The 130,474-nt window shown below is 41.5% G+C and overlaps 14 protein-coding genes and 1 long non-coding RNA gene across 18 annotated transcripts in view; 6 read left to right on the top strand and 9 right to left on the bottom strand.

Moving 5' to 3' along the window:
- Positions 1 to 2,985: 2,985 nt before the first annotated feature.
- On the bottom strand, positions 2,986 to 4,157 carry LOC120427169 (CLIP domain-containing serine protease B9-like). Its single transcript, XM_039592027.2, has 2 exons — positions 3,866 to 4,157; positions 2,986 to 3,806 (listed from the first exon to the last, which is right to left on the bottom strand). Exons 1-2 carry the CDS (start codon positions 4,132 to 4,134, stop codon positions 3,158 to 3,160), a joined length of 918 nt encoding a protein of 305 aa, XP_039447961.1. The 5' UTR covers positions 4,135 to 4,157; the 3' UTR covers positions 2,986 to 3,157.
- A 4,812-nt stretch (positions 4,158 to 8,969) lies between these two features.
- LOC120427148 (RING finger and transmembrane domain-containing protein 2) lies at positions 8,970 to 27,568 on the top strand. The gene is made up of 4 exons (XM_039592006.2): positions 8,970 to 9,125; positions 12,716 to 14,498; positions 14,559 to 14,774; positions 26,599 to 27,568. The coding sequence occupies exons 2-4, from the start codon at positions 12,903 to 12,905 to the stop codon at positions 26,830 to 26,832; spliced, it is 2,046 nt and encodes a 681-aa protein (XP_039447940.1). The 5' UTR covers positions 8,970 to 9,125; positions 12,716 to 12,902; the 3' UTR covers positions 26,833 to 27,568.
- A 3,912-nt stretch (positions 27,569 to 31,480) lies between these two features.
- LOC120427170 (uncharacterized) lies at positions 31,481 to 32,837 on the bottom strand. Of its 2 annotated transcripts, XM_039592029.2 has the most exons (3): positions 32,689 to 32,828; positions 32,525 to 32,630; positions 31,481 to 32,454 (listed from the first exon to the last, which is right to left on the bottom strand). In XM_039592029.2, exons 2-3 carry the CDS (start codon positions 32,626 to 32,628, stop codon positions 31,554 to 31,556), a joined length of 1,005 nt encoding a protein of 334 aa, XP_039447963.1. In that variant the 5' UTR covers positions 32,629 to 32,630; positions 32,689 to 32,828; the 3' UTR covers positions 31,481 to 31,553. The 2 variants fall into 2 exon arrangements, with proteins under 2 accessions (XP_039447963.1, XP_039447962.1); XM_039592028.2 differs by having other exon boundaries at positions 32,525 to 32,837.
- Positions 32,838 to 32,990: 153 nt separating this feature from the next.
- Positions 32,991 to 35,055, top strand: LOC120427167 (uncharacterized). The gene is made up of 3 exons (XM_039592026.2): positions 32,991 to 33,145; positions 33,210 to 33,788; positions 33,846 to 35,055. The coding sequence occupies exons 1-3, from the start codon at positions 33,090 to 33,092 to the stop codon at positions 34,819 to 34,821; spliced, it is 1,611 nt and encodes a 536-aa protein (XP_039447960.1). The 5' UTR covers positions 32,991 to 33,089; the 3' UTR covers positions 34,822 to 35,055.
- Positions 35,056 to 38,221: 3,166 nt separating this feature from the next.
- On the top strand, positions 38,222 to 40,249 carry LOC120427166 (uncharacterized). Its single transcript, XM_039592025.2, has 3 exons — positions 38,222 to 38,613; positions 38,667 to 39,269; positions 39,325 to 40,249. Exons 1-3 carry the CDS (start codon positions 38,369 to 38,371, stop codon positions 40,133 to 40,135), a joined length of 1,659 nt encoding a protein of 552 aa, XP_039447959.1. The 5' UTR covers positions 38,222 to 38,368; the 3' UTR covers positions 40,136 to 40,249.
- Positions 40,250 to 51,299: 11,050 nt separating this feature from the next.
- On the bottom strand, positions 51,300 to 57,876 carry LOC120427157 (uncharacterized). The gene is made up of 11 exons (XM_039592016.2): positions 57,681 to 57,876; positions 57,580 to 57,618; positions 57,192 to 57,521; positions 56,851 to 57,132; positions 56,514 to 56,795; positions 56,342 to 56,452; positions 54,277 to 54,672; positions 54,032 to 54,211; positions 52,558 to 53,811; positions 52,292 to 52,501; positions 51,300 to 52,234 (listed from the first exon to the last, which is right to left on the bottom strand). Exons 1-11 carry the CDS (start codon positions 57,710 to 57,712, stop codon positions 51,397 to 51,399), a joined length of 3,954 nt encoding a protein of 1,317 aa, XP_039447950.1. The 5' UTR covers positions 57,713 to 57,876; the 3' UTR covers positions 51,300 to 51,396.
- Positions 57,877 to 58,632: 756 nt separating this feature from the next.
- LOC120427145 (uncharacterized) lies at positions 58,633 to 79,418 on the bottom strand. Of its 2 annotated transcripts, none has more exons than XM_039592000.2 (21): positions 79,104 to 79,418; positions 78,681 to 78,890; positions 78,212 to 78,616; positions 77,921 to 78,148; positions 77,100 to 77,855; positions 76,808 to 77,041; positions 75,957 to 76,736; positions 68,787 to 68,993; positions 68,313 to 68,720; positions 68,022 to 68,249; positions 66,967 to 67,956; positions 66,872 to 66,907; positions 66,605 to 66,814; positions 66,220 to 66,540; positions 64,820 to 65,161; positions 61,031 to 61,333; positions 60,688 to 60,981; positions 60,297 to 60,626; positions 59,920 to 60,240; positions 59,547 to 59,855; positions 58,633 to 59,482 (listed from the first exon to the last, which is right to left on the bottom strand). In XM_039592000.2, the coding sequence occupies exons 1-21, from the start codon at positions 79,319 to 79,321 to the stop codon at positions 58,684 to 58,686; spliced, it is 7,929 nt and encodes a 2,642-aa protein (XP_039447934.1). In that variant the 5' UTR covers positions 79,322 to 79,418; the 3' UTR covers positions 58,633 to 58,683. The 2 variants fall into 2 exon arrangements, with proteins under 2 accessions (XP_039447934.1, XP_039447936.1); XM_039592002.2 differs by having other exon boundaries at positions 60,688 to 60,972; positions 79,104 to 79,417.
- Positions 73,999 to 74,887, bottom strand: LOC128092659 (uncharacterized). The gene is made up of 2 exons (XR_008211942.1): positions 74,407 to 74,887; positions 73,999 to 74,075 (listed from the first exon to the last, which is right to left on the bottom strand). It is a non-coding gene; the product is annotated as an uncharacterized LOC128092659 (long non-coding RNA).
- A 3,020-nt stretch (positions 79,419 to 82,438) lies between the features above and the next one.
- LOC120427154 (uncharacterized) lies at positions 82,439 to 94,905 on the bottom strand. Of its 2 annotated transcripts, XM_052710350.1 has the most exons (13): positions 94,558 to 94,905; positions 94,018 to 94,293; positions 93,672 to 93,956; positions 90,559 to 90,876; positions 90,357 to 90,502; positions 89,411 to 90,281; positions 85,130 to 85,357; positions 84,825 to 85,037; positions 84,534 to 84,761; positions 84,032 to 84,292; positions 83,765 to 83,971; positions 83,399 to 83,707; positions 82,439 to 83,340 (listed from the first exon to the last, which is right to left on the bottom strand). In XM_052710350.1, exons 1-13 carry the CDS (start codon positions 94,797 to 94,799, stop codon positions 82,581 to 82,583), a joined length of 4,344 nt encoding a protein of 1,447 aa, XP_052566310.1. In that variant the 5' UTR covers positions 94,800 to 94,905; the 3' UTR covers positions 82,439 to 82,580. The 2 variants fall into 2 exon arrangements, with proteins under 2 accessions (XP_052566310.1, XP_039447945.1); XM_039592011.2 differs by having other exon boundaries at positions 89,411 to 90,502.
- On the bottom strand, positions 91,244 to 93,665 carry LOC120427155 (jerky protein homolog-like). The gene is made up of 2 exons (XM_039592012.2): positions 92,162 to 93,665; positions 91,244 to 92,101 (listed from the first exon to the last, which is right to left on the bottom strand). The coding sequence occupies exons 1-2, from the start codon at positions 93,107 to 93,109 to the stop codon at positions 91,358 to 91,360; spliced, it is 1,692 nt and encodes a 563-aa protein (XP_039447946.1). The 5' UTR covers positions 93,110 to 93,665; the 3' UTR covers positions 91,244 to 91,357.
- Positions 94,906 to 95,517: 612 nt separating the features above from the next.
- Positions 95,518 to 98,017, bottom strand: LOC120427165 (uncharacterized). Its single transcript, XM_039592024.2, has 4 exons — positions 97,852 to 98,017; positions 97,150 to 97,791; positions 96,589 to 97,095; positions 95,518 to 96,528 (listed from the first exon to the last, which is right to left on the bottom strand). Exons 1-4 carry the CDS (start codon positions 97,926 to 97,928, stop codon positions 95,583 to 95,585), a joined length of 2,172 nt encoding a protein of 723 aa, XP_039447958.1. The 5' UTR covers positions 97,929 to 98,017; the 3' UTR covers positions 95,518 to 95,582.
- A 1,416-nt stretch (positions 98,018 to 99,433) lies between these two features.
- On the bottom strand, positions 99,434 to 101,338 carry LOC120427159 (transcriptional repressor CTCF-like). The gene is made up of 3 exons (XM_039592018.2): positions 101,203 to 101,338; positions 100,669 to 101,142; positions 99,434 to 100,613 (listed from the first exon to the last, which is right to left on the bottom strand). Exons 1-3 carry the CDS (start codon positions 101,244 to 101,246, stop codon positions 99,572 to 99,574), a joined length of 1,560 nt encoding a protein of 519 aa, XP_039447952.1. The 5' UTR covers positions 101,247 to 101,338; the 3' UTR covers positions 99,434 to 99,571.
- A 124-nt stretch (positions 101,339 to 101,462) lies between these two features.
- On the top strand, positions 101,463 to 103,003 carry LOC120427161 (probable peroxisomal membrane protein PEX13). Its single transcript, XM_039592019.2, has 3 exons — positions 101,463 to 101,986; positions 102,046 to 102,276; positions 102,334 to 103,003. Exons 1-3 carry the CDS (start codon positions 101,661 to 101,663, stop codon positions 102,845 to 102,847), a joined length of 1,071 nt encoding a protein of 356 aa, XP_039447953.1. The 5' UTR covers positions 101,463 to 101,660; the 3' UTR covers positions 102,848 to 103,003.
- Positions 103,004 to 112,024: 9,021 nt separating this feature from the next.
- LOC120427147 (uncharacterized) lies at positions 112,025 to 128,900 on the top strand. Its single transcript, XM_039592005.2, has 5 exons — positions 112,025 to 112,206; positions 112,312 to 113,826; positions 113,886 to 116,873; positions 128,058 to 128,612; positions 128,671 to 128,900. The coding sequence occupies exons 1-5, from the start codon at positions 112,130 to 112,132 to the stop codon at positions 128,840 to 128,842; spliced, it is 5,307 nt and encodes a 1,768-aa protein (XP_039447939.1). The 5' UTR covers positions 112,025 to 112,129; the 3' UTR covers positions 128,843 to 128,900.
- A 1,003-nt stretch (positions 128,901 to 129,903) lies between these two features.
- LOC120427172 (uncharacterized) overlaps positions 129,904 to 130,474 on the top strand; it is a 2,298-nt gene continuing 1,727 nt past the window's right edge. The window contains exon 1 of the mRNA XM_039592032.1: positions 129,904 to 130,474. This exon is cut by the window's right edge and continues 1,727 nt beyond it. Coding sequence (XP_039447966.1) covers positions 129,904 to 130,474 — 571 coding nt within the window.

Here is a 130,474-nt window from a genome sequence, read left to right as displayed (position 1 = left end):
TAAATTTATTGAAAAATATATTTTTGTGTTTTTTTTTTTTATTTGGATGAAACTAGGTATATTTGTATTTTTTCTATTATCAAAGATATACATTTAATAGAACTTAAATTGTTGGGTACAAATCTGGAGTATTTTTTTGAAAAGGTCCAATAAACCAAATTTTCAGTTTTTGCTTTTTGGGTGTTTTTTAATACCCCTTGCTCAAGGCGGTTTCAAAAACACCCAAAAGGCAAAAACTGGAAATTTGGTTACTTGGACCTTTTAAAAAAAACTCCAGAAATAAACAAAATGAAAGTGATTTTTTTTTTAATTTGAATAACAGTGATATTAACTAAAAAAATCAAACAAGAATCAAGGTCGCATTTTGAGAATAATTATTTTTAATTTTCAGAGTAAAAATATTGGTAGAAAAAATATTAAAAAGCAAATTATCAGATATAATTGGAAATCTAAACAAATATTTTTAAAAAGATAAAAAAATGTCTTTAAAATTATTCTAGATAGCAACAATTTTTTTCGACAAACATAATTTAAGGGCAATTTGAGAATTGAAAACGCTTTTTTAGTTAATTTGAAATCATTTTTAAATATTTCTGAAAAAAGGAAAAACAACGCCCCCTGGAATTAAACTGTAATTTGAGTTGCGGCCAGGGTTACCAGGTAAAAATTTGAAAAATCGATTTGAAGTATCGATTAAAAATCTGGAAAAATCTTGCAGACGAAAATCTAACAATTCTGAATGGTGGAGAGTAGAGAGGATATGAATAGATTTAAGAGTTTGTAAAATTTAGATGGTTTAACTGATCTCATGACCTCGAAATCGTTGAATTTCCTTTTTTTTAAATAAAACACATTTTTTTATTTTAAATTAAATTCGTTCATTTTAATAAAAAAAAAGTTGTCGCACAGAGAAGATTGAATCTTTATTCTGTCTGACACTTGATAAATCTGGCATTCCCAGATTAATCTGGCAAACTGGCATCCCTGATTGCAGCCATCTAAGAACTTTTATTATATTGTTTTGATAAGTGATAATTTGGTATTTTATTGCTAAAATAAAAAATGCTAAAATTTGAAATGCTTCATGCTTCAGATCTGGCCAACAGGGCCAATAGGTTGGGCACTCCCGTTTCACATCATTAGTTGAAGTCTATTGAAATATTCGAAAGTCTGTATCTTGAGAACGGATTTTCTGATCGATTTGGTGTCTTCGGCGAAATTGAAGGTATTGCTTAAAACTGGCCTGCTCAATGTCCGGCCCGTGAAGCCATTTCATCCGGCCCGCGACGGCTTTTCAAAATAGTTTTATGACCGGCCCTTAAGGCTCCTCATGAAATACTCAATAAATAAATTGAGTGTCCAAATTTCGGAAAATTTCACGAATGTTTGATATGTTAACATTGAAAATCGGACCATTAGTTGCTGAGATATCGACGTTAGAAAATGGTGGGTTATTTGGGTGAGACTTAGAAAACATCAATTTTCCTGCTTTTTAAACCTTTGCATAGCAATATCTCAGGAACTAAAGGTCGTATCAACAAAGTTCAAAAAAGCAAAATATAGAGAACTTTCTCAGCTTTTCAAAAATATATTTTTCAAAAGTGGGCAAACATGTGCATTAATTTTAAAAAATGGAAAACTGCGACTATTTTCTAAAAAGTTACCTAAAAATGGCTATAACTTGAAAACGGGGCACTTAATGAAAATTTCACTTCAGTACTTTTTGATTGCAAATTTGATTTTACATCGAAAAATGAAGTTGAAAAATTTTTACGACCAATATATTGATTCAAAAATTCATAACTCGGTCAAAGATTTTTTGCACAACCTGGAAATTTCTGAAAAGTTGGCACTTTATGTCCCCTAAAACATATCAAAAAATGAAAAAAAAAATAGAGTTTTTTGCAAATCAAGTTTTAGTGACAAAAAGTTAAATAAAAAATCACCAAATTGTTTTTTACTGTGTATTATTTTTTTTCAGTGTAGTCCATATCCATACCTACAACTTTCCCGAAGGCACCAAATCGATGAGAAAATTCCTTCAAAAGATACAGATTTTTGAATTTTCATACATCATTTTTGTATGGACAGCTGCCAAATTTGTATGGAAAATTATATGGACAAACTAATGATGCAAATGGCTTCTTTGGGCATACTGAAGGCACCAAAAAAGTTTCAGCTGGATTAAAAAAAACCAAAAATTAAAATTAAGAAAAAAGTTCGATTTCTTAAAGAGCTGCTCAAGAGCATAAAAAATATTTTTATAAACTTCAATAATTCTAAGAAATACGAAGAATTATTGGCGTGTCTTTAAAATTATCAATCGTAAAACATTTCAATTTTGTTAAGATATTCGAATAAAGGTGCCGGTAAAATAGTTTTTATCTGTAAAGTAGATTTGAATCTAAATTTCGTTTCAATAAATTTTATTTTGGCTCGTTGATTTTTCAAACTAAAAAAAAAACTTGCAATTTAAATGTTTTTTAGTTAATGATATCAAGGTATTTAACTTCAATCAACAAAAACAATTACAGTACAATTTAAAAATTAATGTTAACTTTTTAAACTTTTATTAAACATTTGTTCCGGCTCGCCACTACTTCAGAAATATCAGATCTGGCCCGCAGTGCTAAAAGGTTGGGCACCCCAGGCTTAAAACTTCTGTGAAAAATAGTAATCCAGATTGTTACTATTACCCTATTTTGTATTCGACTTTCTTTGGAAATTGTTGTTTTTTAACATGTTTTAGATGATCAAAAATTCCCCTTTTTGAGCTATGGCACAAGTTGTTCAACTTTCATTTGGGAGTGTTACCAATTTAAAAATCAAACTTATTAGTCATTATAACTAATAAACTATAAATAAAATTTGCGCTGCCCTAAGAGTTTTTGAAAAAAAAAAAACATACATTCGATGTCTCCCCGATGTTTTGTTGTTGTGTTGAGGTTCAAGGTTCAAAAAGGGACTTAAAACTGTTTAAAACCAACTTTTAGCTGCATTTTTATTTGTGTTGTTTCACACTCAACCAGGCGAATCGAAACCGATCATTTCCTCTCAGGTTCACAATTCCACTCCCCACTAATTGACGCAATCGTCGCAAATTCTTCTCTCCCGGCTCGTCGGATGATGCCAAAACCAGTTCGCGCCACCTTCTGGTTCACAGCTTCCCCGCCCGTTTCTGCTCCTCCCGGTTCACCGTCGACCGCAGCCAGTCGCTCAGCTGCAGAACATTCGTAAACACGTACGGAACGTCCCGGGCGGCATTCTTCACGCCGACCGAGGTCATTCCCACCAGCTGGAACCGTTTTCCGGTACGGTCGAGCATCTGCAGTGGCGCTCCGGTACTTCCCCGGAGACTGACCTCCTTGGGGAGGGTGGAATCCTTGGGCAAATCTAGCGCAGCGCAGAACTCCGACTCGTGCAGGGTTATTGAGATATGCGGGGACAGCTTCTCGGTGCAGACGGCTGTGGGAGCGAGCTGCATCCGGTACTGTCGGGGAACTACCGAGATGCCGGTTTTGACGCTGCCACACCAGGCGGAAAGGAACAGTGGGGCGTCCTCGGAGAGAGGTAGGTTCGGTGAGGGAAGGCAAATCGGTTGGACGTACTCGGTAGTTAGGTCAGCCGGTTGTTGGAATTTTACCAGAACCAAATCGTGCGACATACGGGGACGGTTGTGCTCCGGATGTTTCACGACGTAAAGGACAGGAATATCCTGCGGGGGTGGAGCACATATTTCTTCACCGTCAAATTCCTGACAATCCTTTTCGTCGGACGTGTGATAATCGCCAAGACGCACGAACATTCTAAAAAAATTTGGTTGTACTTTAAGGGACTTCCCCGAACTAATCTACAACCTACTTACAAAGACTTTCCAAGATAGTCGGCCGCGAAAACAGTGGTCACCGCGTAATACCGATGAATGAGAGTCCCATGAAAGTGAAACTCTGGCGCTACATCCGGTGATTTTTGGTACCCAAGCCGGGCCAGCCACGGAAATTCGCGAAGTCGAGCCAACGTCGGGCGACGAATCGTTTCATTGTAGAAGCTAGAACCGCAACTTTCCGCGTCAAAAATATCGTCTCCGAGGACTCCGACAAACCCCGCAAAGAGAACCACCCAAAGAACGTGCATGCTGCTTCATGTATAGCCAATTACTAAATGTCTGCCCATAAAAAGTGGACTCAACAGAGATTTGATAAGACTTAAAAAATCAACTCAACCGGCTTCGGCTTGTACGCAATACGTGTGTCTTGCACGTTGCAGCCTAGCCGGCGCTCGGATCGCAGCAAACCACGTGCTGATGGGAAGTTTGAGAAGAGCACGCGCGCGCGAAAACTCCTTCAATGCAAGAGTAGTACATAAGCTGAACTGAGAAAGAACGAGAGAGTTTGGTCTAGTTGGCGTGGCGACGCCGTTGATGGTGGGAGACCTGGGGGTGGCTACGAAGTTGCAGTGAGCGAGCAAAGTGGGGAGCTACAGAAAAGTGGGTGTATCCGAATGGATTGTACGAAACAAAAAATGGCGACGATCATTCCTAACGGGAGGGAGTGTTTGGATGGGGGCGAGTACGGGCGATTCGAAAAAAATGTTACAATCAAATGGCAATGAATATATATGATTAGTGAAGTATAGTTTTTTTTTTTTTGAATATGCAAAAAAGATTGATTTTTTGCATAACCTCAAAAGGGTCTGCTCAATAGAGCTTTATGACGTTTCGCGTACGCCATTTGATTTTGCTGGTCGGTCAAAATTTAACTTCACTTTTTTCGTGTATGTACACGCAATACAGTCCAGACTCGATTATAGGAAGGCCTCGGAATAATTTCACTTCGGATAATCGAATCACAAAAAAAAATATCGTTGTCTAATTTTTGATTGTTGAGCATAGGTATGACCTCTAAACTACGCTAAAATTATTTTGATTTTTTAAATCCAAGATAGCGGCTAAAATGGCGGTGATGCAATATTGAAAAAATGCATTTTATTTTTTAAAAGGTGATCAACAACTCAAATTTGACTGAAATGGAGTCCCATATAAACCTTCGGATAATCGAACTTCGGATAATCGAAATTTCGAATAATAGAAACTTCGATTAATCGAGGCTTCGGATATTCGAGTCTGGACTGTACGTGCGCACGTAAATAACCCTATAGAGCTTTATGACGTTTCGCGTACGCACACTAGCGCATCATTTGGTTTTGCTGGCTGACAAAATTTAACCTCACTTTATTTTCGTGTACGTACACGCAATACATACGCACGTAGATTACTCTATAAGCTGTAAGACCGTAAACAATGCAAATCTGGATTAGGACAACTTAGGAGTGGAATTACTTTTTAAATGTGAGGAAGGCACCAACCACCTAATGGTGGATTAAGAAATGTTTTTTTTAAGCGTGGTACAGTCCAGACTCAATTATCCGAAGGACTCGGAATAATTTCACTTCGGATAATCGAATCACCAAAACAAATGTTGCACTCAAAATAATCCACACGTTGATGCTACCTGAAAAATCACGTAACCCCGATTTTCTCCTCGCTAAGCCCGGTTTACGTGACACACGTAAAAATAATGTGAAAGTGTAACGACAAAAAAAAATCACGTTGAAGTTACGTGAAAACCCTTATAGTATTTTTCCACTAGGTTTTTCCATGTAGCTTTTATGTGATTTGAAATGTAACTTTAACGAGACTGTTTTTCTTTGAAGGCGCCATTCGTACCAGTTTCTACGTTGATGTTGTTTGTTTCTATGTTTGATGTTTCTATGTTGATGTTGTCTTATTGTTGATGGTCGAGCTTAAGAGGCAGTATTTGTAAATTCTGCTCGGCTTATTCTACAGGTCGTATCGAGGTGCTCCGATTTGGATGAAACTTTCAGCGTTTGTTTGTCTATACATGAGATGAACTCATGCCAAATATGAGCCCTCTACGACAAAGGGAAGTGGGGTAAAACGGGCTTCGAAGTTTGAGGTCCAAAAAACCTAAAAAATCTTAAAATTGCTCGCATTTCCGTAAAACTTCATCAATTCCAACTCTCGTAGATGCATTTGAAAGGTCTTTTGAAGCACTTCAAAATGGGCCATAGACATCCAGGATCGGCTTGACTTTTTCTCATAGCTTTTGCAAATTACTGTTAAAAATTGATTTTTTTAAAACCTTAATATCTTTTTGCAACAGCCTCCAACACCCATACTCCCATAGGTCAAAAGATAGGTAATTTCATGGACTATAAGCCTACGGTATTAACTTTTTGGCCAATCGCAGTTTTTCTCATAGTTTTTCGATTTTTCTACAACAAACATTTTACAACGTTAGTTTTTGCCCTGTAGGCCTCCATAGCGGCACTTTTTGGTCTCAATTTTGTCATATTCGGAATCCTCGGAAAATTTCACGTTAGTTAGAAGTATAGACAAACAAACGCTGAAAGTTTCATCCAAATCGGAGCACCTCGATACGACCTGTTACACATTGGTGAAAAACTCGCTCTAAGGTGGTAGATTGTGTCTTTCACTTTTGGGGCAATGACTGTCAATGATGGTTCTGGATTCAGGGTTCAAAAATAGTAAATTGAATTGAAAAAATAATCACTATATGCAAAATGCTTCTACAAATAACACAAAAAAATCCCTTTTTTATTGAAACATTCTGAAGGGACCATCCATAAACCACGTGGACACTTTTTTGGGAATCTGCAACCCCCCCCCCCCCCCGCCCCTTTCGTGGACAATTGTCCATATATAAAAAAATCTTTGTATGGATCGTGGACAATCGCCATACCCCCCCCCCCCCCCCTCCCCCTAAAGTGTCCACGTGGTTTATGGATGGTCCCGAATCACAAATAGCCGATCGGGACTGATGCTTTACAGAGCCTTAAGTATGATCCATAAACTTCTCTAGAATGATTTAGAATTTTTAAATCCAAGATGGTGGCCAAAATGGCGATGATAACATATTTCAAAATTCTGAAAACGATTTATATCCAAGGGGCAGGAAACTCTAAGTATTTAACTAAGTATAATAATAAGTATACTTAAATTATATAAGTTTACTTATTTTTCCTACCCTTCTTTAACCACCTTGTGTTCTTTTGAGCTATCAAATAAAATCTGCCATTTCTTCTAACCTGCCAGCGAGTGTGAAAAGTGTTCCGAGCTGAATGGTCGTTCCGGAATCGGAATGTCACCGGAAGATTCCGTAAGGCTGCAAGCGAAAAATGAACGACGCCAATGAATCGGTAAGTAAGGAATACAAAAGAAATAACTAAGAACCAAATGCATTACGTTTATCGTTTAAAACGTTTATTTATTGTTTATTATTTATATACGTTTATTTATTGTTCAGGATCGTGCTGTTGTCCGCGTCGGTTGACATCCGCTGCAGGCAGTGGGAGAACTTTTCCCGTGCCGTTTCGCAGCATCCCGCTCGGAGGCAGGTTTTTCCCAGCCGGCCATAGCTCCGCTGATGGCGAAACCGTACTTTGTCGAGGGACCACTTTTCCAAGCGGACCAGGGCGTCACGTAGCTTGCGCAAGTTGGCACTGCTCGTAGATTCTTGCAGGAGCTTTGCAGTCGTTCTTCACCATAGAAAGGATGATCTCCGCGTGCTCCTTGATCTTGTCCGCTTCGGCAAAGTCGAGACCGCAGACTATGGCCGCCAATGTGAGGATGAGCAACATCCTTGCAACAAGTGTGTAGTCGATGTTGGGAGTTGGATAGCCCGGGTGTATTGGTCGCAGTAGAGTCTCCAGATTGACGCAGTGATAAGCAATATTGATAATTTTCATTTATGTCTGAAGCTAGACAATTTAAACAATATCAACAACAAGATCAACAAGGCTCACGAGCTGTCAAACCAAACCAAGTATACTAAAATACCACCAGTACACTGAAAATTAATAAGTATAATTAGAGTTTCCAGCCCCTTGTTTATGTCGCAAGATATACACTCAAACCCCGATGGTTTGATACCAACTGTTGTCAAACGAACACTTTTTAGTTTGACACCGCTTTTACACGGAGTTCACACACACTATCAAACGTTTGTTTTGATAGTGTGCGTGAGCGCCGTGTAAAAATTGACAGTTCGTCACTTTTTAGTTTGTCTTTGGGTACAAACTAAAAAAGTGTCGAACGAAAAAGTGACCAACCACCGGGGGTTGAGTATATATGGTTTATTAAGATTCTTTGAAACCCGGTCTAACCTAGAGGTTAGGTCTTTAGCTCAATCCAGGTTTTGGAGCGTTCTTTTATTAAGTTTTACGCCGACTCGGTTTTTAGGTTAGAAATTTGACAGCTCGGCTGCACTGTTTACATATTTTGCACGTGTGTCTCAGTAAAAATGTGTGTGCGTGTGCGCTCGTGACGTCACGCTGTAAAACCTAATTACGTAACGCAAAATTTGGGAATTTCAAAAACTGTCAAAAAAAACCTTAAAACCTCATGCTCGGAAATCGATGAACTAAGGAATCTTTCGACCTTTTGTCATGCATTCAATTTAAAAATGTTTGACGTAGGACTTCATTTTACTTAAAATTTTTGCGGAGGCATTCCGAAAAAACAAATTTCAGAAGTTTTTATTTTCCTTCTAACTTCAAGCAAACTGGCCTGGTCTTTGCTTCATTCAGTTCGGAATTTACTTTTTTAACTATTCAAAGAAATTAATGTTTCAAAATGTGTTTGAAATGCTCAAAAGTTGCCAGCAAAATGAGCCCAACGTATTAGAAACTCAAACCTCTCGCACTGAACGATAACGTTTAAATCAAATTTCTATACGAAAAACAAACCACAACACGCAAAGTTGTTTACCTCTGCAACACGAACTGTTTACATATACGATAGAGCGGAGTTGAAAACAGTGCCCTGAGACCACTCTGGTATGGTGTGTGTGATACCAGTCTTACCAGTGTAAACTGCGAGAGACAAATACCTACTTGAGAGCATGTTATTCAACGGAGAGTCAGAAACCGTGCACTGACCGAGTCATCATATAACTCGAATACACCAGTCAGCAGTGTAAAGCAAGAAAGAGAGCCGAGAAGACAAAGTTCGATCATGGTGACCAAGTCTACGCGAACAATTTGAAACCACTTTTTTGCGTGTAAATTTGGCAGTTTAAAGCTTGGTTAGTGTAATTTTACGTTTGTAATTTTACTCGTATAAGTCTTACGGTGACGTTTCACATCGGTTGAGGACTTGAACGGACTTGTAGAATCACTTTCTGGAAGCAACTGGAACTGCTCCAAGTAGTAAGGGGAAAAATTTGGGTGCGTTTCTGCCTTGAGAGCTTGTCTACATGTGGATGTGTGTGTTGTGGATTTTATTGATGACGAGGCCTCGACGAGCATATTTTGCTTCCTCGGCAGAAATCCGACACGGAATAGATTTATCGCAGCAGGCGAACGTGAGAAAAAGCAAATAATCAACATTCCAAATGGCCAACGAGTGTGTCCGTCGAATGGCATCCGAGTTGGCTGGCCAAGTGCAGGGAGATGAAAAACTTTCCTGTAAAATTTTCATCATAATGGCCGAAACGTCAGACTGACAGATGGCTGAGCCTCCTCGAATCACCTTCACTTCACACATTCACGAAAACAACACGCAAATGGACCGATTTGCGGTGATGTCATGCGATTTTTTTTCACACTCGCGCAAAACATTTACACCAGCAGATTATCTTATCAACACACAGTAGGCTTCGTCATCGGACGCGCAGTTGTTGTGTGCTGATTTTAGTTGATTCAAGTGGTCCACAATCGGCCAACAGTTCACCGAACAGAGCTTCGAGATCTCAACCTCAACGCGGCAATTATTGCTGCGAAAACTTTCACCAAAAGTTTTAGTCGGTGTTATTTTTATAATTTGGCTCTTTGTAAAGATTCCTAAGAAAAGGTTTTACAAATAAATATCTTATCGTCAAACTGATAAGATTAGATGGAAATTTCATAAATCTGTTGTACTTTGGTTGACTGTGCATCGCTGACAATCGATGCGATACTCAGTCGTTCGACAGTGCACTGAGACACAGATCAGTTACGTTTTACAATTGGGTACTAAAGCCCTAAGTCAATTTTTATGTACAACGGTAAAAAACACGATTAAAAACCATTGCTGATCACTTTTTTTCATTTTAAAGCAATTTTTTTTTTGACAAGACAACATTTTTTCGATGGATCAACTATGGTCCCCTTGGAACGAACTGTCAAGTAGGAGCTTTCCTGTCAAGAAGGATCGCGAGGTTAATTTTTCAATATTGATTTAAAAATCCATTTTAAACTCTTTGTGGTCGTACAAAGGGTCGTTGTACTCAGAAAAATAAGCTATATCGCTGGAAACAATAATATCAGCAATCTAAGCTTCATTTTAGGACCCAATTGTCTAATCGAATAACAGTCTTTGATGTTTTTGCTTGAGATTTGAAACAAAGGTCATCTCTCCTGAGCTATCAAAACTTCTGTCGCGCCAATTTTAAATGGACTTTTTCTCGTTATCCAACCGGCAGTCGCGTACTGGTCCTTTGTACAAGGACACTTGTAAAAAAAAACACGCGACATCCGAAGGGTTATCGTGAACATCATTTTATACCCCATTCGTGCGGGCTCCTTATAGCCGGTTATAACCTCAACTGTCAAACTTGTATACATTTTAAAACCCTGTTTACATTTTAAAACCGGCTATAATGAGCTCGTGCGAATAAGGTATTAGTCGCAAGATGCTTTGACAGATTGCTCTCTTATACACTCAAACCCCGATGGTTTGACACCAACTGTTGTCAAACGAACGGGATCACTTTTTAGTTTGACACTCCTTTTACACGGAGTTCAAACAAACTACCAAACGTTTGTTTTGATAGTGTGCGTGAGCGCCGTGTGAAAAGTGACAGTTCGTCACTTTTTAGTTTAACTTTGACCAACCAACGGGGTACAAACTAAAAAAAGTGTCAAACGAAAAAAGTGACCAACCACCGGGGGTTGAGTGTACATTTTTAAAAGAAATGTCAATTTAGAAGCACACAAACAGCTTAGAATTTATTTTTCTCGACACTGCTTGCTAGATGATCAACATATGAATGAACAACAAGCGCTACTGACAGCTACAGTGAGTCAAATATTTGTCCGTACCCCCCCGTACGGAAAATGTTTGTGATATAAAAGTACATAAAATTCGACTAAAGTGCCATGTTTTATACATCAATCGACGCGGCAGAATGTCCTCTTTAAGACACTGTCATTGGATTTGCAAAAAACTTTTTCTTAAAAAATACAAAAATAGTTTACTGAAAAAAGTCAAAAAAGAGGTCAAATAATTGTCCGTACCCCTAATAAAAGTACAAAATCTAATCGATTTAAGTGAATTCATTTATGAAATGTTGTTTCTGTGTCAAATTCTAGTACCTCTAGCCAGTTTGTGACAACTTTGAACTTGTGATAACTTTGTTTAGTTCGTTTATATTAAAAATTGGATTAAATTTAGTTTTTTATGTAAAACTTATCAAAATATTAGTTTATAAACAACTATTTTTATAAAATTGCTATTTTATGTTGTAAGAGTCTCTATTCAACAAGTTTTAACAATATTTGTTCGAAATATACATTGTTTTCATCTTTTTTATTGACATTTTTCGACCAAAAATACTGTTTCGGAACAATACCGTTAAACAATCCGGATTGTCCCGGAACCGGTTTAACCCCTCGGAGGGAAATTTTGTGGTGGTCAGATAGAGGACAAAAAAACCCACCTCTTGCAATTTAAAGCATCCAATTTCGTCCACTACAGCCCGATTACGAGTCCCTAGTCTGAAATTTGAAATTTTCACTTTCCGTACTGAGAATTTCTGTACCGTCCTGGGACAATGTTTTGCTCGGGGAATTTGAAAATTTCAAATTTCAGACTAGGGACTCGTAATCGGGCTGTAGTGGACGAAATTGGATGCTTTAAATTGCAAGAGGTGGGTTTTTTTGTCCTCTATCTGACCACCACAAAATTTCCCTCCGAGGGGTTAAACCGGTTCCGGGACAATCCGGATTGTTTAACGGTATTGTTCCGAAACAGTATTTTTGGTCAAAAAATGTCAATAAAAAAGATGAAAACAATGTATATTTCGAACAAATATTGTTAAAACTTGTTGAATAGAGACTCTTACAACATAAAATAGCAATTTTATAAAAATAGTTGTTTATAAACTAATATTTTGATAAGTTTTACATAAAAAACTAAATTTATTCAAATTTTTAATATAAACTAACTAAACAAAGTTATCACAAGTTCAAAGTTGTCACAAACTGGCTAGAGGTACTAGTATTTGACACAGAAACAACATTTCATAAATAAATTCACTTAAATCGATCAGATTTTGTACTTTTACAAGGGGTACGGACAATTATTTGACCTCTTTTTTTGACTTTTTTCAGTAAACTATTTTTGTATTTTTTAAGAATTTTTTTTTTGCAAATCCAATGACAGTGTCTTAAAGAGGACATTCTGCCGCGTCGATTGATGTACAAAACATGGCACTTTAGTCGAATTTTATGTACTTTTATATCACAAACATTTTCCGTACAGGGGGGTACGGACAAATATTTGACTCACTGTACTTTTATAAGCACGAACAGACGACGCAAGCTACGCCTCTTCTTTCTATATAAACAAGCTGGTATTTGGAAAATGCAAATTTTTAAGTTACTAAATCCAGTTGTCTTGTTCTCCCTTTTCCAGTACCTCTCCCGGAATAATGGTCCAAATTTAGGCCCGGCAACAATGCAGCAGCTTGCAAACCGCTATTGCAGCAGCAACACCAACTGTTAGAAACAAGCGAAAATCGCACCAGCATTAGGGTCACATCCGGCGCATCCGTGTCCGGAGCAAACGCACCGTTTCCTGTTCCGTGCAATCGAGGCATAAGATGTCCAATTCCGTCTGCGACGAGCAGAAGCAGCAGCCGCATTCAAGCTCGATCCCCGCAGCTTCAGCTACTGAGCTTTCGTCATCGGCGTCGGCAGCACAGCCACCAGAGGCAGTAGACTCACCGGCAATCATTGAAACAACCTCGTTGGAAGGGCACGCCAAGCCTCCACTGGCAACCGGCGAGGACGATTCCACTATAAGTAGTAGCACAAATTCAGCCAACATTCCAGCGGTCACCGTGACTGCAATCGATAATCGTCCGGTGGTCGCATCTACGGCAACTGCGGTTCAGCAACCGGCACTTCCGGTCGTGGTCGAAAGGCAAACCTCGATCAGTTCCGCCGAAGGAAGCATGTCGACCGGAGCTGGAGGTGGCCCTAGTGGTAGCGGCTTTCGGGCTTCTTTCAACGGGCGAGTTCCGTTTGCGAGAATCCTATCTACCGGAAGTGGTGGTGCAGGTGGTAGTGGTGAACGACGTGGTGCCAGTGGTGTGGACCCGACGGGACGTGTCTCAGGAAATCTAAGCAATAATCTGTTGAATGACATATTTGCCTTTGTGCAGCAAGCACGCAACCCCAACAGTCTGTTCTCGTCCGAGCGACGAAGTCTGTTCCTGCAGGGAGGTCGCTCTGTTTCTCACAATGTACCGGGTTCTAGCTCACCGCCGATAATCGGCCATCATGGTGTCACCGGAAATCCTACGGATGTCGTAATCGACCTGGACAATGCGACTGGGACGTCGCTGCGATCGTCCAACAATGAGATATATCCAATTTCAACCTCTTCATCGATAGCAAGCGGAATCCGACCAACCTCGTGGGTTCAGAATAATGCCGCTGAAGAGGAAATCGTTGCCGGTCGATCGTCCATGATGCCCAATTTTAACTATCACCACCATCATCATCATTTCCACAATCATCAGCCACTCTCCACGGTCCATCAACACCACACCCAACAATCCACAACCGGACTGCAAAGCCAACCTTCTTCTCTTGGAACAATCGGAGGAACGTCCTCAGCCGCTCAGGCCATGGCCGGTGCCAGTGTTGGAGATCAGCAACAACCCACGACGCCAACCAATCCAAATCCCAACAACGGCACGCGCAGCAACAGTGTCAGCTCCAACCAGCCAAACGACGAAGCCACGGTTCATGAAGCCTTCAATCAAATCCCTGAAGCGCGCGCCATGATGGACACCTTCGCCCGCTACATCCCACTGCTGTTTATCCTTGTAACAAAACTATGCTACGACCATCTAGATGGAATCATCCACTTCTTGGCACTGCTCATGACCTTCTCCCACGCCAACTGGGTCGTCCGGCAGGAAATCTCCAAACAAGGCCAGAAAAAAATCTGGGTGCTACTGCGAGAAATGATCTTCATCTCGGTCGCCTTGGCCGTCGTCGGATTTGTCCTGGAGCGTAAAAACATCTTCCTCAGCATCATGTTCATGCCGGACCTATCGGAACCTCAAAGCCTCAAATCGCTCCTGTTCTCCGTCTGCATGTCTGACCTGGTCCTAAAACTGCTTACAATCGTCGTAAAAATTGTCATCACCCTAATGCCACCTAGCGTTATCGAGTACAAAAGTCGGGTAAGATCCCTAAATCACATCACACTAAATCCACAAATTAATGTCGATCCTTCTCCGCAGGGCAAAATCTACCTGATGGCCGAGTCGCTCTCGCAGCTGTACCGATCGGCCGCCCCCATCCAGCCGTGGCTAATCTTCCTGTTCGAGTCGTACTCCGGCTCGGAGAAGATCGTCGGCGTGATCCTGTCGGCGGTCTACATGGTGGCCAAGTCGTCGGACCTGCTCGATCGGATCAAGTTCTGCAAACGGTCCGTCATCAAGCTGCTACAAAAGACGGTAAGTAAACTTTGTGGACCGTGTGGTAATAACCAACGAAAGCAGTTATTTTAAAAGAAAATCCGCACTCCAAGCGTCGTGGGGGAGGGCCACATGGTTTCCCAAGACATAAAAATTCCCAAAAATATTCCTGTAAAGGTAGATTTTCAAAATCACCCTAATTGTGAACCACTCTAATTTTGAACCAAACCAAAAGTTGCCCCTTTCCATTTGCAACAACTCCTCTGAAGTCACCAAAGCTCCAAAGCTTAACCATTTTTCGGAATATCGATTCTCCACTTAATTGTGCAATCTGGACCACTGTGCACTGGCTCAACCAATTTTGACCATTTTGGTCTCATTCGATCCGTCTTGGGTTCTTTAAGTCTCATATTGGATTTTAAAATTCTAAATCACTAAAGGAGCTATTAGACTATGGCAAACAAACAAACTGTTTGATAGTTTGGCAGTTTACTTGCATTTGTTTGCAGAAAATTCAGCCTGCATACAAGTTTGTGAGTTAGTTTGCTTGTTTGCCATCAAGGTATATAGATTAGATAAGGTAAGGCGGGTTCCCAAGCTGTCAAAATAGTTAGTTAGCACGAAACCCGGATTTTATATGGAGAATTTCAGAAAAGTGAAAATTTGACCATTTTCCGGACAAATTTCAACGGATTTTTTTTTTCTGTGGGGTTGTTAATCATGCCAAACCAACCCTCTGGCACCACTGTAAATGGCTAGAACGTTTGACAGTCACCAAAACCTCGAAGAGCCCACGTAGTAGTATTAGTGAAGAGCCCACGTTGTTTATCGTGGGCTCTTCACTAATACTGCTGCGTGGGCTCTGTGAGTATAGCAGTATTGGTGTTGTATGTTTGTTTACACCAAATCTTCAAGAAACATCACTTTTTGTGTGTGCAAATCTGTTGCGAAAAAAGGTGAGAACTGTTGCTTCCGATTGACCGGGAAGATTTGCAGGATAGTACTGGACCGGGGACTGGCCAAGTCCCACTGTAGACCCTTCTGAACAACTCGCTGCAATCTCCGGCAGGGATCAACCGACCAAGTGCAGAAACATCCGTGATTCCGGTGATTGTGGCAGAGCTGGTCTTTCCGAGCATCCTTCGATAACCTTCTCCGAGGACTGGCCCACTCCCGCTGTCGCCACTTCGCGGGGCATTTATTCATAGTCTCTGGCGGATAGGGTCCTTCGGGAACATGTGTTTGGAAATCCTTCTCGTGTCGTTATTTTTTCATGGAAATCATTTCAACATTTTGAAATTATGCCTTTTTTACCACGCGGTTTGTTTATTTTCAAATTTTGACAGCAAATGCGTTCTTCATCTTCTTTGTTGCCTTCATGTTCGCGTCGAACATTTAAGTTTCATAAACATGGCCGTCGTGACAGAGGGCTGTGCCAAACTGAACCGAAATACGCTAATATTTTTTTAAACAAATATCAAAAAAATAAATTCAACTAAACGCGTTTTTTGGTTCAGTTTGGGATGCTTAACAACCCCACGGAAAAAAATCCGGTAAAATTTGCCCGGAAAATGGTCAAATTTTGACTTTTCTGAAAATCTCCATATAAAAAACGGGTTTCGTGCGAACTATTTTGACAGCTGGGAATTCGCGCCTTACCTTATCTAATCTACATACCTTGGTTTGCCATAGCCTAGCAGCTCCTTCAAGCCCAACAGTTAAAAAAAGACAATTTTTTTTTGTGATTCGACTGTCCGAAGATTCGATTACCCGAAGTGAAATTTTTCCAAGGCTTTCGGATAATCGAGTCTGGACTGTTATAAAAATTTTAACACATAGAGCAATTCTCTTCGAAATTGACCAAAGTAGGCATTTTTCATCTTTCCATACAAAAATGGCTTGTATTAATATTTGTAGTTGTAATTTTGATTTTATTTGTCTACGACTAAGTCAGACTTTTTATCTGATCATTTCTCCGGAACGGATGAACCAATTTTAGCTCGTCACGATGGAAATGAAAAATAATTAGTTGGGCTTTTAACTAAAAATATTAAATAAAACATTTAAATGAAAAAAAGCTGAATTCTAGAATGTAACAAGAATTACTTTTGTTTTTGGCGGGCATTCTGGGGCTTGTTCCGGTGGGCGTACTGAGCCCATATCTCAAATATGTGGGTGTTTGCATTTGAATTTTAAATGATATTTAACCATTAAAAAGATTTTTTTAATGGCGCTTTACTGCCCATGTTCGCATAAATGTCCCATATGCAAAAACAGCAAGCTGAGAAAAACGCATTTGAAGTTTGTCCCATTAGGGTGTAATATGGTTGTATGGAAAAAAATAAAGTTGCCCAAATTTAACTAGCACAGCAACTTTTTGGTTCCTTATAGAGTCCTTATGAACTCCCCAAAGTTTGGTAACGATTGGTTTAGTCCCCACTTTGCGCAAAGCGATTCAATTTTCCATACAAATTTGTATGGGAAATATATTTTTTTTGAATTATGATATTTAAAAAATCCACGTTTTACGCTATATCAAAACCGGATTCATATTCGGATGCTCTGGAATGTGCTCTACAACTTTCCCGAAGAGAGTATGGTGCTAACTTGCTCCTATAAAAAGATACAGCGTGTTCAAAACTCGTCTAAAACGTGTTTTTTGATCGAAAAACACGTTTTAGACGAGTTTTGAGGACGCTGTATCTTCTTTCAGGAGCAAGTTAGCACCATACTCTCTTCGGGAAAGTTGTAGAGCACATTCTAGAGCATCCGAATATGAATCCGGTTTTAGTATAGCGTGAAACTTGGATTTTTTAAATACCAAAATTCAAAAAAATGATTTTTCCCATACAAATTTGTATGGAAAATTGATTCGCTTTGCGCAAAGTGAGGACTAAACCAATCGTTCCCAAACTTTGGGGAGTTGTTTAGGACCCCAAAAGGAACTAAAATAATGCTGTGCTGGAAAATCGATTTTGATATTACACCCTATTGTCCCATACATAAGGCTACGTGTAAAGTTTTCACGAAAAAACAGGATTTCCTCCTGATTTCTAGAACAAAGTACTGAATGTTATAGGCTCTTTTGAAAGAGCACACGATTTTGAACCAAACTGCATCAAAAACTCGAAATTGATGAAAATGCATATGGGACATTTATGCGATCAGGGGCAGTTTAGCCACTAACAAGATAACAAGAAAACTTTGATTTTTTCAAAAATATTTACGCAGGGCCGAATGGTTTTTCTCCAAAGTTTGTATGGAGAATTAGGGCGGTTCGTCGCTATTGCATACAAGCAAAAAATTGCATGGAGTAGCGAACAGCGCTAGTTCTCCATACAAACTTTGGAGAACCAATCACCAAAACCACTGTCTAAATAGTTTTGAAAAATTCAAAGTGCACGCATTTCTGAGGACCCCAAACTTTATGCTTCCCCTCAAGTTGAGCCTGCGCCAAAATTATGTTGGTCGGTGTTATTAGACCTTCGCTACGGACCAAAGAGCTAACAGATGAATATATTGTCTATGATTTGTCAGGGTGTTTTATGTAACATATCCAAAAGTTGAGATTACCAATCGAACTAAAAGCAACATGCTTCTTCATCGAAATAAGTTCCCAGTACATTTTACTGGAAATGCATGATGCATTAGGGTGTAATATCAAAATCGATTTTCCAGCACAGCACTTTTTCAGTTCCTTTTGGGGTCCCAAACAACTTCCCAAAGTTTGGGACCGATTGGTTTAGTCCTCACTTTGCGCAAAGCGAATCAATTTTCCATAAAAATTTGTATAGGAAAACCCATTTTTTTAGATTATGATATTTATGAAATCCACGTGTCATGCTATAATCAAAACCGGACTCATATTCAGATGCTCTGGAATGTGCTCTACAACTTTGTCCAAGAGAGTATGATGCTTACTTGTTCCTGAAAGAAGATATAGCGTCCTCAAAACTCGTCTAAAACGTGATTTTCGAGCAAAAAACGCGTTTTAGACGAGTTTTGAACACGCTGAATCTTTTTTTAGGGGCAAGCTAGCACCATACTCTCTTCGGGAAAGTTGTAGAGGATTCCAGAGCATCCGAATATGAGTCCGGTTTCGATATATCATGAAACGTGGATTTGATAAATATCAACATCCAAAAAAATGGTTTTCTCCATACAAATTTATATGGAAAATTGAATCGCTTTGCGCAAAGTGAGGACTAAACCAATCGGTCCCAAACTTTGGGGAGTTTGGAAATTTGGACAACTTTATTTTTTCCATACGACCATATTACACCCTAATGGTGCATGGTGAAGGTTTACTACAGTATGTAAAAAAGATTGTACACCTCTTTTGCACTATACACATTTTGTGCTGTGATGAGTTCTACTAAATCTAATCTAATCCAACCGAACACAAGCGCAGCCAGTCCGAAGAAAGCATCCGGGAAGAACTTATGGTTAGATTACGCCTCAAGTTCTTTCTTGTCTTTATAAGGCTTTCTAGTCAGAAATTTACCAACACATTCAAAGTATGTTTACATGACAGCTGGACGTTTGTTTGCATCAGGTTTCCTATCTCTTTCTAGCAAAATTTTTTTGTCAGGCGACTTCTAGCTGGTTTTTTTGACTGACTGCCCGATATGTCAGCCAACATACTTCGCAGGGCTGTGACAGCTACAGCTCGATCATTGTTTGCATCAGGACACTGTGACGAGGAGTTCGTCATTTTTGAGTTAAATTATATTTTTTTCACTGGGCCTAGAAAGCCTTATTAATGATTGTAGTACTTTCGAGAACCCCCGAAATGTATTACACTCCCTAAAGCGGCCCGGCCTACTGCGTTGCATTAACCGCAAGAGACAGATTCTATGAACGGAACTCACATTTCATGGAATCATCAGGGGAAGAAGAAGAAGTGGGGACATACCGTACCAACCACTTCGAGTTATTTATAGAATATGGTGTGTAGTGTGTGTAGGGGAATCGTTGGAAAAGGGATTGTTGTATTATATAGTAAATGACCTTGTGACATTATTTCACCACTACGGATTCATTCACTCAAGGGGTGTCAACCCCTCGGTGGCCGAGTAGCTAGAGTTTTTGACTACCAACCCAAAGGTGTGAGTTCGAATCCCTCCTGATTCCATGCGTTTTTTGTTCATATTCAAAGTTCAATTATAGTCGAATAATATCAAGGAGACCGGTCGGGAATCGAACCCGGAACCTTCCGTTATGAGGCGGGAGTCGTAGCCATTAAGCCACGGGCCGGTCACTTGTGATGAGTTCTACTAAATGTCAATATATTATCAAAGAATTGCTAAATAAACATTTTGGAGTGGTACTAGGTTTTTGTTAAACTTATTTTTTCGCATGTCTCATCACAAAATGTGAATAGTGCCTAAGGGGTATACCAACTTTTTTACATACTGTAGAAAAATATCAATATTGAATTAGACAAACTTTGTTTAAAGTTTTTATCTCTCCTTTATTCGCGATGTATAGCTCCACTGTCACTGCATTGCTTTTGTCAAATGATTATTATTATCATTATTTCCAAAAATCGCATTCCAATATCAACCACCAATTTACGTCTAATTTGCATGTGTCTCTTATCAATAAACTTCAATACGAATGGCAACGAAAAAAAAAAGAACGATGATCTTATTTTGTTAAATCGGCTTTATTTATTTCCAATGTTGCTAGTGGTGGTGATCAATGCCCTCAAAAAAAACAGCGAAGACCCCACAGCCGAAACCGATCGCGCTGCATCTGGTGCTAAAACCCAAAAACTCAAATCGCATTCGCGCGGCTCTTGCATTGCAACACGCCGATGTAAGCGCATCGTTCACGCACCAACACTTCGATCGCGGTCTTTTTCAATTTCAAAATAAAACTTGCAAAATCTATCCATCTCAACCGCTCAGCCCAAACAGTTGGACTTTTTTTTTATTTCGTGAGTGTGAGTGTGTTATTTTTACTCTTTTTTGTAGTTCTCCTGTTGCACATTATGCCATAAGCGGCACAAATTTTCAGCGAGCTTTTGGCGATCGTTGATCATTCATCACTCAAAACGACACACACACACAAATGGGGTACTCGATTGCCAAAAAAAATCAATCAACCCCAAACGTGATGTCGAAAGCAGCAGCAGCAGCATTCCAAAGTTGCAGATCGTGTACGATCGTGATGAGAGTGACTAACACACAGTTGGCTGTGTGCGTCGTGGTGGTTGTGGTGAAGTACACACGTGTTTTTCGTGTTCGTCGTCACGCGCATCTCGCGCCTGGTGTGCTTTGATCGCGCATAACTGGTGATGTGCAAAATATTTAAGGTCTTTTTTTCTAATATATACATCAGTAAAGAGATCTTTGAACTTTTTTTTTGTTTAATGCTTCGAACATTGGGAGATTCAATGCGAATAAAAAAATATTTAAAAATGCTTTATTTTACTACAATTCAATCAACAGTTTGACTGTATGACTCCCCACAAGTGTTTTAAATGTAATCTATTTTGATATTTGAAAAATTTTCAAAAATAAGAATACTGTAATTCAGACTGAATTACCCGAAGCCTCGATTATCCGAAGTTTCGAATATCCGATGGTTTGTATGGGACTTCGAATAATCGAACCATCAATAAAAAAACATCCCGCCTTTAGACGGAGTATTTTCATTAAAAGTGAATAAAACAATACAGATTAACGATAAACTTAAATAAAGCCATGATTTATTTTTGTATAGAAATAAATCCGGAAGTTCCCCCGTAATGTTGAGGTCTTTTTTTATATCACGTGACGGAGGTTCGGTACGATCCCTTCCATTTTTGAACGTATGAAAAAAGACGTAATTTTTATAATTTGGCGATGGCTTGCAAATTGAGTGTCAAAGTGATTGTTATGCAAAATTGGACGCCCGATTTGATAGCGAACTCAGCATTCCGAAAAAACGTATTTTTCATCGAAAAAACACAAAAGTAGTTTTAAAAGCTCTGCCATGTTTAGTTACATACAGTCTAATGAATATTTTAAATGAAAATTTTTGTTCTGAATGAAAAAAATACCTTTCTGAGTTATTGCAGATTCGAAAAAAACTTAAAACAAATTTTGTTTTTTTTTAAATGAAAAATACGTTGTTTTTTTTAATCTGAGTACCTCTCAAATCGTCGTCTCAAATGTGGGTCCACGTGGCGCGGTGGTTAGTGGCTTCGGCTGCCGATCCCTAAGTTGCTATGCGGCGCGGGTTCGATTCCCACCTTATCCTCATGGCCTTCTATCGGATGGGGAAGTAAAACGTCGGTACATTTGCGTAAAAGAGGTTTTGGGTGACTCACCACACATAACTTTTGGACGCCTAGAAATGAGCAGGTACTTGCAACAGAGACCACAAAAGACCCGGGGGTCGTTAAAGTGGATTACTTTGCTTTGCTATTTACGTCTCAAATCGGTCGTCTAATTTCACATAAAATTCAATTTAACACCAAATTTTCAAATCATCACCATTTCAGGCTGCAAATTATTGAGAAACACGTATTTTTTCCGTGGCAGTGCGTGGCCGAATGGTTACGCTGTCCGCTTTGTAAGCGGATGATTCTGGGTTGATGATTTCCGGATGATTCCTACTCCGGTGGAATCGCTGGCGGCGGTTGGACTCGCAATCCAAAGGTCGTCAGTTCAAACACTGGGGTGGAAGGTTCCTTGGAGTAGAAAGAGGTTTGGGTGCTCTCCCCATTCAAGCCTTCGGACTCCTAGGTTCGAGCAGAAACTTGCAATAGAGACCACAAAAGACCCGGGGGTCGTTAATGTGGATGGTTTGATTTTGAAAATGGACCAAAAAATGGGGTCGGGGCAACTGTTGTGTGAATTGGCGGAGAATGACCCGATTGTAAAATGTATGGGTTAAGGGTGAATCCGTCAATAACATTGGAAGAAATCTGATCAGCACTCTTAAATTCTCTGCATTTAATTCAGATTAACGAATATTTTCCTCCAAATTGTAACAACATTCATTTATTTATAGTTTGGGGCACTTGGAAGACGTGTAGATGTACAATCTAAAGCATTTTTGAAATTTGTTTTTCGTAAATAGGTCGAATACCTCTTACGGCTTTTTGAAAACTATTCCGAGAAAGGACCCTTTCAAAAAAAACTCTAAATTATTCTTTGAAGTCTGGAACAATTCCGAATGGAATGGATAGCCTAGACTCGATCATCCGAAGTTTTTTTTTTCTTAACTTATTTTTTATTAGGTCCTTTTAGGTGCTGTGACCCGGTTGGGACCGAGGATCAGTAAAACAATATATAATAACAAAAAAAAACTCATTAAATTCCATACTTGGAGATCATGTAACTGACGAGGGTTACTTGGTCCAAGCGGGTCTTGCAGGTCTTGAACCTGCCGATGTACTCGGAGAAAATCCCCCACAGCTCAGCCGAACTGTAGAGTACCTCCCCGGCTTCCTTCTCCGTGGCTCCACCGTCTCGGGGGCCACCTTGGCTGCTTCCTGCGGGACGAGGGCGATCCTTGGATTTTCCGTCCGGAACTGCGCCCGGCAGCGAAGGGAACTCCGCCGGCGTAAAAGCCGGAACTGCTAAACTCTGCTTCTCCGCCTTCCTTGCCGGCGGTTTCGGTTTCGACGCCTGCTGGCGCCTCCGGATGAAGTCCGCACGCTTAGGGCAGCTGCGGTCCGTGGCTTCGTGGGCTCCAGAGCAGTTGGCACACCGCTTCGGCTCGGCTTCTTGGACTTTGCACTCGTCCGTCTTGTGGGGACCCCCACAGTTGTTGCACCTGCCTTTCAGGTGACAGTTCCTGGTTCCATGACCCAGTTGCTAGCAGTTCCTGCACTGGGTCACGTTCGGCCGCTTGTTCCGGTAGGCCTCCCACCGGATGATAGTGCTTGCCACAACTTTCATTGCAGAGAGCTTCTTCAGATTGGTGTATCCCTTGGGGAAGACCACAATGTACGGAGTTTCGTCCACGGTGGACTTTTCCTTCCGCTTGATGATATGCACCTCCAGCGCGTCCAGCTTGAGATCCCTCTTCAGAAGGTACTTGACCTCGTCCGGTTTCAGTTCATCAGGAAAACCACGAAGAACCACCCGATGATTTCGTTCGCTCCGTCAATCGTGGGTGTAGAATTCCACTTTCTTCTTCTTGAGAGCGAGTTTTTCACCAATGTGTAACAGGTCGTATCGAGGTGCTCCGATTTGGATGAAACTTTCAGCGTTTGTTTGTCTATGTATGAGATGAACTCATGTCAAATATGAGCCCTCTACGACAAAGGGAAGTGTGGTAAAACGGGCTTCGAAGTTTGAGGTCAAAAAAACATAAAAAAAAACTTAAAATTGCTCGCATTTCCGTATAACTTCATCAATTCCAACTCTCTTAGATGCATTCGAAAGGTCTTTTGAAGCACTTCAAAATGTGCCATAGACATCCAGGATTGGTTTGACTTTTTCTCTTAGCTTTTGCAAATTACTGTCAAAAATGGATTTTTTTTAAAACCTTAATATCTTTTTCCAACAGCCTCCAACAACAGGTCAAAAGATAGGCAATTTCATGCCTATGGTAATAACTTTTTGGCCAATCGCAGTTTTTCTCATAGTTTTTCGATTTTTCTACAACAAACATTTTACAACGTTAGTTTTTGCCCTGTAGGCCTCCATAGCGGCACTTGTTGGTCTCAATTTTGTCATATTCGGAATCCTCGGACAATTTCACGTAAATTAGAAGTATTGGAGTTGTAAATTTGATTGGATAAATTGCCATTTAGAATGAATCAAAATATTTTTTAACAATTTGTTGGGTTCAGGATAAAACAGGTTTTTGCCTACTTGATACAGCATTTGACGTATTGATCATAGGGTAAATAAAATCTATTTCTTTTTTCTAAAATGTTTTATTTAATTATTTTTTAAATCAAAATTGCAATTCCAATACATCTAACTTACGTGAAATTGTCCGAGGATTCCGAATATGACAAAATTGAAACCAAAAAGTGCCGCTATGGAGGCCAGCAGGGTAAAAACTAACGCTGTAAATTGTTTGTTGTAGAAAAATCGAAAAACTATGAGAAAAACTGCGATTGGCCAAAAAGTTAATACCATAGGCTTATAGTCCATGAATTTGCCTATCTTTTGACCTATAGGAGTATGGGTGTTGGAGGCTGTTGGAAAAAGATATTAAGGTTTAAAAAAAATCCATTTTTGACAGTAATTTGCAAAAGCTATGAGAAAAAGTCAAACCAATCCTGGATGTCTATGGCACATTTTGAAGTGCTTCAAAAGACCTTTCGAATGCATCTAAGAGAGTTGGAATTGATGAAGTTTTACGGAAATGCGAGCAATTTTAAGATTTTTTATGTTTTTTTTACCTCAAACTTCAAAGCCCGTTTTACCCCACTTCCCTTTGTCGTAGAGGGCTCATATTTGACATGAGTTCATCTCATACATAGACAAACAAACGCTGAAAGTTTCATCCAAATCGGAGCACCTCGATACGACCTCTAGAACAAACCGAGCAATATTTACAAATACTGCCTCTTGAGTAGCTCTTGCAACTTATCAAAATCTTTGATAGAGAAGCAGGTCACCTTGGTTCCAAATCGAGTTAGTTTGTAAATCGGTTTGAAACCTAATTCACAACTTTCCACTATCGCCACGAGCTTGTAAAAATCCGTGGTGTTCTTCACCACCAAAGGTGGTTGCTTTTGTTTACCTGCCGACTGGCCGGGTGGTGGAACCGCCGGGGCGTCCCCTCCTCCTGCTGGGCTGGCATTGTTGTTGTTTTTGTTATCCGCTAGCGGGCTGAACTTGTTATTGTTGAGCAGGGTCTTCTCAACTTTTTCTCCGGAGGATTCCTCCATCTCCATCTGTCAAAAACTTCCAAGCACGCGAGATGACAACACGAGCAAAACACGTCTTAACTTGTCGCTGGCTGGCGACTGAGTGATTATCCGAAGTTCTTGGAAAAAATCAGTTTAGTTCACGAAAAAAGTAAATTATTCGTTGTTTTGTTTTGGGTCGTTGAACTCAGGAATTCTCCAAAACTTTAAAGCAAAGTGCTCTGCCAATCCGTAATTAAATCCAAGATGCCGACCAAAATGGCGGTAATGAGCGGATAGTCGAGGCTTAGGGTTATTGAATCATGAAAAAAATTCTTCGTGCTTTTTTATTATTTTCTTTTAACATCCAACTCAAGTATCGAGTTATTTAGCTAATACTTGAGCACCCCCAATACTATCGATTCGCGAATTGGTCGGCGACCACGAAATAAAAACATCCAAACAATGAAAGTGAAAATAAAGCCGCCCGCTCGACCAACCTGTGGCACCCCCCACTTTTGTTTTACCTTCACCTCCTTGCTCGGCAGCCGCTCTGTATCAACTTGATGCAATACCCCAGCTCAGCTAGCCATAGCTAACGGCAACCGTGCCGAACAGCAGCAGGCTATGAATATTAAACACACCCATTAAAAACCATTACCAATAGAAGGGGGGCCCGCGCTCGCGCCTACTTGGCTAGGCTGTCTTCACATCTTGTTGGAATGACTTGGACAGTTTCAGTTCAGCAGATCGCGCGTGGTGACAACCTGCGCTGCCGCCGGCCATGATCAATAGCTGACAGCGTGCCGTCCAGAATGGAACCAACGGAATGCTCCTCGTCGAGTTCTACCGGAGGACCCACCTCGTCGGCGGAGGGAGTCGAGGAAGATCTGCTTCTGTTGGGACCGTCCTCGGCGCAGAGATTCGTCTGGATCTCGCTACCGTTCGAGTGGTTCGGTCGGATTGGGCGGCTTTTCATGGTCTCTTGCGAATTGTTTGGCGTAAACCTGATCAACGGGATACTAATTGTTGCATTTTTGTGTTCTCTCTCCCCAGAGCTACGGAACGATCCCGTCGAAGGAGCAGCTGCAGGCTTGCGGTGGCCAGTGCCCAATCTGTCACGACAATTTCAACAGTCCCGTGCTGCTCGAGTGTAATCACATCTTCTGCGAGCTGTGCGTGGGCACCTGGTTCGATCGGGAGCAAACGTGTCCGCTGTGCCGGGCCAAGATCGTGGACGATCCGTCCTATCGGGATGGAGCGACCACGTTCTTCCTGCAGCTCTACTAGAAACAAAAAGAACCCAAGTCGACTAGACTTAGACGAGTGTCATCTTGTGTTTTTGTTTGATGATTCTGTGTTTTTGTCAATGCTTGCTGGGACGACGATGACGAGTGTGAAAGTGCGTGTATCAAGTGTGCGCAGCCTACTGCGCGATTGTTTTTTTGGCACGTGGAATATGTGATTTGATTGGAAGCTCAAAATTTACAGCTTCTCGCATGCGAAAGGACGAGAGTGAGGTTGCGCAAGGTATAACCTTCTTGGGGTTTAACGCAGAGTTGATTTGTAAAAAAAAATAATAATAAACAAATTTTATATAGTTTAACAAACATTCAACACAAAGCATATTATTCCAAAAAAAAGGCAAACAGTGTTACAGAAAAAAAGAAATCACAGGTTTATATTATAGTGACAAACAAGTTTTCTTTTGTGTTAACAAAAATATCATATTAAGCTACTATAGCAGGAAAAGCGACTAAGAATGTTGAAAAAGGAACGCGCGAGTGTGTACGTGTGGGTGCGTGAATGTGAGTCAACGACTGTTTTAATAAGGACGTGCGCGCGAACGGACAAAGAAACAGAAGAAACGTTTGTGAACGACATGTGAATTGCTGTGACAGTGCGGTGAAGAAAATAACAGCAAACATAACAAGTTAAAGGAAAACTAAAATCTATGAGTAACAATATGTTTATTATTTTGCAAATAAAAGAAAATATTAATAGTTTCGATATTGTTAGCTATGAATTTTATGGTGTTGTTATTGTTGTTTTTGTGTGTGAACGTTTCATCATCATCAGCATCTGGGTGCAGAATAGTTGTCTGCAAAGCGGCCTCAATTTAGAACTGTCAAAGCGGAACTAATTTACTGTTTGAAAAATGATGCCAAGAATTGGCAAGTATTGTAAACGATCTATAATTTATTTTGTCAGGAAAAAAAGTCGTGGGGCTTTTGAGTCAGTCTTAAGAAAAGGGATAAAATCGAGATTGTCATAATTCGTTGCTTACATTTCCATAAGCGCTATGTCTCACTCAAAACCTATGTTTACGAATTGTTTAAGACGAATTATCAGTAACTGGTAATGGCACCTGCCAAATAACATTGAATAATCTTACTCCTGTATTATCACTGCGCTTCAAAGATACATAATCTCGTAAATTCCATCCGGTTGCTCTTCTGATTCACAAAATTCCCCCACTTCTGACGCAATATTTCATCACGATGAAAATAAAGAAGGACTTTTTTAACCGCCCATCGTTTTGTCTACGAACAAAAAAAGCACGAAAAACTTAATTTTTCAGCGAAAACTATAATATCATCAGATCCAAAATGTTTCAAAACGAGTCACTTCAGCAGCAAAAAATATGTCACGCTTGAGCTTGAACAAAGCCTTCTACTATGTTTATTAGGGTGTTTCATCCAAAACCAAAAGTTCTCAGAATCAGGCAAACCGAGGTTCCCCTAGTAGAGGATACCCATAGGGACTCTCATGCCAGATGCCAAATATCAGCCCATTTGGTTGAGAATTGGCCTGTCCCCAGCGGTTCAAAGTTTACATGTAAATTACTATGGGATTTTTATGCTTTTCGTTCAATCGTTCCTACAGGTCTGGGGACAACATAGATTCACTCGGAATAAAGACAGGTGGGTAGGGGATGGTCCAATGAACACGTTCTAGAAGGAATTAGGCTTGTCCATTCTGTCCCCAAGGTGCGCATTGGATCGACGTCCGGTGTCCCCAGAATCATCGATTCACCCTTCAAAATCATCGCATTTCCTTAGTATGCTATGACGCCTAGCTGAAAATTACGACGCCACATATCAGACGGCGACCACGTGGATAGGCATCGATTGCATTATTATTATAAAATCATCATGTTACGTTATTTGGAATAGTTAAAATTGTTACAGGAACATCAAAAATTATAATTTTATTACTTTAAAGTATGTTTCTGAGCCAAAACTTGAGTGAATGCTCTGCCACGTGTTCACCGTCTGACATGGGGCGTCGTAATTTTCTCCTAGCCGTCATAGCATACTAAGGACAATGCGTACATTTGAAGGGTGAATCGATGATTCTGGAGACACCGGACGTCGATCCAATGCGCACCTTGGGGACAGAATGGACAAGCCTAATTCCTTCTAGAATGTGTTCATTGGACCATCCCCTACACACCTGTCTTTATTCCGAGTGAATCCATGTTGTCCCCAGGCCTGTAGGAACGATTGAACGAAAAGCATAAAAATCCCATAGTAATTTGAGCATGAGCATGAGCATGAGCATGAGAGACCACCCATGGTTGTCCTTCTCCGTTACTGAACAGAACCGTAATATCCTATCAACACAATCGGTCATACGCTTCAACGATCAAATAATGTTTCCCTTATCAACAGCATGCATGAATGCGCTGAAAAGATAAAACATTTATATTATGCTAACGCAATTAAGAACGAATCTTCCCATGAAACAATCGCGAATCATAGAACAAAGAAACCCGACTGACTAACGAGAAAGACGATCGCGATATTTGAAATTTACAATCTAACTCGCATAAAAATCCCATAGTAATTTACATGTAAACTTTGAACCGCTGGGGACAGGCCAATTCTCAACCAAATGGGCTGATATTTGGCATGAGAGTCCCTATGGGTATCCTCTACTAGGGGAACCTCGGTTTGCCTGATTCTGAGAACTTTTTTGTTTGGCTGAAACACCCTAATGTTTATGTTTGCAGCTGTAGTGCAGTTGTATTAGTGAGGAGTAGTGGAAATCATTTGGAAATCACGTTACGCATTCTGTCTTTTCAGCACCCAGATCAGCATCATAAGCGTTACACCGGGATGTTGAAATTTTAGAAGTCGAAATATTAAGATACGAGTGATCAGCTTTACAATTCCTACAACGAAAACACATTAAAAACTAAAAGTTCTCAAATTTTTTTTTGAAAATGAGCAAAGAAACTGTTAAGGGAGCGTTCTTTTATTACGTAACGCGAAAAATCGGACTTTTAGACCCCCTCCCCCCCCCCCCCTCGTAACAAAATTTCCATACAAATTTTAAATATTTTGTATGGAGCGTAACACGGCCTCCAACCCCCCCCCCCTCCCCCCCTACTGCGTTACGTAATAAAAGAACGCTCCCTAAATTTGTAAAATCATTACATGCTACACATGCTGATTCCTTTTGGTAACGATTATCCCGATTATATTATAATCGTCATTAATCAATTATTGCCAACTAGGACGTCAATGACTGTGCCACAAAATTATATAAATTTTATAGCACAATTGATTTAGATCAAAAATTCTTTCAATTGGTTTAAGAAGGCAACAACCGGCACATGCTGATTCCTTTTGGTGCTGAAATTCGTGGTCGTTCTTGAGGGCATCATTCGAAGGGCGGGCATCGAAACGAGTGGCACGATCATGAACAAGTCCTACCAGTTGCTTGCTTTTGCCGATGACATCGACATTGTGGCAAGAAACTTGGAGACGGTGAAAGATATTTACACCCGACTGAAGGTACAAGCAAGGCGTGTAGGGCTTGGCATGAATACGACGAAGACAAAGTACATGAGAGGAAGGGGCTCGAAGGACGTCGGCCCCCCAAGTCTCACCCCTCTAGCTGTGGATGATGATGAGTTGGAGGAGGTGAGCGAGTTCGTGTACTTGGGATCGCTGGTAACCGCTGACAACGACACCAGCAAAGAGATCCGGACTCGTATTTTTGCTGGGAATCGTGCGTACTTCGGATTACGGAAGACCCTCACATCGGATCGAGTGCAACGCCGCACGAAGCTGACGATGTACAAAACACTGATTAGACCGATTCCTCTATGGCCACGAGACCTGGACGATGCGGCAGGAGGACGAACGAGCCCTTGGAGTTTTCGAACGAAAGGTGCTGCGAACGATCTACGGTGGAGTGCAGGTGTCTGACGGAGTGTGGCGACGACGCATGAACCACGAACTGCACGCGCTTCTTGAAGAACCGACCATCGCCACCCAGGCGAAGATCGGGAGGCTCAGGTGGGCCGGCCATGTCGCCCGAATGGACGAGAGCCAGCCTGTCAGACTGCTTTTTGACCGCGCTGAACCAGCTGGCGGTACAGGCAGAAGAGCAGGGAAACCGCGCGCACGTTGGGGAGATCAAGTGAATGGTGACATCCGGAAGATCTGTAACCTGGGAAATTGGAGAGTATCAGCACAAGACCGAGAAAGATGGAAGCGTCTTCTTGCTACAGCACGCGTACCTGGTGCGCTATGCTGATTGGTATGGTATGTATAGTGTGTAAATTCCAAATCGGTGATGTGAATTTACTGAAATAAAGAAAACATTACCACGAAAACAAAAACAAGCTGTTTCATACTTTTTTCACGTGATTATCATAGGAAAATTGATCGAATAATACTACAAACTCATATAACATTCATAAGCGCAGCATGGCAAAATCAAGTGAATCGTCACGTCAAGTTCACGTGTCTTGCAGTTGGATAAAGCATGCCGCACGATACAAATTTTCAAGTAATTTACACTTGACATTCACATGCTTAGTCGTATGGGGCAGATTCATGTGCAAAACATGTGATATTGCTATGTGCTTTTCTTTCAGTGCAAACGAAAACACCAGTTTCTTTTAACGTAGTCAAAACGCCGATTAAAATCCTAGTTGAGTTTTTCAACTAATTTATTTCTGTTCAATCATTTAATACATCAGAAAAAAAACCGCGTTAGCTTTGCTGCATCTGATATTTCAGTATTTTCGACGGATCCGTTATGCCGTGATGAATTGTCAGATGACGCCGGTAGCTTTTGCTATCCATGAAGAACCGCGTACAGCCTTCCACTCCACAGTGCAACTTTTTCATGGCACCGTCCTTGTGGAAGCGAGTCCAGTGTTTGAACATGTTACTCTTCTGACGCAGCATGGTGTCGCAATCGTTACACTTGAAGAATCTCACGCCACCGGACATGACCTCGCTCATAATGTTTGATTGTTCATCCGTACCGGAGACTCTGCCCGGTGGCATTTGGTAAACATTGACGGTCCCCGGGTGTATGTCGCGAAGATGATCGATCATTACCGCCAGCGTCTGGAACATTCGGTTGCACAGCCGACAACAGAACCAGTCGTCGTCCAGCGCGATATACGGCTGATCGTCGTCCATGTCCTCGGCCGTCTCCGCCGATGGACCGTTGCTCACGACCGGATTGTCATCATCCTCATCGGACAGTTCAATGCAATCCGCTCCTTTCGCGGGCAGCTCCGGCGGTCCGTTGGTCGTGCTGTCAACGATCGGAACAGCTGCCGATGCGGCTGCGGTGGAAACTTTGGCCTTTTTCTTTGCCTTTTTAGCAAGGACCGCCCTTTGGGTGTTTTTCTTGCGGCGAACCACCTGGTTCAGCGTGTGAAAGAGCGACCTAAAGCGTTGAAACTCGTGCAGCCGCTGGAAGCACTCGCGACAAATGGCGCACGGGTGATCTTCCCGTGCGGTCAACGACACGTTCATACTCTCCCGAATAAGCTGCGCTATGTGCCCTCCCTGGTCGTGCGGACCGCTGAACACCGGTTCCAATGGTTGAGCTATGGAGAAGCACAGTCGGCAGTACTTTGCCGGGTTCTCGTCGGGCCTGAAAGAGGGAAGGGGTTCAGTCGGGTTAACATATTTTTTTCTACGATCTGTGCGGATCGCCGACGTACGTGTCCATTAAATATTCGTCGTTTTCGTCACCCGATGAACCGGACTCGATAATTGATTCTTTTACCACCGGTCGGGTAGCTCTGCCGGAAACGGTTCGCTTCATTGCTGTTTGTTGAAAATTCATCATTCCTGTCACTTAACTTAATTATTTTACAAACTTTACACAAGCGGATTATATGTTGTTTCTATAAAAACTTGGTGTGACTTTTTATTTACTGTTGAAATCAGAATTTAGATCAATATTTAAAGCTTCTTTCAAAAAACTTTACCCACGCTTTTTGACAGATCTCAGTGTTTTAATTTTGTTTTGCTTGCTGGTTGTGTTGCTTGAAACATCATTATATCCATACACGTTCATCTGAAAAGAACTAAATTATAAATAAAGTGCGTAATTTAACGTAAACCTTCATAACTGACGTCCCTACTCATTTTTGGTTATGCTTAATTTGATCGAAATCCCGTCAGTGTGCATACTAACGTCAAATCTGCATGCAACATCGTAAACATTGAACGCTTGAGATTGGTCGAAGTAACATCACAGGAACCGTTCCGGCCACAACAACGATGGACTCCGCGGGACCTACGACACAGCGATACTTTAACTCTTCCAAGCTGCGAAGGTGAGCCCCAAAGATTTCCGTTGAAAATCGATAAAAACCTTTTTCCTCCAATTCCCAAACTCAGATTCAAGCACGGGTCCACCGACCAGCTGGTGGCGGAAAATGTCACGCACGGGTCGGACGGCGTGTTCCGGTGCGCCATCGCCGGACCGGGCTCGTGCCCGTTCGCGCTGCCCAAGATGATTCAGTTTACCTTTGCGTGCCACTTTCTGCGCTCGCATCCGAAGGAGGCGGAAGAGAAAGGCTTCCTGGAGGAATCCCGAGCGCCAACCAAGTCTCAGCCTGCCGCGCTGGGCCATTTTGTTGTCAGGACGGAGCGAGGCTTTTGCTGTCGCATTGATCCAAGTCTGACGTGCGCGTACGTCCAGAAGGACCAGGTTTCCGCGCAGAACTTTACGCGCCACTTTCGACTGGCACATCCGGCGCTTGCCAGAAAGCATGGTTTTTACCAGGTTCTACAATCCCATGAAGGCAGAAGCATATTGAATACCATGGTCCAGAGATCGGTTGAGAAATCGACCGCGGACGATTCGGAGCAAACTTCACAGAAGAGAAAATTGACTGAGGATGACGACGACTCTGGAGAATCCTCGTCCGACGTAATTGTGCTGAATCCAGGTGACGAGAAAGAGTGGATGAATACGTAAGTTTAACTCATCTATCAACTCGCAACACAAAACATCGAGTTTCTCTTTCACAGACCTTCCGACGACCCCTCCGAGTACTGTCGGTTGTGCTTTTCTGTCGCTCGACGCTCGAAGGCGATTTTCAGCGGACCCCAAGACACCGGAAGCAGCTGTGCCGCCCTAATTGAGGAATGTACTGGCGTTCGACTGGCCGCCGGGGAGGATTATCCAGCCGCAATTTGTCACGAGTGCAGTGAAAAACTGCACGACATCAAGTGCTTTCGAACGGTGTGCGAAACGTTGAATCGAGTCGTTTGCCGCAACCGAGCCGCGTCCCGCTCGAAAACGCCGGAAACGGTTGCACCACCTTCATCACCGCCGCCGTTGGTACCGATTGAAATGCCCGTTGCGAACCTTACCTGCGACGAGGAGTTGACGATCGAAAACGAAGATGACGACGAGGATTATGTCGTTCAACTGTCGGATAGTGACGACGACGACGAAGAGGAGGCAGTGGATGATACTCCACAGGAAAGCAGCTCAACGGCCGTCGAAGAAACTGGTGGTGAAGACCTACCGTACATTGCACTGCAGGATGACTGGTTCTGTTGCAAGCAGTGCAACCAGATCCACCATACACTGGACGTCATGGTGGATCATCTGCACAACTACCACTCGGAACTGGGCTTCTTCGTGAAGGCAAAACCGGCAGCCCCACAAGTCAACAAAAAAAAGTACAAGAAAAGCAAACCAAGAACCGTCGCAACCCCCGTTGAATATCAAGAGGTCGTCATCGCCGACAAGACGTACTTTAAGTGCAACGATTGCGACACGCTCGTGTCGCAGAAGGGCAATATGGCCCGGCACGAGCGGTGCTATCATAAGGAGGGTAGTGAGCAAAAGCCTAGACTGTATTGCCGAGTGGCCGAGTGCTACCAGAACTTCATGGACCGGATGGGCCTGACTCGGCATCTGAAGCTACAGCATAGCTATGATTCGATAGAGGAAGCAATGGCGTTGCAGCTACATCATGAAGTGGAAATATTGTAACATCCGTTTTTGTTATTTCTTTTTCATATGTTGTACAATAAATTGTTCAATTGGGTACTAAAGCCCTATGTCAATTTTTATGTACAACGGTAAAAAACACGATTAAAAACCATTTCTGATCACTTTTTTCATTTTAATGCAAAATTTTTTTTTGACAAGACAACATTTTTTCGATGGATCAACTATGGTCCCCTTGGAACGAGCTGTCAAGTAGGAGCTTTTCTGTCAAGAAGGACCGCGAGCAGGGTTGTTAAAATATCAAAATATCAGCTCTCAGCAACTACAATTATCTCGCCTGAATATTCATGCCTCAAATACAACTGCTCTTCTCTCTTCATTGAAACTCTCAGCGCCGAACATAGCCGAACACGTTTTCGTGTTTACCCACTCGCGATTGACATTTTCCTTTTCTCTCTCATTCTCGCTTCCACGAACATCCTACCGCAACAGCGTTTAACCACAAAAGCCGCCACAAAACCAATTTTGCAAACGCAGTTTGAAGGGGCGTCATGCGTGGTCGGCTCCTAATCGCCATCTCGCGTTCTCTCATTGCAGTTTTCGGAGAGATTGAGAGACTCAGCGGTGAGAGCGCATAGTCGAGGAAAAGGGAAGGAGTGATAGAGAGAGAATGGCATTGCTGGGAATCACGAGACATAAGAAGAGATCTCACAAGCTATAGTGACGGCCGCTATACTCTCGGATATTTTTGGTGCAGAGATAATCTATTGATAGCTTTTCTATCACTCTTTTGCAACACTGACCGCGAGGTTAATTTTTCGAAATTGATTTAAAAATCCATTTTAAACTCTTTGTGGTCGTACAAAGGGTCATTTTACTCAGAAAAATAAGCTTTATCGCTGTAAACAATATTATCAGCAATCTAAGCTTCATTTTAGGACCCAATTCATTATACCTTCACCTGGAACCAAATATTGCGGGTATCAGGATTAATTATTGTCCGTTTCTCTCGAAGTTACACGCCACGCGGCATTTCAGAATGTGCCGCAGACATTGTTGCCAGCGATTTTCCGCACTTTTGGTGCAATAAAAAACATTCCCGGAAACAATGCCTTGCAATTCGAAGAAGAAGGTCAATAAAAACAGAACGCACACTGATAATCAACATTACACACTGTTCAGTTCACTTTTACACACTTGTATGGGATTTTTCAGTTCAAGTATGATTACACACTTTCGTGTAATCATACTTGAACTGAAAAATCCCATGCAAGTGTGTAAAAGTGAACTGAAAAAAGTGTAATGCTGTTTACCATCAGTGCACAGTATGGGATTTGACAGCGCGCATTTGCCGAAAGTGCGGAGCGTCGTTTCGAGGCTGGTAAGCCGCGTGTCTTTTTCGGGAATACGCGCAATATCAAAATCGCAGAGGTCCCTTAGTAGGCTAAGTTGTTGGCATGCTCGATCAACATGCTCATTTTCATATTTGTATAAGTCACGTGGTTGCCAAAAATCTTAAATCAGCAGAGCATGCTCGGAAAGCCATGCTGGTTTTTGGTACCCTGAAATGACACGTGGTCGTGAAATTCATTGCGCTAATCAAAGTGCGCTTGATAGTCGCAGCCTACCTTACCTGGTGGTAATGGTAAATCTAAAATTTAATTTGATAAAATTTGATTTAACGTAACTTTTCCAATACATGGAATATGGATTGTTTGTTCCGCGGCGTTTGCGCGCCGTTTTTATTGGATCCAGTTTTCCTGAACTCGATAATCCCCATAATCCCAAACGAGTGTGTAAAATCAAACTGACAAATTTGTAAAGTAATGTGCGTAATCACAGAGTAACACAGAGCTAGTGAGCAGTCAGAAGAAATGTCATTTTAATGTTTGGCTCCATAAGGTTTGCTGGTAGCAGGCGTGCGATGTACCTGCGATGTACCACAAAGTGGAACCAAAAATCAAATGGCAGTAGTGACTCTGTCTTACTCTGTGGCGTAATCATCACCTTTTTATGAGTGTGTAATCTATTAGTATGGCTTTGTTTTGATGTATATGATTAGCCTTGATTTTTCAGTAAATTGTGAATTATGAAATTTATTCGATTTTTCACATACAGTCGACTCTCTGGCTGTCGATCTTCTCGATATCAATAATTCTCCATCTATCGATGAATTCTTCAGTCCCTTCAATCTACATACTTCAATTATCTTCATTCCTCGATATTTTCCCTTGCTTGAAGGATCTCTTCCTCGACGGTCCCTTGGATTCTGTTTGCTTTAAAAATCTCTTCCGGTTGTCAATAATTTCACTTTCTCATGGCTTGCATAGACATTTTTCTTGGCGAAGCGAAACTTTGAAGGGTGTTTGACATTAGTTTGTTTTTGTTTGATGGACGTTGCCATGATTCTCTCCTATAGTTGGGTATCAAGAAAAAATATTTTCAATCGATTCTTCATTTTGCATCGTTCTGTAAACTGATGATTCTCTTCCTCGACGGTCCCTTGGATATTGACAACCAGAGAGTCGACTGTAGTTCAGAACAGATCGCCGCACTTTGGCAGTAGCCATACTGACGCTCTCTAGAACCGCAGAATTTTGAAATATCTCACATCACACAGATAAAAAAATAACGTAGATAATCGCCATACTTTAAGGCTTAGTTCAAATCACAACATTCTAAAATTTTCATTCGGAGTTTGATGAATGCGGACTTTATTTGCATAAAAAAGTGAATAATTCACCTTCGTCCGTGAAAATCCTTGAAAGAAATCCTAGAAAAGTTACTGTTACTACACCCTTACCAAAAATCATGATTTTTGAGTTCCAAATCCCACTTTTCATACAATTTTTTCAGTTCAACCCATATAACCATTTTTATGGTTGTAGTACCTGAACTCAAAAAATCGTATGAAAAGTGGGATTTGTTTGCTATATTTTGATAATAACTCCTCTAAGTCAAGGAACTAGAATCGAATCTTCAAAAATATGCATTTAATGTCTGAAGCAACACGAGAAAATGGCGGATAAGCATTTTGACGGCATGAACAATGTTGCAAATTCCGAGCCAACAGGTAACTTTTTCACAAAACTCGAAATGTAAATCAATAGCTGGCCTTCCCAACTACCTTTTAACACTGCGGGTTTTGTAAAATAGTTTACTTTTGGCTCAGAATTTGCAAAATAGTGCTGGCAATTTGCTTATGCGCCCTTTTCGAATGTTGCTCCAGATGTCTTGTCAGGATGCGTGCACGTTCAATAGAGTAATCTGCGTGCGTATGTATTGCGTTTACGTACACGACAATAAAGTGAGGTTAAATTTTGTCAGGCAGCAAAACCAAATGGTATCTAACATCATTAGGCTTGAAAAGTCTAATTTTATGTCTTAAAAGACAAATGTCGTCTTTGCGTGTAAGGTTGCGCAGACTTGTTTCTTGGATGATTCCCGACGAGTGTGTAACGGTCACTCACGAAGTGTTTGGAAAAAGGTTGAAATTTTTGCTTGGAACTCATGAGAGGTGGTCCATCGTGTTTGTTTTTATTTGGCATTAATTTTAAAAGTGGTCGCGACGAGACAGGAAACTTTCGCCATGGATTCACCGAGAAATTCCAAGGCGCGTTCCGGGGGCAAAGTCAGCAACTCGATGCGTGACATTGTCGAGATTAACCCCTGCGGGGCTTACTGCCGGATGCCACGGTGCCGGTTTATGCATCGTGTGTACCGATCGTTCCACTTTTACGAACACTTCCGCAAGGATCATCCCGAGGAGGCACGGCGGAGGGGTCTACTTCAAAATTTTGGCCCGACGTCGGTGACGCAGCACATCAACAGAATGTGAGGATGATTTCAATTGAAGTTTACGATGGAATTAACTAATTATTTTTTAGCCCGGAAATCAATTCTGCGTTGCGCCCACGGTCTACATTGCCCTTGCGGCAACTTGTCCTGGAATACATTTCGATGGATGACGACGGAATTCACTGTGAGTTGACCAGCGGCGAGCCCAAATGCACGTACGTGCAGCAAAATTTCAACCACCCAAACTTTGCGCGACATTTTTGCAAAAAGCATCCCGTTGAGGCCAGTCTTAAGGGCTTCTGTCGAGGTTTCCTCGAGGGAGTTCTCGAAAAAAGCGTCCTTAAATCATCAAAGAAGGAAGTCATCCCAGAAAAGAACAAACCGCGCAAGGCGGTGCTCGATTACGTTATGCGCGAGCAAGAAGGTTGGCGCTGCCGAATCGCTGGCCCTTGCTGTCCATTTGTGCGGAAGGTTTTTGTAACGGAAAAATTCCGTCGCCACTTTCGGCTGAACCACCCGGGAGAAGCAAAAGAGTACGGATTCTTTGAGACGCTGATGCAGCCGAAGAAGGGGCGCGGGAAGATTCTGGTGCAGAAGCAGAAGGTGGAATCCGAAGTTCAACATATGGACACTTTATCCACATGTCAATCTGGCAACGCAACGGAAAATGATGAAAATTTGGACCAAAAAACGTAGGTAAAAAATAGGATAAATTTCCGCTGAATAAATCAGAACAAAATATTTCAGACCCAGCGAAGATCCTTCCGAGTACTGTCGATTATGCTTCACCGCAAGCGAAGTTTTAGAACCAATTTATGACCCTTTGGATGGCACCGATCTTGCCGAGGTGATCGAAACGTGCACCAACGTACGACTCGACTCCGACGTGGACCATCAGAGCCAGATTTGCGTCGGGTGCCGGCAAAAGTTGCACGAGATCCAGCGTTTCCAGGGGCAGTGCCAACGGTTGAACAACATCGTCGTCCGCGACCGGCAAGAAGTAAATGGCGCGCCCATCGAAACCGCCCTAGTGGACGTTGAGCCAGCGGCCGCCTTTCTGGTGGAGATGATCAAAACGGAGCCGGAAGACACAATAGCGGTTGTGCAAGAGTCTCCACCGTCGGAGGAGGAAACCGACGGAGAGTTGCCGTACAATCAGCTCGAGACCGGTTGGTTTGGCTGCCGGATGTGCAAGCGGACGTTTCACTCGCTGACCGCCATGACTGCTCATCTTCGGAACGCACATGATCAAGCGGAGCCTCCTGTTCCGTCTACTTCAGCTGTTGAGGATGAAAGTATGTCGTCGTTCCGTGTGGTCATGGTGGGAAATGTACCGTACTACAAGTGTACCGAATGTGACACGCTGATGCGGGTGAGGAGAAACGTGTTGCGGCATTGGCGGCGATTTCATCGTGATGATAGCCGGCAGGGGAAGCGGGTGTACTGTGCAGAGTCCGGGTGTGGTCAGTTCTTCATGGAAGGCAGAGCCCACAAGAACCATCTTGAGTTCTTCCACGGTATTCGGTTGCTGGATTACAAAGCGAAGTACTCAGAATAGATTAATAATTGATCTATTTTGATCTACACTACAAATACAGTTTCACAATAAATATTGCTAAATAAAAGAAATTAAATTTTCTTTTTATTCCTGTCCTGCGTGATTTTTGGAATGGGTTAACCCTTTAAGTACCACGTGGAAATTTAATATTCAAAAAATCATATCTTGGCTCAAACACAACCAATTTTCGATATTTTGGGCTTGTTCGCTCAGGATTTTAATACGGAACACGATGCAATCGGAAAAATTCGGATTCCGGTTCCCTGGCCGGAGATATTCCGGATTTCCCAGGGCCAGATTTGGGCTACGCTAGCCTGGTCATTTTTCTGATTACAAAAACCATCCAAAAAAGATGAATACGAGTGAAGTACTATGGAATTTTATCATCTGCAATCAAACGAAGGCCATTTTATTGAACTAGAACCATGTTGGACACGGGAAACCCGGTCAGTAACCTGGGACCGGTTCCAGGGTCCCGGTCATAATTCGAAGATATGACCAGTACACTTTTCTTGTCCAAAGTGGGCATGCGACATGTCTATGTTCATGAAATTGTATCACAAGTTCAAAAAGACTAACCCATTGCCAATCGGACCGACTGTGGCCACCCGGAACCGGTTCCAGGGTTCCGGCCATAATCCGAATATATGGCCAATACACTTTTCTAGTCCAAAGTGGGCATGCGACATGTCTATGTTCATGAAATTGTATCACAAGTTCAAAAAGACTAACCCATTGCCAATCGGACCGACTGTGGCCACCCGGAACCGGTTCCAGGGTTCCGGCCATAATCCGAATATATGGCCAATACACTTTTCTAGTCCAAAGTGGGCATGCGACATGTCTATGTTCATGAAATTGTATCACAAGTTCAAAAAGACTAACCCATTGCCAATCGGACCGACTGTGGCCATCCGGAACCGGTTCCAGGGTTCCGGCCATAATCCGAATATATGGCCAATACACTTTTCTTGTCCAAAGTGGGCATGCGACATGTCTATGATCATGAAATTGTATCACAAGTTCAAAAAGACTAACTCATTGCCAATCGGACCGACTGTGGCCACCCGGAACCGGTTCCAGGGTTCCGGCCATAATCCGAATATATGGCCAATACACTTTTCTAGTCCAAAGTGGGCATGTGACATGTCTATGTTCATGAAATTGTATCACAAGTTCAAAAAGACTAACCCATTGCCAATCGGACCGACTGTGGCCACCCGGAACCGGTTCCAGGGTTCCGGCCATAATCCGAATATATGGCCAATACACTTTTCTAGTCCAAAGTGGGCATGCGACATGTCTATGTTCATGAAATTGTATCACAAGTTCAAAAAGACTAACCCATTGCCAATCGGACCGACTGTGGCCATCCGGAACCGGTTCCAGGGTTCCGGCCATAATCCGAATATATGGCCAATACACTTTTCTTGTCCAAAGTGGGCATGCGACATGTCTATGATCATGAAATTGTATCACAAGTTCAAAAAGACTAACTCATTGCCAATCGGACCGACTGTGGCCACCCGGAACCGGTTCCAGGGTTCCGGCCATAATCCGAATATATGGCCAATACACTTTTCTAGTCCAAAGTGGGCATGTGACATGTCTATGTTCATGAAATTGTATCACAAGTTCAAAAAGACTAACCCATTGCCAATCGGACCGACTGTGGCCACCCGGAACCGGTTCCAGGGTTCCGGCCATAATCCGAATATATGGCCAATACACTTTTCTAGTCCAAAGTGGGCATGCGACATGTCTATGTTCATGAAATTGTATCACAAGTTCAAAAAGACTAACCCATTGCCAATCGGACCGACTGTGGCCATCCGGAACCGGTTCCAGGGTTCCGGCCATAATCCGAATATATGGCCAATACACTTTTCTTGTCCAAAGTGGGCATGCGACATGTCTATGATCATGAAATTGTATCACAAGTTCAAAAAGACTAACCCATTGCCAATCGGACCGACTGTGGCCACCCGGAACCGGTTCCAGGTTCCCGGCCATAATCCGAATATATGGCCAATACACTTTTCTTGTCCAAAGTGGGCAAGTGACATGTCTATGTTCATGAAATTGTGTAACAAGTTCAAAAAGACTAACCCATTGCCAATTGGACCGACTGTGGCCACCCGGAACCGGTTCCAGGGTTCCGGCCATAATCCGAATATATGGCCAGTACACTTTTCTTGTCCAAAGTGGGCATGTGACATGTCTATGTTCATGAAATTGTGTAACAAGTTCAAAAAGACTAACCCATTGCCAATCGGACCGTTTGTGGCCACCCAGAATCAACAAGTTCAAATTAGCTATAACTTTCAGCAATAATAAAATTATAAAATTATAAAATTATAAAATTATAAAATTATAAAATTATAAAATTATAAAATTATAAAATTATAAAATTATAAAATTATAAAATTATAAAATTATAAAATTATAAAATTATAAAATTATAAAATTATAAAATTATAAAATTATAAAATTATAAAATTATAAAATTATAAAATTATAAAATTATAAAATTATAAAATTATAAAATTATAAAATTATAAAATTATAAAATTATAAAATTATAAAATTATAAAATTATAAAATTATAAAATTATAAAATTATAAAATTATAAAATTATAAAATTATAAAATTATAAAATTATAAAATTATAAAATTATAAGATTATAAAATTATAAAATTATAAAATTATAAAATTATAAAATTATAAAATTATAAAATTATAAAATTATAAAATTATAAAATTATAAAATTATAAAATTATAAAATTATAAAATTATAAAATTATAAAATTATAAGATTATAAAATTATAAAATTATAAAATTATAAAATTATAAAATTATAAAATTATAAAATTATAAAATTATAAAATTATAAAATTATAAAATTATAAAATTATAAAATTATAAAATTATAAAATTATAAAATTATAAAATTATAAAATTATAAAAATATAAAATTATAAAATTATAAAATTATAAAATTATAAAATTATAAAATTATAAAATTATAAAATTATAAAATTATAAAATTATAAAATTATAAAATTATAAAATTATAAAATTATAAAATTATAAAATTATAAAATTATAAAATTATAAAATTATAAAATTATAAAATTATAAAATTATAAAATTATAAAATTATAAAATTATAAAATTATAAAATTATAAAATTATAAAATTATAAAATTATAAAATTATAAAATTATAAAATTATAAAATTATAAAATTATAAAATTATAAAATTATAAAATTATAAAATTATAAAATTATAAAATTATAAAATTATAAAATTATAAAATTATAAAATTATAAAATTATAAAATTATAAAATTATAAAATTATAAAATTATAAAATTATAAAATTATAAAATTATAAAATTATAAAATTATAAAATTAAAAAATTATAAAATTATAAAATTATAAAATTATAAAATTATAAAATTATAAAATTATAAAATTATAAAATTATAAAATTATAAAATTATAAAATTATAAAATTATAAAATTATAAAATTATAAAATTATAAGATTATAAAATTATAAAATTATAAAATTATAAAATTATAAAATTATAAAATTATAAAATTATAAAATTATAAAATTATAAAATTATAAAATTATAAAATTATAAAATTATAAAATTATAAAATTATAAAATTATAAAATTATAAAATTATAAAATTATAAAATTATAAAATTATAAAATTATAAAATTATAAAATTATAAAATTATAAAATTATAAAATTATAAAATTGTAAAATTAAAGAATTATAAAATTATAAAATTATAAAATTATAAAATTATAAAATTATAAAATTATAAAATTATAAAATTATAAAATTATAAAATTATAAAATTATAAAATTATAAAATTATAAAATTATAAAATTATAAAATTATAAAATTATAAAATTATAAAATTATAAAATTATAAAATTATAAAATTATAAAATTATAAAATTATAAAATTATAAAATTATAAAATTATAAAATTATAAAATTATAAAATTATAAAATTATAAAATTATAAAATTATAAAATTATAAAATTATAAAATTATAAAATTATAAAATTATAAAATTATAAAATTATAAAATTATAAAATTATAAAATTATAAAATTATAAAATTATAAATTTATTCGGGTGGTCGGTCCGATTGGCAATGGGTTAGTCTTATTGAACTTGTGATACAATTTCATGAACATAGACATGTCACATGCCCACTTTGGACAAGAAAAGTGTATTGGCCATATATTCGGATTTTGGCCGGAACCCTGGAACCGGTTCCGGGTGGCCACAGTCGGTCCGATTGGCAATGGGTTAGTCTTTTTGAACTTGTTACACAATTTCATGAACATAGACATGTCACATGCCCACTTTGGACAAGAAAAGTGTATTGGCCATATATTCGGATTTTGGCCGGAACCCTGGAACCGGTTCCGGGTGGCCACAGTCGGTCCGATTGGCAATGGGTTAGTCTTTTTGAACTTGTTACACAATTTCATGAACATAGACATGTCACATGCCCACTTTGGACATGAAAAATGTATTGGCCATATATTCGGATTATGGCTGGAACCCTGGAACCGGTTCCGGATGGCCACAGTCGGTCCGATTGGCAATGGGTTAGTCTTTTTGAACTTGTTACACAATTTCATGAACATAGACATGTCACATGCCCACTTTGGACATGAAAAATGTATTGGCCATATATTCGGATTATGGCTGGAACCCTGGAACCGGTTCCGGATGGCCACAGTCGGTCCGATTGGCAATGGGTTAGTCTTTTTGAACTTGTTACACAATTTCATGATCATAGACATGTCACATGCCCACTTTGGACAAGAAAAGTGTATTGGCCATATATTCGGATTATGGCCGGAACCCTGGAACCGGTTCCGGGTGGCCACAGTCGGTCCGATTGGCAATGGGTTAGTCTTTTTGAACTTGTTACACAATTTCATGAACATAGACATGTCACATGCCCACTTTGGACAAGAAAAGTGTATTGGCCATATATTCGGATTTTGGCCGGAACCCTGGAACCGGTTCCGGGTGGCCACAGTCGGTCCGATTGGCAATGGGTTAGTCTTTTTGAACTTGTTACACAATTTCATGAACATAGACATGTCACATGCCCACTTTGGACAAGAAAAATGTATTGGCCATATATTCGGATTATGGCTGGAACCCTGGAACCGGTTCCGGATGGCCACAGTCGGTCCGATTGGCAATGGGTTAGTCTTTTTGAACTTGTTACACAATTTCATGATCATAGACATGTCACATGCCCACTTTGGACAAGAAAAGTGTATTGGCCATATATTCGGATTATGGCCGGAACCCTGGAACCGGTTCCGGGTGGCCACAGTCGGTCCGATTGGCAATGGGTTAGTCTTTTTGAACTTTTGATACAATTTCATGAACATAGACATGTCGCATGCCCACTTTGGACAAGAAAAGTGTATTGGCCATATATTCGGATTTTGGCCGGAACCCTGGAACCGGTTCCGGGTGGCCACAGTCGGTCCGATTGGCAATGGGTTAGTCTTTTTGAACTTGTTACACAATTTCATGAACATAGACATGTCACATGCCCACTTTGGACAAGAAAAGTGTATTGGCCATATATTCGGATTTTGGCCGGAACCCTGGAACCGGTTCCGGGTGGCCACAGTCGGTCCGATTGGCAATGGGTTAGTTTTTTTGAACTTGTTACACAATTTCATGAACATAGACATGTCACATGCCCACTTTGGACAAGAAAAATGTATTGGCCATATATTCGGATTATGGCTGGAACCCTGGAACCGGTTCCGGATGGCCACAGTCGGTCCGATTGGCAATGGGTTAGTCTTTTTGAACTTGTTACACAATTTCATGATCATAGACATGTCACATGCCCACTTTGGACAAGAAAAGTGTATTGGCCATATATTCGGATTATGGCCGGAACCCTGGAACCGGTTCCGGGTGGCCACAGTCGGTCCGATTGGCAATGGGTTAGTCTTTTTGAACTTGTGATACAATTTCATGAACATAGACATGTCGCATGCCCACTTTAGACATGAAAAGTGTATTGGCCATATATTCGGATTATGGCCGGGAACCTGGAACCGGTTCCGGGTGGCCACAGTCGGTCCGATTGGTATTGCATTAGTTTTTCCGAACTTGTTACACAATTTCATGAACATAGACATGTCGCATGCCCACTTTGGACAAGAAAAGTGTACTGGTCATATCTTCGGATTATGACCGGGACCCTGGAACCGGTCCCAGGTTACTGACCGGGTTTCCCGTGTCCAACATGGTTCTAGTTCAATAAAATGGCCTTCGTTTGATTGCAGATGATAAAATTCCATAGTACTTCACTTGTATTCATCTTTTTTGGATGGTTTTTGTAATCAGAAAAATGACCAGGCTAGCGTAGCCCCAATCTGGCCCAGGGAAATCCGGAATATCTCCGGCCAGGGAACCGGAATCCGGATTTTTCCGATTGCATCGTGTTCCGTATTAAAATCCTGAGCGAACAAGCCCAAAACATCGAAAATTGGTTGTGTTTGAGCCAAGATATGATTTTTTGAATATTAAATTTCCACGTGGTACTTAAAGGGTTAAATAATGCTGCAGCAGCAGTGACGATACAAGGCAAAAAAATCGCATTGCAAACTCAAAGCAAAGAACAAAAAAGTGTAGAACCAAGTAAAAAGGTGAACCAAAAAAGCAGTACACAACCGATTGAACCTAAGCCAAACAGCAGCAGCGGCAGAAAAAGCAACAACAGTAAACCAGACCAAAATGCAATGCAAACAAATGAAATTGACGAAGCAGCCAACGATGGATTCGATACCGTGCTATCTAAGCGCAATCGTAGATCCCGGAAACGCGTACAGGCGGACGCGGATGACGAATTAGCAACAAAACGAAGAGAGATGGCAAAAGAAGAAACAGATGAAGAAGATGAAAATATAGTAAAAGCAAACTATTATAAGGAAAAGTGTTATGAGATAACTTATAAAATCTAGGAAGAAAAGGATAAAGATAAACTTGAAAAACTATATAATTTAAGATCAAAAGTTGAATTTAAATATGTGGAAATAATTTTTGAAACAGCCATACAAGTGATTTAAAACTCTGTAATCTTTCCTCTCTAACTATCCACCTTGAAGAGACGAATGCTTAATGGTGTAAAGTCTCTATAAATATATGGAAAAAAAAATCCAAGTTTCATGTACTTTTATCGTTCCAATATGTGATCCGTTAACAGAATCAGTCTCTGCGGTTAATGCATCGCAGTAGGCCTGGCCACATTTATTTTTGCTATCGAGAAATTAAAAAGAGATGTGAGCCGGTAACATGGAGTGAAACTTTCACAGCTGTCATGGAAACTTCACACAAGCTTGAAAGAAACCTTAACTCAGGGTGGCCACCTCGGGGAAAAACCGGGAAAACCGGGAAATACCCGGGATTTTTATCCACCGGGAGAAAACCGGGAAAAACTCGGGAATTTGACTGACAAACCGGGAAAATATTTTAAGTTTATTTAAATTTTGACAAAAGCCCCTCTTTAATGTATTCAATATGTTCTTTTCTCAAATAAAAAATTATTCCTGTTATTCTAAACGAAGAATTCGCGAAAACTAACATTTTGTTTTCCTCTACAGCAGCGGTTCTCGACCTGGGGTACATGTACCCCTGTGGGTGCCACGAGCGGTCTCAGGGGGTCCAGAAAAAACCTCTCAAACGAAATATTTAAGAGAAAATTTCGAAAATTGATTTGAAGCAAAAAAAGAAAATTGATTTAAATTTGAAAAGAGAAAAAAAAGAAAATTGATTTGAAGCAAAAGCTTACAACCATATTTAAGGTGCAGTGAATTACGGGCGAATTATTTTTGACCAATCAGAAAATGTTTAAAAAATATTTGAATGATAAACCTATAATTTGCATTCGTTAAGAAATTTTAAGAATTTAAAATAAATTGCACCGTTTTAGAGTTTTTTCTTTTTCTTTTTTTTTACGAATATTTGTTTCAAATTTGTAAATTGTGCCAACTACCATTTAATTTAAAACATTCAAAATATTTGTAAAAATAATCATATGTTTCATAATTTTGATATTGTGAATTCGACCTTTTTTTGCTAAAATATTAGTTTTGCATAAAATTTAAATCAGGATATTTTTTTTTTATTTCAAGATCATCAAGATTTGTCCTTCAAAAAAAGCAGTAAAGAATTTTCTCAACCATTCGATTTTTTAAAAATAAAATAGAATGATTTTTTATTGAAAAAAGCTACAACTTCTAAAAGATACTATTAAAAAGCATGTTTAAATCTGAAATCAAAACAGTTTTTGAAAATCTTTCAAATGTATATTTTGGGCAATTTAAAAAATCTCTGTTCCAAAAACAATTCGTCGGTCATCATAAATTTATACAAAATTATTTTTTTTAAATATAGAAGAAAAAATAATAGAAAAAAAAATAAAAAAAAAGTCAGTGAAAATTTAATTTACAGAAAGAATATCTCCAAATTGATTGGCATTTTCAGCAGATAGTTTAAGAAATACAGAAAAACATTTTATTTTGAAGCTTTACAAAGAAAACTGATTTGAAGAAATGTACATGGACTTTGTGTAAAATAATAAAAAAAAAATATAAAAAAAAAATTGAAGAACAAGCCATAGTCTCAACATTTGAATGCAAAAAGTGTTTAAAAATGCATTTAAAAAAAAAATCAAAAGATTATTAACCCAAACCCAAATTTTTTATGACTTTTTACCATTTTGTGTTTTGGGTTTTTCAGACAGTTTTTTCTAAATTAAAATTATTTTCGAAAATTTATCCCATCAATCAACTTACCGAAGATAATCGATAAAAAAAGTGTCAAGATACCGATTTTTTTTTACATGTGTATACATTTTTGTTTGGACTAATGATTCAAAAAGACTTCCTTGGTTAAAAAGAAAGTACTCACCAAAAAATAATAATTAATTCACAGAACTTGATAATTCTTGGAAGAATCGTTCTTCTTGAATACACAAAACCTTTTTTCAAAGAAACTTTACGAGCATTCATATAAATGTTGATGACAATGTATTTTTGCAAATCTTTGCTACAAAATTAATAAATTGTAAATGCCATTTCCTGCTTTCTAATAATAATTTATGTTATTCTAAAAAATAAAAAGATTTTTTTATTTTTAGTTTGTAAAATCTATAGAGCATGATGATGAAAAATCCCAATCATTAGAAAAAATAGAGGTTTGGATTGGAAACAGATAAAAACGGCTTCGTTTTCAACTTACTTACTTTGTACTCAAGATATTTGAAAGCTTTCTTGAGGAACTCAAACTTTGAACCAAATGTATGCGTTCCAAAAGTATGTTGATACCAACGTTAGCCTAAAAAAAACATTGTAATTTGGTTTAAAAACATTCCGGAAAATTCCTTCTGGTCTCGGGAGAAAACCGGGAAAAAACCGGGAAATTGAAAATCGAAATCTGGTGGCCACCCTGCCTTAACTCCATGTTGCACTTTTAATTTCTCGATTTATTCTGGGGTAACTTGGATTACTGCAGTTGTATTAATATATTCGCAATTTCGCAATTTTCAGTGTAAGAACGGGCCTTGACCGATCTTATGCACTAGGTTCCCGACGAACACGCACTGCCCTTACACCTACATCTCACCCTTGCTCTGAGTCAGTACGAGCAGCACGCTAGAACACGCTTTGAGTGTTCGTGCCAGGCATGCACACCTTCTTTTCCGGTTACGCATTTTAACTCGGCCGGGGGTGGTACATTAAGTAGGGTTTGATGTAAGTATAAGCGCCTAACCATTTATAGTGTGCCTATCAACTTTCATTGAAGCAAAAACTGTTTTATTTTTAGTTTGAATTCAAAAACTTATTGTTATTTACTGTTTAAAGTTTTCTCCTGAAATCTTCCCTATTATTGAGTCTGTTTATCTGTTGCTATTTCTTTTGTCGCGGTGTTTTGTTACAATTTTTGGTCCTAAGCATGTTATAAAAGTTTACCAAAAATACAATAGTAATATTTGTGTTAATCCATGTTAATCCATTCCATAAATTGAGTAAGGGCTCAAACCTCACTTGCTTGAATAAAAGGGTGAAGATGGAAAAACAATTGACAGTAAAAGAGTAAGAGAATGATGAGCGTATTTTGAAGAATAAAAATGAGAAGCTAGATGTATTAGATGTGAAATTAGACAATAGTTAATAAATAGTGATACAAAACAAGCTTAGATTATAGTAATGATAATTTATAGGACAGATAAAGAATTATTCAAATAAATAAATTCGCAATAAAATCAAAAAAGATTAGGCGAATGATAAATAGACTTGATATTACTAGTAAATTAAGGAAAAGTATATTTTTAAGGCAAAAAAAAAAAAAAAAAAAAAAAAAAAAAGTTTGTTACAGCAGTATCAATTGATAGAAAAGAGTGGAAAAGCTTTGAGAGATAAGAGAATCAAAAGTTAGTAAAAATTAAAATCAAATGTTGGATATTAAATAGAAGAATTAGTGAAGAATTGCGAATCAGAAGAGCAAAATAAAAATTGGAGATAGGTGGTAGCTGAGAATGAAGAGAAGAGAAGCCCCGTTGTGCGATGTTTCAGGTACATCCACAGCAGTTGACTCAACATACTGCGAATCAAAACAATACCGTCTACAATCACAAATTACTTCCCTTTCCCACATTGTCGCGCCCCTTTCTTTTAGCCGTCTCGACTCTGACCCGCGGTGGTCAAAGGTTTACGATCCGTTTCCACAGGCCACCAGCTAGGTCATCATGAAAACCAAGCCAACGTGGAGGTAAGAAAATAGGACACTCGCAAGGAACCAGAGCTATACTGTTCTGATCAAGATAATTCGGATGATCTAACAGAACTACGGATGTAGTTAGTTACGCTCCTTCCAGGATGTTCCTTACGTGGACGTCAACCGAAGAGCACGCAACAAGGTCAGTGCCATTGCATGCTCTTAGGTATCAATCCTTGGCCTGCTACTGCAGTTGTATTAATATACTGATAAGAAAGGACTTGGAGCGTAATCTAAACGCAAGTTTTTCATTTCTAGGAGCTTTCTTCGGACTGGCTGCGCTTGTGTTTGATGAGATTTTTTGTAAATAAGAAAATATCAAAATTTATTTTAGTTAAACTATTGCGTACGGCAGCACGTCTTCCACGTGGGCGACCATCTCTACGCTCGAGGCTCAACCACTCACCAACGGATCATCCAGATCCATCACCTCAACAACGGTTTCTTCCGTCTTGATGATATCCAGCGGAAGCAGGGTTTGTTCGTCACTCTCCACCCCGATAAATGGAACATCTGCCCGAACCGCTACCGGGTTTCTCCGACGAACCTTTCGATCAAAGGTTTGACACTGTTGCCGGAAGTGCTGGCTGTTTTGAAGTCGTTGATGGCAGTCCGCGCAAATGTGTGCTGAAATGTCCGACTCGACAGCCAGCGCAATGCCGGTAAATTGTTCGATCAACGTGACAAGCGGATTTTCATCGTCGCTGAAGATGGGTTTCAGAGGTAGAGTCGTGCTGGAGCACAGACGACAGTACTCCGCCGGATTCTCCAACAGCTCGCAGTCCGATTCTTGCACAGGTTCCTCTTCAGCTTCCATACGTTCCGGCTCTGGTTCTGATCCAAGAAATCCTTTCGCCCTGGCTTCCTCCGGATGTTTCCCAACGAAATGCCGGTGGAAGTTATGCGGGCGGAAGATCTCCTGCACGTAGTCACAGAGCGGATCCGCGATCCGGCAGTGTATCCCGCGCGAATCCGCCGCCACGTTCTCCCGTACCAGTTGCACCATGCACTTTATTCTCTTTCGCTTTCGTGGGGCTGGGCGAGCAAGTTCGAAGAATCCGTGCCGTTTGGCCTCCTCGGGGTGGATTACGCGAAAATGTTTCGAAAAGTCCTTGTCCAGAAGTCGCTGGCGGACGTAGCTGCAGTGCGTATTGCTGGCGATGTTGCAGCGAAAGCCGCCACCCCATTCGTCCAGCGCGACAAACTCGCCAATCATTGGTTTGTGGGGTTTGCTGAAAGCGGCAAGTTGTTAGAGTTTTGCTACTTCCATTCGGAATGTTAAGACCTACCCATACGCTGACTTTAAGAGGAGAAATTCGTCAAAGAATCCATGCCGTTTAGCTTCCCCTGGATGGTTCTTACGGAAATGTCTCGCGAAAAGTTGGTGATATAAATAGGACATAACAAAGTCACAGCCAGAGCTTTCACTTATATTGCAACGGAAGGCCTCCTCACCGTCGACTGTAACCAGTTCTTCAATTTTTGCCCTCTGTGCAGACCTGGAAGTAAATGTGGGGTCATCCAAAGTCCTAGAATCACAAAATGTTCTCATTACCATTGTTTTTGCGTTATCTTTGGCACCGATTTAGCTTTGTCGTTATTGGCCGGTACATTTGCCGCCTTCAGCGTTTCGTGACTCAGCATAAAACCAGCCCTTTCGAAATCCTCCCGGTGTCGCAGGTAAAAGTGGCGATACAAGTTTTGCATTCGATAACAATTCTGCACATAGCTGCACGCGTTGGGACCGGCGATACGACAGTGGAAACCCCGTCCGTCTTCCAGAACATGCTCGGCCACTTTGAGCGTTAGCGGTTGATTGCTCACTTTCAAGCCCACGACCAAAGAGGGATGGTGTTGGCGCAAATGCTCCAGAAATTCGCTCTCGTCGTACTTTTCCCGCGCAAAGTCGCACGGCTCTTGAGAGCAACCGAATCCATCAGCCTGAGCCAGGACGAGTCCTTCCTTTCTCAGGTGGTAGCTTTGGTACAGCACCTTCGTCTTATCTTTTGGCTCCTCCCGCTCTGGTTCGTGCTGAATTCTGGCAACATCCTCCTCATCGCTGCTCGCTTGTTCAACGCTGAGTTCCAGACCCTGGAAGGTGTCGTAATTCAGTTCGCTTGGCTCATCACCGCTACCTTCAGCCTCGCCCTCTTCTTCATCACGATATGCCCGCAAGTCGCGCTTCTTTGCCGTCCCATAGCTGTTGGCGTGCCTCAACACAAACCCGGCTCGGTCAAAGTCCTCCCGGTGGCGCATGTTAAAGTGCCGATAAAAGTTTTGCATTCGATAACAACTCTGCACATAGCTGCACGCGTCTGGGCCGGCAATTCTACAGTGAAAGCCCCGTCCGTCCTGCAGAACATGCTCGGCCACCTTGAGCGTTAGCCGTTGCTTGCTGGGCTGCAGGTCTCCGAACACCGGAGGATGACTTTGGCACAAATGCTCCAGAAACACGCTCTCGTCATACTTTTCCCGCGAAAAATCGCACGTTTCCTGTGAACAGCGAAACCCGTCGTCCTGAGCCATAACAAGTCCTAGCTTTTGCAGGTGGTAGCTTTGGTAAATCACGGTGCGACCGCTTGCGTCGTACACTGGAACGATTGATTCCAGCATTTTCATTTGCGGGTTCTTCAGAAACCCCTTCTGCTTCGCTTCTTTGCGATGGCTCAGCAGAAAGTGACGCAAAAAGAGTTGCAGTTGTCGCTTCTGTTGCACGTACTCGCACTTTTCAACGCCACTGATCCGGCAGTGGATACCTTCATCGTCCTCGTAAATGTACTGCTTAATTTGTTGGTAAAGGCCATTCTGACTGTTAAGAAACGAGAATTTTAATCAATAAAAATTAATAAATCGGAATGCCCTTATACAAACCCACTAAAAAAAGAATTGCGGAAAATATTTTAGTTCAAAATTGAGTATTCCCCAGTCAGAGTGTAAGTTGAAACTTGACAGCATGCTTGGCATGCTATCCTCAACCATACTTTTTTTTTCCATTGGGCCTAAAAAGCATTTAACACAATATTACTCACTCTTCCTCTGGTTGCCGTTCCACATCTCCCGAATGCTTCGCGCGAAGGTGCTGCCTAAATTTCCTCTCGTTGTAGCTCGTCTGGAAGTAGGTGCACCCAGATTCCGGCTCCATCGCGCAGAAAATGCCATCCGCGCCCACCGCAACGTGTTCGATCTGGTCGGGGATCATCGCTCCGTCACTGAAATGTAAACCCAACACGATTATTCAATCATTCTTCATACAATTCATGCTCGTTCTCCGCACCCAGGAAACAGTACGTCTTCCAAATAGGTATGCTTCAGGCGAAAATGCGCCAAAAATCGCACTTCGTCGTAGCTGGCCTGTCCGTACTGGCAATCACTTTCCGGTTCAATGGCGCAACGGACGCCTCCATCGGCATCGATCTGCGCGAGACCTCTCTCCACGACGTTGAACACTTCCGTTTTAACGCACGTGTCCAAACCCAGCTCGTCGTCGCTTTCGTTCGTGGTCGCACTTTTCTTCGAAAATCCCTGCTGCTTGGACTCGCTCAAATGAGCCAGGCGGAAGTGTCGCATAAAGTTGTGCTCGCGTAGCGTCTTCTGGGTGTAGGGACAGGACGCGTCATCCAGAAAACGACAATGATATCCCGCTTGGTCTTGCACGACGAACTTCATAAGTCTGTGGGATTTTGGTATAGAGTTATCTACGTGCGTATCAAACCATCGTTTGAACGGGAATTAAATCCAAAAAAAAATGGAGAAAGTCACTTTTTATTTTACGAAATTGAATGTATCTCTGCTTATATTAAACCAAAATTGATACTTTTTTATGGAAATTGTTCAGAAAATTGTTCTCTACAATGTGATTGATTCGAAAATGTTTTAAAATATTATAGCGTTGTATGGCAGAGAATTGAAAAAGTAATGTTGGGAACCTTTTAGGTACTAAATAGCTTTTAAATGAAATACTCTAAGTTTAGCAATGTTTAATGCTCGAATTTGTATCCGGACAATCTGCTGCTATATTTTCATGACGAATTGTACAAAGAAAATATTTTTAGTCGATCGTTTTGAGGTTTCAAGCTTGGATTTTGGGGTTGTTTCAAAGAAAGCTAGAAAACTGGTAAATTTGGGTTGGAAACTTTTTATCCGAGGTCAAATATGTAATATAGAGTCTCTTGAGGCACACTCATAAGAAATTTGATGGATTCGAACATCAACCCATCGTTTTCCATCGACTTTTCTGTAGAAAAATCATATAAAATCGAAAAAAAAAGTTGCTGAAGACCCCCGACGAAATATTTCGCCGGACCCCGCAAAATGTCGGGAAAGAGCCCTTCTTTCATGGTACCAAATATCAGACTTGCCGATTTTTTTTTCCCTTAAGTTTGTTCTAGGAAACACACCGTGGACAAAAAAAAAACTTCATATTTGAAAAAGTTAAATGTAACTGAAATTTTTAAGGCTTAAAATCTGGATAAGTATATCAAAAGTATTTAAAATTCCAAAATTTTAAAAATTTAAGAAATATAACAAGAAAAAAATATGATTTACTCCAAAAAATAAAAGAAATAAAAAAAATGCAGAAAAATAAATATTAAAAAATTCAGAAAAAAAAGTTTCAGTTTGAAACTGACTGACCATTAAAATTTTATAAATTTAAAAAAAACCCAAAATTTGCAAATATTCAAAAAAAAATTAAAATATCAAGATTTTTAAACATCTTTGAATTTTTGAAAAGTTTGGTTGTTAAACTTTTTTTTTTTCAAACATTTTAAAAAATTTAAAAATTCAATAAATTTTCTAGGTTAAAAAAAATCTAAACAGTATGTTTTTATTATATAATGTTTTAAACATGAAATTTTGTACTCATTTCATTTTTAATTTAGATTTTGTTTTGAATTTGCAGATAAGTAATTTGCAGCCGTCCCCTAACATGACAGTTTTCGTGAGTTGCGCGTATCTACCGACAGATGGCATGTGGATCTCGTCGGAGTCCGCCCATTAAAAACGCAACTCAAAATTTGCATGGGAAACTTTTTTTTCGTGACGACTTTCGCGGCACGCTCCCTCCAACTGTTCGAGACTAATATTTTAACGTGGCGTATCTTTAAACAAGTTTTTCAAGAAAATGATTCCAGAATGCTTATTTTGTCGTTTTAAACCGAAAGTAGGCAAAAACTATATTATTTTAAACTATTCGCCATTTTCAAATGTTTGGCTAGATGATATCAAAGGCCGCCGTCTTAGGCCCACTGGGCCCACAAAAAGAGGTACGCTCAGTTTGTATGGGAGCTGTCAACATGCTCCCGGGCTGGTAATTTGTCGATGGTAGATCGAAATCTTACTTGCTTTTATGGCTCGATTTACGTGAGCGCTGAGATGAGTTATTATGCGCTGAAACACTATCGCTCAGGACCACGTTAGAATTTTTCGTTTGAATATCCAGCTCCACTGACCTAGAAAAATAATAAATAGCTCAAACAAGTGAAAAATTCAACGTTTTACATCTCAAATTACCCTTCTTGCACTTCAGTTCTAAACGGTCCCACATTCTCATAGAGCTGTTTTTCGGTCACATTCTGCAATTGATCTCCGTCACTTGGCTCAGGTTTGTCCTCAAAAAGCCCCATCTGTCTTGCTTCTTGTTTGTGTTTGATACGGAAATGTCTCAGCAAGTTTTGCATTCGTCGCGTTTTCTGGGTGTAATTACACAAAAAATCACCGACAACAATCTGGCAATGGATTCCTTTTTCGTCCTCGAGAAGGCAGGGTTTCAGCACTTCGTACCATCGCTTTTTTCTGTGGATGTAAAGGTAGTTAAGCATATAATAATCATAACAAGCAACAATCTTACTTGGTGTAATCGTCATTTTCATTCACTGAAAAGGAGTCTCCACTTTCTTGAACATTCTCCAGGCTACTGGTTCCACCGTAATCCTGACACTCACCCCAGAACAGACCCTTCTCTCTGGCTTCCTGCACGTGCATGCTACGAAAGTGTCGTAGAAAGTTTTGCAATCGCAGCGTTTTCTGCGTGTAACGACAAACCGCGTCGTCCCGAATGCGGCAGTGCGCCCCTTTTTCATCCTCTAGGATGCACGGCCGTACCAACGTCTTGTAAAAGTCCTTTCGCTGCCTGAGGAAAAACAAGATTTAGATTGAAACATCTAACATCTAACGCTCAAAAGAATTTACATTCCATCATTGTTGAAGACGTTCATATTTGGAAATTTATTTCTTAACTCTGCCATCAGATCTGACTCCACTCCATCGTCCGCTGCCAATTCCGACCCGGTTTGCTCCTCCTCATCCGCCTCCGCTTTAACGCCATCTTCGTCCTCCTCCTCCATAAACCCCCTTTCCTTCGCTTCGCGCTCGTGCATGGCGCGAAAGTGCCGCAAAAGATTGTCTATCCGCAGCTTTTTCTGCACGTACGGGCACACCGAATCGCCCACAATGTGACAGTGCACGCCGGACGCGTCCGTCCGGATGTACGGCTGAACGCGGTGCTTCCACGATTTGTTCCTGTCAGAGCGAGTTTTGGGTTAGTGTTTGCGTTTTTATTTTCAATCGAATTTATTACTTCGGTCTGTAATGGCCAGGATCTGTCGTTCCACCGAGCCTTGAAAATCAGATGAACATTACACAACTTTTCAAGTGGAATTTTAAATTGCACAAACTTACTCATTGCCAGGCCAAGAACTCAAGGAATGCATTTCGTTGATCTACAACGATTTCTCCTCAGCGTCGGGAGTATCTCTGAACTGTTCTTCACAGTGTCATTTTCTGGTTCCTCTCGCTGGTATCTACGAATGAGGATCAAACGGCAGGAAATCCGTATCCGTATCTTTCTTGTCGGATTTAAAAAGATGTATAAACGTAAATAACAACAAAATTGATTAATGTCCGGTCACTCATGAGTGACTTTACACGTTTAGCAATAACACTCAAAATTATGTACACACCCTTACCAAAAATCATGACTTTTTGAGTTCCAAATCCCACTTTTCATACGATTTTTTGAGTTCAGGTACTACAACCATAAAAATGGTTATATGGGTTGAACTGAAAAAATCGTATGAAAAGTGGGATTTGGAACTCAAAAAGTCATGATTTTTGGTAAGGGTGTACGTGCGCCCGAAGGGTTTTTAGGTTAAAATTTGTACCCGGCAGCAAAAACAAATGGTAAGCTAGTGTGCGTGAGATCGGTGGTTCGTTTGACACTTTTTTAGTTTGTACCCCGTTGGTTGGTCAAACTAAAAAGTGACGAACTGTCACTTTTTACACTGCACTCACGCACACTATCAAAACATACGTTTGGTAGTGAGTGTGAACTCCGTGTAAAAGGGGTATCAAGCTAAAAAGTGACCCCGTTCGTTTGACAACAGTTGGTGTCAAACCATCGGGGTTTGAGTGTACCATGGTTGGGTTTTCAGTGTAGCTTCCCAGTCAAATCAATCCGAATTCTGAAACGGAATCTAGTTAGAATCGTATACAAATTCCGTTTCAAACGCCCTAACCAAAAATCATGATTTCCTGAGTTCAATATCTCACCTTTTCTACGATTTTTTTGAGTTCAGGTGATTTTAGCAAGAAGTAAATTAAAGACTCTATTTTTCATGTGATATGAAAAAAATTACTTGCACATTTGGACATTTATTACATTAGCCACGTTTAAATAAATACTTTACGATCCCCCTTCGCCGGGATCAATCACGTCATGACAAATTTCCAAGTGCCGCTGGTACGCCGGATTATCCATAAAGACCTGTTCACACTCGGCCCGGTCGCACCGGATCGTGGGCAACATCTTCACCCCCGCGTGGAACCGCTTGCGATGCTCGATGATGGCCTCCCCGTGCTCGGTCAGCGTGTCACAGTCGGCACACTTGAGATACTGAACGTTGTTGATGGTGACCGGTTTGAACGGTGGCTTGTCGGAATAGTCAACGGCGAGCACGCTGTTCGTGTGCGTCATTGCCTCGCTGTGGGCGCTGATGAAGTGTTCCATGGTGGGACCGAGCGATGGGAATGTCTGCGGACACATCCGACACGAGAACGAACCGTTGGGCAGCTCGATGAACGGTTTCTGATCGTCGCATGGTTGTTCAGTGACTGGAGGTTCCGTGTGGGTTTCAAAGTCATTTTCCTGTTTCACTATTTCTACGTAGAACGAGTCTGCTTCGTTTGCAGAGTGGACCACAACCGGATTGCTAAACGTAGTCGTTGCAAGCTGTTGCTTCTTTCGACGAACTGCGGAATAATGAATTCGGGACAGTTGACGAAACTGCTGGAAATCTACCAACTTTTGGCTGCACTCCGAACAAATCCACCCGTCATCATCGGCGGTTATGCGAACGTTGATGCACTCTTCGATTGACTCCACCAGCGGATTATCCACCGCGTCTGGGCCGCTGCAGATCGGAACCAGCGGAAGGTCAACCGAGAAGCACAGTTTACAGTACAGTGCGGGGTCGTCGCAGGGTCTGTGAAAAGAGATTGGTTGATTAAACTACGAAAAAACAGGTACGCTGCGCTAGATCAACTCACGTGTCAGGGCAAGGTATTTCCGGTTGGCTTTCCTCGAGAATGAACGATTCTGACGCGCGATCATGCGTTAAGTCCAGCTCCGATTCAGAAGATTCTTTGAAAAATCCAATTTTCCTCGCTTCCATGGGATGTTCAGTACGAAAATGACGGACCAAATTTCCCACGACGAAGGTGGACTTTTGAACGTACTTGCACGGCGGCCATGGAGTTATACGACAATGAACTCCTTCCTCGTCCCGGACGATACACTTCTCGGCGAGCTCGGTAAAGGTAAGCGCGTTTTTTCGTCTTTTTGACTTGTCTTGGGACCTGGAAAAGCGAAAAATTCACTCAATTGCTTTTCAAATGTGGCTGAAGCAAGATCAACACTCACATAACCGGACGTAGAACCTCCACCGGTCGGCTTTGCTCAACAACCATCGGTTCCAACGTAACGTCTTCGATACGTGAATTTTGCGCGGGTACGGGAACCGGTTTCGATTTTTCTCGGAAAAACCCGATGTTTCTAGCCTCTTTCGGATGCTCGGTACGAAAATGGCGCACAAAATTTCCCACGACGAAGGTGGAGCTTTGCACGTACTTGCACGGCCACGAAGCTATTCGGCAGTGAGCACCGTTTTCGTCTCGGAAGATACACTTTTCGGCAAGTTCCTTCAGACTTGGTTTCTTCCAGAGTAATGCTCGAGCTTGGGATCTGGGGAAAGAAAAAAGTTTAACTTCCAAAACATGCGGAAAAGGACCAAAACTTACGCTTCAGCATTTTCTGGTTGGCTTTGTTCGGTAGTGAACGATTCCATGGTTTCGTCTTGCGTGATTGAATCGTAGGCAATGCCTCCAACTGGTTCCAGTTCCGGTTCCGAAGAGTCGTTGTCATTTCTGAAGAATCCGGCCTTACTAGCTTCCTCCGTATGTTGGATGGCAAAGTGACTGATGAAATTTCGGTACTTGAAACCGGAAGTTTGAACATACGAGCACGGCGATGAGGAAATCCGACAGTGAATCCCTTTTTGGTTGCGATAGACACATTTTGCAACGATCTCAATGAGGCCTGTTTTACCGCCGAGGTCGAGTTCAAGGGGTCTGCGAGAAGAAACCTGTGTTATTTTGTTAAATGAAACAAGTTAGCATGACACATTCTTACATGTCAGTATCAGAATCCTCCTGCTCAACTGTACCGTTGACTGATTCCTGTTCCGTAGCTTCACTGTGATCTCTGAAAAATCCAGCCTCCGTTGCTTCCGCCGTATGTTCCGTGCGAAAATGGCGTACAAAATTTGTATACTTGTACTCCCCCCTCTGGATGTATCTGCACGGCTGGGCGGATATTCGACAGTAAACTCCTTGGGCATCTTGGTAAATAAACTTTTTGGTAAGCCGTTTCAAGCTTGGCAGCCCGTTTTTCAACTTCCAACGCTCGTCATCAGATCTGCAAAGCCTTAGAAAGATTAAAAATGTCAAAAGTACACCAAACACGCCCAACTTACGTATCGGGATCCATTGACTGACCCTCCCCAAGCTCGACAGATCCGTGCTCCGTTTCCGGTTCCGATGTTTCGTTGACGCCCGCGAAAAAGCCAACCTTTCTAGCTTCCTTTGGATGTATGGAGCGGAAATGGCGAACGAAGTTCCGGTACGCGTAAATGCCTGTCTGGACATATTTGCACGGCCATTGAGATATTCGACAGTGGACTCCCACTTCATCTCGCAAGATGTACTTTTCGGTGAGCTGGCTCTGAGTTACACTTTGATCCTCAGAATGCGACTCCTCTGGCGGTTTGTCGTGGAATCTGTGAAATATTCGAGTTTTCAAGGTTCATGTACATCGATCTATATTGTATGCATGTGAGCGCTAGGTGAACAATTCAATCTTTTTTTTACTGCGGAATCTGTTTACCCACGTGTACAAGTATTTTTGCACGTTTTTTAGTGCTGTAAAAAAAACGGCGCGTATAACAAAATTGATTCCCTCTCCCATCCCAAAAGCGTCGGAGCATTTGTAGCGGGTGAAGTGACATTTCGCATAGACGCCCTTGCTTCATCACGTAACTAATAAAACTAATAGGGGATGGCGTTATAATTTTTAGACTACGTTTGCTGCTTTTCATCCAAAGAAACCAACGACTTTATCGACTTCATTATGCTGTGCGAGATAGAACGTCGTCTATTTTAAGACGATGACTCAGCATTTCTCCACTTTTGCACTTTAAAAAAAGCAGGTGGCAGCACGGTGTAACGCCACCCCACTATGGTATAAAGCGACGAGAAATTAATAAGCATGCTCCCAGTCGAACCATCAGATGAGAAACAGACAATCCGCAAGTCACAGTGAACGACCAAGGGAACAACCTACCGCGTATATATGTATAACATGATGAGGTTTCTTACAAAAACCACCCTTTTTACAATCTTCCGGACTTTAGTTAAATTCGTTTTTTAGCATAACTTTTGAAGTACTTAACTAAACTTTATCATTTTCAATAGCGACTTATGGGACACCAAGACGGATCAAATGAGACCAAAACGGTCCAAATCGGGTCAGCCAGTGCCGAGATAACTCAGTGCAACACAGACATTTGCTCAAAATTTGATTCTGAGTCGATATGTATACATGAAGGTGGGTCTAGGAGGTCAAATTAAGAATTGGGTACTAAAGTCTTATGTCAATTTTTATGTACAACGGTAAAAAACACGATTAAAAGCCATTTCTGATCTTTTGAAAATTTTGACAAGACAACATTTTTTCGATGGATCAACTATGGTCCCCTTGGAACGAGCTGTCAAGTAGGAGCTTTTCTGTCAAGAAGGACCGCGAGGTTAATTTTTCAAAATTGATTTAAAAATCCATTTTAAACTCTTTGTGGTCGTACAAAGGGTCATTGTACTCAGAAAAATAAGCTTTATCGCTGTAAACAAAAATATCAGCAATCTAAGCTTCATTTTAGGACCCAATTTCGTTTTTCGAGTGATTTTATAGCCTTTCCTCAGTAAGTGCATCTCCAGCGCGGGTAGCAAACATCGAAGCAAATCAAATTTGCACCCGACGTCAACCCCACCGCGGTACCTGTCGCGGTAGCAAATTTGCTCTCAGTTCTTCGGGATTTCACTTTGCTACCCGTTATTCTGCTGGTTTGCTACTGCGGCAAATGGAATGATGCACGGAAAACTTAATCATGCACGAAAAAAAATTAAATTGTTTTTTATGTAAAAAAAAATAAAAATATAAAGTTTAAAATAAAAATTTTAAGAAACTTAAAAAAAAATAAAAAAAACTATAAAACAAAATTGAAAAAATTCAAAAGATTTCAAAAATTATTAAAAAACTAAAAAAAATTTAAAAAAATCAAAAAAAATTAAAAAAAAAATTAAAAAAATTGATAAAATTAAAAAAAAATTAAAATTTTTTAAAAAATTTTACAAAATTAAAAAAAATAAAAAAAAATTAAAAATTTAAAATAATTAAAAAAACAAATTAAAAAAAAATAAACAAAATTTAAAAAAAAATTAAAAAAAAATCAAGAATTACAACTACAAAAAAAAATTAAAAAAAATCAAAATTTAAAGAAAACTAAAAAAAATTAAAAAAAACAAGGAAATTAAAAAAAACTAAAATTTAAGAAAATTCCAAAAAATTAACAAGATTTAAAAAATCTAAAAAAAAAAAAACATTAAAAAAAAAAATTTGGAATAAAAAAAAATAACAAAAAATTCAAATCTATAAGAAAAATAAAAAAAATTAAATTTTAAAAAAAATAACAAATTTAAAGAAATTAAAAAAAATGAAAAATATTAAAAAATTGGAAAAGTATAAAAAAAAAGATTGAAAAAATAGAAAAAAAATTAAAAAAAAAACGCTATTTTAATTTCTAAAAAAAGCAACAAAAGTTAAGGTTTTGAACGCATTTTAGAATTTTTGTATTTTTGAATTTTAAAATTTTTGAATTTTCGAATTTATGAATTTTTAAATTTTTGAAAAAATAAGCTTTTTAAATGCATTTTAGACTTTTTGTAAATTTGAAATTTTTGAATTTTAAAATTTGCAAATTTCAAATTTGAATTTTTAAATTTTAGATTTTTTTAATTTTAGAATTTTTGAGTTTTTGAATTTTTTAATTTTGGAATTTTGGAATTTTGGAATTCTTGAATTTTTGAATCTTTAAATTTTTGAATTTTTGTATTTTAGAATTTTTGAATTTTTTGTCATTGTTCAAGTAGGCAACCGCGTTTATACGTCGCATTTGGGTCGAGGTGTTCAGTATTCACCCAATGACCCTAATGAACAACGACACAAATGCTTCTAAAAATATACTTGATCCACAAGGATCTCGGAGAGCCACTGGAAAGAGAGAGAAATTGACATAATAGAAGAGCGAAAGAATTGGTGTTATGGTTGCGTCGGAGACATGGAACAAATGTCATACGATTACCCAGTAGAAACAGATCACGTTCTAAGAGGTCGCCTCTCAGCACGGTGGTTTGGTTCCGTTGGCAGATCGGTGATGCGTTCTCACGGTATGAGATAGAACGGGGTTCAATTCCCCGGCGGAATACAGTGCACAATTTTTTCGCTAATCAACTTCTTTATTCAATGTTTATCACTTTCCAATGTTTCTCACCATGAGACATGTGTTGCTCTAATTTTTGAATCATACACAAGAGCAGACATACAAAAATCTCCGAAACACGCATTCAAAACTTTGCCCCCGGCTTGCCGGTACTTGTCTTGGTACTTGAGTACAGGTACCGACACATATTTTTCTTCTACAGATGAACTTGAGATCAAATTTGAATCCTGCTTTGCTACGCGCGGTGGGAGACTCGGGGGCAAACTCGAGAGCAAATTTGGTGGGAATCAAATCGGGTAGCAAATTGATTAACTTTCGACATTTTCGAAAAATGAAATTCTTTGATATTTTCAATAGGATTAAAAAGTTTAAAAAACTTTTAGCATTTCTAGGCATGAATCAACACATAATATTTTATTTTGAAGGTAAACGAGAGCAAAAAATGATAAAAAAAAACCCATATTTGCCCCCGCGGTGGGCTTGTTTCGGTGGCAAAATTGCTACCCTAGCGGTGGGGATGACGGAGTTTTTTCGAGGTGGCAAATTTGATCTCGGTATTCATGAGCCGGGTGCAAATTTGATTTGCACCCCAGCGCTGGAGATGTCCTAAGGTGAGGAAGGCAAAAAAGGCTTCCATTCGAACGGTTCGAACACAAGCACAGCTTGCTTAGATCCCCCAGTACAGGGAATATATTTAAATAATCAACTTACGTATCGGGACATCGAATCTCCAGTTGACTTTCCTCCCGAGTAAACGATTCCATCGTTTCGTCTCGTGCGTCCGGTTCATCCGGAATTATGCGTTCAACAGATTCGAGTTCCGGTTCGGAAGCAGCAGCGAGATTTCGGAAGAATCCCGCCGCTCTCGCTTCCGTCGGGTGCGCCGTTCGGAAATGGCTGACCACATTGTGGTAACTGAAAGTCCCTTTTTGTACGTATCGGCACGGCCTCTGCGCTATCCGGCAGTGCACTCCGTCTCCCTCGCTGGATATGTAGTCCATGACGAGCTCTTTAAAGGTTATGTTCTTTCTTTGCAGCGGGTGTTCTTGGGGTCTGTGAAATGGACGTTGATTAGATACTAGGGTGGGTACGGATTTTAAAAAAATCTCAGATCAAGTTCTGGTGTGGTTCCCCTTGTAGGGCATACCCAAAGGGACTCTCACACCAAATTTCAGCTCATTTGGTTGAAAACTGGCTTGTCTCAAGCGGGTTCAATTTTACATGGAAATTACTATGGGAAATTTTGAATTTTCGTTCATTCGCTCCTACAGGCCTGGGGAAAACATGTAGAAACTTCTAGGATGGCCAGAAATGAGCGGAATCGTCTGGAGAACAACTTTTCCTAAGAGACCAGGTCGATTCGTTCAACCCCCATCGAGCTCAACGGCAATACATCCGGGGTTTTCGGAACCAACGGTTTTCCCCAGAAAAGCAACAAATTTTCCTTAGCATGCTATGAATGCTTGATGAAAACCGCGACGCCACATGTCAAACAGCTACCATGTGATTGTAAAATTTGCACCATAACATTTTTTTTCTTAGTTGGAGGTTTAGAATACAGTTAAATAGTATCAGGATCACCATAAATTTTAATTCTATGGTTCAAAAAGTAATAAAAAGTAATTTTTTATAGGCGATGCTAGTCCACGTGGTAACTGTTTGACATGTGGCGTCGCAGTGTTCATCAAGCATTCATAGCATGCTAAGGAAAATTTGTTGCTTTTCTGGGGAAAACCGTTGGTTCCGAAAACCCCGGATGTATTGCCGTTGAGCTCGATGGGGGTTGAACGAATCGACCTGGTCTCTTAGGGAAAGTTGTTCTCCAGACGATTCTGCTCATTTCTGGCCATCCTAGAAGTTTCTACATGTTTTCCCCAGGCCTGTAGGAGCGAATGAACGAAAATTCAAAATTTCCCATAGTAATTTCCGTGTAAAATTGAACCCGCTTGAGACAAGCCAGTTTTCAACCAAATGAGCTGAAATTTGGTGTGAGAGTCCCTTTGGGTATGCCCTACAAGGGGAACCACACCAGAACTTGATCTGAGAACTTTTCAAAATCCGTACCCACCCTATTAGATACATTTACGAGCGTTCCTACCGGAACAACTTACGCATCAGGACAAATACTGTCCGGTTCATTTCCCTCAAGACTGAACGATTCCATTTTCACCTCATTTGCGACTGATTCGGCTTCCGACTCCGTTTCAGGTGCTTCATTGTCGGAGTCTTGGTCTCTAAAGAATCCATACTTGCGCGCTTCCTTCGGATGTTCAATCCGGAAGTGGCGCACAAAGTTGCCCGAACAGTAGTTGTACCGCTGAACGTATCGACACTTGCTCGAAGCTATGCGGCAATGTGTTCCAATGTCATCACGCTCGGTCCACTTTTTGACGAGTTGAGTGTACAACAGCTTGCCGGGTTTCGCGGTAGCGCTGCAGGAAGAGATGGTTCGAGTTTAGGTGGCGCCTAAAAGGTGAACTATTCAGCCATACTCACACATAATTGAGGTATCTCCCGTCATCGAAGAATCCCGCGGCTTTCGCCTCCACCGGATGGGTGGAAATAAAGTGTCGGTAAAAGTTGTTGTAACGGAACTCTTTAACCTGGACGTGCTTGCAGTAATCGGTGAGCTTGCACTGGATGCCGGTTTCCGTTTTCTCGACGTACTTTTCTACAAGCTCCCTTCGGGAGATGGGCGCGACGTACCTAAAAGACGTGACTCTTTGAATTTTGGAATGTTAATGGTGGCAAAAGAATACTTACGGTACCCGCTCGGATGTTTCCTCGGCTGCAGTTCGTCTGGAAGAGAATTGCATTGATGAGTCTTGCAAATTAAAACAAAACAGCCGCCAACTCACTTCTGCTTCCTATATTTCTTGAGGAATTTTCGCCGTACGAAGCCCTTTTCCTCCGCTAGCTGCGCGTGCTCGTTGCGAAAGTGTCGCACAAAATTACCAACGTTGAACGCGATCTGGAACAGCGGACAGGCCGTTTCGCTGATCATACAGTGGATCCCTTTCTCGTCCACGAGCACGTTTTCCATGACCAAACACCGGAACGATTTCCGTTCCAGCGGAAGTTGCTCCTCGTTCTCTTCCCCAAAGAATCCTTTCTCTCTCGCTTCGTCGGGATGCTTGAAGCGGAAGTGACGAACGAAATCCTTCGAGTCAAAGCCCTCACTTCGGTTGTAGTCACAGTGCTCGGTGGAGATCTTGCAGAACACGTCGGTCTTGACTCGCAGCGTATTTTTCTCGACCAGTTCGTGAATTGACGTGAGCGGCCTCATCGAAGGGGTCGCCTCGTCCGGAGTTAGCAATCCCCAATCCGCGCCATCCGATTGCTCCTCCTCGTCATCTTCTACTTCCTCCTTGATGGCCAAAGGATCGACCGGTGCTTCCTTCTTGATCTTTTTCCTCGCCGTTTGACCCACCTTGGCAAATCCCTTCGCCCTCGCTTCCTGCGGATGATCTTTGCGGAAGTGCCGCACGAAACTTGCCAAGTCGAACTTAAACTGCCGAAACCTGCAGTAATCGGCACTGATTCTGCAATAAATGGCGAGGTTGTCTCTCATGATGTGCTTTTCGATCATTTCACCGTAGTCGGGCCTCTTTGGTTGATTTCCCGCATCTGGCTTCCCAAATTCACTTTTCACAATGGTAATGCTGGTATCGTCAAAGTACCCGTGCTGTTTCGCCTCTTTGGGGTGAACGTTCCGGAAGTGTCGCTGGAAGTTGCCCGGCCTGAACGTACTTTGTACGTACTCACAATCCAGCCCAGCGATTCGGCAGCGCGTCCCACTCTCGTCAGTCTCGGTATGTTGTCTCACCTTTTGTATGTACTGCGGGGCTCTGTCGATAGAGAACAAATTATTTAGTTACAATCCGCAAGCTGAACAGAGTCGATTGTTTATTACCGGCAATTCTTTTTCATCCAGCGATTTCTTTTGGGCAGCATTCGATTTTTTTCGCAAAAACTCATCTTTTTAGCCGCACTTCGATGTTGATAGCGGAAATGGTGCAAAAAAATTATGCTGGAGAACTTTCGCTGCATAAACGAACAATCGCCATCAATCCGGCAGTGAAAGTTTCCATCATCATCCTTCTGGGTGCATTGCCAGATTCTACCGTTGACATCCGCTGCCCTGTGAAACAGTTAATCAAAATCAACCAACGTGTTCGCAACATCCCTCCTCAAACCTCCTTACTGTTGCGATGATTTCTTTTTCTCGAAAAACCCCTTCGCCTTCGCCAGTGCCGGATGCTTGCGGCGAAAATGGTTCAGCAGTCTGAGGCCGTCAAAACCATGAACCGTGAAGTCACAGCTGGGATCCAGCAGGCAGTGGCTCCCCCTCTCGTCCATGTAAACATTCTCTTCCACCAGCGTGGATAAGGTTTTCGTGCGAACGGCACTGCCAGCTTTGGGCAGATCGTCCGCGTCCCCGGTGATACCGTATCGGGCTGCGTGCTCGGGATGATGGTCCAAAAAATGCCGCTTGAAAAAGTATGGGTTCAAGGTCGGCAACCGGTAGGAACACTTTGAGTCCGGATCCATGCGGCAGTAGATGCCGTTCGCGTCGTACGTAAGGAATTGCAGAACCAGTTGGTAATTTTTGCTGTGAAAATTTAAAAGAGAACTGAAATTACACTTCTCTCAAACATAACAATCGTCAAGCCCTTACGGATAGCTGCCGCCACTTTGCTCGATGGACAAGTTCTGCTGCAATGCTTCCCACGGGTGTATGAGGCACATGTGTCTTTGGAACCGTTTCAAGTTGAAAACAGGCTGCGAGTATCGACATTGACCGTTGGTGATTCTACAGAGCGCTCCCTTGTCGTTGGATGTGACGAATTTGGCGAGAGACTCTGGAATTTGTTGGGCATTTTTCCTGGAATTTAAAAAAAACTCAACATATTTTGCATACTTCCGCAGCAATTAATTACACTTTGGTTTGCTCGGTCACCTGCATTCTGAATTCTGAAAGAAAATTTACTATGAGGCTTAACTGGAGAAGAAATTAATTTTGATTCAATTTAATTACCAACAAAAAAAAAAAATCTAAACGTTCAACATTGGAGGTGATTGATATGAACTTTGAAAAAAAAAGATTTTTTTTAGATCGAGTTTCAATCACACATAATTTGTCTGTGCATCTGAACTAAGCTCCGCGATAATTATCGCTGGTGAAAAAAAAACTCACAAGTGACAGCTAGTGACAAGTAATCACACCTTTCATCTTGGTCAAATGTTTGCAAATCGATTGCGACCTCAACCAATCATAGAATCACTGATTCAAAAACTCACCGATACCGCCTGCAGTCCGCAAAGCCCGCCGCCGCCGCTTCGGCCGGATGTTTGGCCATTATGTGCCGGTGGAAGTTGTACATCAGGAACAACTCCTGATGGTACGGGCACCAGGGACACCGCGCACCGCCGAACCCATCGAGGCTGACGACCTTTGCGATCAGTTGGGTGATTTTGGGTCGCTTTCCGCCGGAATTGTTGGCCATTTTTTTCACGGGAGCAAAATCTCTTCGCCTTTTTTTCACCACAAGTGACAGCTCAGAACTGAAGCGAAAGTTGATAGTCGCCGCACTCGCTCATCGCGATATTTCAATCTTGAGTGCCGCGGCCTGGGCTGGCGACACTCACATGCCCGATGAGAGGCACTCACGTAGAGGTAGATTTGTTTACAAACAACTTTTACGGTGCACGCTTATGGTAGATTAGTTTAAAACGGAAAAAAATGTGCACGTCTAAATTACTCAAAACTATATTTAATTTACCTATTTTTATACACTGCAAAAAGGTTAGACTAATATTATATTTGCAAATTTTGCCCAGCAAATGAGGAAAAACGTATCACAAAATGTGTTCATTTTTAAATCAATTTATATCGTTAAATGAATTATTTTAACATGTTTTAAGGATTTAGACTCTCTTCAGTTATTGTAATGGAACTAGTCAGGAAGACTAACCCACCGGCAGTCGTATACGTGTACTTTGTACACACTTAGTTAGGGCACATGTAAGAAAGGCGAAAACATGCGACTTCCCGAAGGCTAATGTGATATCAAAAAATTCAACCGTTTACTTTACTTGCACATTTGAACATTTATTACATTAGCCACGTCAAAAAAATACTTTACGATCCCCCTTCGCCGGGATCAATCATGTCGTGACAAATTTCCAAGTGCCGCCGGTACGCCGGATTATCCATAAAGAACTGCTCACACTCGACCCGGTCGCACCGGATCGCGGGCAACATCTTCACCCCCGCGTGGAACCGCTTGCGATGCTCGATGATGGCCTCCCCGTGCTCGGTCAGCGTGTCACAGTCGGCACACTTGAGATACTGAACGTTGTTGATGGTGACAGGTTTGAACGGTGGCTTTTCGGAATAATCAACGGCGAGCACGCTGTTCGTGTGCGTCATTGCCTCGCTGTGGGCGCTGATGAAGTGTTCCATGGTGGGACCGAGCGACGGGAATGTCTGCGGACACATCCGACACGAGAACGAACCGTTGGGCAGCTCGATGAACGGTTTCTGATCGTCGCATGGTTGTTCAGTGACTGGAGGTTCCGTGTGGGTTTCAATGTCGTTTTCCTGTTTCACTATTTCTACGTAGAACGAGTCTGCTTCGTTTGCAGAGTGAACTACATCCGGATTGCTTTGCGTAGTCGTCGCCAGCCGTTGTTTCTTCTGACGCACCGCGGAGTCGTGAATTCGGGACAGTTGACGAAACTGCTGGAAATCCACCAACTTTTGGCTGCACTCCGAGCAAATCCACCCGTCATCCTCGGCGGTTAGACGAACGTTGATGCACTCTTCGATCGACTCCGCCAGCGGATTGTCCGCCGCGTCTGGACCGCTGAATATTGGCGCAAGGGGCAGGTCAACCGAGAAGCACAACCTGCAGTACAGTGCGGGGTCGTCGCAGGGTCTGTGAAAAGATATTGGTTGGTTGAACTACGAATAAACAGGGTCGCTACGCTTGATAAGCTTACGTGTCAGGGCAAGGTATTTCCGGTTGACTTCCTTCCGGAGCAATTGAATCTGATACCGAATTTTGAGGGATTGAAACGAGCGGAACTTCGAGTTTGCTAGAGTTGTCTTCCTCGCAAGTCGTCGATTCCAGCTCTACGTCTTCATACGGAACGTGTTCGATGGGAATGGGCTCAGCTTCTGGTTGCGGGTTCGACAATCCTCTGAAGAACCCGGCTTCCCTAGCTTCCTTTGGATGCTCGGTACGAAAATGGCGCGCGAAATTACCCGGAATGTAGTTGGACGTTTGAACGTACTTGCACGTCCCCGAAGCAATCCGGCAGTGAATACCTTCTTCGTCTCGAAAGATGTGGTTTTCCGTGAGCTGTTTTAAGCTTGGTTTCATTCTGAGCAGATTTAGGGCCCTGACACTGATAAAAGAAACAAATTAGCTGAACATTTTCAAAAGTACGAAAAGGATGGTAAACTTACGATAACGGATTCTCTGGTTGACTTTGTTCGGTAGTGAAAGATTCCATGGTTTCGTCCTGCGATATTGAATCGTAGGAAATGCCTCCAACTGATTCTGGTTGCGGTTCCGAAGTTTGATCAAAATTCTTGAAGAATCCGGCCTTACAAGCTTCCTCCGTATGTTGGATGGCAAAGTGACTGGCAAAATTTTGGTGTTTGAAACCGGACTTCTGAACATACGAGCACGGCGATGAGGAAATCCGACAGTGAATTCCTTTTTTGTTCCGGTAGACATATTTTGCAACAAGCTCAATGAGGCCTGTTTTACCGCCGAGGTCGAGTTCGAGAGGTCTGTGAGTACAAAACAAAAACTTTGTTATTGAATCTATGACATTTCCCCGAAACCCATATTACCGAAGGGACATTTCCCCGAATGCCACTTCCCCGAAAAGACACTTCCCCTAATAGTCATTTCCCCGAATTCTATTTACCCGAATTTTCCATTTCCCCTAATCTTCCACATCCAGGAATGCCATTTTCCCGAATGGGACACAATCCCGAATGCCACTTACCCGATTAGTCGTATCCCTGAATAGTCATTTCCCTGAATGCCATTTCCCCGAACGCGGTCAAGCGGAAATGGGGGGGGGGGGGGGGGGGGGGGGGGGGGCACCGGGCATTTCCGCTTGACCGCGTTCGGGGAAATTGGAAAAAGAAAAAAACAAAAAAATGTTGTTCGTAATTCGATTATCCGAAGTCCCATACAAACCTTCGGATAATCGAACTTCGGATATTCGAAACTTCGGATAATCGAATCTGGACTGTAATTGGGTCCTAAAATGAAAAATAAATTTGTGATATTATTGTTCACAACGATAAAGCTTTTTTTTTCCAAGTACAATGACCCTTTGCACGATCGCAAAGGATTTAAAATGGATTTTTAATTCAATTTTAAAAAAATCACTTCACGGCCCTTCTTGGTAGAAAAGCTCCTACTTGACAGCTCGTTCCAAGGGGACCATAGTTGATCCATCGAAAAAATGTTGTCTTGTCAATAACTTTTTTTTCATAAAAATAAAAAAAAAAACGTTATCAGAAATGGTTTTTAATCGTGTTTACCGTTGTTCATAAAAAATTACAAAGGGCTTTACTACCCAATTTACAACATTTAATCAACAGCATACCCGAAAAAGCTGTTTGTTCGGTAAAATCGAGAAAGAAAATAACTGTTAGTCATGGAAAAAGGCTTGAGCGAAAATGATGATTAGGATTAGGATGATATGAAAAATCGGCAAAATTTAAATAAACAGCAACTGGCGTAAGTGTCACTTCGGGGAAACGGCATTCGGGGAAATGGCCGATTAGGGGAAATGGCATTCGGGGATATACCCGATTAGGGGAAATGACATTCGGGGATGTGGCTGATTAGGGGAAGTGGTCAATTAGGGGATATGATTTTCGGGGAAATGTCATTCGGGGAAATGAGCTAGACCCTTGTTATTTTATGTTTTATGAACACGTTAGACATAATAAACATACGTATCAGTATCAGAATCCTCCGATTCCAGCTCCAAACCTCTGAAAAATCCAGCTTCCCTGGCCTTTTGCGTATGAACGTTCCGAAAGTGGCGGACGAAATGGTTGTACTTGTACTCCCCTTGCTGGAGATATCTGCACGGTACCGACGATATATGACAGTGGAAGCCTTTTGAATCCTTGAACACAAACTTTCTGGTGAGCCTCCTGAAGCTCGGTATTCCGTCCTTCGTGTTCAACCGCTCTTCTTCGGATCTAAGAAGAGAAATTGAAGTTAGATTTTCCAAACGTTGAAGGTCGTTCACGATCAACTTACAAATCAGGGTCAACTGGCTGACCTTTCCCTAGCTCGGCTATTTCGCGTTCCAATTCCAATTCCGGTTCCGAAGCTTCATTGTGATCCCTGACGAATCCAGCTTCAAAAGCTTCCTCCGTATGTTCAGAACGAAAATGGCGGATGAAATTTGTGTACTTGTACCCCCCTTTCTGGACATATTTGCACGGCATTGAAGATATTCGACAGTGAACTCCCCTCGAATCTTGGAAAACAAAATTCTTTGTAAGCCTCCTTAAGCTTGGAAGATTTCTTTTCTTGCTGTTGCTCCGTTCATCCTCCGATCTGGGAAGGAAAATCGAGATAAAATTACAAAAGCACGCGCTAAACACGACCAAACTTACAAATCAGGGTCCACCGGCTGACCTTCCTCAAGCTCGACAGCTTTGTGCGCTGTTTCCGGTTCCACAGTTTCATTGCCACCGTTGCAAAGGCCATTTCTTCGTGCTTCCTCCGGGTGCAAGGCGCGAAAATGGCGCACAAAATTTTGGTACGCGTAAATGCCTTTCTGGACATATTTGCACGGCCATTGCGATATTCGGCAGTGGACTCCTTTTTCATCGCGGAAGATATACTTTTCGACGAGCTGTCTGTTGTTTAGTCTACCGATAGAACGCGTTTCTTCTCGTGATTCATGTTGAGGGCTGTGAGGTGGAGTTAAATTATTTTTTTGAATAAATTTCAGAAATCGTTTAACGAAACGATAATAATTGACCAGTAGTCGCGTACTACTGAATTCTCGAATTTCGCAAATCGTTCGTTCGTTTGAATCGTTCTAATCTTCTAATTTTCTCAGCATTTCAAAAATATTTTTTTCAGAAGTGGGCAAACATGAGCACTAGGAAGGTTGGCAGCCCTGCTATCGAGAGCAGAAGCTGGAGCTGTGCGGTCCGCGGAATTTCAATTATTTGAACGTTTATTTTATAGTTATGACCTCAAAAAGTAGTGAAAAGATTGTAAAATTTGTGGATTTACTTGTGGAAAGTGTAGATTTCCTTTAGTTTTATGAATTTGACCAGTTTTCGCGATTTCAATTTCTACGACGCCTGGTTTGACGGGTTTGACAGTTCAAGCAAATCGTCGCGGTTGCTTCGGTCTAGCAGTTGTATTAGTGGGATGTGGGGCTCTAAGGGTGGTATTCAACCTGTATTTTTTTCTACGCCTAAAATAACAAAAATCAAATAGTGCGAAAGAAAATAAAAGTGTGCAATGGAATGTTTTTGGAAGCAGCGCTCAAGCAGTTTTATCTACTACTGGAGGAGGTGTTGCAGATGAAGTCGGTCGGAAATGGTGGATATTGCGCTGAAGCCGCAGTATCTTATCTGCAGCTGACCAAGAATTGCCAGAGAATCTGTACTCCAGGATGTGATCAAGCTGCTCGCAGCTGTAATTCCGGGCGCTTGCGAACAAAACAGAAAACAACGTCCGGGTGCTTGAAATTTGCCTAGAAATTGGACAACCAATGAACTGAAATTTTTAATTTGTGCCTTCTTTTCAACAATAATTAAATACGCGCTGATCCCTGTTTGCCTGATGGGATTGGAAGTTTAAAGATAGATCGAGAACCCGTCTGGTCTTTGCTCTATGTTTAGGCGGGGCCGGACAATGCCCAACGACCTCGGAATTGGACCGCAAGGAGCTCTGTTATTCTGAAATGGGTCGTTGGAAGCAGCGCGAGGGCTATCACCACCTAATACCCGGGACAGAGATAATCTGTATCAGCATAACCCAAGTCTGATACAAACTATACTTTCCCATAATTTCGCTGCCGGCCAGCGGGTATTGGATTGGACCACACACACACACAAAGTGGGCAAACATGAGCACTAATTTTACAAAAATAAAAAACTGCGACTGTTTTCAAACAAGTTACCTAAAAATGGCTATAACTCGAAAACGGTGCACTTTATCAAAGTTTTACTAAAGTATTTTTTGATTGCAAATTTGATTTTGCAATTGAAAAAAAAATGCGACCGATATTTCGATTTTTTGAAAAAATCAGTATTTATTTAAAAAAATCATAACTCGGTCAAAGATTTTTTGCACAACCTGGAAATTTCTGAAAAGTTGGCATTTGATGTCCCCTAAAACATATAAACAAAATAAAATAAAAAATAGTGTTTTTTTTTTGCAAATCAAGGTTTAGTGACAAAAAGTTAAATAAAAAATCACCAAATTTTTTTACCGTGTATCATTCTTTTTCAGTGTTCAGTTCATCGATACCTACAAATCGATCAAAAAATCCATCAAAAGATACAGATTTTTGAATTTTCATACATCAATTTTGTATGGACAGCTGCCAAATTTGTAAGGAAAATTATTTATAGGGACAAACTAATGATGCAAAACGGCTTCTTTGGGCATACCGAAAGCACCACAAAAGTTTCAGCCGGATTATAAAATACAAAAACTAAAATTAAAAAAAGACCGATTTCGTAGAGGATTGCTCAGTATTGTCTGCTAAATGGAAAGTTGTTCCCGAAAAGACGGAAAAGACTAGGTTGATCTGAGTGAGATTGACTTACGTATCGGGGCATGGATTCTCCAGTTGACTTTCCTCCCGAGTGAACGATTCCATTGTTTCATCTCGTGCGTCCGATTCGTCGGGAATGATGCGTTCAACAGACTCGAGATCCGGTTCGGAGGCAGCAGCGAGACTTGGGAAGAATCCCGCCGCCATCGCTTCCTTCGGGTGCGCGTTCCGGAAATGGCTAACCACATTGTAGTAACTGCACGTCGCTTTCAGAACATATCGGCACGGCCTCTGCGATATCCGGCAGTGAACTACGTTTTCATCGCGGGCGATGTACGCCTCGATGAGCTCTTTCAGAGACGGGTCCACATGGGGTCTGACCTTAGGTTTTTGGGTGTCCTCGTCCTTGAAAAATCCCTTCTTTCGCGCCTCCTTCGGATGTTTGGCCTTGAAATGACGCACAAAGTTGCTCAGCGCGTACCTGGACTTTTGAACGTATTGGCACTCCTTCGGACCTATACGGCAATGTATTCCAGCGTCATCTCGCTTGACACACTTCCTGATTAGCTGTCTATAGGCTCGTTTATCGGAACTCCTGGTCCAGCTGTGAATCTTTTTCCTGTCAACATCGAAACCCGCGGCTCGAGCTTCCACCGGATGGGCGGCAATAAAGTGTCGTCTAAAATTTGGGTAGCGGAACTCCGCAGTCTGCACATACTGGCATTCGTGTTCGGTGAGGCTGCAATGAATGCCGGTTTCGTTTTTCTTGACGTGCTTTTCCACCAGGACGCGGATTGAACCGCGTTGCCTCGTGCCGAAGGCGGTAACGACTCTGAAAATAAATGCATTTTTATTAATATTCTGTTCTGCATTGCTGAACTCTACAATTGAAACCAAACTTACTTCCGTTTTCTCTTTTTCCTGTTTCGCTGCCGCCGCAGGAAGCCTTTTTCCTCCGCTTCCGACGGATGCTCACTGCGAAAGTGACTCACAAATTTGTAAACGTTCAGCGTTACCTGGAAAAAGGGACACGCCGTTTCGCTGATCATACACTGGATCCCTTCCTCGTCCAAGAGCACATTTTCCGCGACCAAACAATGCAGCGTTTTCTGATGCTGGAGCGTATCGTCGGATGACCTGTAATTGGGAACGGGTGTTTGATTTAGGAGTCTAGAACAAACTTTGTTGAACTTACGCGTCGTTAGCTTCGCAGAAAAATCCTTTCTCTCTCGCTTCGTCGGGATGCTTGAAACGGAAGTGACGAACGAAATCCTTCGAGTCAAAGCCCTCACTTCGACTGTAGTCACAGTGCTCGGTGGAGATCTTGCAGAACACGTCGGTCTTGACTCGCAGCGTATTTTTCTCGACCAGCTGGTGAATTGATGTTTGAGGCCTCATCGAAGGGGGAGCCTCGTCCGGGTTTAGCTCCTCGTCATCTCCTGCTTCCTCCTTGATGGCCAACGGATCGACCGGTTCTTGCATCTTGAGCTTTTTGAAGCCATGCTTTGCAACGCCGAATCCCCTCGCCTTTGCTTCCGCCGGGTGATGCTTGCGGAAATGGGCCACGAAAATTGCCAGATCGAACTTCCCTTGCCGATATTTGCAGTAATCGTTGCTGATTTTGCACGAACTACCGCTGATGTCTCGCACGATGCAGTCTTCCACCATTTTATTGTAGTTGATCTTTTCACGACGTCGCTTCGATTGCTTACCCGCGGCCGAGTGCGGAAATTCACTTTTCACAACCGTTACAAAGTTTGCGAAAAATCCATGCTCCTTTGCCTCTTTGGGGTGCGCATTCCGGAAGTGCCGTGTAAAGTTACTTGACCTGAATGTACCTTGTACGTACTCACAAATGGGTCCTGCGATTCGGCAACGAGTTCCACTCTGATCAGTCTCGGTATGTTTTCTTACCTTTTCTGAATACTGACTGTCTTTCTTGACGCTGGAGCTGAAAAAAAAAACCCAAACATGGGATTACAATACTAGTAAAGAATAAATTTTAAATTTCATTACGCAAATCGTTGTTTCACTCCTCCACGCTTCCTGGGCAGCTTTGGAAGATGTTCGAAAAAGTTCTTCTCATTGGCAGCCCTGCGATGATGACTACGAAAGTGTCGCAGAAACATATGGCTTGAGAATTTCCTCTGCACAAACGAGCAATCGCCATCGATCCGGCAGTGGAAGTTACCATCATCATCCTTCTGGGCGTATTTCCGAATCCTCGCGTTGAAGTCAGTTTCCCTGTGGAACGGTTGAACAACATAAATCAACCCATTATTTCCGCAAATCGCTTCAAATTCTTACATTTTCGACATCCTTCTCTCGAAAAAACCCTTCGCCCGCGCCAGTGCCGGGTGTTTCTGGCGAAAATGATCCAAAAGTTTGGCCGTACAAAAGCCTTGTACAGTGTAATCACACCCGGGATCCAGCTGGCAGTGGTACCCTTCCTCGTCCATGTAAACGTTCTCTTCGACCAGCGTGGATAAGGCTTTCGTGCGGACTCCCCTGCCAGTTGTGGGTCCCTCGTCGGCCTCCCCGGTGATACCGTTTCGTTCCGCTTGCTCGGGATGACGGTTAACAAAGTGCAGCTTGAAAACTCTCGAGTTCATGACCGGTAACCGGTAGGGACAGTTTGATTCCGGATCGATTCGGCAGTAGATACCGTTGGCGTCGTACGTAACGCTCTGCAGAATCAGTTGGTGCTGTTCGCTGAGGAAAATAGGAAAGAGACCAGTTAACATTTAACACAAGATTATAATTTTCTAGCCCTTACGGATAGCTACCGCCATTTTCCTCGATGGTCATGTTCCATTGCCGGGCTTCCCACGGGTGCACGAGGCACACATGTCTTTGGAATCGTTTCAAGTTGAAAAGAGGCAGCGAGTATCGACATTGATCGTTGGTGATTCGACAGTGCACTTCGCCGGCGTCGGTCGTTTCGATGAAGTTGGCTAAAACATCCGGAATTGGTTGGCTTTTGTCACTGGAATTAAACATTATTATATTTTATAGTGTCTATTCAATATCGTCATATTAGGTCTTCAGCGTAGTTCTGTAACATTGATCGTTAGACTCAATCGATTTTCAAAGCACAAAACCAATCAAGAGTTAAAACGAATTCTCAACTACCTACTCACTCAACCTTGACTGAACTCAAACAAACCAAGAAAAAAATAATATCGAAAGTAAAACCTACCGCCGCCGGCACTCCGTAAAGCCCCTTTCGGCCGCTTCGACCGGATGCTTGGTGAGAATGTGGCGTCGGAAGTTTCCTCCGCTGAACATGGTCTGATGGTAGGAACAGGGCCGATCGGGATCCACATTGCACCGCGCACCGCCGTACCCATCGAAAATAATGACCGGCGCAAGCAATTCGCGAATTTTGGGCAGTTTTTTGTCGCGATTTCCGTCCATTTCGTCACGAATGAAAAATTTCCGCACTTTTCGACACCGCAAGTGACAGCTCACAAATGAAGCGAATGCTGGCGGCACCCCAACTCGCTCACGACCATGATTCAATCGTGAGTGTCGCGTGAGATACCACCGGCACTCAAACCGATGCGGGTTTGTTTACCAATAATACACGCTTATTGTAGAATGGTCATATATGAACATGAACACACTAAACTGAAGGTAACTAAATCATACTAAACGTTTGCTATTCTCAATTGAGGTTAACCTTTCGGCAGCCCGTGCATGCACTGAAAAACTATTGCGCGTATTCCCGAGAAAGACACGCGGCAAACCAGTCTCGAAACGACGCGCCGCACTTTCGGCAAATGCGTGCTGTCAAATCCCATACTGCGCGTTTTGTTTTTGTTGATCTTCTTCTTCGAATCGCCTGGCATTGTTGTCAGGTATGTTTTATATTGCACCAAAAGTGCAGAAAATCGCTGGCAACAATGTCTATGGCATATTCTGAAATGCCGCGCGGCGTGTACCTTTGAAAGAAACGGACAATAAAATGTACATAGTCAAATTTTGCAGCTTTCTCCGAATTTTTAGGAAACGAGCGAGCAAAAGTTCAATTTTTCGTTTAATTTCACGTCAAAAAAATAACGCCTTAAGGAGCTATTACACTACGGCAAACAAACTCGCACTTTTTGACAGTTTGCCTGCTTTGTTTGTTTGTCCGTATTTGTTTGTATAAACGTCAGCCGAGTTTTTTGTTTTGTTGTGTGCGGTAGTTTAATGGCTCTTTTAGACACGCTGAACAATTTCTATTAGTTGAAATTAAAGAAAAAAGACCGATTCCGTCTAGTCCGTCCCATATGTAAAAAGTGAGTGCTGAGATAACGCTGTTTGAAACCGAAAAATGTTTCACCATATTTCTCATTCTAAATCAACAATTTCTATACAGTTTTTCATACAGTTATTTCTATATCAGTCTAATAAACACCACTATCATAAATTTGTTTAAAAAAAACTAACAATATGGAGGTAAATGTGTGGAAATTTCAACAAAGGACCGACTTGACTTTATTTGTCCATAAATAAAAGCAGATCAGTCATGGTATCGAGGTAGGCTTGAACATTTACACCAGAGGTTCAACCTGGTTCAACTGTCATTTCCAGGTTTGTTTTGGTAGTTTTCCAAGTATGAATATTGATCACCAAATGATAAAAGTTTGTTTATTTCAGATTTTGATATAATTTCTAGATATCAAAATATGACCAGCAACGACATCAGAAATTGTGCAAATACTTCAGAGGCAAATGACATGTGACTGCAAATCTCAACTGCTGAACCCTTGAAATTAATTTCAAAAACACCGCTTTCGGAGGAGGGATCTCTTCCAGAACCTGGATCAAGCCTATTCATTCAAGACAAAATATTGTCTTTATTCCACCAAACCGTAGTGCGCAACAGATCTGTTCCGCAAAAAATCTGTTGCGCAGTTTCTCTGTCGAAATATCAAACTTGATTTGAGTATTTCCCTGTTAGCGTGTAGCCGATCAGATTTGACTTTTCTCGGCAATGTTTTGGTTGTTCGACTTTGGATTTTCGCTACGTTAATAAGTTTTTTTTTACTTTAAAATAGTTGAAATCTCAAAAAAAAAACATTTTATTAACTAAGATTAGACAATGCAGAATGTTCATCGCAGGCTGACTTAAATCTGCGATCTGGGAACGGCTCTAAAAGTTCAACTCAATCGGCGGTGTTAATCGCAAGAAACGGGACCAGGTGTAAAAGACGTTTGGAGCAGCAATTAGATCAATGAGGATTTCATTCCGTCTGGATCTTGGACCGGGCCAAGAATTTCTGTGATCGGAAAAGGGCTTGGGAAAGAACCTGAAGAAGTTCGGCTTGATTGTTTTGCCATAATTGATGCGATAAATAAAACATACGACTAAACTAAGTTTATTTCGAGAATAAGAGTGATACAATCACAATGAAACAATCATTCGTGGTTCGTTCCGTCTGTCCGTAACTTGGGTTGCCAGGTGCTGACTGAAATCGTTCTCTTGCAACTGGACTGCTGTTTCCAACGCTGGTTCTTTAATTACGCTGGCAAAAAACGCGTTCAAATGAAAGGTCCTTGATGCCTGGTCTGGTGATTTCCAGAACTTGCGATCATTTTTACGACGGTTCTCCTTTTTCATGAACTTCCTTTCCTCGGTCATCCTCGCTTCCGTTTCTGTCTTTGCCGCAGTAGGTCTCGGTCGATTCGGTATCGACACGTTGATCTGCAAACGGATCAAAATCTGAGTCAACAGGATCCCGGAGGTATTCCTTCTCCTCATAATCGTCGTGCTCCATCTCCTGCTGTTCCTCGGCACTGTCTATTCTGGAAATGAACAAAGACTGATGGTATTAGTAACAAATTTAGGCTCGAATTATCAAAAATACTGTGAAACGTACTCTTTGTTGAAAAAAAAAAAGATTCCAAATGTTGTTTCAAGAATCACGTTTGTTTTTGTTGCGACTGTTTTTTTGTGACAGATGACAGCACGAAAATTCTACACTCAAAAAGGGATCCCATAAAATTGTTTCGCGAGTGTTAAGTGGTGGCCTTGGCAGATGCGCTCGAAATTTGATTTTTGTCTGTAGCCACAATATACCTAATTGTATGTTGTAGGCATTATCCATAACGGTATGATTTTTATTTTTTTCTATCTGTGGTTTTCCCTTGCACAAGAAAAAAGCACAAAAGCTTTGTATTATTTCACTTTTAATATTGAAATATTTCTCCAGAAACGATCAGATAATGATATTTTCAAGCTTTACGTATTCTGAAAGACATACTCTGTAAAATTTAAACAATTCTGCATCCACTCAAACGATTTGCGAGACATTTCTATATGAGGAACTGACTTGTCTTTATTTTGCATATGGGACAGCACGAAAGTCATATTTATTTTGGAATTTTTTATTCAATAGGCTAAAAGAACATGTGAAAACAAGACTTTTGTTAAGTTTATCTCATTTTTGACAAAAATACATATGGGACGGACTAGATTAGAGCGGCAGTAGAGAACTGCTCTATAATAAAGCCATTCGATAAAGAATTTTGAATTCGTTTTTATTTAACGGAATCGATGCATTGGTATTTATCTCGCTAGGAGTGAGCCAGAAGGTTGGTTCAAGTGTTTCTTTCTGAGTGGAAACACATGACTTTCCTATTGGATTTTATTTTCATCTCAAACGAGCTCAAATCTGACCAAATCCCACTAGGACTGCTTCAAAACCGACATCAGCGCCAGCTGTGCCGGATCGGTAAGGCCGTGGAAGGTTTTAAGATGCCGCCGGAACAGTAGCATGCCCATAAAAAATTGCGGACAATTTGGCATGGTACAGTAAACTTTCTGCTTCTGTGGTGCGTCGGGATTGTGGTATCGTTTACGGTGCACGCTGAGTCCAGACCTGTGTGGCAGTACCGTGTCGCAGTCGGTGCACTTGAAGTGCTTTCGAACGATCACAGGAGGCTTGGCGGCGGTGTGCTTTTCCTTGTAGTGTTGTATCATGGTTTGGGCTGAGTTGAATTTTACGCCGCACTCGCAACACGGGAACGTGTGATTTGCCGAATCCTCCGGCGCGGAATGGTCATTGCTTGGGTCTACGGTAATTTCCGGTGGAGTTTGATCTTCACCTTCGTCCGTATCTGAGGGTAGTTCGTCTTTGATTTCGATCTCGCTTGGGTCTTTCACGGAATCGTTCTGCGGCGCATAGCTAGGCAACAACTTCCCCCGGACCGCATTGTCCAGCGTGCGGCACCGCTGACGGAAGTGTTGAATGTCGTCGAGCTTTTGGACGCACTCGCTGCAGATCGAGGCAAACGGTTCCGCTGTGACGTTTAGATCGATGCCCGCACAGGTCGCGATCTGCTCCGCCAGGGTTCTGTCGTCAAGGTCGCTCAAGGTAAAGACCGGTGTCAGTGGCAGGACAACGGAGAAGCACAGTCGACAGTAGGTCGAGGGGTCTTCGTGGGGACTGAAAGAAAAAAAATGTTGGTAGCGCATCTGAAACCTTGTTACGATGGAAGCCTTACATGTCTATTTGTTGCTCGACATCTTCCTGTTCTAAGGGATTCTCGTACGCAACGTACGGCTCATCAGCCGACTCTTCCTCCGATCCGCCATCGACTTCCATCGTCGGAGAACGAGTGACTTCAACCAAAAATTCGTTTTCTTCCGCCTCATCTGGGTGGTATTTGCAAAAGTGTCGTAGGAAATCTCGCGACGAAAATTTCTCCATCACAAAATCGCACGGTTTCGACGGGTTGATTCCGCATCGCAGCTTTTGTTCCGTTTTGATGACGTGCTGCATAATTTGCGAGCTCAGTACGAAATGTCGGGGTCTGAAAGATGCCATGAATTGAATTGATTGGTACAAGTATGGGGTTTCAACTCGTTACTTGAATTCTTCGGCTGTTCTGAAGAACCGCTTGGCCCTCGCTTCTTCTGGGTGTACTGTACGGAAATGACGCAGATAGTCCATTAAATTGAACGTATTCTGGCTGAAAGGACAGTTTTCGCTAGCGTTGATCCGACAATGCGTTCCAATCTCATCCGTAGCAGTGCATTCGAACACCATTCTTTGAAACGTCGAATTACCGAATGGACTGCAAATTCGGGAATGATTAATAAACCAATAAAATTTAAATTAAATTCATAAACCTTACCCCAATGGTTTGTTCCTCCTGGTTTCCGTTTGATCATGCGTGAGACCCTTCTCACTGGCGATCCCACCTCGCCCATGATCTTCGGTAAATCCCTTCCGTGTTGCTTCTTCGTTGTGCTTTTGAAAGAAATGCAGTCTGAACTTTTGCTTGGAAAAGCTCCGCTGGAAGAACGTGCAGCCCGCAACCAGCCGACAGTACGCGCCATTTTCATCTTTCGCGACACATTCCTTCCACAGTTTTTCAAATTTCTCTGCTCGCATTCTATAGTAAAGTGGAATTTGGATAAGGAGATACTAGACTATGGCAAACAAACAAAATCGCTCTTTTTGACAGTTTGGTAGTTTTCCTGCGTTGTTTGCAGAAACGTCAGCGTGCATAAATTTTGCTTTGTTTGCAAGATTGGCAAACTATCAAACCGAAAAAGTGTGAGTTTGTTTGTCACATTCTTATACCTCCTTGAGATCAACTGAACAAACCAACTTCAACGCTCTCTAATACCAACCTCTTCTCGATCTGTGTCAGCACCTCATCGTGCACCTTGTGGAAACCCTTCTCAACCGATTCCTTGGGATGCTTGCGCCGAAAGTGTCGCTCAAAATTACTCGGTAAAAACTTCTTTTGCACGTACGGACAATATCCGGCAATCCGGCAGTGCACTCCTTCGTCGTTCACCTCGGTATTTTTAAACACCATATCTCGGTGACTGTGCTGCGCCGATCTACGACCCCCGCTGTAAAAAAAAAAATATATATCACATCTCAATCCAAACCCATCGTCGAACGCTAATCCCTACCAAGCTGCTTCGGTTTTGTCCTGACATCTGGCGAACGCTTCGAAGAACCCGCGCTCTTCGGCCTCATCCGGATGCACCTTACGGAAGTGGCGCGCAAAGTTGTGCGCGTTGAAGTTTTGCTGACTGTACGTACAGTCGGACTCGCGGTTGATCTGGCAGTAGGTCACGTTCTGTTCCTCGCGAACGCACTCTTCAACCAACTCGGTGGTACTTCTGAGAAGGAGGGGGGGAAAAACACCCGTTTAGTTCAGGCCAGTCCCACTGCCCGAATAGTTAACCGCAAAGATGATTCTTTGTAAACTTACTTCGGATTGCTGTTGGAAGAAGATTGCCTACGAAAAGCTTCCGCTTCTTGCTCTTGGAAGAAACCATGCCTAAGAGACGCTTCACGATGGGCGCTGCGAAAATGTCGCTCAAAGCTGCCCTTTATTAGGCGCGTCTGTTGGTAATCGCAATCGCGTCCGTTTTCTATCGCACAGTGGAAAGCACGCCCCTCTTTCCGGATAAATTCAAGGATACTGCCGCTATGATTCCTGAAAACAAGCGGACCATTTAATGTTTCTTATCAAGAGTTTTTTTTTCAATGTCCCATATGCATTTTGAGCAAGTTGAGAAAAAGAGCTTCGAAGTTTGAAAAAATGTTTATCATGAATTTCAAACATACAAGCATTTCTTTGAAAAAATATTGAACAGAGATCTTTAACATGATTTTCATTATGCTTTTGATATTTTTGTATTAAAGTTTGTCTTGATTTTTCTCTTTCGATTGTTATTCCAGCATCTAACTGAAAATTGACCAAAATGCATATAGAGATATCCACGCGCGAGAGTGTGTTAGTGTTTAACAAAATTACACTCAGACATAGGCAAATCGAGTAGAATAATTCGTCTGTCAAAATCAGCTGTGTCCTTTGTTATACCACGAGCACGTGGTAAACAGCTGGTTTTTATAGGCCAGTTCGGCTACTCGATTTGCCTATGTCTGCGTAAAAATAGTGTAAACAAAATCAGCTGCTTGGAATTCAGCCAATCACAATCGATCAAAACCAAAACAATACTTTAAATACAAATACTAACACAGAATTATGGTGTGCGTGAGAGAAATCGTGGAGATCTCTATGGGACATTCATGCGAACAGGGGCTGTAAAGGCGGTTTCAAAAACAAAAAAAAAAAAAAAATTAAAACTGTAGAAACATTCGCTATTAGGAATTTTGCTAGATACTTCCAAATTTTTAGATTATTTGGTAAGACGACCGAAATTGTAAAAGCAATTTAAAAAAAAAATTCAGCAATTTTAAAAATTTCAAAATATAAATTAAATATAAAATATTAATATAAATAAATTGTAAATCTCAAAGTGTTTTGAAAATTAAAAAAAAATCAAGATCTTTATTCGCAATTCGCAATTTTCAGTGTAAGAACGGGCCTTGACCGATCTTATGCACTAGGTTCCCGACGAACACGCACTGCCCTTACACCTACATCTCACCCTTGCTCTGAGTCAGTACGAGCAGCACGCTAGAACACGCTTTGAGTGTTCGTGCCAGGCATGCACACCTTCTTTTCCGGTTACGCATTTTAACTCGGCCGGGGGTGGTACATTACGTAGGGTTTGATGTAAGTATAAGCGCCTAACCATTTAAAGTGTGCCTAACAACTTTCATTAAAGCAAAAACTGTTATATTTTTAGTTTGAATTCAAAAACTAATTGTTATTTACTGTGTATTGTTTTCTCCTGAAATCTTCCCTATTGTTGAGTCGTGTTAATATGTTGCTATTTCTTCTGTCGCGGTGTTTTGTTACAATATTTTGGTCCTAAGCATTTTAAAAAAGTTTTTCAAAAGTATAATAGTAATATTTGTGTTAATCCTTTAATCATTCCATAAATTGAGTAAGGGCTCGAACCTCACTTGCTTAAGAAAAAGGTGAAGTTTCAAAACAATGGACAGTGAAGGAAATATACTATGTAACGAATCAATAATAAAAGAAAGATAATAATTTATGAAGTAGATAAGGAAATTAACAATAGTTAATAAATAGAGGTAACAAACAAGCTTAGATTTATTGAGGGCAACTTACAGGGAAGATGAGAAATTATTCAAATAGATAAATAAAGAAAGGCACAAAATTGACATCGCTGCCAAATTAAGGGAAAGAAGATAGTTTGTTACAGCAGCATCAATTGGTAAAATAGAGTGAAAAAGCGTTGAGAAATAAGAGAATCAAATAAGTAAAATCGAAATCAAATGGAGGATAGTAAACAGAAGCCGCGTTAGCAAATCAGTGAAACAAAATAAACAGAAGATAGGTGGTAGCAGAGAATGAAGAGAAGAGAAACCCCGTTGTGCGATGTTTCAGGTACATCCACAGCAGTTGACTCAACATACTGCGAATCAAAACAATACCGTCTACAATCACAAATTACTACTTCCCTTTCCCACATTGACGCGCCCCTTTCTTTTAGCCGCCTCTACTCTGACCCTCGCTGGTCAAAGGTTTACGAGTCGTTTCCACAGGCCACCAGCTAGGTTACACCTTGTCATCATGATGACTAAACCAAGCCAACGTGGAGGTAAGAAAATAGGACACTTGCAAGGAACCAGAGCCATGCTGTTTTGTCCAAACAGCACTACGGATGTGGTTGGGCTCCTCCCGCGATGTTCCTCGCCTGGGTGTTGTCAACCGACGAGTATCATCAGTATCATGCACCCTTGGCCTGCATAAATAAAGAAAAGGCAGATGATAACAAAATTGACATCGCTGCCAAATTAAGGGAAAGCAGAAAGTATATTACAGCAGCATCAATTGGTAAAATAGAGTGAAAAAGCGTTGAGAAATAAGAGAATCAAATAAGTAAAATCGAAATCAAATAGAGGATAGTAAACAGAAGCCACGTTAGAAAATCAAAGAAACAAAATAAACAGAAGATAGGTGGTAGCTGAGAATGAAGAGAAGAGAAACCCCGTTGTGCGATGTTTCAGGTACATCCATAGCAGTTGACTCAACATACTACGAATCAAAACAATACCGTCTACAATCACAAATTACTTCCCTTTCCCACATTGTCGCGCCCCTTTCTTTTAGCCGTCTCGACTTTGACTTTGGTCAAAGGTTTACGATCCGTTTCCACAGGCCACCAGCTAGGTCATCATGAAAACCAAGCCAACGTGGAGGTAAGAAAATAGGACACTTGCAAGGAACCAGAGCTATACTGTCTTGATCAAGTATGATCTTACAGGACTACGGACGTAGTCAGTGACGCTCCTTCCAGGATGTTCCTCGCCTGAGCGTCAACTGAAGAGGTATCATCAGCATCATTCGCACTTGGCCTGCAAAAAAAAAAAAAAAAAAAAAAAAAAAAAAAAAAAAAAAAAAAAAAAAAAAAAAAAAAAAAAAAAAAAAAAAATCAAGATCTTTATAAATAAAAAAAGTTTCAAAATGTTAAAAAAATTAAAAAGGTAAAAAAAGCAAAACATTAGAAAAGGGTTTTAAAATACATTTTACACCTGCCCTTATGTTTAGCAATAATTAGTTTTCTAAATATCTAAGTATTGAGGTTGACATATACTTTTAAAAATATTTGTAACGGCAAAAAAACGGATTTCAAAAATTTAAAGTTTTAAAAAAATAAGATTTCTTAAAATCAAAAAATCAAATTATTAGCTCAGCAGCATTGCCTTTGCGTTCTCGATTGCGAGATTCCTACTCGAAACTAAGAGTCTTTTTACACCTTAACTTCCATCCACCACGGGATTCGAACTGACGACCATTGGATTGTTAGTCCAACTGCCTACCAGCGACTCCACCGAGACAGGTCCCAGGGAGACCACTCCTACACCTGGATTGAGCTAACGACCTAACCATCTAGGTTAGACCGGGGCCAACATTTACTTCCCCTTGGAGGGAAGGTGTGATCAGACAAATCTCGTCTCGAAAAATGTCACCGGGATTTTCTGGGATCGAACCCAGGCCGACTGGGTGAGAGGCAACTACGCTTACCCCTACACCAAGTTCAAAATATACAAAAATTACAAAAAGTCCATTTATTTCAGAATTTCTTAAATTTAAAAATTGTTTCTTAAATTAAACCAATCAAATTGTCTAAATATTGAAAAAAAAAGAAAATTTTCAAAGTAAAAAATAAAAAAAAAGTTTTTTTTAAGATTAATAAATTTAACATTTTGTTTTTGGTTCAAGATTTCAGAAATCTTGAAATCTTCAAAAATATATTTATATATAACTTTAAAATTGCTGAACTTATATTTTTAAATTTAAAAAAAAAATCTGAAATCTTAGATTTTTTATTAAAGTTCCAGTAAAAGTTTAAATTTTGAAAGATATAAAAATTTTCTTATATTTAAAATTCTCGAGAATTAAAAAGTAAAAATATTAAAATTTCAACGCTTCCAGATTTTTTTTATAATTGGAAAAAGTCTTGGAAAAGTAAAAAATATATTTAAAATAAAAAAAATAAGATCTTTAAAAATATCTAGAAGTAAAACAAAAGGAAAATCAAAGAAAACTAAAAAAATACTATTTTTTTTTTTCATTTGAATGATTTTAAAAAGGGGTTTTATATCTTACCCATAAGAACCAGACTCTGATGCGGTTGTCTCGTAGTCAACATTGCTGACCGAATCGTTCTCGACACCATCGTCCTCTTGCGCAATGCCAATCCCTTCGTTCGCAGCTTCGCCGCGCTGATCCACCTCGGATAGAGGATCGACCTCTTGCTTGATCGAAGCTACCGGAAGTGAATCGAAAATGTCCAATTCCTCTTTTACGACGACACTTGCCTCGAGCGGCGGCGGCGGTGGCGCCGCGACGGCGTTTTCAGATTCGTTCCTTGTGTTGTCGGATTTCCCCAGCATCGACTCATGGAACGAAAATCCGTGCTCTTCAAATGCGCTCGGGTGCTTCTTGTAAAAGTGTCTAGCGAAATTAAACGGAATGTACACCTTCTGGGAGTAGATGCAGCCCGACTCGGGCCGGATGTGGCATCTCGCGCCAACGCCCTCTTTCGTGACGAACTTGTCCACCAAGGCGCGAACCGAGTTGCGTTTTGTGGGAGAGGGGATTGTAGCTGGACCATCAAGAACACCGGTTGATTGCTCAGCTTCTTCGAACCCATGTGCCAAAGCTGCGTCCGCATGTTTCCGGATGAAATGGTTCACGAAACGGTATCTGTTACCGATGTGAAGCAACGGTTCGTAGTACGCACATCCCGACGGCGGCTGAATGTTGCACAGGTATCTTGTCCGGCCTGAACTTGCCTTTCGCCGTACGGTAAAGTTCGGAACTTTCTCAGCTAGTTCCAGTTTGTGGGGATCGACAATGACTGGTTGCCGCTTTGTATTGCCGTCATGGCGGCCGCACTCCTCGACCATGTCGCAGAGTTTGCCCTTCCTTTTTTCAGTCTTGATATGGGGACGCAGTTTGAAGAATCCCTTCTCGTCTGCAACGTTTGGATGCTTCAGCCGGAAGTGACGGCTAAAGTTCGATGGGTTATATATCGTCTGTCTGAACTTACATTGGGAGTGTTTGTCGATCTGGCAGTAGGTGAAGCTGCCTTCATGTCGGACACATTCGTTGACCATGTCACTGAGTCTCCCCATTTGCTTTACTTTTTTGGTCTTACTGGACGCTTCCTTGGCCTTGGAAACGCGTTTTTGTGTACTGTTAGAAAAATGATGATCATCAAATCAGTAATCCTCAAGATTCATTTTACAAACCTCTGAATTGTTGGTGTGAAGAACCCTCTTCGTCTGGCCTCTTCCGTATGCACCCGACAAATGTGTCGGAAGAAGTTGTCATAATGAACCTGAACTTGGTAGAAGTGGCAGTTCTTGCCATCGTCGATGGCACAACAGGTGATGTCTCCTTCCTTTCGGATGCATTCCGTCACCAAATCCTTAACTTTTCTCGCATACATCATTCGTTGATACACTTCTTGTTTGACCTGGTGTATGCTGTTGTCTCCAGACTCACTATCAGAAGCTTCCACATGCTGATCGACAGATTCCACTGTCGCGCCAGACTGCTCCGTTGCCCTAAAACATTCGTTGATCTTTACTTGAGAAATACATTTGAAACAGATTAACGTGTTTTGGTATGCAAATTATACACTAAGCGAAAAAAATAATCTTCGAGCTAAATTTTAACTTATGCCATCTACATAATATTTTTTTTCAGTCTTCTTGAGAGATAAAGTAGACAGCCGGTATTCAAAGTCAGCATCGTAACACGTCTAGGTCTTTCGGAAGTTTTTCAATACAGCAGTTGTTCGGTAACTGGGCGTTGTTTAACTGGGCTGCTTTTTAACTGGGCGTTCGATAGGTGGGCTGTAGCCCAGTTAAAAAGCAGTTAAACGTCAAGTTTGAACGTCAAATCAATAAACGTCAAATGTAACGAGGGGTGAGCAACTGTAATTCTAAAAATAAGAAAATAAACAAGCATTTTTCGGAATTCAACTTTTTTTATTTTTTTAGAACGATAGTCAAACAAAGAATCAAAACAAACTTTAACAGTGAATTAAAGCGCTCGCTTGCGCCATTCAATTTCAATCAATTTCGTGCGCAAAGCCTTTAGGCGACTTAAATCAGCGGCATCATTGCGGACAAAGCTCATGAGACAGTCCACTGCCTTCATGGCGTCCGGAAATTCCGGTTCGAGGGGGAAATCGCCCACACTTCCGGATGATCGGTCAAACGATGTGTCATCCATTGATTCGCCAAGTTCGCATTCGACGGGAACTGGATCAACATCTGGATTCAAGACCGAATCGAGGATTTCCTCGTCGGAGAAAACCTCACTGGTCAGCCACGCCGGGTTGTTGTCCACATCGTACATCCGATCCCTTACCCACATATCGAACTCCTCGTCTGAAGTGGACGTTCCGGCCAATTCGTCGATAGCTGCGACCAGCTGCCGAACATCTTCCATTCCAGCATCTGCACCAGTGTCAACCTCAGCACAGTCTCCTTCGGCAGCATCACCTGTTTCGAGAGGACAAAACTCGCCATCCGGGAAGTGGTCCACAAGTTTCTTCCAAGAGTTTTGTATTGTCATCGGCGAGATTTCGTCCCAGGCCTCCGCAATCCAGTCGATGCAATCTTGAAGCGTGATCTTCTTCAGACGGTCCTCAAACTTCAGATGCTCGTTTTCTAGGATGAGCTTCAGCATCAGTTTGCGCTTATACCGAGTCTTGGTAGCATTGATCACCGCCTGGTCCATGGGCTGGCATTCCGAGGTCACATTTGGCGGGAGGAACATAACCTTAAAAAGAGAAAATATGTGATTATTATTTTCCTGAATTTGTTTTTGATTATTCATTACTTGAATGAATCCGTCATCGGAGATGAGACCGTCGACACCATCATGATGAGCTGTACAATTGTCCAGCAATAGTAAGGCTCGTGGCTCGATGCAGGAATCGGCCGAAAACTTCCGAACAGCCGGCACGAACTCCTGGTGGAACCAAGTCTTAAACAGCTGCCGCGTCATCCATGCTTTCTTGGAGCTGTAGTAAGACACCGGAAGATCTGAGGTCTTCCCCAAACATCTTGGCTTGGCCGCGGTTCCGATAAACATTAGTTTTAACTTGTGCGAGCCATCCATATTTGCGCAGGGGAGAAAAGTGTATCGCACTCGGTTCATTTTTCGTCCGGCTGGCGTTTTTTCGTTGGACAGAACAATGCTCCTTGAAGCCAGCATCTTTATGAACAGAGCCGATTCGTCCGCGTTGTATACTTGACTCATTTTCAGCTTCAAAAAAATCAGTTTCTCGAGGAACACAACCTTGAACTTGAAATAAGCCTCCTTGTCTGCAGATGCCTTTTCTCCGGCCACACGCTTCACCTGAAGACCGAACCTGTTCCGGAAACGGCGCATCCATCCGTCGGAAAAAACGAAACCATGATCCACGTAAATTCCGCGCTTCTGTAGTTCCCCGAACAACAATTCTGCCTTGGCTCGCAAAACTTCTGATGGGACGATGATGTTGGCTTCACGCTGCTGGAGAAGCCAGATGAACAAAACTTCCTCCAACAACGGGAATCTTTGACTCTTCATGGTCTTCCGGTTCAGCACGCCATGCTCGGAAAACCGTGCGAGTTTTTCACGCAGCTCCTCCTTCTGCTGAATGAACCTTGTCACGGTGGAAGAACCAACGCCGTACTTCCGGCCGAGCGCTTCGTGGGTTCCACCGTCGCTCTCAAACTCGTCGATAATCTGGACCTTCTCCACAAGCGAAAGGGTTTTTTGCTTTTTCTTTAGAGCTTGCATTGTGATATCAATGATACAGCGTATTAAGAATTGAAACAACAAAAAAACTGATCTTACTGAACGAACTGTTTGCACTTGAATGATTTCAATCTGCCAATGAAATCAACAAAACAAATAATCGAAATGTCAAATTTTTTATCGATCAACTTTGCATCGACTTTCCCCTCATTGGTTTTTGACGTTTGATCGTTCAGCCCAGTTATCGAGCAGCATTCGGTAACTGGGCTGCGTACTCAGCCCAGTTACCGAACAACTACTGTATCATCGGCATAAGCAGATAGTTGAACTGGTCTGTTGCAAATCGTGCCTCATCTGTCGATACCCGCCTTTCGCACAACTCCCTCAAATCCGATGAAAACATCGCACATGACACATAACACGATCCAAGGTAGCATTTAACCTCGTGCATAATCTGCCATAGCTGTTTGCGGTCGACCGTATCGTAAGCTGACTTGAAATCGATGAAGATGTGATGTGTGGCCACGTTGTACTCACGACATTGTTCCAGAACTTGCCACTGTGTGGGAAGAGCTTAAAGAACAAATAAATCATCTAACTTTACCTTTCTGCAAGATCCTCAGTCGACGAATCGCTTTGCATCACAACCTGCTGCTGCTGCTGCGGTGGACCATTCACGAGGGTTAAATAATCCTCACGCGAGATCCCGTGTTCAGCCGCTTCTTGCGGGTGAACCGTGTAAAAGTGTCGATAAAAGTTGTGCGAATTGAACTGCGTCTGAAAGTAAAAGCAAAACTCGGCGCTGATCCGGCACTGGTGCTTTTGCCCGTTGAGCTGGATGTGCTTCCGCACCGTGGCATCGATCCCAGACCCGGCGTCTACGGGTGTCCTGCGGAAGTCAAACATAATTAAAATGGACGCTTCGTCTGAACGTTACACCAAAGCTTTACTTAGCTTCCAGTGGGCGTTTTTGCCCAGGCTTCGCATGTCGCCGATTGACCTCGGACATTCCATGCTCGCGGGCTTTTAGCGGGTGTCGCGTAACCAAGTGGTGCAGGAATATGTGCTTTCGGAATTGTGTCTGCCGGTACGGGCATTCCGACGAGGGGTCGATGTTGCAGAGAAAGCTGCCCTCCCGCCTTACGACAAAGTCCTTCGCCCTTTCCGCGACGAGTCGTCGTTGGTGGAGAGATGGGGCAGACGCTGGAGAATCAGGCTGTGCTGGGCTGTAAATTTCAAGTTTGGTGAAATTAAATTTCTTGTCTCTTCAAAATCAGAAGAGTGAAAAAGATTGAAGAGAGTTGAAGAAAATCATTTGCAAACCTTCTCACTCACTCAGCATTACGATGCAGCAATGCCAAAACGAGAGAAGAGAAGTGTTTCTCGTTTCTCACCACTCGGTTGCTCAGTGAGAGTTGATTGATGACTTGTCAAAAGTTCGCATGATGGCGATTTTCGTGTCTCAAAAATGAATAGAAAAAATCATTTACCGTGCTTTTTTGTAACACTTCCGGAAGAAGCCCTTCTCGATGCTGGCCGTCGTATGCTCGTTCCGGAAGTGGCGAACAAAGTTGGACGGCCGCAGCAGCTTCTGCACGTACTTGCAATCGAAGCTTTCGATCCTGCAATAAAATCCGTCCTCCTTGTGCTCGATGTAGTCCCGGATTGCTGGGATCCACGAGCCCACGTACGACGCTAGATTGTTCCGTGGCTGATCCACTTTCTCTGTCATTATTTTGGCTTTAGCGATCAACCGCAACTCTTCAACTCGAACAACTTCAGCGAACTGATTGAATCAGTAAAGTTTTTGTTTGTAATTATCGCTCACGAGATGCGGTGCGCGTCTCTTCTCTCATGGGTGTTCTCTCACTGGATCTCGGCAAACGCACGTGCGATTGTGAGTGTTACATTCTGTGAGTGACCCCTTTCGAGTGTGTACATGCACTCTTAATTGTATCTATTAACTTTTACGAAATATGTACCTAATTTTTTTTTTCAAAATTTTTTATAAGTAGGGGAAATAAACCCATTTTAATCACTCTAAGCGGTTCGACCAATAATTGGGTCCTAAAATGAAGCTTAGATTGCTGATATTTTTGTTTACAGCGATAAAGCTTATTTTTCTAAGTACAATGACCCTTTGTACGACCACATAGAGTTCAAAATGGATTTTTAAATCAATTTTGAAAAATAACCTCGCGGTCCTTCTTGACAGAAAAGCTCCTACTTGACAGCTCGTTAGAAGGGGACCATAGTTGATCCATCGAAAAAATGTTGTCTTGTCAAAATTTTGTTTTGCATTAAAATGAAAAAAAGTGATCAGAAATGGTTTTTAATCGTGTTTTTTAACGTTGTGCATAAAAATTGTCATTTGGCTCAATTGGCATAATTAATATGCTGAGAAAGCGTATAGTTCCCCTACTTTTTCTCGTGAAAAATAACTAAACAAATTATTTCAACAGATTTTTATTCCAAGCTTTCAAAACACTCAAAACTAGAAACCGAACCAAATCAATCAGGGACTTCCGTTGGCACCTTCGCCATGCTGCTTCAACCAATGAACGGCGAGATCGGATTTTTTCACCATCAAGACCTCACAATCGCGGCATTTAAAGTAGGACACCCCGTTGATGACCACAGCTTGGCATACATTGTCCACCGGGCTTTCCTGGGCTATTTTCTCCTTACGATAAATTTTCGACCAGCGGTGGCTCTGCTTAAAGTGCTCCAACACGGACGGAATCGTCGGGTACAGTTTCCCACAATTCCTGCAAGCATATTGGCTCTCCTCTAGCTTAACGTACGCCTCATCAATTTTGATGCGATCAGGCACCTTTACGTTCACCTTGTTTCTAATGCCGTGCACGATTTCCAAATGATGTTTTTGGGTTTTGGGCGAGAAGAAAAAGTCTGAACATCCGGTCACTGAACACGTGATTTTGGCGGCCAGTTTCTTCCGACCAGTGTGAAACCGAACCCAGTGGCGTTTGACATTTTCGCCACTCGTTGACAAAAAGCCACAATCGGTACATTTAAAATAGATTTGATCGCGAATTGAGAGTTCGGTATAATTCCTCCGCTTTTCTGGCACCGACTGCCGACCATCATCAGTACTATTCGCAATCGTCTCAACTTGTGGAGCATCGGCGACTGGCGTGACTTCCGGTTCTCCGTCACTTTCAACCGAAAGATCCCGCTTCATTCGGCCTTGCCGCCGGACAACCGTGTCCAATGTTTCGCACAGTTGGCGGAATCGTTGAATATCGTCCAGCTTTTGCGTGCACTCGTAGCAAATCGAGCTGGGGAAATCGGTTCGGGCGCAAAGTCGAATGTTGGTACAGTTGCTTATCAGCTCAACCAAACCGCCACCGTCGATGTCCTCCGGTCCGGCGAAGATAGGCCGCAGGGGTTGCGCGATTGAGAAGCACAAGCGACAATACGATGAAGGGTCATCGCTTGGACTAAAAAAGGAAACAAACAAATCAAACTAAATGGCTGAGTTCTGAAAAGGACATTCTTACGTTGTCAGTCTTAAATCATCATCGCTTGGTGATGTGATGAATTCTTCCGCTGTTTCCATTGGAACTGGCGTAGGTTCACGTTCACTGTGTTCTTCACTAGCAAAGAACCCCTTCGCGCGGGCCTCCACGGGGTGATGAAGACTAAAATGGCAGTAGAAGCTTCCCGGTACAAATCCCCGTTGCTTGTACCTGCAATCCGAGTTGCTGATCCGGCAGCGCACGATACCGTTCCGAGTTCGTACAACGTTTGCCTCCACCAGTTGCAAGTACTTAAGCGGAAGGGATTCTTGATCTGAGTCTGCACGTATCAAACGTTGTGTTGTTTTGAACAGTCTATACTGGCCAGCTTCGGTTGGATGCTCCTCGCAGAAATGTCTGCGGAGTTTTTCAACGTTAAAGATCTTTACACTGTAATCGCACTGCGAGTGGCCAATGCTGCAATGATAGCGTGTTCCGTCAAACGTGACCTTACTTCGGACCGTGTTTTTGATCCTTGCGTTACGATTTCTTAAAAATAATAAATTATTATTACATGTTTTCATTTATAGTAGAGCATCTTACATAAACTTGACTTTCTTCTTCAGGCAAATATCCTCTCTGCGGAATCCATCGAAATATCCGTTATCGAATGCTTTCACCGGATGCATGTCCCGAAAGTGCCGCGCAAAGTTATTCGGAAACATTTTCAGCTGAAAGTAAAGGCACGTCGAGCCCTCAATTCGGCAACGATACCCATCCTCGTCGATGCTCACGTGGTTCAACACCTTTTTCGTTAATTGTGCTACCTTGCTGCGACCATTGGTACACGTCGAAATCATACGGTTTGTTCGTTTGACCCCCGAAAGTCCAACAAACTCAGCGAAAGCAACGTGCGCCTCACAAATATGTCGCAACAGTGCTCTGGATTCGAACCTTTCCTGGGAAAAGCAACACGGGACGTCATTTTCCTGCAACCTACAGCTCACTTGGCCCGAGCCGTCCTGCTCCACGCAGCCATTTATGACCTCCAGAAGAGTCTTTGTGCCGTTGAAATCGGTGGTCTCGAACAAGGTCGGAACCGCGTCCCATTTCAAGTACCGATTCTCCACCAATGCTTCCGGCTCGAAATGACGCTCGCACACCTCGGTGAACTCCGTCAGCGGGCCCTGGAAAGCTTCGATGCTGTCGCACCATTTCCGGCGAACGTCCGTGTCGTTTGGGAACCTGGAAAAGATTAAGTTTGAACATTCCAACAACTTTTTTCTTTAAAAAGAAAAGACTCACTCAAAAAACAGAACACCGCCAGAGCCGTCTGTTGGATCTTTGGCAGAAACGCAACCCAAAATCAGACACTTTATCATTTTGAATTCTTGTAAAAAAAAAGCAGGTTTTAATAAAAGATTAAAAAATGCGCGCCACAGCGAACGATTCTCAGCTGCGAAACTGAAAACTTGTTTGTAAACAAAATTTTGCGATTAATTTTTTTTTTGGGCGATGACAGTTCTTCGTGAGTGACTACACGCTAACCAAAAATTTTACATAGTTTAGTAAGTTTCACTCACACAAAAAATAAGATTATTTTAAAAGAATTTTTTTTATTTAGTAAATTAATTGATTGTAATTTTGATCGAGCAATGATCATAAAATTATTAGTTCTGTACGTTAACAGGCGCAATTACGATACAATTTTCATAGATGTGCACCCTTACCAAAAATCATGATTTTTTGAGTTCCAAATCTCACTTTTTATACGATTTTTTGAGTTCAGATACTACAACCATAAAAATGGTTATATGAGTTGAACTGAAAAAATCGTATGAAAAGTGGGATTTGGAACTCAAAAAATCATGATTTTTGGTAAGGGTGTATGCAGATCGGAAGGAAAGGGGTCAAGAAACAGCTTTACGAACAGCAGAACAAAGGAGAGGGAGCGATTTCTTGGGGCTTTTCTTCACCCTCTCTGACTCGCTTGCGCTGCTGCTGCTGCCCATTTGATTTTTTTCTTGACCGATTCCTTTCGAAGTGCGTATACCGCTACTGGTTACACCCTTACCAAAAATCATGATTTTTTGAGTTCCAAATCCCACTTCATACGATTTTTTCAGTTTAACCCATATAACCATTTTTATGGTTGTAGTACCTGAACTCAAAAAATCGTATGAAAAGTGGGATTTGGAACTCAAAAAATCATGATTTTTGGTAAGGGTGTAGAAAAAAAATGACAAATAAACAATTCCAATATAAATTTGTTATAAATGGCTATTTTGAATGAGCGTGTGAGCAACAGCAAGCAGACTTTACGCTGACCTCTAGTGGCGAACACTAAAAAAACCGAGAATTTAGTACAGTTTAGTACTACAGCTAAAAAGCTCATTTGACAGTTAAGATTTTTGCATACTCGTCGGGCGCAATAGAGATATCCACACGCGAGAGTGTGTTAGTTTGTAACAAAATTTACACGCAGACATAAGCAAATCGAGTAGAATAGAGTTATCTACGTGCGCATGTATTGCGTGTACGTACACGAAAAAAAGTGAGGTTAAATTTTGTACCGTCCAGCAAAACAAATGGCGTGCTAGTGTGCGTGAGAGCGGGCTTAGATAACTCTATGATTCGTCTGTCAAAATCAGCTGTGTCCTTTGTTATACCACGAGCACGTGGTAAACAGCTGGTATTTACAGGCCAGTTCGGCTACTCGATTTGCCTGTGTCTGCGTGTAACTAAATTCCAAACTAACACACTCTCGCGCGTGGATATCTCGTTCGTTAGAAAGATCCGATCGATGCTCATCGGTTCTACATTTCACACAAGAGGAGGCTGTGTTCGTCTTGGCTCATGAAAATGTAAATGCGCAGTGCATGGCCGATAATTTTGGGTAATTTTAATGAGTACAGTTGCGAAATATCCATCGCAAATCATAGGTACAGTTCAAGAATGGAATCAAATTTTGTTTCACTTCCTATTAGAATAAAAAAATAACTTAACTGGTAAATACGCAACAGCTTTAAATATGCTTCAGAGAATGCCTCTGGAACATGGCGAATCCTCCGAACGTTTCCGCGCACTTGTTGCACTTGTACAGCAGCGACAGGTTCTCCGGACAGTGTTCCGCAATCGTGTGTCGCTCGACCAGCGCCAGCGAATCGAACCGTTTGTCGCACTCGGCGCACGAGTAAACCTTCGACTGCGGGATGACCACTTCTTTGTACCAGCTTGCCCCGGTAAGGTAGCAGTCGATCTCCTCCTTTACCAAAATCACGTCTTCGGTTTCCGGGGCTGTTTCTGTTTCGGCGGTGGGCATTCCGCGGCCCAAAAGGCACGCCTCCTGATGGCGGACGAGCCTGGTGGCGTCGGTGAAATTTCGCTGGCACAGCAGACACTGGAGGACCTCTTGGTGGGCATCGTCGTTTATAGAGTTGGCAGAGAGTGCCGAGCAGTCCGGATCATGGTTGGAACCGAGGCCAAGTTCGGCGTGTTTCTCCTGCAAGTGGGTTTCGTAGGCGGTCAAATCTGCGCACGTTGCCGAACATTCGGGACACGCAAAGGACTGAGACTCGCTACTGGTGAACGAATGTTCATTTCCCTTGGGTAGTCCATGCTTCTCTAGTAGCTGTGGAATTGCGTGCGATTTAAAGTGCGCTTCGTAGAAAAACAGTCTGCGGTACAATTTGCCACATGTGGGGCACTTGTAGGTCAACGGTAACTCGGCGTGTTGGTCCCGGCAATGAGCTTCAAACTTGACCGAATCCGTCTCGATCGAATCGCAGTGGACGCACATGAACTGAAGAGCCGTTGGAACCAGGGCGCCGTGACACATGTACGCGTGGACCTGAAGCCAGTTGGGCACTTGGGATTGCTCCGGACAGTAGGGACAGCGGTGAGTTTGCTGTCGATTGAGGACGGAAGGAGAGTTCGGAGAACTTGTCATTACTGCTTTAGATGGTGGAACAGTCGATGGCATCAAACATTTACTGCTGCGAGGACGTTTAACGGCCGTTGAGTGTTCGATTGAGTTTGAGCTTTTTCCGTTAACAGGTGGAGTGTTTCTGAAACAGCATGTGACATTAAATGCGTAAGGAAGATAAAGCTATGCAAACTTACGTGAAACTTGTTGAAATTTCTGCCACTGCAAAATCCACCGTCAAGTCCGGCAAATCCGAATCAGTCGGCCCCGCATCTCGTAGATCATCCAAAGAATCCTCCCCCAAGCCAACCTCCAAGTTCTCAACACTGGCCATGTCCTGATCCTCGCCAGCGCCACCCTCGTATTCGTTCAGCGCCATATGCACCAAACAGTGGTCGTAAAACTGTCCCAACGCTCGGTAAATCTTGTGGCACAACGGACAGCAGTAGCAGCAAGTAATCCCGGGATGGGATTCCCGGTGGTGACGAAAGAACTCCAAACGCTTGCTGGTAAGATACGGACATAGCCGACACTGCATAGGGCAGCGTTCGAACGCCGGATGGTGGCTATTCGTGTGTCGCTGCAGGGCAGCGGTAGATCGGAACAACTTCGGACAGTGCACACACTGGAACATCTTTCCGGGCTCTACCACCGCTGCCGTCGGTGGGATCCTTGAAATAGGATTAGCTTTTAGGTAGACAACGGGAATTGGTTTTGGAAGCTGTACTTACACCGCAACGGCGTTATTCTGGTGCTCACTTGCTTCCGACGACATTCCGGGTTGTGAATCCGACGATTAAAAATTTGGCGCGAAAAGATTCCCCTTCCGATTTTTCAAATTTGCACGTCAATGTAAAATGATTCGGTTGGTGTTGTTTTCTTTCTGTAAAAATGGGTAAAAATTCAAGCTTCGTTCAGCGTGTGAATTGTCACATCGAAAAAAGATTGTGAAATTTGCTGTCAAAATTCTAGTCCAAAACAATTCTCTTATCTTAAAAACTACAAAATTTTAACCTTTTTTCCGAAGACTTCGTGTAAATTTGTGTTTTGTTACGTAAATTCCACAATGTAATGAGTAATGCAATGTTTAATTAAATAACTACGCGAAAGTTCATGATAAAACAGTGAAAACAAAGAACCCGCAGGGCAAACAAAACAAACCAAATCACTGTCGAAGGCCACAGCAGCGATGCAGCCCAACACCAACTTCCGGAACCCGATCCTGAACGAACCGCGCGTGTTCGGAGGCCAGTACGGGCTCAGCACGCCCGCAGGAATTGTGTCCTCGAACCAGCCGCCACCGCTCCCACCCCGGCCGGTCACCTCCTCCATGCAGATGGGCTACGGATCGCCTTACGGAGGAACCCGCTTCGGAATGCCCTCGTCCTATGGGTATTCCGGATTTGGCGGGATGGGTGGTTACGGTGGAGGGTACGGTGGGGTTGGATATGGCAGCATGTTTGGAGGCGGCGGTTACGGGGGGTACGGGATGAGCGGACCGTATCCGGAACATCGGTAGGAATGATTACTGGGGGATTGTTAGTTAATTTTAGTTGATGTCTTTTTGTTCCTAGCTTCATTCAAATGGCCGAGGAGAGTTCGCGGCCGGCGTTCGAGAACATCCAGTCGCTGGTGGGCGCCATCGGGAACATTGCTGCCATGCTAGACTCGACGTTTTTCGCGTTGACCAGCTCGTTCCGGGCGGTGCTAGGAGTGGCGGCCAATTTTGCCCATCTGCGCGGCGTTTTTGCGCAGTTCTGGACCTCGTTCGCTCTGATTCGTTGGGGAGTTTGGGCGTACAGAAAGTATGTCAATTCTATGATGAAATTGCTTAAAATTCTTTAAAAAAAACTCTATTTCAGAGTGCTGTATTTGCTCAGAATCACGAAAACCGACCCGACAACGGAAAGCTTCAAGGAAGCATTTCAAATGGCCGAAACGAACGGCGGTGGCAATCCACCGGGCAGCGGTCAAAAACGAGGTTCCTCCATGTCAGTGGTCCTGTTCCTAGGCTTTATCCTGTCTGCGCCGTACCTGCTGATGAAGCTGTTTGGCGGCGCCGAAACGCCGGATCAGTCGAAAAATCCTCGCGAATGGAAGAACCCCGTCGAGGCGGTGGCCATCTACAACTTTGACGGAGCCAACCCCGGTGAGCTGACCATACGGGCCGGCCAGCCAATCCTGATCGCGCCGCGGACCGTCCAAACCGAGCAGAACTTGCTGAACACGGGCTGGGTGCTGGCTTCGGTGGACAACACCACAGCCGGGCTGATTCCGGTCAACTATGTGCAGGGAGCGGCCGCCAAGGTTGCGCAAAAGGACGTTACGTTACATTCCGAAGAGCAGCAGCAGCAGCTGCAATCGAGCGATGCTTGAGAGATGAGGACGAAACCAACATTGGGCAGGTACAATTTTACATTATTTGGTTAAAAATTCTTTTATATTTTATGGAAACTGTAGACTTTTAGTTTGTTATCGATATATTATTCGGATTGGTTAGCTCAAAAGGTTTATAAATCAATGATATGGGTATTTTAGTGGCGTTATTCATGTCTAGGACATTCCGAAAGGTTGCCCCCCTATCGAAGAATAACAGACCCTCATGTTACGTCTGGCCACAGACTTGGCACCAACCAATATGCGTTTGTTGCTGCTTCTCCTCCTCCACGAACTATGCTGGACATTAGGTCTATTCCCGTACCTGCAGAATTGCAGAATTTCTGCAACTTCTGCAGAATTCTGCAGCCAGCATAAGTCACTTTTTAGCAGAACGTTCCCGTACTTTTCAGCTCGCTCTCTTCATCTCTCTCTTTTGCAGAAGTTCTGCAAGGAGAGAAGCCACAAAACTTTTGCCTGGGTAGCGCGTTCCAGTACTTTTTCTGCAATATTGTACACAGTTGAGTGGATTTACTCAAATTGGGTATTAAAGTTTTTTATTATTTAAAAAAAAGGGATTGACAAAAATTTTTATTTGTAATTGAAATAAGTTTACCTCTAGAACGGTGACTTATTTTTTATGCAACTCAACATTTTATTTTAAAGATGCTTATGATTAGGTAGACATTTAACATTACAAACAATTATTTTTTTTACATCAGGTAAAAAATAGAAATGAGAGTGGCAAAAACTAGGGCAAAAATGACAAACAAAGGTTTAATTTAGAAGAGATCATAAATACATGTTTAGATAGCAGAGCATTTGAAGTTTTTTTTTTGATTCAGGACATAACATAACAAAATTATGGATGTCACATGGAAGAACAACGGTGACGCAGCGAAATTGAAAAATATTAGAAAGTAATTGAATCAAAGCTCAAAAATATGGAAACACATAGATTACGAAATCATAAGGGTTCGTTCAAAAATTACGTCCAGACTTAGAGGGGGGGAGGGGGGTAAGTATTTTGTGACAGTTTGTGACAGGGGGGAGGGGGGGGGGGGTTTGGCAATTTGTTACGTCCAGTTAAAATTTGAAATAATAAAAAAAAAAAATGCAACCCCTGCAAACACAACAATCATTTGATTTGTCAAACGAGAATCCCGGTAAGATTTTAAAAAAAATCTAGTTTTATGTACGCGCAAAATCCCTATAACACAGATCTGTGTAAAAAAATTACACAGATTGCTGTTCAGTTCTAGCTTTCATAATCTGGGTTAAATTTTTTTACACAGATCTGTGTACAAGACTTTTACACAGATTCTGTGTATTCCTGGTTTTGGGCGATCTGTGTCAATTTTACACAGATCTGTGTTATCTGGATTTTGCGTGTACAACCTTGTTAAAACGCTCTACACTTGACAAATTGTGTCGAGTTCAATACGTCATATGAACCTTGCGGATTTTTCTACAGGGTATCTGTTAGTTGTCAATGGCAAAATTGCTTCGGTCAACATTCATTCGGCTTTTTCCACGCTTTGTGAATAAGTTTAGCTTTTAGTGGCACTTTCTTCATTTTTTTATCAGACGAATCCAGCTGAAGTGAAAGGTAAAACAGGTTAGTTTGACGGAATGTCAAATGTTTCATATATATTTTCTTTCAGATGGAACGTGGCAAAGCGTTGGACAAGATTTTCGATGCCTTTTGCAAGGCTTTTCCACTGCGCAGCCGAAAGGCAAATCAAGAGGCCACTCACACCTTTTGGAAGACGGTTAAAGGCGAGCAGGACTGGAGCAACAAGGTTCAGGAGAAGATTAAGGAGTTGCAGGCAAAGGCTAAAGCGCCAACCGGAACTATCATGAACTTTTTTACGACCGTGTCCATGCCCTCACAACCGTCTGTCCCAGCATCCACCCCGGAAAACGCGCCTTCTGTGGTAATCAATCCGGCCGATCCGGAACCGGTAGCCTCTTCCGCTTCCGTAGACGAAGCCAGCTCAAGCAAATATGTTTGCCCCAAACAAGACAACATCCGGAAAGAGCTTGAGGCGTTGACCTCGGAAGTTTGCTCTCTATTGCTACGAGAACGGAACGGGATTTTGTCAGCTGAGCAGGAGAAAGATCTCAAGGAGAAAACCCGAAAGAAACTGAAGCTCGAACAAGACCTGAAAAAGTTGAAAGCGGACCAGGAGCGACAAAAGGAGTTCCGTGTCCAGAGGAAGCGAGCCTTGGAGGCAGCCTGCGAAAGCAACCCGGAGTTGTCTAAGCAACTGAAAATCCGGAAGGAGGTCGGCCGTCCGGACATCGAATCGGACCAGCCACTGTTTATCAAGGCATTGCTAAACATTGCCAAATACGGCGCATCGGCTGACGCTCGGCGACGGTACGTTCTCAACTAGATTTTCAGATCGTCAAAATTATAAAATATTTCAGTTAAACTAAAATATGTTTCAACGATAATATCTCAATTTTAATTTTATGTTGTAGGTCTGAAACAGTGCGCAGCGTTAAAACCCTGGACCAGCTTACAGAAGCACTTAATCATCTCGGATTTGAGGTCTGCCGTTCGTCAGTGTACTACCGGCTCCAGGCTAAAAATAGTCGTACGACGGATGGACAGCGGCACGTTCGAGCGGTGAACGTGGCACTTGCTAAGGCTGGCAAGGATCTGCATAAATCGCATGAAGATGGATATTTCTGTAAAAGCACGATGACCGCGTTGGATGAAGTTGCGTCATTTTTTGGACCAACCGAGGTGGCCAAACTCAGTATTGACGACAAGGCACGCGTGCCGCTTGGGATTGCTGCAGCTACCGCTCAAGCCCCATTGCTGATGCATATGGAGTATCGTGTGCGGCTTCCCGATCATGACTGGGTGGTGGCCGATAGGCATAAGCTCATTCCGTCGGTTTATGCTGGTGTGGCCATTAAAAAGGATGGCTTCGGCGACAAAGGTGCCGTGTCCTACTCGGGCCCGACACACGTGTCGGTGCGTTCCGGCAAACACTCGAAGTCGACTGCGTACAGCCACGCCCGGGATCTCGATCATGTGTTCAGCTTGGAGGAATTCAAATGTCTTGTTAAGACGCCGGATGGCCAGCCGAAGCCTATTCTTATCCTGACCGTCGATGGCGGTCCGGATGAGAATCCCCGCTACCAGAAGAACATCGAAATAGCGATTCATCACTTTCTCACGAAAAACCTTGATTGCCTCTTCATCGCCACGAACGCGCCTGGCCGCAGTGCCTTCAACGTTGTTGAACGGCGTATGGCACCGTTGTCCCGCCAACTCTCAGGCGTCGTGCTCCCTCACGATCGCTATGGAAGCCATTTGGATGCCTCAGGCAAAACGGTTGACGCGGAATTGGAAGTCGAAAACTTCCAACATGCTGGAGAGTGTTTGGTGGAAATTTTTTCGTCGGTTGTCATCGACGGATATCCAGTGACAGCCGAATTCGTCCCGTCTAGCGAATCGGAACTTGAAAAGAACTCAATTCAAGCAGCATCACCAGAATGGGTAAGCCAGCACGTGCGATCCTCTCAATATTTCTTACAGATTGTTAAGTGCCTCAACCCCGCATGCTGTGGCTCATTCCGCAGCGTCTACCAAACGTTCATCAAGAACCGTTTCTTGCCAGCACCGATACCTTTGCGCTACAAGCAAAACCTCGAGATTTCTGACGATCCATCGACGAAAACGTACGCTACGCTCTTCCAGAACCTCGCGTTTTTCAACAAAGACGTACCCTATGATGAGTATTGCCCCTCTTTGGCCGAAAAGTTAAAGTCACGTGTTTGTGACGATTGTGGTTTGTACTTTGCATCCAATGTGCTGCAAAAAAAGCATCGTGTCATTCATAAGGGCGACGGACGCAGAAAGCGAGCAGTCGCGAAAAGCCAAATCTCGGAAGACATTTTTCTGGAGGGCGATGGTGGTGACGATGAACAACAGGTTCAGGATCAGGTTCAGGTTAATGTTGATGACGTTTTGCCGGTTGTGTCCCTGGAAGAGCATTTGGCCAATCCCTGGATTGACGATCTTTAAGTGTATTTTACTATACTTTGAAAAATAAAAGCGTTATTTCTGGAAAGGTAACACTTCGTTTTATTCTGCCAAAGTACCAAAGGACGTTCTTGGGGGGGGGGGGTAAAGGATTGTGACAGTTTGTGACAAGGGGGGGGGGGAGGGGGGTAAAAAATGATCAAAAATCCTGGACGTAATTTTTGAACAAACCCTAACTAAAAATATAAAAAAAACTAATATTTTTAAATTGAGTAACTAAAAAAAATCAGGTACTTGAGAAATTTAAAATGCAAATATTTATAGAAAAATTTAAAAAAAAACACACACAAATTCAACGCTTCAAAAATTCAAATAATTAAAAATTAAGTAATTCAAAATGTTTAAAGTTTAAATAAGCTTAATATCAAAACCCAAAATTAAAAAAATTAAGGTTGAAAAATACAAAAGCTCAGACCTCAAAAATTCAAATATTTTGAATTCGAAATGAAAAAAAAATCAAAAGTTTGAACTTCAAAAACTCAAAATCAACAGTTAAAAATTTCAAAGAAATTATAATTTGAAAAACTAACTTAATCCACCTATGTGGTTGATGCCTTCCTCACTTTTTACAAAAAATGGGTATATGAGTGATTTCATCATTTTTTTAGATCCAGAAAAAAAGAACACAATGTATAACTTATGTGGTCATAACTCGAGACAGGGTTGCCAGATCTTCAATGTTGGACTCTTTGGAAAGGCCTTTCAATTACCTAACCAACGATGGGTCGGATGAAGGATCCGGACATTGTTTACATACATTTAAATAAGATCTGGCTACTAAAAAGTACATAAATATCACTTAAGTGGTTATAACTCGAGACAGGGTCGCCAGATCTTCAATGTTTTGACTCGTTGGAAAGGTCTCTTGATAACCTAACCAACGATGGGTCGGATGATGGATCCGGTCATAGTTTACATACATTTAAGTGAGATCCGGCTTCAAAAATGAAAATGAATACCACTTAAGTGGTCATAACTCGAGACAGGATTGCCAGATCTTCAATGTTTTGGACTCATTGGAAAGGCCTTTCAATTACCTAACCAACGATGGGTCGGATGATGGATCCGGACTTAGTTTACATACATTTAAGTAAGATCCGGCTTCAAAAAAGTACATAATTATCACTTAAGTGGTTATAACTCGAGACAGGGTTCCCAGATCTTCAATGTCTTGGACTCATTGGAAAGCCCTTTCAATTACCTAACCAACGATGGGTCGGATGAAGGATCCGGACATTGTTTACATACATTTAAATAAGATCCGGCTACAAAAAAGTACATAAATATCACTTAAGTGGTCATAACTCGAGACAGGGTTGCCAGATCTTCAATGTTTTGGACTCATTGGAAAGGCCTTTCAATTACCTAACCAACGATGGGTCGGATGATGGATCCGGACATAGTTTACATACATTTAAGTAAGATCCGGCTTCAAAAAAGTACATAAATATCACTTAAGTGGTTATAACTCGAGACAGGGTTGCCAGATCTTCAATGTTGTGGACTCGTTGGAAAAGTCTCTTGATTACCTAACCAACGATGGGTCGGATGAAGGATCCGGACATTGTTTACATACATTTAAATGAGATCCGGCTACAAAAAAGTACATAAAAATCACTTAAGTGGTTATAACTCGAGACAGGGTTGCCAGATTACCAATGTTTTGGACTCGTTGGAAAGGTCTTTCAATTACCTAACTAACGATGTATAACATGATGATGTTTGGTTCAGTTTACTGCCATTTATTCAACATCCAAAAAAATGCGAAAACACATTTTTATACATAACTTTTGAACTACTTATCGAAACTTCAAACAATTCAATAGCACCGTATGGGACCCTAAACCAAGTCGAATGCGACTGGTTTGGTCAAAATCGGTTCAGCCAGTGCTGAGAAAACTGAGTGACATTATTGGTCACATACACACACACATACACACACACACACATACACACACACATACACACAGACATTTGTTCAGTTTTCGATTCTGAGTCGATATGTATACATCAAGGTGGGTTTTCGAGCTTTAAATAAAAAGTTCAATTTTAGAGCAGGATTATAGCCTTACCTCAGTGAGGAAGGCAAAACGTAAAATTAAAAAAAAATGTGAATAAAAAAATATTGTAATTGAGTTTCAATTATAAAAAATAGAAACAGTTTGTACTCTATTATCCGACGACCTCTTCAAAATTTCTAATCTCTAAATCTTCTAAATATGCGTTTTTAACCTAGAATATGACTCCAAAATATGTGTATTTTTTATGATTTAAGATGGCGGCATTTAAGAATTTAAGAATTGTGGTGTAGAGTATACCGTATAATTTTTAATAAAATTTATATCAATTTTAAATAATATAAAGTATGATGTGTAAACAACGTAACTTATGTTGCAGCAATAATTTTATGGTCATCAATTATATAATCAATTATGTTGATTATTTCTCGATTAAATTTTCGAAAGGTCCTATCTGCATGGGAAACCTATGACTCATAGGTTGTTTTGAAAATTTACTCTAGACTTGTTTGGTATAGTCTTATACCTTTTTATGATTCCTTCATTGAAAGTTTAACAAAATACTTTTAATATTTTGGTTCATATAAGACAAATTAGTAGCACCGTCACAGGTACAATTTATAATTTGCCAATTAAATTTACTCTTTATTTTAACACACATATTTAGTCTGTTCAAAAACATCTGAAGATCAATAATCAATCCTTAAACAAATATTTATTTGAAATTTATTCAACTCAAAAGCAATGTGTCTTTTAATAGTTTTTAAAAACAATTTGTTTTTATGAAACAAATTGTTTGATGAGTTATTAGCCGTGCTGTAATACTGGATTAACTTAACAACTTTTGATCAGGTAAAAATACTAACACTAAAAAAATAATAAATTTGCGGGCGGGACATTACATTCATGAACTAAGCCTGAAATTGTTAACATAAAATATCGTACTCAATAAAACCAGACATTAAAAAAATATCCCAAAAACCATCAATTTCAAATATACAAACGTCCCTTCAAAAAGACTACCTAAATTTAGTAATAATACAACATCAAATTTATTGCAACTACATAATAATAAAATGCTTGATTTAACCCAACTTGCTCATTTTTTGTAACCGTGTACTCACACCAACTTTCAGTTACTTTTCAACACGAAAGAGAAGAGAGAGCTTGCAGAAAAGTACGGGAACGGTTTTGCTGCAACTTCTACCTCTCTCATTGCAGAAGTTCTGCTTGAGAGAAAAGTTAATTTTGTTGCAGAAAAGTACGGGAACGCTCTGCTGCCAATTTCGTGCAGAATTGCAGAATTCTGCAGTACGGGAATAGACCTATTGTTCGCGATCAAATCGAGTCCCGACTGACACACTGTGTGGGAGGAAATTTATTGTAAATGTTCATTTAATTTTTTTTAAAGTCTTATAAAAATATCTAGAGTTTTTTTTGTATCCAGGTTTTTATGCGAAGATGGCGTTCTAATGGTGAACATCCGAAATGTCAAAATCGCGCAGTAGCACCAACATTAGAAAACAAATGTGGCTGTCATGCCATGGCACACTTTTTTCGGAATATTGGTACCACTGCGTGATTTTGACATTTCGGACGTTCGCCATTCGAACGCCATCTTCCCTTAAAAACCTGGATAAGGCTTAAAACTAATATCACAGTTGATGACGGAGGAGCTGAAGGTTCTCGTTGCCCTTTCGATGCCTGCTTCAATGGTGTCGACGCCGGCCAGCTTTTGTAGATCGTCGGTCGGGTACCACGGGTCCAGGTTGTGCACCATCTTGAGCAGCTTGTTCTTCCTCACCTGTAGTCGTTTTCGGTGCGATTTGGCGCAGTTGTCCCAGACCGCAGCGGCGTAGGTCAGCCTTGACGGGCAGCGACTTGTTCTTGATGCTCAGCTTCGACCGCCGATTCAGCAGGGAGTAGTGCGGTTTCGTGGACCGATCCACCTTCCCAATGATGTACATAGTTCGCGTGCTTGTCGTATTTTAGCTTCTTGTTATGCACCACTCCCAGGTACGTGAACTCGTCGTTCCACGTTGCAGGGAGGTGCCAGGCAGCACGCCTCCTGGTGAAGAAAATTGACTGGGGTTACCCAGCGTTCAGCTTGATGCGCCACTTCCGCTGAAACTCCTCCAGGTTGTTCTGTGCCGCTTGAAGGTTGGTAACGACGATCTTCGTAAATGAGGTTGAATTGGGTCCTAAAATGAAGCTTAGATTGCTGATATTTTTGTTTACAGCGATAAAGCTTATTTTTCTGAGTACAATGACCCTTTGTTCGACCACAAAGAGTTTAAAATGGATTTTTAAATCAATTTTGAAAAATTAACCTCGTGGTCCTTCTTGACAGAAAAGCTCCTACTTGACAGCTCGTTACAAGGGGACCATAGTTGATCCATCGAAAAAATGGTGTCTTGTCAAAAATTTTTTTTGAGTTAAAATGAATAAATAAAGATCAGAAATGGTTTTTAATCGTGCTTTTTACCGTTGTACATAAAAATTGACACAGGGCTTTAGTACCCAATTGTTGATTTTACTATTCACAACTAGAAAGCTTATTTTCTTAGCGACCACAACGAATTTAAGAAGAATTACAAGCGCACGAACTGTCAACTTTTGTTGATGGGGGTCACGAAACGAATGCGCAACTTTTTCTGGTCACGTTCCTCCCGAGTTGCGTACTCAGCTTCCCACTAAAAATAAATTAACGCCCCGATCGGTCCTCGTCAGCCCTATTTTATTCAACCACCGGACTGATCGGAGCATTACATTTCAGAGGGTAATAGCAGTGTACGCACTTCCTCTCCTTTGTTCTGCAGTTCGTAAAGCTGTTTCTGGACCCCTTTGGAGCTGCGTACTGACCCTTTAGATCGATCGTAAAAAAATGGTTTTCAGAAAAAAAGACATCCATGCACAGTGGATACCGAGGTGGATACTGGCCTAATCAAATTAGGGTCCTTTAATAACTCTTAAAATGGGTAAAACAAACATCATTTTGCCTAACTTGTCATTTCCGTGCAGCGTTCTTGTTCTTTTGGCTTTATCCCTTTTTATTCCTTTTTTCATCACTTCTCTTCTTCATTCTTTAGCTCTTTTCTTGTGCAAAAAAAAAAGAATCACCGCGACGATGACAGCAGCTTTGCACTTTGAACAAAACGAAAAATAGTTTTTTCGCCGCAAAAGTGGGCAAATTTCTCGCAAATGGACCTTTCGGCGTCCTCCCGCGAGGACCCGTTCTCGCCGGAGACGTTTTTCTCCAAGCAGGATCTCCCGGCGGTGTGAGTATTGGGGATTTTCCTGTGGCCTCCTAGGAAGGTGTATTAAATTGTGTATTTTTTTTTGTTTTTTTTTTCTTTTTCCGCGCGGGGGACTCTCCGGCACAGGCCAAACGATAATCCGGAAACGTACTGCCGGTTGTGTTTGACGACGCCGGAGGTGGATCCGCTGTTTCCGGTGAACGGCGAGCCGAATGTGTACGTGATGGAGCTGATCGGGAAGTACATCGGGATCGGGTTGACCATCCAGGACGACTATCCGTGTGCGGTTTGCCGGCCGTGCCACTTGATTCTGGACCAGTTTGATTTGTTCCGGCAGAACTGTTTGAAGGTGGACATTGCCATACGGCGGCGTAGGCTGGGCTTGGATCAGCCACCGGTCGAGGTGAAAAGCGAGCCCCAGGATGAGGAAGATAACGAAGAAGAGATGCCATATATTCGGGTGGAGCGGAACCATTACCAGTGTCGGTTCTGCACGGAAACGTTCCGCTCGTTGGCCATGTTTTTGACGCACTGCAAGGAGGACCATCCGGAGGAGTCGCGAATGTTCAAGTGCAAACAGTGCAATAAGGCTTTCATGACCAAAACGGCTCGGCTGCAGCACATCCGGTCCCATCAGCCGAACAACGGGGAGAACGATCTGACCGGGGACCGGGTTCAGGTTTGCGAAAAGTGCATGGTGACATTCGATTCGTACAAACTGCTAAAGATTCATCTCAAAGAGCACCACTCGAACGATCCCAAGCAGGACACTTTGGTGTGTGGAACCTGCTCGAAGCAGTTTAGCCGGATCACGATCCTGCGCAACCATATTCTTCGTGTCCATATGGGAAAACTGCCGCATGTGTGCAAGCAGTGTGGAGTCAGCTTTGGCTACACTCAGCAGCTGGTTAACCACCTGAAGGATCAACACGGAATTATCGTCGATCAGCTGAACCAATCCGGGCAGTCGTCCAACGCTGAAGAAGATCTAGACCAAACGGACGAGCTTCCATATATTCCGGTGGTTCCGCAAATCTCCACGCCGGATGTGCAGCATCAGGAAGGACAACTCCCTACAACGGTGGAAACGCCACCCCAAAATCGGAACCATTACACGTGCTCGGAATGCAGCGCGCAGTGCGCCAGTACGGAAGACCTGCGAACCCACCGGAAGCTCCATCAGGATCCCACCTGGTGGAAGTGCACCCACTGTCGTAACTTTGTCAAGCATCAAAAGATGCACCTAATGAAGAAACATCCCACAATCGACCCCGAACACGGCGAATCTTCCTTCCTCTTGCGGTACCGCTGCTGGCTTTGCCGCGTGTACTTCAAGTCACTCCAACAGATGGAACAGCACGTGGCCACTCGACACGGGGTGATTCTGCCACCGTCGCTTTCGGCCTCACTAGCAGCGGCATCAGCTGAAGGATCCAACCAGCAAGGCGAAGACGACGACGGCGGCGGCGACGACGACGATGGTGAGGAACCGTCGACGGCCGGTTCATTGATGCCACCACCGGCGATTCCGTTGCCATTGACGGTGCAACCGCCGGGGTTGCCCTTCCTGCCGGAACACTTGCCGCTGCTGTTGTCCCAGATGGAGAACGGCGCGTGGGATTATCTGCGCGAGATGTCCAGGTAGGTTTGGGACGGGTGTTTCGGAGTTTGAATTAGTTATTGAGGAAATGTTTTTACAGATTGATGGACCCGGCCAACCTGGCCGCATTTGCCGCTGCCATGAAGATAAAAGCTGAACGTCCGGAGCCGTTGGAGTCGGGCGGCGAACCGGCGAATGTCGTCAATGAGTACAACGATGGCGTGGTAGATCTTTCGACAAGTTCCGTTGCAAGTATGAGCACGACGCTCGCTAGTGACGACACGTTGCTGGAACAGGACGACGAGCAGGATTCGTCCGAGGAGGAGCACAACTACATCCGGCTGGACAATCGACTGTATCAGTGTCGTTTTTGTTCGGAAACATTCCGTCACCTGTTGCTGATCCGGAAGCACACCAAGTCGGCCCACCCGACCGAGTGGAAGAGCTTCAAGTGTCCCCACTGCAAGCGACGTTTCCCGTCGGCGGCCATCCGCGATCGTCACGCGCATTTCCACACGCTGCAGCATCAGTTTGTGTGTGCTTCGTGTGACCAGATGTACGACTCGAAGAAGCGGCTCGAGCAGCACGTGGCGTCGGTGCACGATCCGGCGTCGGCCAACTACACGGCGGAACGGTTGCGATGCGGTGCTTGTCGGTTGTCCTTCACCGAGAAGAAGTACTTTGACATGCATTTGAAGATCTACCATCAGCGCAAGCCGCAACGCTTGAAGAATCTGACCGACCGGTTGCAGGTTTGCGAGCGTTGTGTGACCACGTTCGAGTCCCGGGAAGCCCTCCAAGAACACGTCCGGCAGGTGCACAAAACGGATCAACCACTTCGCAGTTGCGAATGTCCCAAGTGCGGTAAAGATCTCAAAACTACGACGCTGCTTCGGACACACATCTTGGTCGTACACCTGGGCCATTTGCCCTTTGTTTGTCAGCACTGCGAGGCCGCCTTCTCGACGCGCCACTGGCTGTTGAAACACATTGAGAAGGACCACGCGGAAGCAGCTGCGGCGTCCACCGCCCTGGAAGGAACCGATTTCATAGTCATCAGTCAACCAACGGCGACTGCACCGCCACCGCCTCCAACAACCATGATCGAGCCCGTGCCGGGGCCAACTTCCGCTGCGGTCTCGGAAGAACCAGCGTCACCACTCAAGTGTACCGGCTGTGACGAGTACTTTGACGACAGCGAGAAACTCAGCGTCCACGTAACGCTCGTTCACGCGGCCGTTCCGCCGAAAGTCTTCGTCGATCCCGAGTCCGGCCAATCGATGCTCGCGTGTGGTAAGTGCGAAAAGCACTACACTTGCCGGGACGAGCTGGAGAAACACGTCCTGAAGGCCCATCCGACGTTCATGCTGCTGTACAAGTGTCCGCTGTGCGTGAAACCGATCCGGTACCGGAAGCAGCACATGCGTGTCCATCACGACATTGAGTACGATCCGAAGGAGCACCACTATCTGACCCGTTACAAGTGTCACTGCTGTTCGAAGCTGTTCAAATCCAAACGAAACTTGACCTCCCACCAGAACACGCTGCTCTTCCAGTGTGACAAGTGCCACATGCGCTTCAAGTCCAAGAAAAGCTTCCAATCGCACGCGGCCATTCACCGCGCCAACAAATCGATGCTCAAATGCGCCGACTGTGGTCTCGAGTTTGGATATCGCGCCCGGCTGGAGGAACATCGCAGCCGCTATCACAGCCCAGACTCGACCGAAGTTCTCAAGCTACTCAACTGTCCGTACTGTCCGCGGCTGTTCATCAGCGCGTCCAATCGCGAACGCCACGTAACGATCAACCACCCGCAGAGTGGCTTCATGGTCAGCTGCGGCCACTGCGAGGGCATGCGTTCCGCGGACAGTGCCGAGATCCGGCGCCACTATCGCGAGGTCCACCCGAGCGAACGGGTCACGTTCAAGTGCGCCGAGTGCGTCAACAAAATCTACCTGAACTTTTCCAGCTACAAGGACCACTACAAGGCAAAACACGCGGCCGATGCGTTCGCCAACGGGCAGGGCAGCAGCAGCTGCGGCGAGCAGAGCTTCTCCGGCGAGTCTTCGTCGGCGGCCGAGACGTCCTTCAACGGTGGCGCCGAAATCAAGCAGGAAGTCGCCGATATTGTGGTGGAAGATACACAGCTTATCGAGGACAGTGTTGCGGTTAAAGTTGAGCCACCGGGTGAGAAAGCGCCGGAAGTGAACGCAATCGTGAAGGAAGAAAAGCAGGAGACTTGTGAGGAAAGTGCGGAGATTGAGGGCGCAAAGCCAATGGAAGAGGTGGTCAAGCCATCGAAACCGGAGTCGGGGGAGAAATGTGGCGAGGAACCGCTATCGGTAGAATTGCCGGAGACGTTAGGCGACAAGGTGGAAGAGTCCAAAGATTTGGAAAAGGAAGCGAATGCCGTTGGAGATGAAGTGGAAAGAATCCCTGTCGTGGAGATCGATGAAACCCAACCCGAAAAGAGCACGACAAAATTGGAAGATGAACCAGAAGCGGTCGCTTCAATCCCGGAAGAAGTGGTTCCTTCTACGGAAATCATTCCGTCTGCTGAAGCAGAGACGCCAGCACCAGAAGCAAATGAACCGGAAGCTTGCTCTCCCACAGAAAAAGTAGAACCCCTGCCAGAGCAACCCAGCGAAAACATTGACGAACCCATTCCCGCTGATGAAACAGAGCATGACGTTGACGGGTCTGTGGCAGATGAAGTTGCGCCCCCCACAGAACCTACAACGGAATCAGTTCCCGAAGCGAAGAAAGAGCCTGAAATTGAAATCGCTGTTGCGCCAAAAGAAGAACCTACGGAGGAGTCTCCTCTCCCGGAAGAAGTGACGACCAAGTCGGAGGAGCCGGAACCAGAAGTAGCCGAAACCGTGCCGCCATCAGTGTCGACTGTAGCGGAGCCGGAACCCGAAATACAACCACCGGAGGAAAAAGTCGTGGACGACCAGAAAGCGGTTGAGCCTCAGCAGGAAGACGGCGATGGTGGTGGCGGTGGCGGAATTGCGAAATCGGCCAAACGGGCTCGCAAGGATAGCGGCAGTGGCAGCAGCAGCAGCAACGTCGCGGAAGTGGTAGATTCGTAAGTATTCAAAACAAAAAACAATTGCATCTAATCGAAGAAGGTAGAGGAGAGAATTAAGTGAAGAAATGAGAACAAGTGAATTCCGTAATAAGAACAAAAAAATCGTGTTTAGTAGTCTATGTCGAATTTCGTCTTACAAAACAAACAAAAGTTTACTGAATGTAGTACTTTTCACCCCCCACAAAAATATATTATCAATAAACTATTTAGTGTGGAATAGCGGCGCGCTGTTTTCTATTGACGAGTTGTGAAAGTCAAACTTTTAATCTTTTTTATGATTTTTTTCTGCATTTTTCATACCTTTTTTTTCTTTTAATCAAATTTCATGCATTTTTTTACACTTTCTTTATCGTCATTTTATCTAATCGATATTTGTCCCAAACTGCTTATTTTTTAATGCTCTTTAAAAAATGTTTCTATCTATTTTTCCTCGTTTGATAAAAACTCAAAACATAACCGCTACAATTATGTAAACGCAACAGGAGACAAGATTGAATGATGTTTGTTCGAAAATTTTGCAGCTAAATTCTATCCCGTGTAGATGTACTTCATTATCAGTTCCCTGAGGGCAAAAAAAAAGAGATAAAAAGGAAAGAGACAATTTTTCAATTTTTAAACCCCTCTCGCTTAGACCAAAAAACAGTTTTATATTTTTTTCTCGTTACTTATTACTGACACAGGTAGGCAAGAACCGGTAAAGAAAAAATAAAATGGGTTCGGCTGTTTGTAAAGCTGTTTCTTGACCCCTTTCCTTTGCGGGTGCATACTGGCCTTTACGCTAAAGGCTGATATGCTGATCGGAAGGAACGCAAAACTCCATATAAAAAAACGCCCAAGAAACGATCAAGGAAAGGGTCACGAAAAGATTTTTCTTAAGCGGTACGCAGCTGAAAAGTAACAGAAACGGAAAGATTGCGTTTGACGTTTCTTCGCGCGGTGCTTATTTGCAATATGTTTTGATGAAAAAATCAAAGAATTGTAATTTTCCATTTTGAATGCGACTGATAACTACAAACGTTTAAATAATTTTGTATTGGATATAATAATATTTAAAATTCCCGCCGAATCTCAAAATGCAGAATATTGAAATTTAAAGGACAGATTTAGTTTTTTGGTCGAAATGGAGTAAAAAAAAGAAGTTGTCTTTATAGATGTCGGCCATCGTGTCACCAACTATTTATCGCTAGTACCCACCAGTACTCTATATTATGAGTCCCCTGCGCTATCCGATTGATCCACACTCGCGGGACCAAAATGCGGTAAATCAGAGTGAAATTAAACTTGACAATAATCATACAAATGTCTATGTTCTTACTGAAAATACAATAATAATCTGAAATTTTGAAATCCAACCTAACAACAAATTCAAAAATATGAAAAATCAAACATTTCAGAAATTTCAAATAACTTTTTTTTAATAATAAAGAATATTAAATATCTACTGGTGGATACTTTTCTAACACAGATTTTTGTGCGATCAATGTGGTAGATTAGCGTGTCCCAAAAAAACACGAAGTCGAGGAATTCAATGTGCTCAGTTCTCAAATGATAGAAAATCATGTTAGAAACAACTCTCTCATACATGAAAACTTTCGGAAAAATCGTTTACCACGTTCCCTGGGCATTTTTTTGAAAAAAGTCAGTTTTTTCGACAATTTCACAAAATCTGCTTAGAAAAAATGGAAAATTTTAAAATTTCAAATAGCCTATACCATTAAATGATGGTCTGTGGTCCAATAAACAAGTTATTGTATCGATTTGGCCTTTTAAAACCTTGTTTTCACTTTCCCGGTAGCTTTTATGTCGAAAAATACGAGTTTTTGCTTTACTTTTTTTCAATCTTTTCCCTCGGTATTGAACACAAAAATTTCCTCATATGTGAAAATACATGCATCTTGTAGGAAATTTTCCGCCGAAGATTTTCGTCTAAGCAACTTTGAAGTTTTATCAACTCTGAGCTGAGATATTCCAGTTTTTGTGAAGAAAGAATATTGAATATTTGAAAATGTTGATATTAATCATCATTGGCATACAATATTAGGGATAATTTAAGCCTAATTTGAAGTGCGGCTGTATCGCATCTGTTTTTAAACATGATTGGTTCATCCTTCAATACTAAGGGCCACCTGGTGTTGTTTTCTCATGGCACACTACGTGCTAAATGAATGAATTACTTTTAGCAAATAACTCATATTTAGAGCATTTTGCATTTAAACCAATCGATGCACGTTTGCTGTGTTTCCATGGATACAAATAAACAAATAACAAATCGATGCATCTGTGCTCTCTTATGCTATCTAGATAGGAAAACCAGTAAGCTTAGTACAAGAGCACAGAGGCATCGAAATATATGGTTCGATTGTACGGGGTTGGCAATTGTCCACGCTCCAACCAAAAAAGTTTTTTTTATGGACAATTGACCATGAGAAGGGGAGGGAGCTGAGATTAAAAAAAAATGTCTACGTGATTAATGGATGGATCCCTATAGAATAAATTCCAAATATTAGTGATATTTTTAATTTACCTGAACATCGGATTTATCAACAGGAGTTATAAGAAGGGAGTGTAAACGTTACGTTGTTCAGATCACGGAAATGCGTACAATTGAACCTTATATTTGTTATTTGTTTATTTGTATCCATGGAAACACAGCAAACGTGCATCGATTGGTTTAAATGCCAAATGCTCTAAATATGAGTTATTTGCTAAAAGTAATTCATTCATTTAGCACGTAGTGTGCCATGAGAAAACAAAACCAGGTGGACCTTAGTATTGAAGGATGAACCAATCATGTTTAAAAACAGATGCGATACAGCCTCACTTCAAATTAGGCTTAAATTATCCTTAATATTGTATGCCAATGATGATTAATATCAACATTTTCAAATATTCAATATTCTTTCATCACAAAAACTGGAATATCTCAGCTCAGAGTTGATGAAACTTCAAAGTTGCTTAGACGAAAATCTTCGGCGGAAAATTTCCTACAAGATGCATGTATTTTCACATATGAGGAAATTATTGAAAAAAAGTAAAGCAAAAACTCGTATTTTTCGACATAAAAGCTACCGGGAAAGTGAAAACAAGGTTTTAAAAGGCCAAATCGATACAATAACTTGTTTATTGGACCACAGACCATCATTTAATGGTATAGGCTATTTGAAATTTTAAAATTTTCCATTTTTTCTAAGCAGATTTTGTGAAATTGTCGAAAAAACTGACTTTTTTCAAAAAAATGCCCAGGGAACGTGGTAAACAATTTTTCCGAAAGTTTTTATGTATGAGAGAGTTGTTTCTAACATGATTTTCTATCATTTGAGAACTGAGCACATTGAATTCCTCGAATTCGTGTTTTTTTGGGACACGCTAGTGGTAGATGCTTTGGTGGATTTTTGACAGTTCGAATTATTTCAAGAAAATCCACCGCGGTTAACCAAATCAAATTAACAAAAGCCCTCGGTATTTCCAAATTTACTAATTTCCTTAACTTCCTAACTTCCTAAACTCCTAATTTCCTAGTTTCCTAATTTCTTAGCTTCCTAATTTCCTGAATTCCTAATTTCCTAGCTTCCTAATTTCCTTACGTCCTAATTTCCTAACTTCCTAACTTCTTAACTTCCTAGTTTCCTAGTTTCCTGATAAATTTCCCAACTTTCTAACTTCCTAACTTCCCCACTTCCTAATATTCTAATTTCCTTTTATAATTTCCTAACTTCCTAATTTCCTAGGTCAAGGCCCGTTCTTACACTGAAAATTGCGAATTGCGAATTCCTTACTTCCTGATTTCCTAGTTTCCTAATTTAAAATTTTTCTTATTTCCTAATTTCTTAATTTCCTTGTTTCCTTATTTCATAATTTCCTTATTTCCTAATTTTCTTTATTTTACTAATTTGCTAATATCATAATTTCCAAATTTCCTAATTCCCTGATTTCCTTTTTTTTTTTGATTTTCTTATTTCATAATTACATATTTTTTTTAATTATAGTTTTTCTTGTTTCAGAATTTCTAATTTTCTGTTTTTTTTTAAAGAAATGTTCAATTATTGATTTCTTAATTTTGTTTATAATTGTTGTTGAAAGTTTTTGAATAAACATTTATAATCTATTTAATTTTAAGTTTTGAATATTTTTAATCTTTTTATTTTTTTCCTCGAAACAACCTCAAGTGTGCACACCGTCAATCGCGCTCATACCGAACTGTCAACTTTTCTTGGGGGGGGGGGGGGGGGTTCACGAAAAGAACACGCAACATTTCTTGACCGCGTTCCTTCCGATCAGCATACCGTACTTAAGTACGGAGATCGGAAAGAATGTGGTCAAGAAAAGTTACGGATTCTTCTCGTGGGTTTTCCCCCCAAGAATAGTTGACAGTTTTGTTTGATCGCGTGTGACGGTGCTATGCTTGAGGCTTTAAGAAAAAAAACAACTAAAATATCAATTAACCTTGAATCAGTTTTGGAATAATATTTATTTTTAGTAAAAAGTCCCAAATTTTGAGAAAAATAAAAATTTGTTGATTCGATTATATGGAGTGAATTTTTTGGGAGGAATTCGAATAAGTGATTACGAACAGTTTAAACCCTCTGCTGCCCAAACTTTTTTCGATTTTTTTATTTTTACCATGTTTACTGCCGTTCTACGCATAATTGTCCCATGTCCCATGTGAGAAAAACGCGATTGAAATTTTTCGACCGTTTTTTTGTGTTTCTACGCATAATTGTCCCGTGGGTCCCTATTCACCACATAAGTAATCCTCTTGCTATACAACTGGTAAACAAAACACAATACTTCGTAAAACTAATGATTTCGTGATAGGAAATATTTGGCGGGACAATTCTGCGTAGAAGTACAACGATGGGACAAACAGACTTGGTGTTGTTTTTAATGAGTTTCCAAACAAATACGTGAATTTAAACTTAAAAACGTTACTTAATCCACCCTTAGGTGGTTGGTGCCTTCCTCACATTCAGAGGGTAATGCTATCTATTTGTTATTTATTTGGACACCAACAGGCTCGGGCCCCAATGGTGTTTTACCTTACAAACTAATACATAAATTAACGTCTAAAGAACAACAAGAATTTCCTTTTGATAACATCACGAGACAAGTTAAAATCGAACAAAGAAGCGACAAAATTAAACGCCCGGTGTAGCCCTGTCAGTGCACTGTACATTGCATAATTTGTTTGACGGATAGGGACACGTAGGAATGGGGAGTTCCGAAAAGTCCGAATGGGGGCGAAAATGTTCAATCCACGGAGAATGGCCGGACACTGCACTCTCGAGGTCAAAACGTCGGCAACTAGGAGTGATCGGCACACATTTCGTCGTACTGCTAGCGTGTCCAGGTTGATCAGCTCACAGCGACTTTCGTAGCTGGGCAGTCGGAAGGGATCCCGCCAGGGTAGAGATCGAAGGGCATATCGGATGAATCTTCGCTGCACACTCTCGATTCGCGCTACGCTGTTCTCGTAGTACGGACTCCACACAGAACAGCAGTATTCTAGTGTGGAACGGACCAACGCACAATAAAGTGCCTTCAAACAGTAGATGTCAGTAAAGTTTTTGGCTGTACGGAAGACAAAACCAAGTTGCCGCGATGCTTTGGAGACGATGTAGGAGATGTGCTGCTTGTATGTCAGCTCCGTGTCGAGGAGCACACCCAGATCCTTAACGCAGTTCTCACGAGGAATTGAAGTGCCGCAAATCTGGTACTCGAACTTAATCGGGTTGCGTTTTCTGGAAAAAGAGATAACGGAGCATTTGGTTGGATTAACGACCATTCGGTTAATTTTGCACCATTCCGCGAAGTTGATCAGCTGTTGTTGGAGAACTTGAGCGTCAGATGCATTGTCAATCCGGCAGTAGATTTTCATGTCGTCCGCGTACGACAGGCGTGGAACCGAGATAGAATGGATACAGTCGTTGTAGTACAGCAGGAATACAAGTGGTCCCAAGTGACTGCCTTGTGCAATTCCCGAAAAGGCTTCAAAGACAGCGGACAGCCAATCACCGATCTTGACGCTAATTTTCCGGCCGGTTAGATAGGATTGAAACCAACGCAGGAGAACCCCACCGATTCCCATTCTTTCCAGCTTTGCGATTGCAATAGAATGGTTCAGCTTGTCAAATGCGGCCGACAGGTCGGTATACACCGCGTCGGTCTGCGATTTGGCGGTGAAACTATCGGTCACGAATGTCGTAAAAGTGAGCAGATTCGTCGTGGTTGACCGCGAAGGCATAAAACCGTGCTGGTCGTCGCTGATAAGGTTCTTGCAGAAGAAAAACACCGGATCCATGACCGCCAGCTCGAAGAGTTTCGAAGTGGCGCACAGTGCTGAAATCCCGCGATAGTTGTCTGCGTTCCGTTTGTCCCCTTTCTTGTGCACCGGAAACATATATGCGTGCTTCCAGAGTTTTGGGAAGGAGCCGGTGGAGAGGGACAGACTGAAGAGATGTGCGAGAGGATCTAGAAGCCCGTCGATACATTTTTTTAAAAGGGGGGACCTTTTAGTGGTCTATCAACTTGATTCATTATTCATACCATCAGATTGGGTAGTCAGATCTTCATAATTCAGGGCACTTATGTGATTATAACATTTGATAGGGTTGTCAGATCTTCAATCTTTTGAACTCGTTGGAAAGGTATTTCGAATACCTTTCTAAAAATGTATAAAATGACAGGGAAAAACCAAGAAAAAAACCACCCTTTTTACAATCTTTCGGACTTTTGTTAGAATCGATTTTTTAGCGTAACTTTTGAAGTACTTTACTTAACTTTATAATTTTCAATAGCGACTTATGGGACCCCAAGACGGATCGAATGAGACCAATACGGTCCAAATCGGTTCAGCCAGTGCCGAGATAATCCAGTGCAAATTTTTTTTATCAACATCCCACCACACACACAGACATTTGCTCAGAATGTGATTCTGAGTCGATAAGTATATATGAAGGTGGGTCTAGGAGGTCAAATTAAGAATTTCGTTTTTCGAGTGATTTTATAGCCTTTCCTCAGTAAGGTGAGGAAGGCAAAAATGACAAAGGGTCAGAATCGACAAAAAATAACATGGGACAATTATGCGTAGAACGGCAGTTTAGGAGATCATTTTGAGCAACTTTAGTTCTACAAAAAAAATTACTTCTCTTGTTTTATGTTTTTCTTGTTTTATTAATTTGTATTTATCATGGTTAGTTTATCTTTGTTTTGGTAGTATTTGGCCTATTCTACCACCTCATATTATTAGATTTTGCCTTTCTATTTTTTCATGTTTTCACAGTCACTTTTTCAATTTTTTGATGGTTTTTTACATTTTCTGCTCTAGAATGACATCATTTAAATTATGAAAAATGCGTTGAGTTATAGTCTGGGTCACTACAAAAAATATGGCTTACTACTATTTACTTAAAATATAGGAAATGTTTGGATAAACACAGCCATTTATTTTTTCTGTGTCTTGTTTGTGATTGTTAACCCTCTACTGCCCAAATTTTTTTTCGAAAATATTTATTTTTCCCGTGTTCAGGAGGTCATTTTGAGCAACTTTTGTTCTACGAAAAACTTTACTTCTCTTGTTTTATGTTTTTCTTGTTTTATTTTTAGTATTTTAATTTGCATTTATCTTGTTTAGTTTATGTTTGTTTTTGGTAGTATTTGACCTATTCTATCACCTAATATAATTACATTTTGCCTATCTAGTTTTTTCACGTTTTTACAGTCACTTTTTCAATTTTTTGTATGTTTTTCACATTTTCTGCTATATAGAATGGCACCATCATCATTTAAATTGCAAAACAATGCGTAGAGGCCTAGTCTGGGACACTACAAAAATTACTGCATACTTCTGTTTACTGAAAATATAGAAAATGTTAGTAAAAAACTCAGCCAAAGTTCACCCCTAAAAAAAATGACATTTTTAAAAACATTGGCAAAGTCACATAAAACAAGTTAAACTTCCAACCCATAAATTTTCTAAAATTTTAGGAGTTCTTCTTTCCAATGCTTTTAAAAGATCAAAAATCGGTTGGAAAATTGATTTTTGGCGATTTTTTAGATCGCAGCCCGTCTAAAGGCGGGGTTAGGTTGTAGAGGGTTAAGCTTGAATATGACCCCATACATGCTCATGCAGTGATGTAGAATTTTTAAATCCAAGATGGCAGCCAAAATGGCGGGGTTGAAATATTGAAAAAATGTATTTTGTATGGTAAAAGGCAATCAATAACTGAAATGTATTTAAAATAATGTTACGAAATTCGATTTACAAAATGCAAAAATTCGAAAAAAATTGTTCATGATTCAATTATCCGAAGTCTCATACTAACCTTCGGATAGTTGAACTTTGGATAAACTTTGTATAATCGAGTCTGGACTAAACATTCTTCGTGTCTGATTTCTACAATTTTCAAACTAAATTCACTCATTTCTACTCTAGTAACTTACTTTAAATTTAAGGTTCTTTTCACTTTTTCACTATGCCGGGAACCGTGGTGTAGGGGTAAGCGTGATTGCCTCTCACCCAGTCGGCCTGGGTTCGATCCCAGACGGTCCTGGTGGCATTTTTCGAGACGAGATTTATCTGATCACGCCTTCCGTCGGACGGGAAGTAAATGTTGACCCCGGACTAACCTAAAGATTAGGTCGTTAGCTCTGTCTTGGTGTAGGAGTCGTTTCCCTGGGTCCTGTCTCGGTGGAGTCGCTAGTAGGCTGTTGGACTAACAATCCAAAGGTCGTCAGTTCGAATCCCGGGGTGGATGGAAGCTCAGGTGTAAAAAGAGGTTTGCAATTGCCTCAACAATCTTCAAAAATTTTGCTTAAAATAAGTGGGGAAACATAAAATCATATCAAACTAAATTTTAATTGAAAAAAAAAAAACAGTTAAATACTGCAGACCATACCGAAAAATTGATTAAAAATTTAAAAGATTAAAAAAATCAATATCAAAAATTACAAAATTAAAAAGGGAACTTGGCAAAAACATTTTCTTTTATGAATTCCTTGACATTTTTCTAAATCCTTTTAATGAATACTAACAGCAATTATGTTTTAATCATTCTTTGATTTAAAATGATGATGAAGTTAAACAAAAATATCAAAAACTATACGTTTGCCAATTTAAAAAAATACCATGGAAGTTATAAGTATTGTTGAACTTTTGATTATTTTTTCAAAGACTAATTGTTTGTGTTTCTACTCTGAATCATAATAATGAAATTACATTTTTGAAGTTTTCTTTATTTGTTGTTTAGTTTCTGTATTTACAAAAAAATCCTACATTTGGGTTTTTTTTAAATTCATTGAGATTTTTTTTTCGGTGGTTAATATTGACTTTTCTTATAGATTTTTTTTTGTTTGAAATCATTCTTTGAATAAGAAATGCCTATTTTTTTAGCATTCTGGAAAAAGTCGGGAAAAGGTCGAGAATTTGAAAATGGAATTTGAGTGGTCACCCTGCATATGGTAACTTGTTAAAATTTTGTGAAAATGTGAAATTTCATAGATTTTCCTAAAATTAAGTAGGGTAGATGTGCCTATTTTGTGCCGCAACGCGCAAACACTGTCAAAGTTTGTAAAAGTGTCAAATGAATAAAAAAAATGAAATGACTTTTTGGACCTAATCTGCACCTATAAATTTGCCACGAAAAAAGTGAGAGAGAGATACGTTTGTTATTCCTTTATTTCTAGTTTAAGAGGAAAAATTGAATTATTCTTACCCATCAAAGTGAAGATAACGACAGATTTATACCAGATTCAGCGAAATGCACAATTTCGTTAAATTAAGTTTGGTGGACCCGATTTAGGTTCTAGGCCCAATAAAGGGACATATCGAGCCAAACATTTCATTAGGGCACAAAACCAAAAAACCGCGATTCGAGAAAATCGCTTGCAAAAAGTGGACAACTTGTTTCAATTCCTATTTAAAAAAGAAGCTTGACTGATGGTATTTTTATTGATGATACGATAAAACACATCAGTATCCTCAACTCTGCTTAAATGCTTCTTAATTTTTGTTGATTTTCGCACTAAAACTCATAATTTAAAAAAATTGTTATTGGACCCTTTTAACTTTCCAACTGTTGTTCATAATGGGCCCTTTCTAAATGCAATTTCGAAGAGAGCTGAAAGGGCACTAAAGCGCTGTCACCGGATTGTTGTTTTGAATGATGTTTACGGGCCCTTTTGTTTAGTTAGAAATAATGAGGAATTCAGTAGAAACTTTGATTATTGGTGAAGTTTTGTGATTGAATAGTGTAGATAAGGCATGTGAAACATAAAAATTCTTCAAAAGTGTACTGAACAGCAGCCGCGGGACCGTATTAAATATTGTTTTTTGACGAAGTTTTTCTCTGCAGAAATCCTTGGTGAAAAGTAAACCAAACTTTTTTTTAAAGTGAATTAGTGTTAAGAATGTATGAAAAGTTCATTTTATAACACACAAAGTTCCTCAAGTACGAAAACCTAACGAAAAATAAAAGGGCACATTTGAACTTTTTTTTTTTTTGTTTGCAGTGAACATGGCTATGTGCCCTTTGGTGTTTTTGATTTTTTCAATAGGAAATTGTTTGTTATCAATCTGATTCTTGGAGGGCATGTAGGGAGTGTACTAATGAATGGAATAGTGGAATAATCCCGAATGTTTACGTTTTGGTTTTGTGCCCTAATGAAATGTATATATAACCTATTAACTATTTATGTGTGTTTTTCATAATTTGCATGCTTTAGAACTGAACTGCATCATTAACTCAAAGGGATTAAAATGCATATGGGAGGTATATGGATACAAGTAATGTGCTTTTTGTTCCGGGCAATATGAAAGTTAAAGGTAATCAGATTAAATTTAATAATTTTAAAATTTGGTTTATTCCAAAAACCAAAACCCTGCCAGATGGGAACCTTTAACTGGTCTATCTTTCTAAAATAGTCTCTTGTGCGTATGCCGCAGACTAACCAGGCATGAAACTCGAGATCCTCAAAGTCAAAATTAAATAACTTTTTTTTTTCAAAAAAGAAATTGGAGTACGGATTGCGCTTTCGCTAGATAGTTACTTTTTCATGTTCGATTTAGTTAGTGACTCTCATCATAAATTTAGCTCGGTTTCATGTCTGGTAAGTCTGATTACTATGTGTTATGTGTGAGAATGGCTTTTCCAATAATCAAATCTGTAATTTTAACCCTTTTTTCAGAAATCGTTACGCCGACTTGTTGGTCGATCCCGTGGCAGATGTCCGTCCGACAACCGGTGAAAATAAACCGCCAGCGAAGAGAAGCAGAAGGAAGTCCATCCGATGCACAACTCCAACGTGGAAAGTTCAGCGCGACAAATCCCGCGAACGATCGGGGGAGGCTGCTCAAAGTTTGGATCGTTCTGAACCTCCAATGTTGGACCTGAAGAAGGCGGTGATTATTCTTCCAAAGATCCATCTGCCAGACTGCAAGCTCGACTTTGACTACAGCTTGGATGATGTTCCGCTGGCCGAAATGATGGAACGAGAACCGGAGCGCATTTTCGACATGGTAGAACCCAAGCTTGAACTGATTGACGTCGGTGCGAATCCGGAAATGGTTTCCCCCAAGTTGGACTCAATGCCAACTGTGGAAATGGTAGTGGAAGAAGGTTGCACGACAAAACCTGATCAAGCTGCCGTATGTGCGGTTGCGTTGACGCGCTTGGACGACGATATCTTCCCACCGGTGCGAAACCTCGAGATTCCGCTCAAAAAATGTGTCGCAGATCAACGGTAACGTACAAAAAAGCAAGTATATAGGTTCAAAGCTTATCAATTTTATAACTTTCAGAAATCCTAGCGATAATCTAACTGTTCCACGGAAGAAAGCCAAGGTGCTTGAAAATGGCCAGCGGCGTCTTATCCCGCGCTTTTTGACCTGCAAACGGTGTGGACTTGGCGGGATAGCACGTACTTCTTTCAGCGCCCATAGGAACAGGTGTCTTCAAATTCATCTTGACTAAATAGTGTAGCTTAGTTGTAGTTGTTTTGATCAAAGAAACATTAAACATATCGTGATAATTTTAGGTCTCTAATAATAAGTTAAGTGACACTTGAAAACTTGAATCTGGATTTCATGAGCATAATTTTACTATAAAGGACGTAATTTTCTTTAAGATGCAGAAATAAATTGAAGCGATAAACAAACATTGTATCAATTTATTAATTAACTCTACAATCCAACCCGGTCTGTAGACAGGCTTCCATCTAATAAATCGAAAAAAAAACAAATTTTCAGTCTATAAAAAGTCATAGAAAGCATGTAGAACTTTTTATTAGAAAATCTTGGGTTTTATGATTTTACTTAATTCATTAAAGGGACCATCCACAAACCACGTGGATACTTTTTTGGAAATCGTGGACAATTTCCATACAAATAGAATCATTTTTGTAGGGAGCGTCGACAATCGCCAAAGGTCGTTAGCTCAGTCCAGGTGTAGGAGTCGTCTTCCTGGGTCCTGTCTACCGAGACAGAGGACGCTGTTAGGCAGTTGGACTCACAATGCAAAGGTCGTCAGTTCGAACCCAGGAGTGAAAGGGAAGCTTAGGTTTAAAAAGAGGTTTGCATTTGCCGCTACAATCAAGTTTCGAGTAGGAATCGTGCAATCGAGAACGACAAGGCAGTGCTATAGAGCTAATAATTTATTTATTATTTTATGAATTTACTTTAAACTACAATTTTTACCTTTTTTTGTAAAACCAAGAGGTAAACACACAAAAAAATCGAAGCCTCTTGCATCTTGATTGTTTCAAAAATAAGCTCCTAACAGTATTACCCAAAAATAGGTATAGTCTCACAAACGTGTAGTACACGCGCACCGCAAGTTCCCTTTTTGTTTTGACATTTTCCTGCGTCAGCACATTCCAGCGTGCGTCAACATGAGGGGGTGGCGAGGCGAGGGAGGATTGAAATCGGTGCATCTCGCTCCGAAGAACGAAGAAGTCCTCGGCCCCGGGAGAAAACAAGATCTCCTACGACGTTTTGCGACAACTTCCCCTCGACCTGCAGCTGAAGATCTCCGAGATGCTGAGCCGGGTGTTCGTGAGTGGGGAAATCCCGCCAAGGTGGAGAATAACGGACGTTAAACCCATACCAAAGAAGAACGCGGATCCGGAACTCCCAAACTCACGAAGGCCAATTGCCCTCATGAACGTGGAGATCAAGCTGATAAACGCGGCGGTCAAAAACCGGCTCGTGGAGATTGCAGAAATCAACAACCTCATCCCGGAGCTCTCTTTCGGTTTCCGGAAAAACAGGTCCGCCTCTACGTGTGTTGCGTACGTCGTCAACTCGGTGCACGAAGTCAAAGAGAACAACGAGGAGGTCATCGTAGCTTTCCTAGACGTAAAAATGGCTTACGACTCCGTCAACACTGGAAAACTGCTGCAGATTTTAGCTGAGATGGGGATACCTAGGAAGCTGGTGGCCTGGCTGTACGAGTACTTGAGGCATCGGGTCATGCGACTGGAAACTGAGGAAGGAGTAATAGAAGAGGTCGTCTCGGAAGGGCTTCCCCAGGGTTGTCCGGGTGCGCCGATCATGTACAATCTGTACACCGCGGCCCTCCACAAACTCAGCGGCGAGTCGTGCAAGC

Source organism: Culex pipiens, chromosome 1, assembly GCF_016801865.2.
Source record: "Culex pipiens pallens isolate TS chromosome 1, TS_CPP_V2, whole genome shotgun sequence".
Classification (NCBI taxonomy): Eukaryota; Metazoa; Arthropoda; class Insecta; order Diptera; family Culicidae; genus Culex; species Culex pipiens.
The sequence above is the reverse complement of the archived record's forward strand: the minus strand, read 5'-3'. Positions and strand labels throughout refer to the sequence as shown.

What these genes read in the sequence shown, in the direction of transcription:
- LOC120427169 (XM_039592027.2), bottom strand. Translation starts at nt 4,134, where the DNA reads ATGCACGTTCTTTGGGTGGTTCTCTTTGCGGGGTTTGTCGGAGTCCTC. An exon ending in GACTATCTTGGAAAGTCTTT is followed by an intron (nt 3,807 to 3,865) that starts GTAAGTAGGTTG and finishes AAATTTTTTTAG; the next exon opens with AATGTTCGTGCGTCTTGGCG.
- LOC120427148 (XM_039592006.2), top strand. Translation starts at nt 12,903, where the DNA reads ATGTCCAATTCCGTCTGCGACGAGCAGAAGCAGCAGCCGCATTCAAGC. An exon ending in TTATCGAGTACAAAAGTCGG is followed by an intron (nt 14,499 to 14,558) that starts GTAAGATCCCTA and finishes CCTTCTCCGCAG; the next exon opens with GGCAAAATCTACCTGATGGC. An exon ending in TCAAGCTGCTACAAAAGACG is followed by an intron (nt 14,775 to 26,598) that starts GTAAGTAAACTT and finishes CTCTCTCCCCAG; the next exon opens with AGCTACGGAACGATCCCGTC.
- LOC120427170 (XM_039592028.2), bottom strand. Translation starts at nt 32,652, where the DNA reads ATGATGAATTTTCAACAAACAGCAATGAAGCGAACCGTTTCCGGCAGA. An exon ending in GACGAATATTTAATGGACAC is followed by an intron (nt 32,455 to 32,524) that starts GTACGTCGGCGA and finishes TCCCTCTTTCAG; the next exon opens with GCCCGACGAGAACCCGGCAA.
- LOC120427167 (XM_039592026.2), top strand. Translation starts at nt 33,090, where the DNA reads ATGGACTCCGCGGGACCTACGACACAGCGATACTTTAACTCTTCCAAG. An exon ending in AACTCTTCCAAGCTGCGAAG is followed by an intron (nt 33,146 to 33,209) that starts GTGAGCCCCAAA and finishes TCCCAAACTCAG; the next exon opens with ATTCAAGCACGGGTCCACCG. An exon ending in GAGAAAGAGTGGATGAATAC is followed by an intron (nt 33,789 to 33,845) that starts GTAAGTTTAACT and finishes TCTCTTTCACAG; the next exon opens with ACCTTCCGACGACCCCTCCG.
- LOC120427166 (XM_039592025.2), top strand. Translation starts at nt 38,369, where the DNA reads ATGGATTCACCGAGAAATTCCAAGGCGCGTTCCGGGGGCAAAGTCAGC. An exon ending in ACGCAGCACATCAACAGAAT is followed by an intron (nt 38,614 to 38,666) that starts GTGAGGATGATT and finishes ATTATTTTTTAG; the next exon opens with CCCGGAAATCAATTCTGCGT. An exon ending in GAAAATTTGGACCAAAAAAC is followed by an intron (nt 39,270 to 39,324) that starts GTAGGTAAAAAA and finishes AAAATATTTCAG; the next exon opens with ACCCAGCGAAGATCCTTCCG.
- LOC120427157 (XM_039592016.2), bottom strand. Translation starts at nt 57,712, where the DNA reads ATGCATTCCTTGAGTTCTTGGCCTGGCAATGA. An exon ending in AGTTCTTGGCCTGGCAATGA is followed by an intron (nt 57,619 to 57,680) that starts GTAAGTTTGTGC and finishes CTGATTTTCAAG; the next exon opens with GCTCGGTGGAACGACAGATC. An exon ending in GAACGGCAACCAGAGGAAGA is followed by an intron (nt 53,812 to 54,031) that starts GTGAGTAATATT and finishes GTTTCTTAACAG; the next exon opens with TCAGAATGGCCTTTACCAAC.
- LOC120427145 (XM_039592000.2), bottom strand. Translation starts at nt 79,321, where the DNA reads ATGGACGGAAATCGCGACAAAAAACTGCCCAAAATTCGCGAATTGCTT. An exon ending in TTCTGCGAAGCTAACGACGC is followed by an intron (nt 77,042 to 77,099) that starts GTAAGTTCAACA and finishes TCCCAATTACAG; the next exon opens with GTCATCCGACGATACGCTCC. An exon ending in GACAGTATTTGTCCTGATGC is followed by an intron (nt 65,162 to 66,219) that starts GTAAGTTGTTCC and finishes TCCATTTCACAG; the next exon opens with ACCCCAAGAACACCCGCTGC.
- LOC120427155 (XM_039592012.2), bottom strand. Translation starts at nt 93,109, where the DNA reads ATGCAAGCTCTAAAGAAAAAGCAAAAAACCCTTTCGCTTGTGGAGAAG. An exon ending in CCGATGACGGATTCATTCAA is followed by an intron (nt 92,102 to 92,161) that starts GTAATGAATAAT and finishes TCTCTTTTTAAG; the next exon opens with GTTATGTTCCTCCCGCCAAA.
- LOC120427154 (XM_039592011.2), bottom strand. Translation starts at nt 94,799, where the DNA reads ATGACAGAGAAAGTGGATCAGCCACGGAACAATCTAGCGTCGTACGTG. An exon ending in TCTTCCAACAGCAATCCGAA is followed by an intron (nt 85,038 to 85,129) that starts GTAAGTTTACAA and finishes CCTCCTTCTCAG; the next exon opens with AAGTACCACCGAGTTGGTTG. An exon ending in AGAACAGCCGAAGAATTCAA is followed by an intron (nt 83,708 to 83,764) that starts GTAACGAGTTGA and finishes GGCATCTTTCAG; the next exon opens with ACCCCGACATTTCGTACTGA.
- LOC120427165 (XM_039592024.2), bottom strand. Translation starts at nt 97,928, where the DNA reads ATGATAAAGTGTCTGATTTTGGGTTGCGTTTCTGCCAAAGATCCAACA. An exon ending in AAGAAGAAAGTCAAGTTTAT is followed by an intron (nt 97,096 to 97,149) that starts GTAAGATGCTCT and finishes ATTATTTTTAAG; the next exon opens with AAATCGTAACGCAAGGATCA. An exon ending in GATGATTTAAGACTGACAAC is followed by an intron (nt 96,529 to 96,588) that starts GTAAGAATGTCC and finishes TTCCTTTTTTAG; the next exon opens with TCCAAGCGATGACCCTTCAT.
- LOC120427159 (XM_039592018.2), bottom strand. Translation starts at nt 101,246, where the DNA reads ATGTCGTCGGAAGCAAGTGAGCACCAGAATAACGCCGTTGCGGT. An exon ending in CAGAATAACGCCGTTGCGGT is followed by an intron (nt 101,143 to 101,202) that starts GTAAGTACAGCT and finishes TCCTATTTCAAG; the next exon opens with GATCCCACCGACGGCAGCGG. An exon ending in GAAATTTCAACAAGTTTCAC is followed by an intron (nt 100,614 to 100,668) that starts GTAAGTTTGCAT and finishes ATGCTGTTTCAG; the next exon opens with AAACACTCCACCTGTTAACG.
- LOC120427161 (XM_039592019.2), top strand. Translation starts at nt 101,661, where the DNA reads ATGCAGCCCAACACCAACTTCCGGAACCCGATCCTGAACGAACCGCGC. An exon ending in GGACCGTATCCGGAACATCG is followed by an intron (nt 101,987 to 102,045) that starts GTAGGAATGATT and finishes TTTTGTTCCTAG; the next exon opens with CTTCATTCAAATGGCCGAGG. An exon ending in GGAGTTTGGGCGTACAGAAA is followed by an intron (nt 102,277 to 102,333) that starts GTATGTCAATTC and finishes ACTCTATTTCAG; the next exon opens with AGTGCTGTATTTGCTCAGAA.
- LOC120427147 (XM_039592005.2), top strand. Translation starts at nt 112,130, where the DNA reads ATGGACCTTTCGGCGTCCTCCCGCGAGGACCCGTTCTCGCCGGAGACG. An exon ending in AAGCAGGATCTCCCGGCGGT is followed by an intron (nt 112,207 to 112,311) that starts GTGAGTATTGGG and finishes TCTCCGGCACAG; the next exon opens with GCCAAACGATAATCCGGAAA. An exon ending in TATCTGCGCGAGATGTCCAG is followed by an intron (nt 113,827 to 113,885) that starts GTAGGTTTGGGA and finishes ATGTTTTTACAG; the next exon opens with ATTGATGGACCCGGCCAACC.